This window comes from Canis lupus, chromosome 3 (genome assembly GCF_003254725.2).
Source record: "Canis lupus dingo isolate Sandy chromosome 3, ASM325472v2, whole genome shotgun sequence".
Taxonomy (NCBI): Eukaryota; Metazoa; Chordata; class Mammalia; order Carnivora; family Canidae; genus Canis; species Canis lupus.
Genome location: NC_064245.1, coordinates 75275902 through 75420080, shown reverse-complemented (window position 1 = coordinate 75420080; position 144179 = coordinate 75275902). Strand labels below are relative to the sequence as shown.

The 144179-nt window shown below is 35.4% G+C and overlaps 2 long non-coding RNA genes across 10 annotated transcripts; one reads left to right on the top strand and one right to left on the bottom strand.

Annotated features, from left to right (window-relative positions):
* Positions 1 to 28276: 28276 nt before the first annotated feature.
* On the top strand, positions 28277 to 77363 carry LOC112653727 (uncharacterized). 4 transcript variants are annotated; one of them, XR_003132447.3, is made up of 6 exons: positions 28277 to 28510; positions 29747 to 29814; positions 56817 to 56871; positions 68835 to 68993; positions 73072 to 73211; positions 76980 to 77363. It is a non-coding gene; the product is annotated as an uncharacterized LOC112653727 (long non-coding RNA). The 4 variants fall into 4 exon arrangements; XR_003132446.3 differs by having other exon boundaries at positions 29747 to 29873; XR_003132448.3 differs by lacking the exon at positions 68835 to 68993.
* Positions 46900 to 119854, bottom strand: LOC112653728 (uncharacterized). Of its 6 annotated transcripts, none has more exons than XR_007409966.1 (5): positions 119745 to 119854; positions 96928 to 97111; positions 93063 to 93162; positions 47760 to 47956; positions 46900 to 47025 (listed from the first exon to the last, which is right to left on the bottom strand). It is a non-coding gene; the product is annotated as an uncharacterized LOC112653728 (long non-coding RNA). The 6 variants fall into 6 exon arrangements; XR_003132453.3 differs by lacking the exons at positions 46900 to 47025; positions 47760 to 47956 and adding exons at positions 87306 to 88940; positions 94669 to 94754; XR_003132451.3 differs by lacking the exons at positions 46900 to 47025; positions 47760 to 47956 and adding an exon at positions 65295 to 65481.
* Between the last annotated feature and the right edge of the window lie 24325 nt (positions 119855 to 144179).

Genomic DNA, 144179 nt, shown 5'->3' with positions numbered 1-144179 from the left:
AAAGAATTAACCATACACATGGTCTTATACCATACACAAAAATTAGCTCAAAATGGATTAAAGACTTAAATATAAGACCTAAAACCATAAAAGTCCTGGAAGACAAAGGCGATAAGCTCCTTGACATAGGTCTTAGCAATGATTTTTTGGATTTGACACCAAAAGCAAAAGCAACAAAAGCAAAAATAATCAAGTGGGACTACATCAAACTAAAAAGCTTCTAAACAAAAAAGGAAACCATCAACAAAATGAAAAAAAAACAACCTACTGTATGAATGAAAATATTTGCAAGTCATATATTAAAAAAGGGGCCAATACCCAAAATATATAAAGAACTCATACAACTTGATAACAACAACAAAAAATCCAATTTAAAAATGGGCAGAAGATCTCAAAAGAAATTTTTCCAAAGAAGACATACAGAAGGCTACAATGTATGTGAAAAGATATTCTACATAATTAATCATTGGAAAAATACAAATCAAAATCAGAATGAGATATCACCTCACACCTGTCAGAATGGCTGTTAACAAAAAGACCAGAATGCAGAGAAAAGGCAATTGTTGGTGTACTGTTTGGATAAATATAAATAGTTTCAACCAGTATGGAAAAGATTATGAAGGTTCCTCAAAAAATTAAAAATAGAATTACCATATAATTCACATTTCCATTTCTAGGTATTTATCCAAAGAAAACACTAACTTGAAAAGATGTATGCACCGTCATGTTCATTGAAGCATTATTTTGAATAGCAAAGATATGGAAATAATCTAATTATCCAGCAGTGGATGGATGGTTAAAAAAGATGTGATATATATATTATATTTGTGAATATATATTAATATATATCATATATTTAATATGTTAATATATATGAATAATTTCCTATATATATGCAAAATTATTCACTTTTTAGACATTTCACTTTCCAAAGGTTCACACACACACACACACACACACATGCACATGAAATTATTCAGTCATTGGAAAGATTAAATTTTGCTATCTGTGACAACATGGATGGACCTCAGGGCATTATGCTAAGTGAAATAAGTCAAACAGAGGAAGAAAAATACCATATGCTCTCTCTGATATGTGGAATCTAAAATAAATAAATAGATAAAAAAAATTTAAAAATAAACAGATTTGTAGTTGCCAGAAGCAATAACAGGGGGAGGGGTAGAGAAATGAGCGAGCTGGTCTTGTCTTGATTTGTTTTGTTTTAGTTTGAATAAATTGAATTCAAAAATAAGCAAGCAAAATACAAAAATAAGCCACCAAGGTGGGGGAGAAGATGAAGAGACACATTTCTTTCAAAGGAGAAATGATAGCACTGATAACCCATCAATAGAAATAAAAATGAGAAGATAATGAATACTATTTTTATTTTTTAAATTTTTTTTAAAGATGTACTTATTTATTTGAGAGCTCTAGCACACGTAGGGGAAGGAGAGACAGAGAGAGAGAGAGAGAGAGAGAATCTCAGGCAGACTCCCTACTGAGCACATAATCCGAAACAGAGCTTGATCTCATGACCCTGAGATCATGACTGAGCCAAAATCAAGAATAGAACACTCAACCAACTCAACCCCCTAGGTGCCCTGATGAATATTATTTTTAAACTGCTAAAAGAAAAGAAATGTCAACCCAGAATATTCTATTTTCACAAAAATGTCTTTTGAAATAAATTTGAAAGGGACATTCCTATTCAAAAACTGAGAAAATTTGTTGCCAGCAGATCTGCAGTAGAAAAAATACTACAAAGAGTTCTTCAGGTAAAATAAAAGTGATCTCAGGTAGAATCATAGACATGTAGGAAAGAATAGAAGGCAAAGCTAAGATTATATGTGTGAGTGAATAATAAATGAGTATTGACTGAACATAGTGATAATAGCAATGTTTTGTTAGTTGTAAAATACATGTGGAATTAAAATGACTAACATCAATAGCACAAATAATTAAAATGGTAGTAAGCAGAGATGGAGTCTTCTGAGATCAGAGCATTGTCTAAGAAGTAATAAAAAGTAAAATTTGTGTGAGACTATAAGATATGTAAGTTGTAATGTCTAGGAGAATCACTAAAGGAATAATAACAGACTGTGTGAGGAACAACAAATGGTTATAAAAAGACAGAATAGGGATCCCTGGGTGGCGCAGCGGTTTGGCGCCTGCCTTTGGCCCAGGGCGCGATCCTGGAGACCCGGGATCGAATCCCACATCGGGCTCCCGGTGCATGGAGCCTGCTTCTCCCTCTGCCTATGTCTCTGCCTCTCTCTCTCTCTCTGTGACTATCATAAATAAATAAAAGTTAAAAAAAAAAAAAAGACAGAATAAAGAGAAAATGAAGGCTAGAGGCTGCAAAGGAGAAAAACAAAGACGGCTACAAAGGAGAAAAACAAAATAAAGTGCAGTAGGATAATTAAGAAACAAAATCAATGAGTAAATTACATGATATGTAAAGTGATAGATATTATAGAGAAAAATAAAGCAGCACATAGGAAGGGGACATTCTAAAGGGGCATAATTTTAAGTAGAGGAAGCCCTCACTAAAATGTTGTTATTTCCTGAAAAAATTAAGGGAGCAGAACATAAGGAGATCTGAGAAGAAAGCATGCCAGGTGGGAGAACAGCAAGTGTGAAGAGAAGTGGGATCATAGTCAATAGTTCAAGAAACAGTCATGACACCAGCATGACTAGTGTAACACAAGGGAGAAATTAGACATTGTGTCAGAGTGAACAGGAGCTAGATTGCATGGGGACTGGGTAGACTTGGATCTTTACTCTGAGTTAGAAGAAGAACCATTGGAGGGTTCTAGGAACGGGGCGGGGGTGTTGTGATCTAACTTACATTCTAAAGGCTCTATATTGATAACAGACTATAGAAGTGCAAGCACAGTTTAGAGGCTATAATTCAAGAGATGAATGAGAGTGGCTTGAACCAAGGTAGTAGCAATAAAGGAGATGAAAAGTGGTCGGTGTTGAGTGTATTCTGAGAGTAGAGACAACAGGATTTGATCAATAATTGAATGTTACATATGAGAAAGTAAGAGTTAAGAATTAGTTTAATGTGTCTGGCCATAGTGGCTGGAAATATAAAGTCGCCTGTTGATCTAGAGAAGACTGTGGGATGAACTGCTTTCCTGCAGAGTAGCAGGAATTTAATTTTAGACATATTATGTTTAAGATACTTATCTCTGAGTGGGGATGTATTCAGTCAAATTTATTAGTCTAGAATTCAGAGAAGAGATCTGTGCTACAGACATAAATTTGGAAGTTGTTGGCATGTTAGCAGAATTTAGGACATGAGACTGGATGAGATCACCAGATATATAATTGAAGTAGAAAAAAGAAAATGTCTTAAGACAAAGCCCTGGGAAGCCCACATTTCAGAAGTCAGGGAGATTAGAAATAACCAATAAGGAAGACTAAGAAGGAGATGTCTGTGAAGTAAGAGAAAAAACTGGTAGGATGTGGTATTCTAAAGCCGAGAATCAGGCAATGATCAACTGGGTCAAATACTGCTGACAGACCAAAGTGAAAAGGGACAGTGGCCGTGAGATGAAAGGTGTTTTAGAGAAAAATAATGCCGAGCACATAGGTACATAGTCACATAGGCACATAGGAAGAGGACATTCTAGGGCATCTGGGTGACTCAGTCAGTTAAGTGTCTGCCTTAGGCTCAGGTCATGATCTCTGGGTCCTGGGATCATGTCCCACATCAGCTCCCTGCTCAGAGGGGAGCCTCCTTCTTTCTCTCCTCCCTGTTGGTGCTCTCTCTCATTAACTCTGTCTCTCTCGGGATCCCTGGGTGGCGCAGCGGTTTGGCGCCTGCCTTTGGCCCAGGGCGCGATCCTGGAGACCCGGGATCGAATCCCATGTCGGGCTCCCGGTGCATGGAGCCTGCTTCTCCCTCTGCCTGTGTCTCTGCCTCTCTCTCTCTCTGTGACTATCATAAATAAATAAAAATTTAAAAAAAATTTAAAAAAAAAAAAAAACTCTGTCTCTCTCAAATAAATAAATGGAATCTTTTTTAAAAAATAGGACATTCTGAAATGGTTTAATACTTGTACAATAAGAGAAAATTTGTAAACTGATGAAAAATATTTAGTAAAAAGAACAAATGGGATACAGAGGCAAAGGATAACTGCTAGGGCTATGTCCTTGATAAGAAGGGATGGAGCCTTGAGAGCTACTGCCGGTTGCCTGCATTCCATGGCCTAGAACAAGGCTAATTGGAGTTCAAAATCAGGTTGACAATCAATTTCTCCCATGCATTCAAAAAATCAGGAAGATGATTGTTCTGGAAAGTCACTGAGAAGACCTGAATGCCAGTTGACCCATAGGCTGAACCTGGATGATCAAAGGCTTCACTCCACACCAAGGACTTAGTGTTGAGATAGTGATGTGGTGTTGCGAACTCCTGCACAGTAAACTTGACTAAATCCAGTTAAGGCCTCTCTCTCTATTTTTAAGACTCAGCAAGTGGGTACGGGCATTCCCTCATCTTGCTGCCACTCAAACAAGCCTCATATGTACATTCCCTTTGCTTATTAAAACTGCCACCTACCCATCTGGAGTAGCCTGCCTCTTTCCTCGATCTCTCCCTGCCCTGCCCTCCATATACAGGGGCTAGTTTCAGATTTCACTCAGGAAGCTCCCAAGAGGGTCATGAACCAACAATTGGTGAATCAGCCAGCAGACTTAAGAAGTGGGCCTTGGGGAAAAGGTATCTGTGGGGGAAATTCCATGTTGGCCATCTACCTATACATGAAGAAAGGTGACATGTATGTCAGATGCTTGTGGACCACCACATGAGTATGGGGGCACCTGGAAATGCAGGCTGCTGTAAGTTTTTCTAAGCAGAAAACCTACATGGCACACTGCAACAAGAAAGAAAAATGGATGAGCTGCTGTAGTGGACCGGCCTCCCTTGTGGGCAGTTCTGTTAGCCACCAATGACCAACTAGAGACTAAAGATCAAATTACGAAGTCAGAAGAAGAGCTACTATTAGAGAAGGATATTGGAATGTCCACTAATCTGCTAGCTGCAGGGCTGACAGACACAGGAGAGCAGAATAAAAAGTTAGAAATTTTTGTGTGTAGCTCTGCAAAGCTAGAAGGATGCAAGCTGCCACAGGTTTAGATCTGAGTGTTCATGACAAAGATTGATTAAGACACTAAGAGAAGGAATCTCTGCAAAGGTTTCTAATACAAAGAAAAATTCTAAATAGCAAGTAACCCAAGACTTTCAGGAAAAACCTTACATTCTTTTTAAGTCCCATGAAGCTATAAATCTTATCATGTATTTCAAATATAAAAACACCCAGAAGTTAACCAAAACAATGCCCACAAAGATTGAATTTTTAAAAAGGGAATTGAGGAGGCTGACAAATAGAGAATGTGTGGCGGTTTCCTTGCCTCAAAATCCAGTCCATAGTCTCCATAAGATCACAGTTATCACCGAAAAACTTTAACTATATGAATGGATACCTGATCCATGGCTAAGTTTTGAAATAAAACCTAAATAGATTTAGGGAGATGTAGAAAGTTTATAAAGAAAAGAATATTGAGAGAAAAATTTATATAGCCAAGCTAAGATTAAAATGGTTTTAGAATTTTAATTAAAAAAAAAAAACTATATTGGTGCAAAATTAGAATTTGGTTTTCTCTCTGTTAAAAAGACAAAATTTTCTTAGATAATTCGTTTGCTCTTAATAGAAGGAATATATATATATATAATATATATATAAAGGAATATATATTATATATATAAAGGATTATATATATATATATATATATATATATATATATACAAAGCTTTGCCTTTACCTTTAATATAATTTACCTAGAAAACAAAAGATTGTGTGTTTTGTATTTACTTGGTCTTTGGTCAGTTAAAAGCTGAGCCTTCTTTGTGGAAAGAACTAAGTTTTTTATAACTGTGTAACTTTTTATATATGCTAAATTTCATAGAAAGCATTGTCAAATAAGAAATAATGCTAAACTTTCTTTAGGGTAAATTTACATAAAATTGCTAAAAATCTAATATGTCCTTATATAATGCTACCAGTCATAGTTTTAAAATGTATGTCACGAAATAACCAAATTCCCCTGTCAATTGTATTGTAATGAACTTTCATCAGATCTTTGACCATGGCCATCTTTTAGTTTGTTGTCATTTGCAGACAGTTTTTGTTTTCTGCGGATGCTTTGAGAGACAAAAAAAAAAAAAAAAAAGTATTCCTACAAATGTGCTTTGTCTTCAAGGAGATTTGTGAAAAAGACTTGACAAATACAGGTTTCTGATAACTAAGATCAATGTGCCTTTATGTGGGAGAGATAATAGTAGTCCCAGTTCTGGAAGGGGGCAGAAATCCAATATACCCCCATATAGCAATAGTTTCTCACAGTGTATATAGTACTCCTCTAGGTAGAGCCTCTCACTAAGGAGTAGCTCATTGTAGTAAGAACTTCCTTTTCTATCAATGAGTGCGTAAAAAATATGTTCCATTGACTCACCTTTGTCTTGGTTCAAACTCCCACTTTGACTGAATGGCATGCCTATTTGCAGAAGAGGAGCATCCTGTCCACCAGCCCACCATCTCTAAAAATTGAATGGAGGTTCCATCTTCCCTCTAACTCACAAACAGAAGGGTTTATAGAAAATATATACATATATTAAAATATATATTAATATATATATTAAAACAGCCAATTAAATTATCCTCAGCCAGATAGACTAAAATACTGTTCCAGGCTTTAATACATTTAAATAACCAACCAGTAGGGTGTATTACCCTATATGCCAGACTGGAGATCCCTGCTGAGGCACCCCAAACTGTAAAGGTATGGGAATTATGGGAGACAGCAGCCATTGCCTTAAATCTCACCTGGATCAATGTACTATGCTGCTGAGAACACCAGACCCCAACACACCTGGGAAAGGAATTATCTGCTAGAATTTATAATGGGACATCTGACCAGAATAAGTGAGTTACTTCACACCCCTGGGTGAGGGGAAACTATTCATTCTCCATTGCTACAAGCTGGCCTTGTTAAATCACATTATACCAGAAATAGAACATGCCCCATTGAAAGAGGGGGGGAAAAAAGGGATCCTGGTCTAGCATATCCCATCTCCAGTCCATCTCCCTATGCCTGTTAATGCTGCCTCCCCTGGCCAACTATATGGTAGGTCAAATTCCAAAAGCTATTAACTTCCCTCTCCTCAAAACCAAATAGGCACTGTTTTCCACTGCTATGATTATTTGACTACCATCTTTGTTTCCTCCATTGGTCTAGAGGACATTATAGAAGGACACATAGAAGGCCTTACTAAAATTCACCCAGCAAACCTTATATGGTAGCCAACAAACCTTGTCCATACTGAACACTGAAATGATTCTAATGAGAAAAGCTGTCCTCCAAAATAAAATGGCCTAGAGGACAGACATTATAGTACACATAGAAGCCCTTACTAAATTTGCTCATAGACCTTAAATGATAATCAACAAAGCTTATCCTTACTGAACACTGAAATGACTCTGAGAAAAACTGTCCTCCAAAATAAAATGACCTTAGATCTTAGGTATTATTACTGCCTTGCAAGGAGCCACCTATGCTTATCCAAAGAGAATGTTATATGTTCATTCCTGGTAAGTCTGCTCATGTATCATTTTTACTGAATCACATAAGAACACAAGTAAATGCCCTGAGTGAGGCAACTCTCAGCTTAGGAGACTTAATAAATCAATGGTTCAGATCACAGGCTCTCAAAAAAAAAAAAAAAAAAAAAAAAAAAAAGGTGTCACTAATTTTGGAAACTATTGTCACAATCTTTATTTTCTCTTACATGTGTCTGTATTGTTGTGGCATTTGCCTCCAATGCAGCCAGAAAGCCTCCAAAGGAGTTCACCTCAGTGCTAATGAATCCTCTTGCTGATTGCTCAAGTCAGCATATATGAGGGAGGGGAGGCATATGAAACTGCAAAACTGGTCACAAGAAAGGAAATGTTGGGGAAGGTCATCAAGATGTGACTGCCAGATGACCCAGAGCTGGACCTGGGAGACCATCCCCACCCCTGTCCTTAAAATACGGGTTCTGATTGCCTTTCCTCCTCCCAGGTGCTGGCTACTCCAAAGACATAGCCTTGAGATGATGAGATGAGAACACCTGCAGTATATGTGACTGACCCTAGTTAAAAGCTCTGTGTAAACTTAAGATTTGGTGGCAGATGTGGGAATCTACTCATCTAGCTGCCATCGAAGACAAGTCTCATATGTAAGTTCCCTTTGATTATTAAAACTGCCACCTACCAACTTGGAGTGGTGGCCTATTTTTTTGGTCTCTCCCTGCCTTTCACATATGGGGGCCAGTTTCAGATCTTACTTCAGAAGCTCCTGAGAGTGTTGCAAACCAAAAATGAAACCAGAAAAAGAACTATCTGGAAAATAATTCTTTATCCATTCATTTTTTTTTTCTTTAATTGAGATTTACTATGTGCCCTGCAAGGAAGGTACTGTTATTTTATCTATTTTACAGAGAGGAAACAGACATAGTGAAATCATATAATTTATCCCAGTCATATAGCTAGGAAAGGGTGGGGCTTTGCTTCAAAGAGAAAGATTATTTTTATTATGATAATGATGATAACAGTCATCATTAAAACAAAGTACAAGGTTATCGGAGTCCCTTCCAGAAATTCCATAAAAACATCCATTCAATTTTACTGAAGTGACTACTTACCAAGTATATGAACAAATATGTTCAGTGACCTTGAAATATAGAGTCTTAAAACATCATTGCACTTTCCCAGTATCAAGACACAAATTCTCCTATGGAACATAATGTAATTCTAATGAAAATGATGTAATTCTCTAACTAGTTAATCATGATACTATAAATATCTAAAGCTAATCACCATTATGTTGAGGACTGTTATACAAGTTGATGAATATTAATTACTAATTAGTATGCATCTGGATTTCAGTGTTCACATGGAACATGCATATAAAAGGATAAAATGAAAATGCATGGTAGAAATGAAATTAATGTTTTATTACCTAACTTCATCAAGCTCTGGCCCCACTATGAGCCCTGTCTCAAATGCATAACTTTTTCTTCATTTTATTCTTATCTGAATGATCATATTGAAATAAAAAAGAATGTTATTGCTCTTTAAATAGCAATATTTCCCAAGATAATTTTCATCCCTAAATATATTCTTCTATATCTCTTTGGGATTTGGAAAAATGAGGTTTTCCTTTTAGTATCTTGCCATCACTTTAATGAGGACCCATTCTAATGGAATCTACAAAAACCTTTCAAGAGAAAAAAAAAATTACTAAGAATCTCTTACAGGTCTAGAGCACTTTATACTTTTTAAAGTGTTTTTAAATAATGTCCTTTCAGTTGATCAGATCCTTATAACTCTCCTGGATCTGAAGAGCCAACCAGAGAGGGTCTGAGAGCAGATGTCAGAATTGGAGCCAAAGATTTATTAACAGTACCTCCTGGAGAATTGTGCCCTGGGAAGTGCATTGCAGTCATAGGTTGTGGGATAGTTGTGCTAAAGCAACAACTATACCAAAAGAAGTTAGTGTAGGCTTTTGATATGAGCTGTCATACACAGAGGGTTTCTGGAAAGGGAGAACGAGTGATGGACCCAGGGAGGTGTTGATGATGAAGAAACAAGCTCAGATTCAGATTCCCCACCTAGATTTTTTTTTAAGATTTTTGTTTATTTGTTCATGAGACACACACACACACACACAACAGAGGCAGAGACCCAGGCAGAGGGAGAAGCAGGCTCCCTGCAGGGAATATGACGTGGGACTCCATCCTGGGTCTCCAGGATCACACCCTGGGCTGAAGGCAGCACTAAACCACTGAGCCACCCAGGTTGCCCCCCACCTAAATTTTTATAAGTCCTAAAGCTAGCTTTAGAAGTTGCTTCTAATAGATGTAATAGGAGGTGATTGCTTTATCTTGAAAGGAGACTCAGAGATGCTAACCAAGAGTTTATCATGTTACCAGTGAGCTGTAATTAACATCAAACACTATTTGGTCTCCTTCTACAATGTCCCTCCCTGACATTTAGAGATAATTCTATGGTATGTTTTATCAATTTGATTTAGAAATTTTAAGCAAAAATATTTTTTAATATTGATTAAAAGCATTCAAAAGATTTCATTTCTATTAAATTCAATTTTATTTCCTAAAAAAAGAAATAAAAAAATTAATTAATTAATTAAAGTCAGAAATAAAAGGGGTTAAATGATACCTGTGAAACTAGTCTATAATTTTAAAATGTCAGGCTTTTTTCAAGTTGTAAAGGAAGAACACTAGTATTTTGATTGCCCATCATTAACTCAAATGGAATACTATATTTTTTTAGGTATTATTTAATGTGCTTGCAGATTTAGTTTCCCCCTACCCCCTTCTCAATGTGATATTAAGAATGATCTTGGATCCAAACTACCCTGGATACACAGTTCAAAAATGTGGTTATATTGTAATATTACAGTAATAGGAAATGAAATGAATTTGGCTTAGAGCTGGATTGGCTTTGCAGCTCTACCACTTTCTTGCACTATGATTTGATCACACCCGAGTCTTCATTTATTCATCTATTAAGGAGTGTAATACTACTTTCCTGGCAGTGTGCCTGTGAGTTTAATTTATAATGGTTATAAAATCCTTAGCCTGGAAACAGATACATAGATAATAATATGGTAGTTTTCTTCAAGCATAATTGGGACACAAATCTGCCTTCTTCTACAAAGAATCCAAGTGTTATCGTAATAGCTCAAATCAAGTTTTCAGAGGCCCTCTCCCAACTGCATCTTTCCTAAATGATGTCATAACATTCATGTTCTCAGTCCACTTCAAATACACCCATGTAATGCCTTGAACTCTACCATTTCTCAAATTTAACAAAACATACTATCACAATGCTTTTCCATCTCTTCCCTGAAAAAGAAAAGAAAACAAAAATGCTCAAGTTACTAAAAGTATTGCTCAGTATCAGGCAATTTTCTGTGAACATCTATCCCAAGAAAGCCTACCAGATTGCAATCACTTAACTCATTTAATGACTCCAAGACCTTGTTTGTAACTAAAATGTGTTCAGTTTTGTCATCCTAGTTATTTTCACTCAGGAAATGTTTTAGAAACTAATTTTGGGTCAGGTCCTACTAATACGTAATTTTGTATTCCTCGTAGCAGTTAGGAAATGCATTCTCCAAGAGAAGTATTTAATAAATTGTCTTACTCTTAAATGATGCTACTCAGTGCTTTTTAAAACTTATCTGAGGATAAGAATCATCTGCTGTCTGGCTAAAATGAAAATTCCTAGGTCCCAACCCAATTCAATGAATCCAAATGTCCAGGGAGGAGAGAGCACCGTAAATGGTTCATCTCTTTAGGGAGGCTTGGGGAACTCTAATTCATTACGGAAAACAGCTAAGCTGCTTCCATCAACCCCCAAAAGACTTGTTAAAGTTACAGGAAGAGAAATAATCTCCCTTTGAAATGCAAAGAGAAAGAAGTAAGAAAGAATACATGTTCATATCAATCTGTGTGTTGGGGTATGGTAGAAAGTGGAGAATATTAATGATTAAATGTCTGATGAACTTTATTTTCTCTGAGAAATAGGACTAGCCCTCTAGAGAGACCACAGGAGTGAGATAGGCAGTGGATCTTCTGAGGCCTGCCAGAAGCCACAAAAGTCAGTTTAGTGGATTTTTGGCTTCCACCAACAATGTCTTCATAGTCATGGAAATGAAGTTTGAGATGACTGAAGCTCTGATCAACAGCTTGATTGCAACCCTGTGGGAGATCCTGAGCCAGAGTCACCCAGCTAAGCTACATCTGGATTTCATATCCACAGAATCTGGGACATAACACACATTTGTTGTTCTAAGTCATTAAATTTTGAAGTAATTTGTTACACCAGAGTGGATAACTAATACAACAGGCATATAAAGACAGAAAGACAAAACAGACATTGGCTAGAAATTAAAACTTGATATTGAATAATTTTTGTAATCATAATTCTATTTCTTTAATCTTAAAAACATTTATATGATTAATACTATTTTCTATTTCTCACCAAGTACGTAATTCAGTTTCTTATTTATAAAGCATGTAGCATATCATTCTCTTGATTTTTTTTCTTTGGGTGAAAAAATTCTGGTCTGATGTGCTTGCTGCATGCTCATGCTCAGGTACCAGTGAAAATAAACTCCCAGAAATAAAAGCAGAGGATAAAAGAAATAATATATTTTTGATATGCTCTAGGTCTTAAGTCCCTTATCCCTAATAGCATACTAAAGACAATGTAGCACTTGGTGATGACTGCAGTATTATAAATAACATATTTATAATATACAGATTTATAAATTCTTAATATTCAGATTATATCTCACACTCCGAAACAGAAATATTTCCCACTTTGTATTCTAGTAAATCAGTTAATTAATTTATCTCAAAACTTGTTTTGTATGTGTAGTGATGTTTATTAACAATAACATCTATATAAGTAGAATGTACTGTATTTTATATATGTCATGGACAATGAAATTAATAATTATCCTGGGAATTTAAAATTAATAACAAAGAAAATCAGGAATGGTATGATAGATTTACAGACAGAGCTCTTCAATCTATCGTGTACCTGATTTAGATAATGTGATTAAAATACTGATTAGATTGGCTTAAGGAAAAAGCAGTCTTTATGGAATTATAAATATTTATCCACTAGCCTTTTGTATTACCATAATGAACTTACTTATGCATGCCATGTGCTCATAGATCTTTGGAAATTATCCTTGACACTTGATTTATTAAATAATGAACACAGACTTCATAGGATATATTGTAATGGCACACACACACAGCCACACTCTCACACATTGTTTTGTATTCAAGAACATCATTTCTCTCTTGCTACAAAGGAATACAGGGAAATATTTGTGTATAATGGAGAACATGAAAAATGTACTTTTAAAAATTTAAGTATTAATTGTGTAAGCTACTAGAACTGAACAGCAGCCTTTTATTTACCATATAGTAATGATCAAAAAGAAAGCAGCAATTTCTGAAAATTAGAACCTCAACATTTTGAGCAACCAGCTAGAACAAGAAGATATAAACTTGTATTTAGAGAATAGCTTGATTAATCATTAAAAGTGGTAAAAATTAAATAAGACCCTTAAAAAATTTCAGTGATAATTATTAGTAAGTGGGAAAAATATCTGTTCTAATTATATGAGCCTTTTCAAGGGTACTGAAGCTAATATATTTGGCTTGTTAAATATCTACTTGAAACATATCATAATTTTACTTTGTTAGGCACTCACTACTCAGTTACATTATAAAACAGCTACTGAGTCTTCAACATAGTTTCAAAAAATATCTCATATTGGAATCACATCTTTATGATTACCTTGCAATTTAAGAATTTTAGATCTTAGCCAAGTTAATTCATCTAATAACTTGAACTAGATTAACTGATTTTTGCATTTCATTTCGGGAAACTTTAGTTTGGAAGAAACAGATCACACACGTACATGTGTACACATATGCATACATATATTGTGAACACACAAACCACACATGCCTATACACATAAGCACACTTATGCAAACCACACATGCCCACACAAGAAGCAGGAGCAGACAACTGAAATGCCCAGCTCAGGGCATCATACAGCTGCATGTGACTATACAAGTTGGAGAAATTCAGATCATGCTGGGACCAACTCTGTGTTTCTCATGCTTACACCACCTTAACAGAAGAACTTAGATTACCCATCTATTCATTGCCACATAAAGAAATGTTAATACCTGCATGGCTCTCTTTGAAATGAATTTAAGTCCACACTATGGGTGGGGAGGAAAGAAAAATAGTCAGGTTATGGTCTATCCTTGTAGGATCCTGTAAAATCTCCTCTCAATACCTCTTTTTATAGCACTCATATCACCTAGGTAATTTTAAAGAATTGATTACAATATTTTTTTACTTCTTCCCTTTCTACTCAATAATCTGTTTCAAAATTTGTATCTCAAAAAAAAAAAAAAAAGAAATTTGTATCTCATAGAGACAACTAAATTTTTTTTGGCTAATATTTCTCTTATGTGTAACCTCTACCCTAAATATAAGGTCTACATTCCCTCCCACTTTTTAGAACTATCCATCTGGAATTTACCATAAGAACAAGTGGTACAAAAAGACTAAAACCAAATGTATTACCTTGTTTCCCTACTCCCACTTGTTTCCAAATAACCCTCTATTCCCATCTTTCCTATGTATGACCATTTTCTCAATCAGTGGCAGAATCTTTGAGTATTCATAGTTCCTTGAGTCTGTATTTTCTTCTCCAGCTTCACTGACAATCTTTGTACATGCTTGTACTATTATTGTATTATTTATTACCTCAGCTATTTTAATCACTCCTAAGTGGCTTCCATCCCTTCACATCAGCCTCTTCTGCTTATCCTCCATGTTATAAGATGGGATCATTTATTCATTTATCTCAAATGTGGATCAAAACATGACCCTCTTCCATTTGGAAGTCTCCAGTGGTGCATCATTATTTTCAGAATAAGGTAAGTGCAACAAATTATTTATTTTATGATCTTCTCCCTCTATGCAACCCCTCCACCATCTTGCCACAAAAACGAGTTGCTATTTTTTGTATATGCAGTATGTGCCCTTGCAGGGCCCTGAATTCATACAGAGTGCTTCATTATCTACATAACTACTCCCTTCCCTTCCCTTTTGGAAAATTTATATTTTGAGGACTCAGGAATCATTTCAACACTCCTCATTCCTGTTGGGCAAATATTTGAGGTCTTGAAAAGAATTATAAGATCTTGAGGCTGTACTGCTTTTAATTTAGCCCTTTCTATATAATGTTGTTAAAAACAAATAAATAATGACAGAAACTTATTACTGTACAAAACTGAACCATGTAAATAAAGGGCAGAAATTTAGACACCATTAAGCCTCATGTTTGCATGCATCTGCTCTCACTCTCATCTTTCTCTCTCCTGCTTCACCTCAGAATATTCTCTTTATTCTCTACTGCACAGTAACTTTTGCCCATGGTGAGGAGAATAGGAACAAGGTCTCATTGTGTTAGACTGATATACTATTGACACACAAGATCTAAAATAAAATGCAAGAGATTGTTTTTCTCTAGGTCCAGTTATAAAAACTCTTAGAAAAGATTCATGGTGCTTTTCTTGTGCCATGTGTTCAATCTATCAGTGTGACCCAGAAGATCGGGTACCAGAATTGATAGTTTCTGATGTACATCCTTCTGGTGAGGTATTCAAGATTTAGGATGCTTTCTGTGCCAGTTCCAGGTAGAAAAAATGCTTGGCCTTCCTGGGTTACATACCTACCATGTGACTAGAGTAAGGGCAAAGACATCGGGTTCTGTCAGTAGAATGTAGGTTGTGTTAGAAGAGTCCCAGGTCAACAAAAATAAGAGTAACAATTGCTTCTAAACTCTTTACTTTTGAAATCAGTCTAATTTAGAGTAATGGAGTCAGAGTAATCATCTTAAAGCACAATTTCATTCATGCTAAACACCCACCCACACTTTTTGATTCTTCCAGAGCAGCTCCTAAATAAGAGTCACATCGCCGGGAAGTCATTCAAACTACCCCTGCAACGGGTGAGGTTGAAGTGGATTATGATTATCAGAAACATTTTTTTTCTTCTGAAGACTTCATCTGATTTATCTAAACAAAGCAGGAAAAGTTTTTGTTACTGAAGAAAGGAATTCTTGATCTTCAAAGATAATACAACTCCTAATAGGTATCTTCTTACATCCTGAATTCAGTGAAATGTTATAAACCCACATTCTATCCTGTGAAATTTTGAATATTTTCCTTCTGGAGGGACAAAGGAGTCTGTCACACATTAGCAATGTTTCTGTCTTGACAAATTGCTGTTTATGTTTCCTTTGTTTTATAAAGGTGATGTTTGTTTTTGGAATTTAAAGTGAGAACTATTGCTTTTAATACAAAATATGATCTCAAAGCCAACAAATGTGCTGTTGTATGTGTATACAAGTGTCAAGAAAACAGTAAGTTATTTCCAACAGTGAAAGATAATCTTTCTCTGGTAATACCACTTATAAATAGAACAATTGTATGAAGACTCAATTAGAACTACACAAAGGAAGATTTATAAAAAAGGGGTAGCATGTAAAGGCTTTATCGAAAGATCTGAAACATTTATACCAAATGTATAATTATTCACTGTCCAGTGCTTTTAAAAAAGACTTAAGCTGCCTAAAGAAAGGGAATATTAAAATAGGGGTGAGTTCTCAATTTTAGGTAATAGATTTGTAGTTTTCCTATTTCAAAGCTTTAGGATATCTTTAAATTAGTGGACAGACTCTGAAAGGCAGCAATGATCTCAAGTTACGAGTTCAGTCCTCAGAGTATGAGCTATCTGGCTTCAGCTCTAAGTTCAACATAAAACCCTGGTTTGTCAATCATAGTCAAAGAATGTGTTGCCAGTGATAATTCCCGCTAGTTACAAAAGGATGCTTAGTACACTTTATCTTTCTAGGGTCAGTTGCTCTTTAGGGCTTGGCTTCCCCAGTAAACTATAGCAGATTAATCTCACAATTTTCATCTCAGATGAGAACGTTTCCCACATCAATCCCCTAATGTTTGTCTCCACTCTATGATCTAGTCAATAAGCAATATTTTTACTTCAACCTAGACAGTACTATCAGAATAGATGCATCAGGTATCTAAGACCTTTTATTTTAGAGCCACAGTATGACTCTCTGTTCCCATCATAAGAAGGGAACATCATTTTCCCATCCTACATGTTGTTACATGGAACATTACTTGTACTTTGATCCATGTTTTATTCATTGCTCCTTAGAGGAGGAGGAGCAATTTTCTAATTGGAAAAATATTTTACTTGTATGGTTCCACTCTCCTTCCTGCTTGTGTGCGTGCGTGCGTGTGTGTGTTTGTGTGTGTGTGAGTGTGAGAGAGAGAGAGAGAGAGAGAATGAGAGAGCGAAAAAACACAGTTGCCTGTGTCAAGGTACAGTCTAGTCAGCTCTCTCCAAACTAGGTTAACTTTATTGGAACGGGCTCTGCCTGTGTGAGAAAGTCTTGGATCTCTTTTCTCTTGGGGTGTGGGCAGGGGGAGAGGAGTGGAATATGTAAATATTCCTCAATATGGCTAATATCAGCAACAATTTCACATTTTTATCTTTATCTGCTAAACTCTTATGCCTCAATTCAGACACAGAACAAATTTTATTTAGTAGACCTTCTAAGATATAAACATTAGAATACTGGCTGGCAGCTTTTGGGAAAGAAAGGAGTAGAACTTGAGAATCAAATAACTGGTACAACCTGGGACAGCGTCTTTAGGCATTACCTCAAATGAGATCAGTATTGAGTGATTTTAACCTTAGTAATTTGCAGTGGCTCTGTTGTCTGAGGTGGCTGAATTTTACAGTTGTGGAGATGATTTCCTGCTTGTACAAACTGGACAGAAATGTAGGAATTTGACTCTGGTAAATATAATTTGTGTGCAATTTTGAAGTTGGCAAAGTCCTACAGCTTTGACAGTGTGGATCACAGACTACTGGTTTATATCTGGAACGGGCCCCAACAAGTTCAGGCCATGGCATAGAACTCCTCAGGCCTGAGATGCAGGGGTGTTGATACGCAGTCCCCACAGTTTGACCGTGGCTTCTTCAGGCACCTATGCCATCCACAGAGTGGCTACAAGGGTTATTAACAAAGAGACTCTTTTAGTCCCAAGTAAAGCTCACTTTGCAAAAAGTAAATTCTCAATTACTATTTTATTGGAGGTTTTGGTCAGATATGCATTAGGAGACTAGGACTTTAAATTGAGAAGATGTCTAAAATCTACATGTGTCATAGAACGTTAGAAGTTGAGACTTAAATTATTATTCTCTGATAGAGATAAGTAATGTTAGATGTCCTACTTTGAATTCTGTTCCTCTTTAATGTTGTTTTTAATTACCTTCAAGGCCAAAAGAATGAATTGCTGTTTCTCCAGGTTCTTTTTTTTTTTTTCTCCAGGTTCTTAAGGGTAATGTTGAACCAGACAGCCTCAAATGTGTTAATTAAACTCAGAACTTGCCATGCTTTTATATTTAAGGGAATAGAAATTAAAGCTTTTACCAACAGAAGATTGGCAGAGAAATAATTCAATAAAAATGTTTCAGGTGAGTGATATCACCAATATGGTTAATAGGAAGTCCTACTCTCCTTCTCCCCAGAGGCACACCAATTTGATAGCAACAAATGGAACATTCCTTTTTGTGAAAAATCCAGAAACTAGCTAAAAGGCTCCTGCTCCCCAGACAAGTGTTAAATTGGTAATATAGAAACAAGTACTAAAAGCAGACACCCTCTTAACAAAATCCCCACATCTATCACAGTGCCCCATGACTGGGGAGGAAGCTCCCAGTTCCTAACTTCTCCCTCAAGAGTGAATGAGTTAGACTGCATATCTAGCATCCCAACTTTGGGTGCTACCTACAGGACTGACTTCTATCTTGCCTCTTGGAGAGCTGATGGAGCCTGGTTTATACTAGTTCCCTGGGGGACTACAAAGAACAAAGTGTCAGTTAAAACTAGCATGTTAGCACTCACTACAGCTCTTCTTTCTGGGTCAGGATAGAGTGAGTGGTAATATACTCCAGTTCCCAGATTCTCCATGAGAAGCAAAGGAGTTGAACTATGCTTATAATGCCCCAACTTTTTCAGGTAGAACCTGAGGACTATCTTCTATCTTGCTTGTCTCAGAGAGTTATGCTTATGCTAGTTCCCTGGGAGCTACAGAGAAATGAATTTGAACTAGTGTGATTTGAATTAGTAGGCAGGCATTTGCCTCAGTTCTTCTCATCTTCAGTGTGGCACAATAGTAGATAGGCAAAAAGTCCATCACCTGGCTTCTCTTTGAGGAGAGAAAGAGTTGGACTACACACCCAGATTCCAATTTCTCTGAGAGCTAATTAAAATATGGGCTTTTGTCTTGCTCCTCTCAGAGCAATGGTAAGATGCCTGAGGGCAGCAAAGAACAAAGATGGCAATTTGAACTAGCACAAAGGCTTGAGAGGCTTACAAAAGCTCAGGCCACATTAATTAATGACCTTTTCCTATATAAGGCCAATTTGGGAAGACTGAGAGAAGTGGCAGTTTCTTGAATGTATAGATAGCAACAAAGAGTCAAGAAAAATGAAGATACGTTTTCCCCCAAAAATGAACAAGGTAAAACAAAGAAACAAATGCTAATGACTTTTGAATATATTTTACTGGGTAGAGCATTCAAATTAGATCAAAATGATTAATGACTTCAAGAGAGCTATACACGAGCAAAGGGAGATTTTGATGGAGAGGAATTTTTGAAAAGAACCAAAGAGAAATTTTAGAACTAAAGAACACAAATTAACTAGAAAAATTAATAGAGGAGTTTAATAGACTAGAGAAACAGAAGAAAGAACCAGTGGACTAACAAATAGGTCATTTGAAAAAATCCAGTCAGAGAAACAAAAAGAAAAACAAAATAAAAAAGATTTAAGATAGTTTTAAGGGATTTTTCAGACTCCATGAAGTAGATCATTAACACACTATGGGAGTCTCAGAAAAAAAGAGAGAGAAAGGACTATAAAGTGTGTTCAAGGAATTGATGGCTGAAAAATTCCAAAATCTGGAAGAGAAAATATACATGTAAATTCAGAAAACTCCAAAGATTACAAATAAGATAAAGCAAAGAAAACCACATTGAGGACCATTATATTAAAATTGTGAAAAGTCAAAGACTGATCACTTTAAAGCAGCAAAAAGTGATTTGTCACATATAAGAAAACCCTACACAACCACCAGTGGATTTTCTGACATTTTCCAGGATAGAAGGAAATGTGATATATTCAATGTGCTGGGGTTGGGGGCAGGGGGACTCTCAACCAAGAATACTCTACCTGGCAAAATTGCTCTTCAAAAATGAAGGAAAGATAAAGACTTCCCCAAACAAAAGCTAAAAGAGTTCATCATCACCAAAACTGTCTTATAAAAAACACTAAAAGGAGTTCTTCAATTTGAAATGGAAAGATGATAGCATTAAAAATATAAAACTCGGGATCCCTGGGTGGCTCAGCAGTTTAGCACCTGCCTCTGGCCCACGGTGTGATCTTGGAGTCCCGGGATCAAGTCTCACATCAGGCTCCCTGCATGAAGCCTGCTTCTCCCTCTGCCTGTGTTTCTGCCCCCCTCTCTCTCGTCTCTCATAAATAAATAAAATTTCTTTAAAAAATATATATATATGTATATAAAACTCATTGGTAAAGGTAAATATATTGACAAATACAAAATATGACTGTAATAGTAGTGGGTAAATTACTTTTACTTCTGGCATAAAAATTAAAAGAAAAGTATTAAAAATATAAACAAAATATATGTTAAGAGATATACAATATAAATATATGTAAATTATGAAATCAATAACAAGGTTATTGATGGGAGTAAGGATATAGAGATTTTGTATGCAATAGAAGTTGTTATCCGTTTAAAATAGACTGCTAAAATTATAAGATATTTCATATAAGCATCATAGATATTGGCTTTAAGTCATAGGAGATGAAGAAGAATATTAAATAATTATAAAAGAGTCAATCTGCCAGGAAAATATATTAATTATAAATATAGATGCACCCACCATCACAGCTCCTAAATATATAAAGCAAACATTAACAGAACCAAAAGAAGAAACAAGCAGCAATATGATAATGTTAGGAGACTTGAATACTCCAATATCAATAATGGATAAGACAACCAGACAGAAAATAAACAATGGGTTTTAATAGTGTAGATAAAATGGACCTAACAAACATACAGAACATTCTACCCAAAAGCAGTAGAAGTTACATTCTTCACAAGCACACAAACAATGTTTTGCAGGATAAATCACATTAATTCACAAAACAAATCTTAGCAAAATTTAAAGGACTGAAATTACACCAGTATCTTCTCTAGCCAGAAGGAAATGAAACTAGAAATCAAGACCAGAAGGAAAAGAAGAAAATTCACTAGTATATGGAAATTAAAAAATGCAATTTTGAATAAAAAGTGGATCACAAAAGATATAAAAAAAAGAAATTGGAGAAGATCTTCATATAAATGAAAATACAACATACTGAAACTTAGATTTTGGCAAAAGCAGTCCTAAAACGGAAGTTTATAGCACTAAATGTCTACATTAAAAAATAAGATCGATCTCAAGTAAATAACCTAATTTTACAAGCCAAAGAACTAAAAAAAAAAAAAAAGCAAGAATAAATACATGTAAAATCTGCAGAAGAAAAATCTAGAATTTTACTAGATCTGTAAAATCTAGTCTTTCTGCATAAAGACTAGAGCAGAAAAAAATTAGGGAACACAAAAACAATTTTTTAAAGATACAACTAAGAGTTCTTTTTTGAAAAGATAAATTGACAAAACTTTAGTAAGAAAAAAAAAGGAATACTCAAATAAAATGAGAAATAAATCGGAGACATCACAACAAATGCCGCACAAAAATGAAAAAGATAAGAGTCTACTATGAACAATTACATGCCAGAAAATAACCTAGAAGAAATGGATGCATTCCTAGAAGCCTACAACCTACAAAGATTGAATCATGAAGAAATAGAAACTCTGAACAGTTCTATGACTAGAATGGAGATTATATGAGCAATGAAAAAAAATCTCCTGACAAAGAAAAACCCAGAATCAGATGGTTTCACTGGTAAATTCAATCAAACATTTAAAGAAGAATTAAGGCTGATGCTTCTCAAACTCTTTCAAAAAAATTGAGGAGGAAAGAACACTTTCAAATACTTCCATTTTATGAGGCCAACATTACCTTGATGCCAAAGCCAGACAAAGACACTACAAGAAAAGAAAACTATCGGCCAATATCCCTGATAAATACAAATGCAAAAATCCTCAACAAAATACTAGTAAATTAAATTCAATGACACATTTAAAAGATCATTCAGCATGATCAAGTGGGACTTATCCTTTGGATGCAAGGATGGTTAAACATATGCAAATTAATGTAATATGCCATATTAACAGACTGTAGAATAAAAATCACATTGGATGCAAAAAAAAAAAAAAAAAAAAAGCACCTGATAAAATATTGTTTTGTGATAAAAATTCCCAACATTTTAGTAGAGGAGAAATTAAGTCAACATAATAAAGGCATATATGAAAGCCTATTGATAACATACTCAACAATAAAGGCTGAAATCTTTTCCACTAACATCTAGAACAAGACAAGGAAGGATATCTACTCTCACCACTTCTATTCAACATAATACTGGAAGTTCTAGCCAGAGGAATTAAGCAAGAAAAAGAAATAAAAGCTTACTCAACAAAAAGGAAGACATAAAATTGTTTGCTTCCAGATGACATGATCTTATAGGCAGTAAACCCTAAGGATGCCACAAAAAACTATTAGAACTGATATAAGAATTCAGTAACATTCAGTATAGAAAAAACAACATACAAAAACTTAGGGTTTTTTTTTAATTTGAGTATAGTTGACACACAAGGTTACATTAGTTTCAGGTATACAAATTAGTGATTTGACAAGTTTATACATTATGCTATATTTATCACAAGTGTAGCTACCATCTGTCTCATTATGTCTCTAGTACAATATTACTGATGGCATTCTTTATGCTGTACCTTTTATTCTGGTGACCTATTAATTCTATAACTGGAAACCTATATTTCCCACTCCGCTTTATCCATTTTTTTCCAACCTTCCACCCAAACTCCTCTCTGGAAACCACAGGTTGTTCTCTGTACTTATAGATCTGATTCTGGTTTTGGTTTGTTTATTCATCTGGGGTTTTTTGCTATGTTTTTAGATTCCACTTATGAGTATAATAATAATATATTTGTCTTTCTCAGTCCAACTTATCTCACTTAACATAGTACCCTTTAGGTCCATGCATGTTGTCCCACATGGCACAATATCATCTTTTTTTGTGGCTGCGTAATATTCCTGTGTGTGTGTGTGTGTGTGTGTGTGTGTGTGTGCACAGACTACATTTCCATTATCATTTGTCTATTGCTGGACACTTAGGTTATTTTCATATCTTAGCTATTTTATATAATGCTGTAATAAACATAGGGATACATATAAATTAGTTATGTTTCTAAACACTAACAATGAACCATCTGAAAAAGGAAAGTAATCCTATTCATAATGGTATCGAAAAGAATAAATTTAAGTAACCTTATACATGTAAAATCCTTAAACATTGATGAAAGAAATTAAAGAAGATATAACTAAATAGATATCCCATATCCATGTATAGGAACTTAATATTGTTAAAATGTCTATACTGCTCAGAGATCTGCTGATTTCCATGCAATCTCTACAAAAGTTCAATTGGCATTTTTAGACACCAAAAAAACAACCTTTGAATTCATTTAGAACCACAAAAAAACTCTGAATAGCCAAAACAATCTTAAAAAGGAAGAGCAAAACTAATGGCATCACTGTTCCTGATGTCAATATATATCACAAAGCTACCATAATTAAAACACTATTTTACTTGCATAAACTCAGATATATAGACTATTGGAACAGAATCGAGAGCTCAGAAATAAATCTATAATCAACTGATCTTTGACAAACATGTCAAGAATACACAGTGGGGAAAGGATCAACAATGGTGTTGGAAAAATTGAATTATCACATTCAGAAGTATAAAATTGGACCTTTATCTTACATCATACAGAAGAATCACATCAAAATAGATTAAAGATATAAATGTAAGACTAAGAATTATAAAATTCCTAGTAGAAAACAAAGGGGAAAATCTTCATGATATTGGCCTTGACAATGATTTTATGATTGTGACATCAAAAGTATAGGCAACAAAATCAAAAATAGATATGCCTACATCAAATTAAAAAGCTTTTTGCACCATAAGGGAAACCAATCAATAGAGTAAAAGGACAACTTACAGGATACGAGGAAATATTTGCAAACATATATCTGAAAAGAGGCTAATTTTCAAAATATATAAATAACAACTATAAATCAATAGCAAAATACAAATAATACAATTACAAAGTGTACTAAGGACTTGAATAGACATTTCTTCAAAGAAGACACACAAATAGCCAGCAGGTAGATGAAAAGATGTTCAAAGTCATTAGTCATTAGAGAAATGCAAATCAAAATCACAACAAGATAGCACCTCACATCTATTAGCAAGGCTATTATCAATTAAAGAAGAACAACATATGTTGGTGAAGATGTAGAGAAAATTGAACTCTGTTGGTAACAATGCAAAATAATTCTGCTGCTATTGAAAATAGTATGAAAGTCCCTCAAAAAATTAAAAACAGAATTACATATGATTCAGCAGTCCCCCTCCTGGCTATTTATGCAGAAGAACTGAAATCAGCATCTCAAAGAGAGATTAACACTCTCATGTTCGCTGAAGCACTATTCACAAAAGCCAACATCTGGAAATAACCTAAATGTTCACTGAAACATAAATGGGTTTAAAAAATGTGACATATACATATGATTAAATATTATTCAGTCTTAAAAAGAAGGAATTCCTGCAATATCAGTCTTAAAAAGAAGGAATTCCTGCAATATCAAAAAAAAAAAAAAAAAAAGGATAAACCCGGAGGACATTATTCTAAGGGAAATATGCCAGTCAGAGAGGAACAAATACCATAAGATTCTACTTTCAAGGTATCTAAATAGTCAAACTCATAGAAGTGAACCATAGAATTGTATTTGCCAGGGGTTGCAAATAGGAGTAATAGGGAGCTGCTAATCAACAGGTATAAAATTTCAGTTAAGCAAGATGTATAAGTTCTAGAGATCTAGTGTACAACATTGCACATAGATGTTAATATTGTGTTGTTATATTTAATCTGTTAAGTGGGTAGATCTCATGGTAAGTGATTTTTCACAATAATTTCTTTCGAAAAATGCCAAATAAAAATTTAAAAGTTGCAAATAAAAAAGTTAAGAAAGATAATTTAAAAGGCTAGTGTCTTTAGGCATCAGATACCTGTCCAGAGAAACAAGTAGGCGCTGGAGTTTGGGGAAAATATACTTCCTTGTTATGGTTAGAATAGGATCAATAGGGCAGCCCCGGTGGCGCAGAGTGTGATCCGGGAGACCCTGGATCAAGTTCTACATCGGGCTGCCTGCATGGATCCTGCTTCTCCTTCTGCCTGTGTCTCTGCCTCTCTCCCTCTCTGTGTATCTCTATGAATAAATGAATAAATAAAATCTGAAAAAAAAAAAAAGAATAGGAGCAATAGAAGAATGTAAGTACAATAAAAGAAGATAGGCTGATGGAGCTGGAAAAAGAGAGATTTCCATAAGAAAAAGTGTTGACATAGAGAACAGACCAGAGATGATGTGGAAAACAGGAACTTAAATATCTATACAAAGAGAAAACACAAAAGAATTTGTGCCAAATTTCTGTATCTATCTTGAAATGATTTAGGATTCATCCCTGGATGAAAAGGGAGTTATAATTTATCAAATAGCCCTACCCTTTCACATCCAAACATTAGTTTCAGCCTACTTGATATTATTAGAAATGCAAATATCCTCTTATTTACTACACAAAATCCTTAGCAGCAAATTTAAGGCCCTTCTCAATCAGGATCTAGCCTGTCCTCCTAATCGCATCTCCTCGTTTGTTTATAATTCATTTATTTAATAACATTTATTTGACACTTAACAGTTGCCAGGCACTATGGTACTACACGGAATACAATTTTAACAAGACATATGCAGTTCTCCTGCAACATAGATTCACCATCTTGATGGTAAGTTAAATATTGCAGACAATTTTCAAAGTTTGTTTTTAGTTGAAATTTTAATGAGTAAAGGAGACACACAACTGCCTCAAAGTCATATTAACCAAAGGACTTAATCAAGTCTTCAGTGTCAAAGAAGTGCCCTGAGGAAATGAGGGTTAGGCTCCGGCTATAAAGATGAGGAGGCAAAAGGGGGAGTGAGATCATTCTAATTAGAAGGGAAACACAAGTGAGTCCTCAGGTAGTAAGGAGTAGGCATGGCCCCTTGAAAATATAAAATGTTAGAATATAAAAACTGCAAGGCAGCTAGAGCTCTAAAGAATCCTCCATTGCCAAGTCAGGACTAACGACAACTATAGAAAGCCAAGTCTTCATACCTGTGTAGAAGTAGGTGAAAAATTGAGATTAGTGGTGAGACTACATGAGTTCTGTACCAATGAAAGTCAATATATGCAGTGGTTTAAAGCATGTTACTAGGGCTCCTAATGTAAGTGGAAGTAAGAAATGAGGCTGGAAGTTTTGATAGGGGCCAGGTTATGTAGTGTGAGGGAAGTTTAAGGCTTTATTGAATCAAAGATTTATTCATGAGAGACACAGAGGGAGAGAGAGGTAGAGACATAGGCAGAGGGAGAAGCAGGCTCCATGCAGGGAGCCTGATGTGGGACTCGATCCCGAGACTCCAGGATCACGCTCTGGGCTGAAGGCAGCCACTTAACCGCTTAGCCAGCCAGCCATCCCAAGGCTTTATTGAATCTTTATCAAACTTTATTGAGAGCAATTAGAAACCACTGAAGTTTTCTAAGATAGGGAGGACAGGATCATATTTGCATTTTTTGAAAGATCGTCATGGCTACAGTGTGAAGTATGGTATCCAGAGACATGTGTGGATAAAGAAAGAACAGATGGAGACTGTTGCTCCCATTTACCATTTCCTGAATATACCTTGAGACTTCTCAACCCTGCATTCCTGCTCTTGCTTTCTTCTTTTTGAAATATGTTGCCTCTGCCAACCTCTGTTCCTATCTCAATGTATCAAAATTCCACATGTCCTTTATTGTCCAGCCACAATGCTACTCCTTCATAAATTTAACCATCAATTTTTTTCACAGATTTATTTATTTATTCATGAGAGACACAGACTGAGAGAGAGAGGCAGAGACCTAGCCAAAGGGAGAAGCAGGCTCCTCGCAGGGAGCCCAATGTGGGACTCAATCCCAGATCCCAGGATCACGACCTGAGCCGAAGGCAGACACCCAACCACTGAGCCACCAGGGTGTCCCAAACTTAACCATCAATTAAACTCAAGAAGATTCTGAGAGATCATATTAGCCTCCAGGAATTAATCCCCCTTACTTTCAATTGATCCATTCATACCTAGAACATTTTTGTACCACTCTGTCATCTTTCAGACAGTTTACTTTCATTTTGTTTTAGGGGCAAGGATTTTTCTCATCCTCAATATTTTTGAGGACATTTAGTATTTCTTATCCATCTACACGTATCCTTCTAACATCTAGGATACTGACTTATAAATAGCAGATGGTAATTTTTTTTTTTTTTAATTGCAGCCATCCATCACACAGATCCTTAATGCATGCTTTTGAAGGAGGTTGGGGCACTTAACAGAGAGATCCAGATGGGAAGTTCAGCAGAGAACCAGAACTGATTTCTGCAGAGCTTGTTTCATTACTCCCTTTCTGGGCTGCCAATATCACCTAATCCACACAGAAAGACTTAGTTTCCAGAGATTTCTTCAATTAGCATTTGCCTCTCTGATAAGAAATAAATGCAACCTTTTGAATGTTTTACTGCTGGAGTTAATAAATGCTGTTTGTATGGTTGATGGATGTGATTAATAAAACCCATCAGGACAAAAAATATAAATAATTGCTTTGTGAAATGGAAAATGCTAATTGTGAGAGACAATCAACAAGAATCGTTGTGCTTGGATAGGCAGCACCAAACTATGTAATTGCTTAGTGCTCTCCCTTTGTTTTTACAGAAGTGACAACCAGTGATTTCTTGTTAGTCCACAGTTTTATTTGTACCATGCACCTGCTGCTTTTGAATATAATAATTAAATAGTTCAATTTACAATTCTATACCTTCTTTAAAGCCATCATAACTTTACTTCATTAAAAAGAATAAAGATGACAGCTTACAAAGTACCTGTTTTCGGTCGTACTACTCAATCACAAAGATAAATCTTTTAACTACCACATGTAAAAAACATCTCACTTCCCTTAACTACTTCTCGGAAGGGCAGCCGCTTTACATACTTGTAGCTTTTTCTCCAAACTATGTACCTGACACCAAACATAGGTTTCACATTTCCAAGTAAAGTCCAACATCTCTTCAGGTTTGTTGACATGTTTCCAATCCTGTAAGTGTCTCCCAGGCAACAGAATTCTAGGAGGACTAAACACAGTATATGAAAAACAGATGGAAATTGAGATGTTGATCAAGTGAATACCAAAAACAGTGAAAACTAGAAAAGTGACAGGCCTGACATCGATGTTTGTATCCTAACTGATACTGCAAGAAGCAAGTAATGAAAATTGACAGCAGATTTACCTGCCTGTAATAGGCAGGACTGGAGACAAGCTGTGGGGGTGACTGGCTTGATTGATGTGGTATGCAGAATCATGCCCACCCCACCCCCAAGATGGCTAATTCTTAGAACCTGTGAATATGTTAGGTAACATGAAAAAGGGGAATTAAGGTTTCTGACCAGCTGATTTTAAAATAAAATGATCCTGAATTATCTGGGTGTGCCCAGATAATCTCAAGGATCCCTACAGTGTCAGATGGAGGTAGAGGAGTCAGAGAGAACTAGGACTACAAATGGACAGCCAAAGAGACATGCAACATTGCTGGCTTTGAAGATGGGGGAAGTGGTCTAAGGGCTTAGGAAGGTTAGTGACCTCTAAGAAGCTTGAAGAGGTAAGAAAACAAATTCTACTCTAGACTCTCCAGAAAGAAATGCAGACTTCCCAGCACCTTACTTTTAGCCCAGTGAGAGCCAATATGGGCTTCTGATCTCCAGCAGTTTAAGATAACAAATTTGTATTGTTTTAAGCCATGAAGTTTGTGGTAATTAGACAGCAGTAATAGGGAACTAATACGACCAACATTATTTGTCTTTTCTTCACTGGTATGGGACCTGGAAGCCAAGGGAATCCTAAAAATAAGCAGTTAGAAGATGGGTCACTATATTTTTGCAAAACCATAATGGAAATGGAAATATACTGAGGTCCAAATAGTTTCTAGAGCAAGGGAGAACCAAAACATATAGTGGTCTGGGCTATCACAAAAATATGGGACACACAGATCTTTACAGAGTCAATACTACCCCCTCTTCTTAATCCTCTCCTCAAATAGGGTGAGGTCAGTATTTCCCTGAAGTATCTGAGTGGAAGCCTCTAACACATGCAAGTAAGAACTGAGGCCAAAAAACATTCCCCTTGACTCCTCCTCTCAGCTATCCTCTTTCTGTAAACCAGACACTACCTACTGGCTGGGAAACTATTGAAATGTCAGTGCTTCCTCTGTGTCATACATAAGTTCTTGTCCTGAGGACCGAGACAGGTTGCTCTGGCACAAGGTAGGACATGGGGATCTCGATGAGTGACACATAGCCTGAAGTTGTGAACCATGAAATGGATGCCAGAGTCGGCAGCCCCCAGTGCTAAAAACTCCACAACTCAGATGTCCTCACATAGGATTCTCTGTCTTCCAGCTTAGACATATTGTCTCTATATCCTAAGGCAAATCCAAACTTCATATCCCACTCAGAATTTCTCCCTTAAGTTTCATTGTTTCTGGAAGCTCTTTCATGTGTTCTATGTTTTGTTTTTTTTTTTTTTCAGATACTGGCCCATTAGGTATAAAACAGATGGAAGCTGATGTTGAAGAACATATTTCACTTGGAAGAGCAGTACGTATTGTTATAGGCAAGTTCCGCTATGAAGAGAAAAGTGGGCCAGTTATGCTGTGGTAAGAAGTACAGTAAAAGTACTCTTCTGTCATGCAAATAATGCAATTTCATTAGACTACAGTCAGGGAGACATGTAGACATGGTCCCAAAGAAATGTAGGAAAGAATATAAAAGGTATAGATTATAACCATCTAAAATTATGATATAAACAAGTGTCTGAAAGTGAATACCCAGGTGCTTAGAAGTCCAAGGAAAAGCAGATCTTGTTCACACTCAAACACATAAACACACACAAAGAGGTGTCTGGAAAAAGGAATATAGTATGACATTACATGTAACATTGTTAAAACTGGGTCTACAACAACGATGGGGATAACTGTGGAATATGGTAAAATTGGGATTTGCGCTCTAACAGATCTTTGTGTCACTCAGGTTTGTGTACCCCATCCAGGTGTGTACACTAGACTACTAAAATTGTATGTATAGAAGATTCAATGATTTGAATAGAGAAAAATGGGCAGGCAAGACACAGTGCATTAGAGCTTAAAATGAGTTGTTGCTATGCAGATAGTTGTTGCTGTTGCTTTTAATATATGCCACTCATATCCAGAGACCAAGGAAGAGTTGAATTGGATCTTGTGTTGCCTCTCTTCTCTCCAAATCATGAAGTGCCCAGTGGAACTATACACCACAGATATATAAAGAATGAGAAGTAAATCTACCCCTTATTATATTGGAGTTTCCTGTATAATTTCTCATAGTAGAACTCTGATAAGGCTTGATTTGAAATTTTAACTAATTTTGAGGCCTAAGCTTTTCCTTCATGATTATTGTTTCCATGAAAACTTTATGTGGAGATGACCAGTAGGTAGAGGCAATGTGATTTGACCCTAGACCCCAGAATTTCCAGGGAAGGTAACTATTTGCCTAGTTACATATTTTCTCTGTATGTTTCTGCCTTTCTGTCTCAGGTCTCTCTCTCTCTCTCTCTCTCTCTGTCTCTCGTCTATCTTCCCCACTTTTTCGGCTTCCTCTCCTTTCCTTCACTCCCCTCCTGTCCTCTCTGAAAACCGCTAGATGCCCCTTTACAGAGAGAATACTGTTACTTAACTCTTGCATGCTTTTGTTTCCCCATCCATAAAATGGTCCCAAGGATAAGCTCTTGGTTATTGTGAGGATTAAATAAGACACCCTATAGCGATGCATTTAACAAAGTATTTAGCACATGGTAATGCATCCAAAAATGATAGCAATAACAATGGTGGAGCTTGTCAAAGAAAAAAATGCACCAGAGACAGTTAAGGAAGAAAGACTTTATTCAGCACTACTGCAATGATAGAGGAAGATTGAACTCAGCTCCACTGAATCAAAAAGCAGGAGTGGTTTTTCAGCCCTGGAGTGAGCTAGTGGTGAAGTACTAAAGAATGTTGGAGGAATAGCTGGTCAATGTGATTGAACCAGGGATGTTTGTTAATTGGCAGAAGCTAAGGTCCTACCCTCCCACAGAGGCTGGGAGATAGGAGTGATATCTCCTTTGATGATTGCATTTGAAAGGCATGGCTCTCAGGGCCTTGAGAAAGACAATCTTGGCTAAAGACTGCCAGAGGCTAAGAGAAGATTTATATCTCAAAGGAGCAGAAAAAGAATTTACAACTAAAAGTGCCCTAGAGTAAATGTTCTAAGAAAAGAGAGGTCAACAGCCTAGAGTGAGGAAGAAGCCTATGGGAAGTTGAGTCATGCTGAGGGGAACAGGAAGGCCTCTTGTTCATGATATTCCAGAGAAAGGTAAAAGTAACTGCAAATGTACATGGACCGTAGAGACAATGAATTAAAGTAAAATTATGTGCATTTCACATTTATTTTCTTTCAGATAGAGATTAGTGGAATTTAAGCACAAAACATGCAGAATAAAGGTCTTGTGAGCACTTGTGGAGTGTTAATTATATAGGTGGAAAGCTTCTTCAATAAATCATATTTCTATTCTTTTTAATTTCTAGATTTAGAGATTTAATTCTAAATTTAGATATTAAATTTAGAGATTTAATATCAAAGTGAGCTAAAGGGGATATATATTATGAGAAATGAGAGAGGATATATAACCCATTAGTGCCACATACCTGGGTTAAAATATTAGTATATTCAAAAATAAATCTTATTATTCACCTCTAAGTTTTTGTATGAATGTGTTATTAAAATACCTTTAATATTAAAAAAAAAAATAAATAAAATAAAATAAAATACCTTTAATATTAACCCTCCTTCATATAGCCTCAGGCATGCTGAGAAGAATATCACAATAACTACTCATTGTTTAAAAGCATTGACTAAATTTGATCCTGAAAGTATTTCTTCTTTATGCTCTGTAAAATTCCCTTCCTTGAAGTGTGCTGAAGCTGAAGTTAATTCTAATTATGGGTAGGAAAGGCCACCCATTTTCAGCAACTAAACTAAGAGGAATATGTAGATGAATTGGGTATGCTGGCAAAATCAGATAGAAAAATGCAAATACCCTGGCAATTAGGTATGTAAGTCAAAGAAAAATATGCAAATGACCTAGTTTTCACACTAGAAACTTTTATTAAAATTCTACTTTTGAATTTAGGAATCTGTTAATTATTTCTTTCATAGTTAAGATGTAAATTAGTTTCTTTCCCCTGTAATTATAGTCATGATAATTGTTATTAAAATTTACCCAATAGACAACAATAGACAACATTTAGTATTGAGACCCAGTGAGTCTGGGTTCATAAACAACTCCATTCTCTAGGCATGTGGCCTTTGCCAAATCTCTTAATCTTTCTAGACCTCCATTTCTCACCTGTAAAATTAGGATAAATGTTACCTGTTTTACTATTATTACATGTCCTTCTCAGGAGAATTAGCGCAGGTGGCATTACATTTGCAAATGGGTTTTAAATTTCAAAGTAGTGAAAATATTTTGCTCTGGTCATTGATTATTGGGTGTCACACGAAACACCCTTGAACTACAAGTATATCTCATCTTGATTTTGCTGTGAAACTCTTGTAGGTGAAATCTAGGGTCTATCCTCAAGAGATTGACTTCAACTCTAATTCATGCCTGGAGGGAACTGAAAGTCCTTTAAAGACTTTTGCAGATGGGTGGTAAACTTACATTCTCCTGGTTATCTCTTCTTATGCCTCCTTCTCCCTGTGCTTTCCCTATTTCTCACTGAGTACTTTTTTTCTAATTTAAGATTTTATTTATTTATTAAAGAGAGAAGCATGAGAAAGAGAGCACACAAGCAAGGGGGGGGGGGTCAGATGGAAAAGCAGACTCTCTGCAGAACAGGGAGCCTGATGAGGAACTCAATCCTAGAACCCTAGGATCATGACCTGAGCTGCAGGCAGATGCTTAACTAACTGAGCTACCCAGATGCCCCTTACTGAGTACTTCGGATGTGAAATGGCTCCTTCTTCATGGTTTTTCCACAAACAAATAGACAAAAACAAAAACCTCACACACAGAAAGACATTTAATCAATTTTTACAGGAGATTTTGAGTCCCACAGCTTAAATCATATATAAGATATGTCAGTTCACTGTCACATTAGCCCCATCACCACTAGAGGTTTCTTACTGACTTTTGTTTCCTCTACTCAAGCATCCAATCATCTTGCTGCTGTTCCTTCTCCTCTATTTGTTCTTTTCCTTCAGGAGCTCAAGAAACAAATACAAAATTTCTATCTTTTTATTATAAAGAGAAGCTTAATTTTCTTTTTATTGCTTTGACTCTAATTGAAACACAAGCCTTTAGGGTTTCATGTTGTATCCTGATGTTCATCAAATAGCACCTGGCTTAAAAAAAAAAAGCCCCCAAATAACAACAACAACAACAAAAAGACAAAAAATAACAACCATAATAAAAATGCCCTAGTGCCAGGTCCTAAATTAAAGGGCTATTTCACCTTGGTACCCAAGAAAGAGTTGTAATAGTTAAAACAATTATGGAGAGATTTAATAAACTTCTTGTCTTTTTCTAATGAGAGTAATGGACTAACGTGTCATTTTAAGGCAACCCGGGTGGCTCAGTGGTTTAGTGCTGCCTTCAGCCCAGGGCATGATCCTGGGGTCCCAGGATCGAGTCCCGCATCGGGCTCCCTGCATGGAGCCTGCTTCTCCCTCTGCCTGTGTCTCTGCCTCTCTCTCTCTGTGTCTCTCATGAGTAAATAAATAAAATTTTTAGGAAAAAAAAAAAGTGTCATTTTAGATATTTGTAGATTGATCAGGTGTCCAGAGCTTAGTGTCCAATGTGAGATGATTTTCTTGGGGCCAATTCTGAGTATGTATAGGTTGTTCATTTCCATAAGAAATCTATATAATCTTCAGCTTTGTAGAAGCGTTTGTTAGTGTTGCTAGAGCTCTATTTGAGATAGTAATTTTCTTGAAGATGCAATTACAGAATCATCTATTAAATTATATATAATACCATAAGGGCAAGAACCTTCTCTTGTCTTATTTTCTCCTTTATTCTCAGAGCCAAGTTCAGTGCCCAGGACCTGGTAAGAATTCAATAACAATATGTCATATGATGATAGTATAAACAAAGAAGTGAAATGTAGAAACAGAAACATAGAGTTTTATTAGGACCCCTAATGTCAATATTCCCTTTGGGGACTTTTGACCTCTGTCCCTCTAGTAATATTGCTTGACATTCTTTTTGTGAGTTCCCCTTACTGTAATTTTGTATCCTCCTAATGGCCCCATCCAGTTAATCCCTTTCTGCCATGCTCTTTTCTTTTTCTTGCTCCCTGTTTTTCACCCTTTTGCTTGTGAGGCAAATACTAGAAATGCTGATCCAGTCTCCTGGAGGAATATAGGACCTCCTTGAACCCAAATGAATCATCTGAGGGCTAATATTAAACATGTGCCTCACTGTTCAGTCCCAATAACCATAGACATTAATGAAGGCATTTGCTGGGATGAAAATGTGCAAAGGGAAATGAGAAGCACTGCTGTGTTAAAGGGTACATCCACCTCACTCTGCTTGTCTCTGAAAGAGCTCTTTCCTGCAGATTCAGCATGAAATTATGCCAAGTCTAATAGGCTTTCATTAAAATTTTCAGCTAACATAGTCAGAACATTTGTTTTTGATAGATTTGTAATGAAAACAACACAGGCAGGATAACTAAGAATCAATGTTTTCAGATGAAAGGGAAAAGGGTCCATGAAACAAGAACATCTAATAGCTCATCATTCTGATTTTTGACAGCATAAACACATGTACAATGTAATTACCAAGAAATGAAATGGATTGCTTTGCAAAGAAACCATATATTTGGAGGAGAGATTATGCATGTTGTTTTTTTATGGTAATGATCTTCACACATTGTTTTTGGTGATGGCTTTCTCTGGTCCAACGATTCTGTGGATGATCAAGGATCATTTTCCTCTTCAGAAGGAGATTGTCAAGGTGATCAAGACTGTATCAGGATCATTTCTGCAATTATTGATTTGGATTAAAGACGTCTATATGGAATTTGTGTTTGCTACTACAAAAAGGAAAAAAATATCTCTCGGTACTGGTGGGCAATTGGTAGTAAAAGGGAGATGGAGAAGTGGTTGCTACATTCAACAACTGGGAAGTCAGTTGCAAAAGAGTATAGCAGAAACATCCTCTGGCTATTTATAGACTAGACAATACCTGTTTATCTGGCTTGTCCCTCAGCAGAAACTCATTCTCTGGTGTTCAGGGCCACAAAAGAAATTGGGCCAGAAGGACAAAGTACTTGAGAACATTAGAGTCCTAATGTAAATACATTTCTATCACAGTCACTTACACAAATATAAATCAGAACTCAAAATAGCAAATTGAAGAAGAGTGAAAAATGCATCCCAGGGAGTGAAAAATTGTGTGTAGGCAATTAAGCTTTTGGCAGCTGCTATTTGAATTGGTAGCTAATAACATCTCCTGACATGTCAATTCCCTGCGGGTAAGACTGAATCTGTACAAATATGTGTTATTTTTCTAATTTTTTTCCTAAATAAAGTTAATAAGACTGATGTTATAAATTTCATTTGATTTTTGTTAGGAGTAACTACCTAGAGTTTCATTTAACAGAGACTCTCATGTGTCAAGATGAAGATTTATAGAACCATGTAGTAAAGATCCAAGTAGTAATAATTCATATCTCTAGCTAATTGCTTTGTAAAATGGAATTAAATAGATCATCATATGGATAACTATTAAGCTCTTTGATAATAATTGAAAGGTAGCATCTTGTAATTGAAAGGTAGCATCTTGCCCTGGTTAAGAACATGAAAGACAAAATCAATTTGAACCCAGATTAATGTGGACAAATCTGGACATATTCCATAGTCTTTTTCTGCTCGGTTCTCTCAACTATAAAATTGAGATTAATAATAATACCTACTTTTAGCATCTTTGAGAAGGAAAAATCTAACAAGTAGCATCTCCCTTCCCCACCTAAGTTCTGAACCGACTGAGAAATAAGTGGAAGAATCAGCAGAGAACCTAAATATCATAAAGCCTCAGTAGGAAAAATCAGTTAAAGGTGAGAGATGACATTAAATTGTTCCTGCCTGTCCACTCCAGCTAGATCTTTGAATAGGGCATTGGAGAGGAAATTAAGTCTCAAGAACAGTCTCACTTAAAAATAATTGCTTCATCCTACTGACTCATAAAGAGACAAAACATCAGAAATCAAATCTCCTGTTTAGGAATTTTGAAAGACAAGCTATATATTTTTGAGTACATGGACCAGTGGCTATAGCCTAATGACCAGATAAGTCATCCCACTTTCATGGAAAGACTAGGGAGTCAAGAGGTAAAAATATTTAGTAAAAGTCACTTCTCATGGAAATCCACCACTAATATTCCCTACCTTTTTATTTCTATAGACCATTGGGATTAACCTTTCATATTATGTTCATGTAGGAATATATCTAGTCCCTTGGAGAGACTCCTATCTTCTTGAGGTCACTCCATCAACCCCCACCATTCTCCAATGGGTATTTTCCCATGACTGCTGGTGGGCAGTGCAGATTTTGTCTCCAGATGCCCAGGAAGGGATCAGAATAGAGCATTACTCAAAACTACTTCCCATCCCAGATCATATCAAAACTGCATTTTCCATATGCAAAAAAGATTAAATTAAAATATTAATGAATAATAAATTAGATGAAGAATTGCATTAATGAATAATAAATTGCATGAAGATTCTCCAACTACAAAATTCTAGCAACACAAAGAAACCTTAAATTTATATAAATCTCACCCTATAGTCAAATACTCAAGTCCAAAAATTAAATGCCTGAATTTGGACCAAATTTCCTAGATTCTCCAAAAAAGTACAGATTTCAAGTCTCTCATGTCATGGATAAAACATGTGTTGTAGCTTTGTTTGGAGAATATGATCAGTATGCATAGAAATCTAGTAGGTGTTTACAGCTCCATGTTCCCAGCTAGACTCATTCTTTGGGAGCAATCTGGGGCCTGAGACAGGCAGGGTCTCTTAGTCTTTGAATAATTTAAGTAAAAGCAATTTGGGAATGTTCTTCACACTTTTCCTTCCCCAGTTAGTTAAACTAACTAAGGACAGACACAGAGACCAAAAAAGAATCAGAAATGCAGTTTCAATAGTAGTCCTAGTAAAATAGGACTTCAGGTGATGGTAGGACCACCTCTTTCCTTCCTCATGCTATGCTCCTGCATGTCCCTGTCCTACCCAGGAAGCTGCTCCTTGGTATTGAAATTAATTGTGTTAAGAATCACATACTGGTTAAAAACTAAATGTGTAAGTCTATGAAAAGTCTATGAATCTGTTTTTTTTTTTTCTTCCTAACGTTGAGAGTGATATACCATAGGCATTTTGGAAACCATTTTTTTAAACCATGTCTACTTGTTTTTTAGAATATGGGCTTCAGGGACTTCTATCTTTAAATTTCTAATTTATTTTCAACAAATTTTGTCTGTTCCATGAATTATTTAAAAACATTGGAAATATTAAATATTAAAATAGCAAAAGATTAGTTATATAAATGCTAAATATTTCATACAATCTTATACAACCATTAAAAATGTTGTAAAGACAATTCTTATAAAATATTTGTAAATGCCTAAAACTAAATAGCATATTTTTGACTTTTAATGATGTCCATAATATATGGACATTATGACTACTGCATTAGTTTTTGCAATCATTTCAGAAGTGTTAACCCATATTTTATAATTATTTAGTACTGTAGAAAAGACATGATAAAAGTTTATTTACATTTTTTTAATTGTGAGAGGAACTGTATATATACATACATATATAAAATATAGATACAGATATAACAAATATATGTGTACATATATATTTTTAAAGGAAATCAATTATAAATTTTACAACGCAAAAATTCACGCGGGGAGGGGGAAGCTTCCTTAAAAATCCCTTGCTAAAGGCAATGTGAAGTTTGCTATAGTATATCTCAATTTCCATGATATCCCAATATCATTAATATGCAAGTGATCATTGTCTAAGGATAATCATGACCATTTGATTATTTCAAGGAATTTTTACACAGTCATCTGCATATCCTATACCTTTTAGAGTGGGAAGGATAAAGTAGAGTTCAAGACTGTATGAAATCCTTAAGCCTTATGGATCATTCTGGATCATGTTTATACCAAACTCCTCTTGTCTAACTGGTGCAATGTGCTATTGCTGTATGAACTGACTCCTGCACCTTGTGTGTGTGTGTATGTGTGTGTGTGTGTGCATGCAGTCACCTTTCTTCACCTCATTCTGCCTGGTGCCCGTCACGTGTTTGTGAGAAGACCAGCTACGTATGGATAAATCCAGAAACTAAAGCCATTAGGGGTTAGTTAGCAAAGGACAGAACAGGCAACGGTTGAGGCAGGAGAAGGTTGAAATGCATGGCCAACCATGGCCTTTTACCTACAGTACCCACAAGGACTGGTACACCACCTGGTTTTTCTGATCAGACCACTCAGATTTTACTTCCTTAGTTGTGTCTTTTTTCCCTTTTTTTAGAATTAGCCTGTATAATCTGGAGTGGACTTTTTTATGTTAAGTATTTCCATTCTATGTAATTCTCTCACTGCATTTTAGATGTCTAACCCAGAGTATGTTTTTCTGGATGAAAAGCATTTACCATCCTGGGAGGCCCAAGATACAATATACTGACGTCTTCAAATCTTGCAAAAAAAGGGTAAAATCAATCAAAATGCAATCTCATTCATTCTTTATTTATATTCATTCATTCCTTCATTTATTCATTTAGTAACAATTTAATGCATACTCTACCATGGTTTTTCTAGGTGCTATGGATAAAATAGGAAACAACACAGACAAGTTCTCTACCTTCATGAAAGTTACAACTGAGCAGGATACACTGAATATTGGTAAACAAGTTATTGTATAATAAGAGTTTCATGTGATGGTAAATGCCATCAAGAAAAATAATGCAGGAAAAGTAGATAGAGATTGATAGATGCTTAGGGAAGGCCTCCCTAGGGAGGAGACATGACTAAAAGAGAGCACCAAGCAAAGGATTGAAAGAAGAGATTTCCTAATGGAGGGAAATAACGAGTCCAAAGGCTCTGAGGCAGGAAGGACCTCAGTGTGCCTAGGCATCTGAAAATCAAGAAGATGGTGAATGTGGCTGGAGAGGAATAAGCACTGGCTGAACAATAGGAAAGAGATATCCTCAGAAAACAATTCCATGGGGTCTGGTAGGCCATGGGAAGGATTTTGGGTCTTAAACTGTGATATGAAGATATCAAGGAAAGAGTTGGGAGCCATGACATCTGATATATATACCAGATGTTGCTGAGTAGAGACTATTCTGGGCAGGCAGGCATGTAGGCAGGTCTGTAAGGAGATGACCACAGCTGGCCAGACACAAGACGATAGTGGCTTGGATCAGAGAGGTCAGTAGCATGAAGGGGCTGAGATGTGGCTGTATGGATTTGATTTGAGAGGGAAAAAGTCAAATTAATTTTGACTCAGGGGCTTGGGGCCTGAGGAAAATGGTATACGGTTATACCATTTGCTGAAATGGTAGAGACGGAGTAACTGACTTACATGACTGTTAATGAAGTGACAAATATAAAAGCTATTCAGATTCTATGTGGAACTATTTAGTCATAATAAGATTGGTATATATTTAGGATAAGATAACTGAAATTCAACATTGATCTATTTTTTAATCCTCCATAAACCCATTATCCTCACTACTGACAAGTGAAAAGTTCTGGCATATGACTCACTTATTTGTGAAATCACTTCCTCAGTACATACAGATGGTGTTTGTGGAGACGGTGATAGGGGACGGCCTGTTGGAGGAGCAGGGATCCTCCGAGTCATATGGGACTATCTCACCTATGGGGGAGAATGTGAGCTTGCTTGTGTTTACACCCCTGCAAGTCAAAGCCAAATTGCAAGCCTTTTACTGTCCTTTTCGCTAGTCTAACATTTAATATGTTTTTGCTGCCTTTTTTTTTCTTCTCTATATAGCTTTCTGTAACTGTTGTCATAGCAACAAGATAGTCTTTGCTTAGGAGAAATGGTTTGGACAAAACCGAATTATAAATCAACATCATCAGTAATATGACTCTTTTTACACTATTTTTATGAACTCAGCTAATACTGAAGAGTCATACTTTATTGAGATGTAGGGACATAGGACCCACTTTGTCTAATGCAGAAGTCAGCAAACTTTTATATAAAAGGGCCAGATGATAAATATTTTAGGCTTTGAGGTCCATACAGTCTCTATCAAAACTACACCACTGCCCTTGTTGCATGATACAGTTCTAAACAATATGTGAATGAATTGGATGTGGCTGTATCCCTGTAAATCTTTATTTATTTTTTATATATTTTATATATTTTACTTATATAAAAACAGGCTGCAGACTGGATTTAGCCCATAGACAATAGATTGCCAATCCCTGATCTAATGGATTCCATCCTCTCACTTTCTAAGATAAAATGCTCAAAGTATATTTACTGTGTCATCCACAGCAGAGTTCCTGGGCCTTACCTCCGACCTACCAATTGGAATTTCTTTGGTTATGCATTTGTAACAGGCTCTACTCCCTAAGTGATGCCCAGTCAAGTGTATTTAAATACTGAGGTTTATCAAACCTCTATAAAAGCTTCCCTAAATAGAGTAGGGTGCAAATTACCACAAAGCTTCCTACATTCTAAAATCAATATCCATCCATTATAAGTGAAGTAACATATGAGCAGCGTGAATAGTATTTTCTTTAAAGGAGAAAGAAATTTGACAACATTTTAAAGTCTGAAGATTTAACTTGAAAATATGGATTTCCGGTTCCTCTTATAAATCATAAAATCTGGCAACACAGAGCCCACATTCTTGCAAGCAAAATCCTGCTAGAATCAAGTCATGAACACCTGATTTCAGAGAAAGTACATATGCTGACTTAGACCACACTCCCCACCACTCTCGACCATCATTTATGGTGTCGCAATTTACCTATTTCAGTTACACATCTGCCTTCTGTTGTTGTTTCATTTTACAATTAATGATTTAATAAATGCACTCTGAATTCTTATCAATCATGGTTTATCCCTGGCTGATATAGCCATCTTTCTGATATCAGAACATGAGGGCATGTGTCATAGCTATATATATATATATATGCAAATTTTTAGGCTGCCATTTAAATAGAATGCCTCTAGAATGGAAAAGATAAACTCCTCTTATATTTCCTGCTGTAGTACCTATGTTTGTTGTTTCTATTAGGCATTGACAGAAGGGACCCTGAATGATAAGTGACAAATCAAATGCATGTATTTTTATCATTGTCAAAATATTTCACAGAGACAGAAAGGATCGAGCTGCAATTTTGGTTTAATAAATTAACATCTGTTCCAGCACCCCATATTTAAAGGGAGAATGTGTTCTTTGGCTCCCTTGTGCTTCTAATGGGGACACTTTCAGACGAAGACTGGAAAAGGGGATAAAGATAGAGTGTGACTAGAAACATAAGCATTTCTGGCTTGCCAAAGCAAATGTCACTTTTCACCTTTTGTACTTGCTGACAGGAAGTGAAGTCTAACTCTTACTGGTTGACATTTCCTTTTATTCTGTGTCCTCTCACTTTCTGCACTCTACTCTGAGCCCCTGGGGGGGGGGGGTAGGAAGTAGGAGAGTATGGGGGAAAGGGGAGAAATCACACAAAGATAGAACTCCTTTCTAAGGAAGATGTTTCTATCTCTATGAAGAGATTTAATATGAAAAAGAAAAATATCACTTGGAGAGCATTTACTACTAGCTTTTTGTAAGAGGAAAGGCATTTATATCCACTCATAATTGTCTTAATTTTTTAGCCCACCACTAATACCAGGAAAGGATAACAAATGTTTATGATGTTAGACACTAGATTTGGTGTCACACAAAGATAGGTTTGCATGCCAACTATGTAACTTCAAAATTTTGAATAGTTACTTCTTTTTTCTAAGGGTTAGTTTGCTCATCTGAAAAATGAAAAGGAAAATCCTTTCTGCCTCATAAAAGTGTTATGAAAACTAAATGCATATAAAGGATTTAACGAAGGGCTAGGCATTTAGGAAATATTTCCTTTATCTAGTAAATATTTCATTTAGGAAATATTTCTGCCTAATTATAATTTTTATCTGTAAAATGTGGATAATAGAATCTAGCTCATCAGTCTATTATGAAGATTTACTCAAATCATACCCATGAAATATTTGTCAGAGAGCCTTACACATGGTAAGTCCTTGACATATGGCACTTATTGCTATTAAAATTGTATTATTGTAACAATTGTTAATAATAATCACAATCATTTGGGAAAAAAAAGAAATTCATTGTTAAAGAGATGGCTAATTGTGATCTAATTTTTCAAACTACAATCCAAATCATACTACATAAAAAACATTTTTGGTTTTCTTGGCAGAACATAGCATAATGTACTTAAAAAATATAGGTTTTGGAGTCAGGCAGATCTGAGTCTGGTTTCCACCCCTCTAGTTACTAGTTGAGTGAAGACATCAGATTTGTCATCTCCCTGCTTGAGTTATCTTTGAACCATAGGAATCACTTAAATTAGGGTAAAAAAATAGTTCAAACAGATTTTGTCAAGATTCAACGAGATGGGTGTGACCTTGATGTGAAGGCTTGGCAATCTGCCTTGGGTTCCCAGCAGTGCTTTAGTTTCAGAGGCTTTCCAGTACAGGTTTGCTTTCCACATGCTGTTGGTCATGTTCATATATATTTTTAAGTTGTTTGCAAAGACTCCGTACAGACTGCTCCTATCATCTAACACAGTGGTTCTCTCAGGGGCAACTTTCCTTCCTGGGGATTGTGGAGGCCGAGAAAAATTAAGGCCATCCCACCTAAAGTTTAGCATTAGCACAAGTACAGCCATCTTTCCCCTTAGTTTAAAGGGAAAAACTGCAGAATATCCTCAATATCCTCGGCAGGTAATCCCATATCAGAAAGACAACAGAGCCCACGCCCATGGTAGAAAATCCCCTAGACCAGCCTAATTCTTCCATCCCTTCTGGAAATCCCCTAGACCAGCCTATAAAAAACCCAGCTGTAACCCACTTCAGGGTCCAAGTCCCTGCTCCGCTGTGCCGGGTACACTTGGACCCAAGCTCGAGCTTGTAAATAAACCCTCGTGTGTTTGCATCGGTGTTGGCTCCTCGGTGGTTTCTCGGATTCGCAATTTTGGGCACAACAGGGATATTTAGCAATGCTGACAGACATTTTCTATTGTCTTGACTGGGCTGTGGCAGGGGAGCGAGGTCGCAAGGAGAAAGAATTCTACTGGCATTTAATAAGTAGGGGCCAGATATGCTCCTAAAACATCCAACAAATACACAGGGCAGTTCCCCACAGCAAAAGATGTCAAATAGTTTAGCCAAAATGTCAGTGGTACCCTAGTTGAAAAACTCTGATCTAATACATTGATCTTTGCACTTCCTTCAACTTCATGGAGTTGAAAAGCTTAAAATAGACACTAGCAATGCCAAAACAGGTCTTAGAAACTGTCAATGTGCATAATAGGATTCTCTGAAATACTGAAGAGATTTTCCTATACTAAAATTCTTCCTTTACTCATCTCCACAATTGCAGATTCATTCCTTTGATTATATTTAATGCTTTTCTTAATAAGAAATGTATAGCAGCTCATCCATCATTAATCACCTATGTGTTTATTGCATATGTTGTAAAAACATCTAATATTTGCCTAGATAAGGCTGAAGAAGCATGGGTACAATAGGCTCTGAGACTGGAGGGTTCAAATACCAGTCATCCACAGTGACTGGTTTCAGTGCTCCAATATTTGACTGTTTTGAGTCTCAAATACACAAAGCAGTTACATGATGTGTTTTTGTTGTTGTTGTTGTTGTTGTTGTTGTTTAACCCAAGTAAGTAAAGAACCATCTCTAGACCAAAATAGCTTCATAGAGTCCTACAGCTTAACATCATTACCCTGGCCTACAAGGCCCTCTGGAATGTAGCCCGCCCATGCTCTGATGTTGCCTCTGCTCACTCAGCTGTTGTTATGTTAGCCTTCTTGTTATCCTGCCAATAAACCAAGCTTGCTCCGGCCTCAGGCACATTCTTCTAAGTTTTTGCTCGGCTTCCAAGCTCACCTCATGAGAGCCTTGAACATCCTATCAAAAATATTACCTTAGCACCACCCTTTACATACAATATTCCCTTTCCATGCTTCATTCTTCTTCACAGCGCTTTTCACCATCTCACATTGATTGTATTGTGTATCTGTTTGTAGAGGTGTATTGCATGTCTCCACCATTCTAGAAACTCAGCTCTCATTGACTTGTAGTCTCTATAATCATCCTGCTAATCAGAATTCCATGGAATACAATTGGGCAAATTCTTTGCTAATCTGTATCTTTATACTTTATTTCCTCCTGACTTTTCCATTAAAAAATGAAACATGCTACATCGGTGTGTCACTAAAATATGCTAGAAATTCCAGTACCTATCAGAATTTTGGTTTGTCAAACTAGAAGCCCATGGATCAAATTTGACCAACAGAGAGTTTTAACAAAATTATATCTGAGTGGCTTTCAGAGGAACTTTATTCTCCAGTTCACTCCTGTACCTACTGAACTATTATCTTTATCTACATTAGGTGATTACATATAATACATATTATATATATGGTCATACCCACATGTATTTATGTGTGTCATATAGATATTAATATCTATCTAAAATATCTATCCTAAGCCCACCTATCTATAAGAAGTGAAGGTATTATCATACCTGGTGACCTCACACATTTGTTTTTTTGCCTGGCTACCAAAGGCATTTGAGTTTATTTATAAACCCTGATCTATATGATAAACACACACACACACACACACACACACACACACAATTTGCCTGACTCGACTGAATTGCATTTGTTGAATTCAATTGAACATTATGCATAAGTGGAGTAGGTGGCTGGCTGTGCAGTGCCTTGTGAAGACCTCATGTACCTCTCTTGCACCCGAGACTTGTTTTCCCTTTTGATTCAGTGATGATGAAATGTCAACGTGAAAAAGCTAGAACAAGCCACAGAGGTTTTAAACAGTCAGTGCAGCAGCCTATGATGCTACACTGGTACCAAGTACATGTTTCCCTGCAGGATTGCTCCCTTCTATCTCTAGCAACTTCTGATGGCTCTGAGGGTATAGGAAGAGTAGAAAGCCCATTATTAAACTAGGCACACCCATCGAGGAAAAACTGAAAGATACCACTGCTTAGGGAGGTTCAAAAAAATGAAGAGAAAATGGGAGAGAAGCTGAAAGAAACATAGCCTTTGATTTCTCCTAAACCGGAAACTGCCTATTCTTTACTTATTCAGTGCCCTGTTTGTCTACATCCTGATTTACTATTACCTAGTGGTAGCCCACTCACCTTGTTTGGTGTTGAATCTTATCTTCACAGAAAGAATATGAGCCTCTCTAAGATGAAGCAAGGAAGTTTGTTATTAAAATCATTTTTGCTGTTGATGCCCTGTGTTTCTTCTCAGTTGACCAGCAGCCATGCCAATTTCTAATGACCAAGTAATTCCTGTTTGTTTGAATTTCTGTTCTCCCTGCCCCCCAACACTCCCCACGCCCCAAGACAGAGTCTTCCCAAGACACAGCAAACAACAAATACAGTTTGTTCCCAGGGAATTTGTAACATCCTGGCTCTTAGTTTTGTGCCGGGAATTAACCCCACATCACACCCTGCTCCTCTTCACTGGTACAAGCTCCTTGTGGTTTGTCTCGCCTGTTTCTTTATTATATCTCTCACTTGGCTTCTGGTAAAGGGGCCCCAGCTCCTTACTTGACCTTCTTCCATCACAAATGTCTGCATCCTGATGATCCCATGGTTTTCTGTCCCAGACATTGGACAGACACAGATTCACCCTTATCCTGTATTTTATTTAAGTTTATTGTAACCCCTGGATGGTTTATTTTTTTTTATTTTTTATTTTTTTAATTTTTTTTTTAATTTTTATTTATTTATGATAGTCACAGAGAGAGAGAGAGGCGCAGAGACACAGGCAGAGGGAGAAGCAGGCTCCATGCACCGGGAGCCCGATGTGGGATTCGATCCTGGGTCTCCAGGATCGCGCCCTGGGCCAAAGGCAGGCGCCAAACCGCTGCGCCACCCAGGGATCCCTGGATGGTTTAAAGTGATAAATGCTATGTGTGATTTTCAAGGAACGTAGATGATTATCAGTGGAAAACCGTACCTAAACTATTTGTTGATATATCTTTTTGTTTGTGAGAATTTAAAGGAAAACACTTTTCTGATGTATTTTTTTCCCTATCTGAAAAGAAAACCCTCAAGGGAAAAAACAGACACAGAAAATATCTAATCCTCACTCAAGGCTTGAATTTATATAATAACAAAGTGTAGAGCCCTGTGACTTTCTATTGTTCTGTGCTATGAAGAGGCATCAATCTTGCTTTAGACACTATTGTCCAGCTGAAACATCCTAACAGACCTAGGCTGAAAATAGGAGCCTCTTTACTACATAATCATGCCCTTAAAAAAAAAAATGTTCTGTATATGAATACTCACCAGATTTTTTCCAGCTACAATGTAGCAGGCCAGAAGGTTGACAAGATTCATATAATAAGCCATGTAAATGCAGCTGATGGAAGCTTTATGATTGCTTTAAAGCACAATCCATCATAATCACATCTTCTGAAAGCAAATGAATGACATGATACCTTAAATTATAGGTTTCCTATGGAATGAAGAGTAATCTTTTATTTCCTTTTATTCTTTATGTCTCCCCACACTCTATTGATAATTCTGGCAGGAGGAATATGCATACAAGTTTTGTTCCTCTTTTAAATGACTTTAATTTAAAATCAATTTGAAAAGTGCCTTATATTAGGAAGCCCTATGGAATGCTGTTGAAAACACACATCTGCTGGGTAATTTTTTCATGTAATTATGTAAGTTAAATCTTCATAAACAAAGTAAAGGAAATTATAATCCCCAGTTCTAGGTTTTGCAAAATAGCCCAAAGCACATTTTTTCCCTAATGAGTGAGTCAGAATTAAATTGAACAAATACCACCAACCAAAATTCAATTATTTCCTCCTTGTTCATAAAGAGCTGTAAGCAATGGCTCTTTAGTTAAAACGCATCACTGCGTGCAATGCTCCTCTGACCTAGAAGTACTATTTTAATTTTCAAGGCATGAGTTACTAAAAAGGACACAATTGTTTCCCTACCAATATCCTTCCTCTTTTTCTCCTAACAAGCCATTCTCTTTCTAACCCTGTCCCTCTTCATCACTTACGCCCATCTGTTCTCAAAGCTACTGCCTCTCAGGCCAATGGAATGAGAAAGGATGTGGACTGGTTAGCTTCTGTTGTGTAATAAACCACCGTAAGCTTGGTAGCTTTAAACAGTTACCATTTGCTTACTTCATAATTCAGCGAGTTGGCAATTTGTGTTGGTCTTAGCTGGTGATTCTTCTGGTTCAGCTAGGTTCAATTATGTGGTCGTGGAGAACTGCCTCATTGCTGGGCATCATTGGTCTAGAACGGTCTCAGCTGTGAAGATTCATGTCTGCTCCATGTGTCTCAACCAGCAGATAAGCCCAAGTTGTTCACATTGAATGCTGGACAGTTTTGCAAGAGAGAAAGCAATGGCATAAAAAAGCCCTTTGTAGTCTAAGCTCAGGAAGGTAGGGTCTTGAAAAGATATTTATACACCTATGTTTACAGCAGCATTATTCACAATAGCCAAAAAGTGGAAGCAACTAGAATCCATCAATGGATGATGAATAGATAAACAAAATGTTGTACATACAAACAATGGAATATTATTTAGCCTTAAAAAGGAAAGATTACCTGTAGCTTTGTAGTAATTTTTGAAATCAGAGTTTTAGACCTCTATCTCTGTTCCTCTTTTTCTTTTTCCTTTTTAAAAGATATTTATTAATTCATTTGAGAAAGAGAGTAGGGGGGAGGGACCTGGGGAGAGGGAGAGAGAGAAACTCAAGCAGATTCCCTGCTAAGTGCAGAGCCTGACTCAGGACTTGGTCACACGACCGTAAGATCATGACCTGAGATGAAACCAAAAGTCAGATGCTTCACCAGCTGAGCCACTCAGACATCCCTCTTTTCAATCTTTTTCAAGATTGGGATGATTTTGCTATTTGGAATCCTTTGAGATTCTATATGAATTTTAGGATACATTTTACTATTTCCATACAACAACAAAAAAATGTTACTGGAATTTTGATAGGGACTGCATTAAACCTATAAAAAACACATGCATTTTTTAAGGCCAAACAATCTTGATTCTAAAACTTGATAAGTTATTGCAAGACAGGAAAATTATAATTTTATTTTGTTTGTGAGCATAGATGTAAATATTAAAATTTATAAAATTAAAATATTAAATAATAAAAGAATATTAACTATTAAAATTCAATGATATAAAAAAATCAAGATTAGTAGAATTTATGTCTAAATATAAGGAAATAATATTAGAATATAAAAAAATTTCTTCACATTAATAAGCAATAAGACAGGAAACCAATAGAAAATTAAGCAAAGGCTATAAACAGGCAGTTTCAAAAAAGGGAATTTCCAGAAAGGTAGGAAGCATACAAAGAGACGCTCATACATAAATAATGAAATAAATAATAAACAAAAATGATATATCCACCAATATGACAGAAAACTAGATAAAGTTGGATAATGACAAAGTTAGTAGAGATATGGCTGCATAGGAACCCCTGCACGGCTTACAGATGTGTGGACTGGAGGCCATTCTGTCAAAGAAACTGGTGGAATTCATTCAAATTAAGTATACCTATATATGGTGACCCAGCATATCCCCTCCTGGGTATATAGCTCAAAGAAATTCTCATATGGGCTTATATGAGGCCACATGTGAAAATGTATACACATGTATACATGGTAGCATTGTTTGCTGCAATGTGAAGTAGAAACCAATCTATCTGTGTCCACCTAATGTGGTATAATTAGAAAAACTTGATGATATGCTCATGTAGCAACATGAATACATTAAAACATAGTGCATTTTAGAAAAAAAATGAAATTTAAGGCATAATACAACTGCATGAATTATACTTTCAATATACACAAAGCATCATTACATATTTTGTAAAAACACTAAAATCCTTAAAAAATGCAGTGGTCAAACACATTAGAATATCCATGAGAAGGAGGAATGGGAGTAGGGAATGGGGAAAACAGGAATCCAGAACAAACAAACCAATAAATCAGACCATTGATAATTGTGTACTGAGAACTGTGCCTTATATTTAACACAACTTCTTGCAACTACGAATAAGAGCAACAGCAAAGTCACAAATGGAAGCAAGATAGAGGACCTTACACCCATGTTTTAAATATTAGTAAAGAGAATAATAACCAAAGAGGAGAATCCAGAGATTTTTTTCACATTAACACAGACTTATAAACTCTTGAATGTAAAAGGGAACAATTCACTAAAAAAGCAAAATGAAAAATATTAGACAAGGAAAAGATATAATTGGTGGAAAAAAATATTCCATGAAGTTTGGTAATGCTGAGATCTATTTTAAAGATGAACAATTAGCTTTAGGAGATTTATCATGAGACTTCATGGAAGCAAATGGACATGAGGGAGCCTATGCCAGTTGGTCTTGTTCTGAGTGGTGGAGGAAGTGTGTCAGCATTGACTAACGAGTTGGCACTGAAGGATGAGTGGTTGAGGGAGAGGAAGTAGAATAGCAGGAGGTTGTTTTTCTCAGGCCTTGATTTGCTATCTCTCTTTAATTCTCACAGTTTCCCCCATCCCCATAAATATTTTCTTTCTACCCTGATGCTCAAGACAAAAACACCTGAGGATCAACTTCCATTTCTCTCTTCCCTTCATTCCCATATTCAACGTCTTAATGAGTCCTATTAGATTGCCTCCAAAATATACCCCAAGTCCATGCATGTTTTTCCATCTCTACTAAAATTTTTACCAAACTGTGTCATCCCTTGGATTGGTCATCTCAATAGTCCCTTGTTTTCCCTGCTTACCCTCTGATCCTCTAATCTATTCCTAATCCTTAGACAAAGCAATCTTTTGAAATGAAAATAAAATTACACCATTCCTCTATTATGATCCTCTAAAAAATTTCCATTATTCTTACAATACAATAAATTTCTAATATGGTCTCAAGGCCCTTGCCTAGTATTTCAACTAAATATTTTACTATTCCCACTACCATTTCCCATCTTCCAGCCACACTGGCTTTCTGTCTGTTTTCAGACACTCTAGCCTCATTTATACTACAACATTTTTGCACATCTTGTCCTTCTGATTGGAGTACCCTTCTTGTGATCTTTGTTTTACTTATTCCTTCCTATCTTCAGTTGCCAATTTCAACTTCAAAGAGGTCTTCTATGCACACACTTTCTAAAGGCACTCCTCCCAAAAAATTTGTTTCATATCACCTTATTTCATCTTACAAATGTGCTTGTTTGTTTTATGTTCCCCACACTAAACTGTAAGCCCTGCAATAGTTGGGTTCTTTTCTTCTCTCACTACTCTATCCCTGGGGCCTAGAAGAGGGCTTTGCACAGAGTAGACACCTAGAAACATTTATTGTTGCTGAATGAACAATGTAAGGATTACAAACTTTGCCAATTTTCAAGGGCCTAGTTGAATTTGAATACATTTAGCAAAAAGAAACAAGCTGGATGCTGGGAAAAGACTACGGTGGGCCTATTTTTTGGGAGATACATGTGAGAAGCCTTTACAGTGATAAAGACAATACAAAAGTTTTGGTTTTCTATTGATGTAAGAGAGATGGTGTCAGAAATAAAAGAGAATAAGTCAATAAAAAAACAAACTCTGATACTGGTAAAAATTATCATCATCATCATCATCATCGTATCTAAGCTTTACTTAATAGGCTATATACAGTTGGATATACATAGTCTATTGAATTTCCTTTCATCTATAGTATTTTGTAGTTCTTTGCTTATGTTCTTAAGGGATCATCTTTATGTCTATAACACTAAGGATCAGTCAAATCTTGCCCAAAATCTTATTTCTAGAGCCTCAAAAGATTTATATTTAACATTGTATTGAGTGAAGTGCACCAGTAATTCCCATTGAAAATAAAAGCTCACCTTTGTAACATTTCCCTCTCTTCTTCACTCTTACAACTTCAACTAACCATATTTTTGCTTCACATTCTTTTACCCTTAATCTCCTGGCAGCAGATACGGTTTGTTCATGCTTGTTCATTTCATATAGTTTTTTTTTTTTTCCTTTAGAATTTTCTTCTTCTCTGGTTTCTATTCTTACATTTTTCTTAGTTTCTTGTCTTGTGAAATTGCAACAAACATAATCACTGCCTTCATGATGAGAACATTATTTGTTAACAGATGGCAGGTTTTCAAAATCTGAATCATTTAAACTTGGAGACGCTGAAAAAGGTAGTCAAATTGGGCTCTGCCTAAGACTGAAAAAGAAAGGTCATTTTTTTTTTTTCAAGATAAATTAAACTCTTATAAACAAAGTTACTGACTGCTAGGAGCGTTAAGGAGAGCATGTAGAAAGGCATGGGAATTCATTTGTCTCTCCCAATTAGTTAATGGATTTTGAACATTAGTCATTAGGTTTCTCTATTTTAATTAATTTAAGTAATTTGTATAATGAAATTTCTGTACATAAAATATTCCTAATAAGCATTTTATCATCTATCCCAGAAGGATTTCACGTAAATTAGTTCACGTAATTCAGCTCTGCTTCAGGAAGAAGGTCGTGGGAGTTGGAAGCCATGAAGCACTGAACTGAGAGGGCAAAGTAAAGAAGCACCACAAGGGGGATCTAGCAGAAGTCTCTCCCATGGTTGCAATTCACCAGGCAAAGGACTGGACACTGAAGAAGGAGGTTTATGAAACACTTAGTTTATAATAAATCTATTTTTGTCACTGTAGGAGTTTTGAAACTTTATCTAGTAATTATCCTCTAGTAACTTCTAAATATCTTCTAGTAACTTCTAGAGGATATGTAGGTATGTTTTTTAAACTAACTAAGATGCTTGATATCAGACACCATTTTTTCACTATCTCCTTAATCTTTATTATTAGAGGAGTTATCACACTGCCTATAAAGACATGCCCTGAATGAAAGTTGTGGGAACCTCTAGCAATGGAACTAGAATGGAGATTGTCTTCACTTTTTCTGTATTTTTTTGTGTTTAATTTTTAATTTTGAGTTAATTTAGACTTACAGTAGGGTATGGAGAGTTCCTGAATGTTCGTCATTCAGCTTCCTGTAATGTTAATATCTCATGTGACTATATCACAATTATCAAAACTAAGATAACATTACTATAATACTAGCAATTAGATGAACTGCAGACTTTATTTAGATTTCACTTTTTTTTTTTTTTTTTGGCTAGTTCTGTTCCAGGATCTTTTTTTTTTTTTTTAAGATTTTATTTATTTATTCATGAGAGACACAGAGAGAGAGAGGCAGAGACATAGGCAGAGAGAGAAGCAGGCTCCTCACAGGGAGCCTGATGCGGGACGCAAACCCCGGATCGGGATCATGCCCTGAGCCAAAGGCAGATGCTCAACCGCTAAGCCACCCAGGCATCCCCTGTTCCAGGATCTAATCCAGGATCCCAGATTGTATTTAGTTGTCACGTCACCATAATCACCCCCAAACTGGATGGTTTTTCAGTTTGTCTTCAGTGACCTTGACCTTGAGAAGTATAGGTCACTTATTTTATAGACTGTCCTTCAATTTAAATTCGTCTAATGTTTCTCATGATTAGACACAAGTTATGTATAATTGGGAAGAATGTCACAGATATGATGTTTCCTTCTCAGTACATCTTATCAAAGAGCACTGATATTAATATCTCTTATTATTGGAAATTTTAACCTTGATCCCTTTGTCAAGTGCAGTTTGCCAAGTTTCTCAACTACTAAGTTACCATATTGTCCTTTGAAATTAATAAATATTTTTTCTTGACAATTTCTTTGAGATTATGCAACTCAACTACCCACTAATCTTAGCTTTCATTGGTGGATCTTGCTTGCAAAAGTTATTACTGTGATGTTCTAATGATGATTTTCTATTTCCTTCAGTCTTTCTATACTTATTAACTGGAATTATTTCTCTATAAGGAAGAGTTATCCTTTTTCCCTCATGTATGAATGTATGTATGTATGCTTTTATTTAGAATGAGATGTATGCATTTATATCATATAAACTCAAAGACTTATTATTTGCGTTCATATCTATTATTATTATCATTATTATTATCTGCTCAAACTATGCCAGTCTGGCTGCTGTACCCTTTGATATGTTTTCTTTCTTTCTTTTTTTTTTCTTTCTTCATTAGTGCAACTACAACAATATGTTGTAGGTTCATCTTGTATTTTTTATGCCCTGGCCCTGGAATCCACCTCTCCTCCAAGGAGCCCTGATTCCTTTTATTAGATAATGGTATATAGCAACCAATATTTGACCAGTAGGGGTGCTTATTGCTAAGTAGAGGTATCACTACTTCTAGCCTCTCTTAGTAAACAGAACTATATATATATATATATATCCATGCACATAGATTCATCTATGTTTATAATTATAAGTAGTTCATACTGGCATCTCCTACTGTAATTCAACATCATTCTAGTCTTCCTTCTTTCATTATTTGTAGCTTCTTTCTCTAATGAATATATTATTCTTATTTTCTAAAATATATTTATTTATTTTATCAACCCTAGTAAACATATAAAGTAATTTCAAAAAAAATTCTTTTATTTATTTGAGAGAGAGAGGGCACATAGGGAGGAGGGGCAAAGGGAAAGGAGGGAGAGAGTCTTGAGCAGATTCCCCAAGCGGCTCCATTTCACTCCTGAGATAATGACCCGAGCCAGAATTAAGAGTCAGACTTAACTGACTGAGCCACTCATGCACGCTAGTAGTTTCAAATTAGTTAGAAATGCAAATTCTCAGGCACTACAGTAGACCTACATCAGAGACTCTGGAGGTAGATCTTACATTCTGCATTTTTAACAAATCCTCCAAAATATTCTGATGTATGCTGAAGTCTAAGAAACTTTGGTCTACTCACTAATTCAATCTTTTTAGATTACTTTGGGCTAGTGAGGATTTGGGGCCAGTTTAGAATTACAGTCAATTTCTGGTGACTATGGTTCATTACCATCTAGACAAGTATTGCTATAAACTTGCACATCTTTTTGAAAAACAGCAATTCAAGGTCTTTGAAACTGGAAGCAGTATCACAGAATCTCTCAATGGTAGCTGTTAGTATAGATCTGTACTTCTTAGTTTCTAGAAGGTATTCCCTGATATAGGAATTTTTTATTGAAAGACGGCAAACACAAGTAGGCAGGCCAGGAACACCTATAAGGACAAAGATTTATAGTGTTAACTCATCCAAAACTAAGCATTCTTCAGGAGTAATGGAGATACTGTTACAAATGGATCAAAAAATAAATTGGACATTGTTACTTGGCAGTTACATGGTTACATTGGTAAAAGATGACTTGATATTCAAGGCCAAATTCAACTTAAACTTTTTAAACGATGTATTCCTAATTATCTCCATTCCATCCAGTACTGATCATGCATTCCTTTATGTAACATTGTGCATCAGAATTCACCTCTGATTATAAACACAACTGTAAGCTCCTTAATATCTGACAACTCCAAGTATGGTCCACAGAGCAGTAGCAGCAGCTGCAAACTTGTCAGAAATGCAGAATCTCACACTCTAGCCTATAACTGAGTTAAAATTTGAATTTTAATCAGATTCCTTAGATAATTAAAATGCCATTAGAATATGAAAAGCACTGCTTAAAGAAAAAAAGGAAAGTGACTTACTTTAATATCCTCACTTTAGAGTTTGGCAAAGAGTAGGCCCCTTCAGAGCAATTTTTGAATGATGTGGAATGAATTGACCAATATCATTTAAATTTCTATAAGTGATTGAATCTATTTAAAATGAATGGCAAGTTCTAAGATAGGGACCAGGCAGTCAAACTAAGAGTATTAATGGGGCAACACAAACATCTTCAAATGCCATTTTATTAAAACTCTGTGAAGGACACTGGGTGTTACACTATATGCTGGCAAATTGAATTTAAACAAAAAATTAAAAAAAACAAAAACAATAACAACTGTGAAGGGCAAATAACACAACCACAACATATGGATCATGAACTTTCAAACTCTGCTTTACAATTGGCCCTATCATAGTGGGTAGGTTATTGATAACATTTTATGATTGATCTATGTACTACAGAATAGTTATCAGCCCGAAGAGATCTGCAAACATCCAACGTGTTCTTTTAATTGAATAACATGAGATCATAATAATTTTTTAAATAATAATTATAGGGACACCTGGGTGGCTCAGGGGTTGAGTGGCTGTCTTTGACTCAGGGCATGATCCTGGGATCCAGGATCGAGTCCCATATCTGGCTCCTTACATGGAGCCTGCTTTTCCCTCTGTCTAGGTCTGACTCTCTCTCTCTCTCACTCTCTTTATGTGTCTCTCATGGATAAATAAATAAAATCTTTAAAAATAAATAAAAATAAAACAAAATTAATTATAATCATAATGTTTACAGAAATGTATTGGATACTCACTATGACAGGCATTATTGCATTAATTTTTACAGTCATATTATGAAGTCATACTACTGTCCTTATTTTACAGGTAGAAAAAAGATTTATAGAAGTTCACTTAAGGAAGAGCCACTAGCTAGACTCAACTTTGATTTCACAGACTCAGTTCTTAACTACTCCAACATGTAAATGTTGGCTGAGAAAACATGACGTCTTTGTAACCATACCTGAGTTCAGTTGAAGGAGCACGAACTCTGACACACAACAAGCCTCCTTCCCAGTCCTAACTTAGGCACCAGCAGTGTGGGTGTGGACAAATTATTTAACCTGTCTTAAATTTTTCAACAAGGGCTAATAACACATACCTGCTTGGGAGTTTTTGTAGAGATTAATCACTTGTAATAGAGGCTGAATTGGGAAAAACTATTTTTGTTATTTCTTATTATTAATATCATAGTAAACAGCTGTACCTTCAAGTCAAAGTTAAAGGCCATGGAGTGAAAAGATATGATATGAGAGTACTAATGTGATGAGAAATCCAGCCAAATGAGAGAACTTTCAGGGGGAGCTCTTGATAATTGCTCATTTTTATCTGCAGTAACATAAGAAAGCAAAAGCAATGCAATAAGCAGACTCAGCTGCTTTTTATAACCCGAAAACATTCCAGCAAGCAACATGCTCCTTCAGCTCAATCCCTTCTCACCTTAACCCTCAATCATAATGATCCACAGTGCCATTTTACAGAAGGATGTAGTTCATAAAAAGTAATATAAGCCATATTTACAGTGAATTGGTACTTACCAAAAATAAACAACTGTTTGATGAATTAACATATTTCTCTTTTTGTTCTGTAGCATACATTTGGAAATGCCAGGACTATTCCCATTGAGTTAGATAAAGGACTATAAGGTGGGTGACTTTTTTGAGTTTTGACTTATTTAATGTATTATACATTAAAAACTTCTGAAGTCAAAGGATGCAATATATAGGACTCAGCAAGTGTCCAAAATTGTTTGTCAGTTTGTTTAGCTGCCCTTTAGACATGCTGTTCACATTTATAATGCATTAAAAGGACAAAAAATAGAAAGTAGACTACATGGTAAAATTAATTGCCAGCCGAGCTAGCAAGCTCAGTTGAATACTGGTATTTTGTTCTAGGATATGTAAGCATATAAAAAGCAGAATGGGAAATGGAGGCAGAAAAATAGGAAAAGTCAGTGGTGCCAAAAAACTATACTGCAAAGGAAAACAAAACAAATTTACTGTGATCTTTTTCTTTTGTCACTGGAAAATATAGGGTCATTTTTTTTTTTTCTTTTTTTATAGGGTCATTTTTAATGGGGTTGTGTGAACCAGACTAATACCATCTTGATCAAATCCTCCCTGATGACTACCTTGTGACTTGAAACCTTCCCCTGTCCCCATGTTTCTTTGTTTGACCACACCCTTAAGTATCCCCTTGGGGCATAGTAGCATCCTTGATCTGCCCTCAGGCTATCATTGATTCCCCCTGGTGGTACCAGTACCTCCGCTCTAGGACTATAAAGACAGGTATTAGGGAAGTAGGGTTGTGGACATTTACTCCTCTGGAAGCTGCCCAAGACACCCTTCTGTCCATAAGTCCTCTTAAACTATTTCTTGTCAAGCTGGACTTGCCAGCCTTTTTCTTCTGTCTCCTACGATTCCATGGCCTTAGGAGATCCTTTGCCTAGACCCTTCCTTCATGAACAATGGTCAACTAGAGCCAGACTGGCTGAGTTCAGTGCCTGATCCCTTCACTTTCTAGCTGTGTGACCTGTGGGGTCTGGGGGAGACTGTCCTTTCCTATAAAATAAGGTTTCATGATATCTACTGCAATAGGACTTAGCTGTTTAAATGACATTTCTTCAAAAAGCCTTTCTGATTCCCTTGATGAATATAGCCCTTGAGCTTTACTCTACCCTGCTTTAGCTTTTCCTTCATTACCTGACCCTTAGCTAATACCTGATACTACATTAAATAAGCAATATTCGTTTCATTATTCTCTGTCTCAAATGCAAGCCAAATGTGGGGAGAGATATTTTTCCTCCCTATTATATGCTTAGTACCTAACAAATGACCTGGTACATAATAACCACGCAATAAATGTTCATAATTAATTGATATTAAAGTCAAATTTGTAAAAATGTTGGCTTATATTTTACAATCACAAAATGTTTGTTCATTCATTTAAAACTTTCACCTTAAACATTTCATTATTTTGAATTGATGAAGAATAAAAAAATAAATAAAAGCTATCAACTTTTAGATAATTGAATTTTTTCCAGACTGATTTTCCTTTTTTTACCTGTATGGTATTTTCATTTTAGCAGTAAACATATCTAAGGGGCATAAATGGAACTGGGTCAAACAAAATACCAAAGACAGCCGTCCCCAAGTGTTAGTTGAGGTTCATTTGGTTATAAGCAATAACAAAAAACCTATGATGGTTTATCTAAGAATAAAGATAAAAGAGTGTAGGCTGTTCATTGGAGGAGACTGGAATATCTCCCAGAATCCTAATAATAGCTACCACTTGTAGGTGTCCATTATGTTCCAGACACCATTCTAAGTTCTTTATGTAATTACCTTATTGCATTCTTCCATAGTCTGTGTAAGGTATTTACAGCTATAACATGCCTTTTATAGATCAATAAACTGTTATATAAGCCTCCCAAGGTCACACATCAGTAAGTGACAGATCTGGGATTCAAACCTAGACAGCCTGACTCTTGGCCCTGTGCTCTTATCCACTCTGCCATGCTGCATCCCAGATGCTCATAAATAGTGCATGTCCAGGCTTCAGGAAGGTCATGTACTTAAGTAGCTCCAGGGATCTCATGTTATTTCTAGGGCCCTGACATGGAGATGACTCATTGTAGTGACTGTCAGTTTCAAATTCTTAGGAAAAAGAAATAATTGGCTTAGATATCTGCCCTGCATTAATAAACAGAGGCCATTGGCTTAGGGACATGAAATATAGACATGGCGCTTCAGGGTTAATTCTTGTGGTATGAAGCCTTTCTGAGATAAAAGATAATTATTGTAAGCTCCAAGAATTATTTAATATATAATGTTTGAAATAGGGATGTAGTTATGGATTTAGACAAATAGGAACATTAATAAGCACAGGAGAAAAATAAATTCTGGTTAATATGTGTGACAACCTTAACTGCTACATATTACAACATCCATTTTGTAGGTGAGAAAACTGAGAGCAAGTAGGTTAATTCATACCCATAGCTAAAGAGCTAATAAATAACAAAGCCAGGCTTTTATACACATTTATTTTTTGTAGGCTTGCAGGGTTCTTGTCTCATGGAGTCGAAGAATGGATCTCAGAGACACAAAAGGGTGAAGTGAAAGTTTATTAAGTGAAAGTGAGAACAGAAAGGAAAGGAAAAAGCTCTCTAGAGTGGGAAGGATCCCGAACGGGTTGCCACTGTGGCTTGCCACTGGTAGTCTGTTATTGTAAATTGACTAGGGAACTTAAATTTTCTTGACATCTCTCCCACTGATAGCATTATGTTTACTTTTTCTTTGATTTTCTGTGGTCCAGCCATAGCTGTTATAGAGATATCTGGCCTCTGGCATTTAACACAAATGAGGTAGTCTCATTAGTCACATTTTATTCCCTTATCTCTGGTTTTGTATACTTCATCATTTTTCCACATCTGGGATTTCTATGAGCCTGAACACACAGCCCCCTGCATGAGCCTAGTCAAGTAGCCCCCTACATATCTCTCCCTACCTAGCCCCACCTATCCCTTATTCATATTGATTCCAAAGTCCATGCTTTCTCTACTACACTATAATCCATCCTTTTTGGATGGCTAAAAATTGACTTGCGAGACATGGAAAAGGGGCATTAAATATGGAGCATTTATAAGAAAATTTTAATAATCTTCCTTTGTGGCCCAGAATGACAATACACAATTTTAAGAGCTGTGACAATTTTAAGAGCTTTCCTTTCATTTGCCTAAAAATTCAAAATGCTCTTCAAATAAAAAATTAAATAATTTTCAAGCTCTACATTAATTTAAGTCCATTTAATAACTCTATAACCAGTTAATAAAGAAGTAAGAACTGACTCAAGATAGTATGAAAGAAGGAAGATACTATAAAAAAAAAGTATTGAAACAAATGACTAGTAGGAAAAGCTCAAGAAACCATATAACACTATAACACATACTATTCATAAATTGTATTTCAATTTGAGATATTGGAATGATAAGCCATCACTGCTGACCTTGGCTGTATCAAAATCTTGTTGATTCCTAATTTGAAATAGGAGCATAATCTGTTAAGAGATTTGTTCTAATGAGAGATGGGGGGAGGGGAGTAATTCTCTACCTTCCACTCCCTCCAAGTATTAAAACAATTAGTTAAAGACAGACATTAGAAAAAGATAAGGATCAAACTCCCAGCTGTATTGCCAGTGAAACTGAGTTACACATAATAAATTCAACCTGGGGTGGAAAATGGCCTCTCTACTCCTATTATTTTACTTGAAATTATTCATCCAGTCCTGGGAAGTTGCTGGACATGAACACCCTCAACCTTCCTCCAAAAAGCCTGCAAAGAAAGTTTATACATGGGGTTTACAAGAAAAAAAAAAAAAAAAAAACAGAAGATCCCTGCACCACCTGCTGACAATGACATTTCCCATTACCCACTGATAAAATTATCAAGAGCTCCTTCCATCAGGAGACAACTCATCAAAGAGGAGCCCAATTGGTTGGAATATTTATCATCACTGATTCTAGATGAAGAGAAGTTACTAACTTATGTCCCATTGAGATAATTCAGTAATATTTTTAGCCAGTCATCTATCCATCTATCCATGTACATATCTATGTAGCTACAGATACATCTCTATATCTAGAAATCCAAGTATCTAGAAATCTCTATCTATCATCTCTTTGTCATAAGAAACTCTCTAGTCCTAAAAATAGTGCATGGATGATTTTGTGTACCACACTCATTTTTCAGATGTACAGCCATTATGTCCAAATATTAAACATACTAACTAGAAAGATGTGTGTGGAGGGAAATAAGTAAAGATTTTGTGCCTTGATTTCATGGACTTCAAGCCCCCATTTGCTGAATATAAAATCTAGCTGTAGTCATTCAGAGCAAGTATAAATTATTCCAGGTACTATGCCTTTCAAATGTTTAGTAATTTATAAATTCCATTTAGAACTGAAAATCATCCACCCTGGGAAGAAGGAAGTGCAAGACAAAGTAATTAGTATGAAATTGACCTCCTAGGGCCCCCAACTCATTTCAAATGGATATTTTAAAAATCACACTAAATAATAAGCACAATGCTTTACAAATTTAAAAATACATGAAGCCCTAATAAGATGGGAAAGATGCTCTCTACTCTGAGTTACTGAACATCTATATGCTGAACAGACAAGATGCTGTAAGCATTTGCAGCTCCATTTCAAAGACCAAAACTTAGAGTTTCCTAAACTCATAAGCAACGCATCATAATCTTCCTTAAGCTGGGCATCAAAGTATAGATGAAGGGCAAAAGGTGCTTAAAGAGAACTGATTAGACTTTCTATTACTGTTATTGTTGCTTAAGATACACTAAATTCTCTCTCTGGCAATTCTTTCTCTCTTTCTGTCTCCCTCCCAGTCAGAAAATTGCTTTGTTGAATCTTTAACATTCAAGACTTTTTCTGGATGCCCAAAATTTTTCATAATATTGAAGGGGAAATTTCTTGTTTTTCTTGCTCCTCAGCAAACAAAATAGCCGAAAAATTATACTCATTTACTATTTCATTCTAAATTTCTATAAACCACCCCTCTATGTAACTATATTCCAAGCTCTTTCTGAGTGTGTAGCCAGGAATTTACCACCCCATGGCACCACAATATGGCAGAGAAAACTAGTGTTTTTTTGCAGACCTGGGTAAGTTCTGGAGATCTGCTATGCAACATTATGCCATAAGTTAACAATACTGCATTATACACTTAAAAATACGTGGAGGATAGATCTCATGTTAAATGTTCTTACTAAGTAAAATAGAAGAAGGAGGAGGAGGAAAAGGAGGGGAGGATGAAAAGAAGGGGGAGGAGGCGAGGGAAAGGAGAAGGAGAAGAAATGCTATTTATAAATTCTTTAAGAATGGTGCTTCTTAGCTGAGGATGGTATCAGATTTCTCTGAGAAATTGTTTAAAGTACACATGATATATGCCCAAGCATAATACCTGGACTTTTGTTTATAAACTGAGGTCTGAGGTCAAGGAAAAGCTATGCTTAATTTGGAAAAATCTACCCACTGAGATCACCATGTTTATCTCTGGCTGGAAACCACTCTTCTTCAAAGCATGAAATTCACCCGTGAAATAAAACCAGACCATTAGTCAGAAGCGTATAGAACTATATTCTTTGTAGCTGTCTTTCCTCCCCATATTACCTAACCACAAATTATGCCATTGGCTTTGTCTGGGTCAACTCTTTCCTGTCCCTTCCTTATGTGCTTAATTTCCAGTCTGCTTTCCTCTGTTCTTCAGTTAGAGATACTTTCAGCATCATTACCAAAATGCATGTTGATCTTTCCTGCTGAGCATTCTAAGAAGGATGCATTTTTTGAAACAGAACTTTCATTGAGTATTTTCAAAGCCTGGGATTGGCTTGCTTCTAACTGCCTCCATCTGCTGCTGTTCCCTAGATAGAACGACCTGTGTCACTTCATAGTGAGATCCATATGTCCACAGGGCATTTTCTTCTTCCACCCCATTCCTTGAGATTGTAGAGTGGAATCCATGATTCCTTCCTTAAATGTTTGCTAAAGTAGTGCCATTTGATGTGGAACCCTTCTTCATTATGCTAGACTCTCTCAGTGTAACATGGGTTACAAAGTCTCAGAACAAGTGTGGTCTCAGGACTAGCAGTATCAATATTACCTGGGAACTTATTAGGAATGGGAAGTTCTTGGACCCTAGTCCAGACCACAGAACCAAAAACTTGAGATATCCAGCAATTTTCAACTTATCAAAGCCTGATTCTGAGACATGTGAAGTTGGAGTACCACTGTCTTAGAATGTAGTCATTCTTAACCAGGAGTACAAATCAGAAATTTGCCTTTCCTGTCTTCATCCATTAAGTGTCATTTGCCAATGTAAAAATAAAAACATTTCCAACTATTTTTTTTTAAGATTTTATTTATTTATTCATGAGAGACATAGAGGCAGAGACACAGGCAGAGGGAGAAGCAGGCTCTATGCAGGGCTCTATGAACCCGACGTGGGACTCAATCCCAGGTCTCCAGGATCAGGGCCGAAGGCAGAGCTAAACTGCTGAGCCACCCGGGCTGCCTGATTTCCAACTATTTTTAAAGTTATTTAGTGGAGCAGCATCACTCAAATTCAGAACCATTTTCCATGAATCTAAGGGACTCAGACAGTCCCTAAAATCCCCTTCCTATTATCCTAAAGGGCACAAGACAACCTATTGGAACTGCTATTTAAATACTCTAATAGCACATGAATAAGATATAGGCAAGTGATAAACACTTGCCAACATGCTTTCTGTTCTAACAATAAGAGCTTCCTCAAAGGAATTCACTTTATGTATAAATCTTTATTACATAGTAATAAAAATATGTAGGCCAAACAAGAATGTTATAAACTGAAAAAGTTATTAAACATAGAAATTAGAAGGAAATAAACCACATATTCTAAAAATAACCTATTTGGGGGGGGCACATTTGGGGGGCTCAGTTGGTTAAGTGTCTGCCTTTGCCTAAGGTCATGATCTCAGGGTCTGGGGATTAAGTCCCATGTTGGGCTCTTTGCTCAGCCAGGAGTCTGTTTCTCCCTCTCCCTCTCCCTCTCCCTCTGTGTGCTCTCTCTCTCTCTCTCTCTCTCTCAAATAAATACAATTTAAAAAATAAAATAAATAAAAAATAAAAATGACCTATATTTAAAACACCTTTTAGAAAGTAATGAAAAATTTAAGTATTACTTGTAATAGCATATGTATTATATAGATCATGCTTTCAAAGTTTTGCCTGAGTGGCTATCACAGCTCTGCCTCAAGCAATTCTTCAATTTCTATGTTGTAATTTCAATGTGAAACTCCTGGAAGAAAATATAATTAAGTGACTGATGCAGGCTTCTGAGTTGGCTATGTCACAGACAGCAAGTCAAAATGAGTGATTGTTTCTTTACCCCAAAGGGAAAGACAACAGCACGCTGGGATCATTTTCATTCCATGAGAGACAGACCATGTCCATCCTCCTGGTATCATCTTGAAATGCCAGGAAAAGAACTGATATGAGAATAACAGTAGTCTTACTTCTGCTTCTCAAACTTTGGGCAAGTCATTGAACATCAAGCAGTTGCTATGAAACTGTTTCTCAGTTTTAAATTATCACCCCCTACCCACCCACAAGAGATTTTTCAAAAAAACTTTCCAGTCTCCACCTCCCACCACCTTAATCAGACTCTTTAGAGCTAATGTCTGGGCAAGTACATTTCCCTAAAAATTCTGAGGGGTTTCTGATTTGTACAACTGGTTCATAATGACTATATTCTAAGACAATGATACTCAAACTTCACGTTTTAATCACCTGGAGGTTTTGATAGGTTGAAAACTGCTGGACATCTCAAGTTTCTGATTCTGTGGTCTGGACTACGGTCCAAGAATTTTCATTCCCAATAAGTTCCCAGGTAATAGTGATACTGCTTTTCCTGGAACCACACTTCCAAAGCATTGTTCTGAGATCTTGTAACTCAAAGTGTGGTAACCTGGCAACTTGTTAGAAAATCTTATCTAGGAGATTGTTAAAATGCAGAATCAGGGGATCCCTGGGTGGCTCAGCAGTTTAGCGCCTGCCTTTGGCCCAGGTTGTGATCCTGGAGTCCCTGGATCGAGTCCCATGTCGGGCTCCCTGCCTGGAGCCTGCTTCTCCCTCTGCCTGTGTCTCTGCCTCTCTGTCTCTCATGAATAAATAAAATCTTTTAAAAAAATGCAGAATCATAGGCTGTACTCCAGAACAACTAAATTGTAACCTACTTTTCTTTTTAACAAAATCCCCAAGTGATTCATATGCATAATAAAATTTGAGAAGAACTTGTCTAAGTTTTCTTGAAATTTCTATGATTTGAATTTTCATAATGAGCTGTTGGCCTGCTCATATCAATGACATATATTTTATCAATATACTACAAAAGCAATAATTAGCTTTATTTTTTAAAGCACTTAAAATCAAAATTAACTTCTATTAAAATATTAGTAAATATTTCCTTTTTTTTTTTTTAACTTTTATTTAACCACCACCATTTCCTGATCTGATATTTGAACATAATTTAGTTTTATCTTGAGGTTCTTAGAAGTGGTTTCTTTCACAACTTGGCTCTTGGCACACTCAAGGTTCTGCTTAAATGACTCATTCATTCACGTAGTTCCCGCTGTGTCTTACAGTGCATTCGTGCATTCATATTTTATGTTGGCTCTTTTATCCTTTCTCCGTCTACTTCCTGCTGGGGTGTTTAGGGAGATTAGTTCATAAAATTAGTATATATAAGATATTACCAAGAAGTCCTCCTACAGCAAATATTTTACAACATTGAGTCAACAAAGAATTATCTCTCATCTGCCTTCCACCGCCTACCTTAAGAACTTAATTTTTTTTTAATTTCCCTAAAAACAGGTGTGTATAGTGCTATGTAAAACTTCATATTTCCTGTTTTATTTAACTAGCTATCATTTTCAGTGAAGCTCCTAGAATACTTGTAATTTTGGCATTGGGTATCAGTGGAATTAGACTATCACAAATATATATGTATAATAGTTTAGTAAATTTATAACCAAAGTTCCTGTTCTTTCTGCAGTATTACTTTTATGCCTCATTTTCAAGCATTGTATCTCCTGTAAAGCTGGACCAGGATAAGTGAGGAATTTGCATAGCCTGGAGCACAAGTGCCTCCTTAGAAGCTATGTCCTGGATTCCTCAGTTACCTCACCTCTTATCCTGCCCCAATCTTCTGTAATAGTTATCTGTCACTGTGTAACAAATTATCCCAAATCTTAATGGTTTAAAACAACCGATATTTCTTATTACACAGTTGTGGGGGCCAGCACTCACTCGAGGAAAGGGGATTGCAGAAGAATGTGACTATCAGGCATCAGGGATCATTAGGGTCATCTCAGAAGTCTTCTCACCAACTCCCTCTTACACTCTTTAGAAAGCTATCCCTAGTTCTTTTCTGTCTACTTCACTTCCTCCTTCTCCCCCTCTGCCCCCTTTCTCTTCTTTTTCTAATCCAACATATATCATCATGCCTGGCAAAAAGGAACATTGTACCTATTGGTAAATGGATGGACTTGGAGTTTCATTATTTTACTATTTATTTGAAAGCTTTTTTTTCTTTTTTTGTCTTTTTTTTTTCATCATCATAAGTGTACTCTTTAATCCCCATCCCTTATTTTCCCCATTCCCCTACCCATCTCTCCTCTGGTAACCATCAGTTTATTCTCTGTAGTTAAGGGTCTGTTTCTTGTTTTTTTTTCTCTCTCTCTTTTTCTTTTGCTCATTTGTTTTGTTTCTTAAATTCTACATTTGATTGAAATTGTATGGTATTTTCCTTTCTCTGACTTATTTCATTTAGCATAGTATTCTCTAGCTCCATCAACATTATTACAAATGGCAATATATCATTCTTTTTTATGGCTGAATAGTATTCCATTATATAAATAATATTCATATATATATATACATTACTTCTTCTTTATTCATTCATCTATCAATAGACACTTGGGCTGCTTCCATAGTTTGGCCATTATAATAATGCTTCTATGAACATAGAGGTGCATGTATCCCTTTGAATTAGTGTCTTTGTTTGGATTATTGTATTTACTTTAAAAGATTTTTAAGTTATTTCATATATTCTAAAAAGCAGGAAATCTGCTCCTGCAATCTGGGAGCTAATCTGGTATTACCAAATAGGCCTTGGTGTCATCATGACATCACCTGGGACTCAGAGCTAGCCCGCAGTGTTCTTTCATTAAATGTAAACATTTCACAGGACATCATCATTTAAGACCATTCAGTGACTAATGAAGTCAAACAAAAAAAGACCACTGTCCAAATGACAAAAATGACCACTCATATCCTTATTCTGACTGATTATGAGTAGACTGTGACTTCATTACCAGCTATAGCATTACTCTTTCTTTGTCTTCTCATTTTCTAAATGAGAGTTATTAAGATACCCAATGATAGAACTATCCTAAGTCCCTAAGAGCATCCAACCCACAGCAAAGCCTTACTACCTCAAAACCTCCTCAAAATCACTTAACCCAAGCCCAACTCTTGCAATAAGCCCTTTCTAACATACTCTAATGGAGACACTGTCCATGTGTCCCTTTCACTCTCATGATGACAATTCATAAAATTAACTTTCTTTAACTACAGCTGCCCTATAGCCAAAGACAGCTGGTCTTTGGCTATAGGGCATTGGTCTTTTCAGTCACTCATCTTAAAAGTGATATAAATTAACCATTATGTACTATTTAGGAAGTATTTGTTTGCGATTATATAATGGTCTTTGTTTCTTTTATTATTTTTTTCAAAACTTGATTTATGAAAATAAAATAAAGATAGTAGTGTTCTATTTCACTTGCTGTAGGCACATGAGATTTCTGATGACGGGTCATCTGGTTCTGAACAGCCATTAAGCCAATACTATAACCAGAGTGAAAAACACTAGCCTCATTCTCTTTTGATTCTTACCTGTTCAATTACTCCTATTTCCAAGTGCACATGGGTAACACTGAACACAGTACTGATTGCCAACAAGAATTGAAATATATTTCCCTAGGAAATCACCACAGTATTGTTCTACCACTGTAATTTTGGCCTATTTTCTCCAAAAGCACTCTACCTATGTGATAGCCCCTGACTAAGCAGGAAATAGTTACATTGGAGTCTAATATTCCCAATCTTTAAGTCAATCCATGATAGAAAGTTTAGCATTTATAGAGGTATGTTACCTCCTTTGTAGTTCCGGGATATTTTTAAATGTAAAACTTGCATAAAAAAACTAAATGCTATTAAACTGAATTCCATACCTATAATTAAATTTTTCTGAGCTTTAGATTAGTCATATGTAAAGAAATAAAAGTTGGCATAACAAAGTACTTACATTGCTGCAAGGCAGCCAGCTTTTATTAATGGTGGGTTGAATATAAATTGAGCTCACTATCTTTAGGCGTATAGATAATTAAAGAAAGTATAACAGTGCCATTGTTTGATGACACCTCTGATTTAGTCATTTTAATTTCATTAAATTGTGTTCGACATTTTTTAAAAGATATTGTCGAGCAATCAATCAGAAAATCATACATGATTCTTGCTACTTGTCTTGGTAATAAAAGTGAATTGGATCTATGACTCAATCATTTTATAGGTGGTCAGTCATTATAAATGTATTTTTTATTAAATTTATTATAAATGTTAAATTTCTTAGATTGTAATGGGAATGAACCTACACTTTGTAACTATTGGATTTTCTTTTTCTTTTTGTATGAGAAGTAAATAGTTAAGAAGTAATAGAAATTCTACAAAACCAAGTAAAGCAGAAGAAAAAAAATATGCCTTAGGTATACAACAACAAACACTATTTTTGTACCAAAACAATAGTGATGTTCTGTAAAGAAGTCTAATTTTTTTTAGATAGGGGAGTGGGAGTTGCTTGCTTTTTGTTTTGTTTTCTGTTTCTGCTTTTTAAAATCCAGACATAACCTTCCTTAGGTCATAGTATTAAAAGATTAAATCACCATGTAAAATATCAACCAAAAAAGAGTGATCAAAAGTGTTGGCCATATGTTTCAGGGTACATGATAGCTGGCAGAGGAAAAGGGACATTAAATTTGTCACTAAATTTTGAGAAGAATGTTTTCTAAGTGTTCCAATCAAAAGTAAACGTGTTTCCAGGATTTGAAAATAGAAGAGGATGAAAAGATCTCTAAAGCATAAATCTAATAAATGTTGGTAAGTGATGCCAATGAAGAAAAAAGAGTGAATATGATATCTTAAAAATCATCAGTAGGGTGGCTCTAGCAGGACAAAATTTAATAAAAGTTAAAAAAAAGTAAATGGAGAAAAAGGCACATAATTTAGGATGAATATAAGAAAGGCACAGATGTCTCAGAATAGTTTCTAGAAATAGAAATCCTAGAATAACCTGAGGCTTGTGAAAAAAGGTAAAGGCAAGAAAATGGTATTTTTCCCTTATGTTTGGAGATGTAAGAAAAGGAAGAGTTACAGCCATTGCTTAGCACAGATGATGTAACATGATGGATGACAAAATGAGAAGCTTCTCAAATTTTGTTTTTATCATCTTCTCTATTCATGCTTAAATCGATGATCTTCAGACAAAAAAGTTTAGAATGAACTTTGGAACAAGAAAAAGGGTGCTGAACATTAGTAGCAGGAGCTCTTAGTATTTCTATAGCTGGAGGTAAATCCTAAATAGTCTTTGGAAATGTATTTTATCACTTCATGTGGTGCCTTATATTTAAAATATTTTCCCCAATAATTTAATGCTGGTAGTTTTATTACCAAAAATCTCTCTGTTTTACAGCCACATTCCAGTGCTAGTTACACATATTTTTTGTCTCTATTGTAATTAGGTAATTTATCAATTTAAGGATATTGCCTGTCTATGACATTAGTTGTTTTGGGTTTTTTTCACACCTGAGAAACCATTTGCTATTCAACCTTTTATTATAACTGGTAATTACCTACTCAATCCACTTTAGGCTTCATATAGATCAGTTTTATGAGACAGTATAATCTACCCATACCTTCTCTTAAATAAATACAGTCTAAGTAGAACATCATATTTGGGTTTTAATATATAAAGATACTTTAGTAGACTGAATCAAATTTACTTTTGTTATAGTTTTGGTTCCTGCATATAAACTGAAAATGGGATATATGCATCAAAATATGTTTCATCCTTTGCATTCCATGCAACAGAGATAAATGGTGATCCAAAGGCTCTGACACAGTATCTTGTTTGAAAAAGTCTTCATTAGCAGTGAAGAGAGCAAGGGAATGAAAATAGGGATTCAAGAAGCAGAGAATGCTTGATTATCTACAGTGATGAGAAAATGGGTGAAAAAGATGGGTAGCTTGAAATGAGGGATGGGGAACGATCATAACTAGGGTCTTGAGACAAATGAGGAATGTTTGCAGTCTGCTGTTGAGCAAGAGTAAGGCAGATGCCTGCTACCAGGAGATAATGCCAGAAAAGGGAGGAAAAGTCAACTAAGGATGTGAGGAAGGAGCCCAGAAAAAGAGCCTCGTGTAGTGGCTCAACTAAGGAGAACTTATGATAGAACCACAGGCAAAGAATACATGGCTTCAAATCCAGCTCAGACTATTTTCTAAAAGAAGGAAAAATATGATCTTTGCTGACACAAACATGAAATGTGGGTGTATAATTTTCTGTATATGAGGGTGAGGGAATTCCAGGATGGTCATTATTAAAGCCACTTTGTGTTACTAGACATTGTCCTCCTCACTGTGGCCTTCTTGAGGTGAGGGGATGTCAGTCTTCATCACTGCATAACAAAGTGTCCCTCATAGAATGAGTATTGAATATGTATGGGATTGAATCTTAAGTCTAGTTTAGCAAGAATAGAAAATTTTGGAAATACAAAAATGCCTAAAGAAGAAAAAGAAACTCACACTTTAACATTTCTATGTAGTAGGTAAGTTTAATTTTCAGTGCAATTCTTCTTTTTTTAGCTTTTTTTTTTTCTATGCACTTGTATAATTTTACGTTTTTTGATAGCTCGGGGAATTGCAAAAAACAGTAAATACATTCATTTTCACTAAATATATTGTGACCATTTATTAGCCATTTAGTCTTTCTCTAAACCATGAATTTAACATCATGGCTGCATATTAGTTCATAAATTCATAATAATAATAATTATTATTATAATTATAATAATGTTATAAGTGGCAGTTGTGGTCATAGAAGGAACAATAGTAGCAATAAAAGCAGTAGTTGTCAACAAATCCAAATATATTACATACTTATTGTATGCAGAGCAAATCCCAAAAGTACTCTATATGTATCATTTTAATGTTCTAAAGGCACTATAGTATGGATATTATATGTCATCCACTTTATAAATGGAGGGAACAGACTTTTAGAGGCCAACTAATTTGTACGCTTAGGTGTGTTAAATATACCAATGTTCAACCCTAGCCGAGACCGATTGAATTAGAATGTGTGGAGTCATTTCCAGGATCTATATATTTAAGAAGCAACATGGATGACTCCCAAACTGCCCATTTTGGAAAACACTTTGGCAATGTTTTCACCAGATTTATCTAAGATTTAAACCTGGTCTGATGCCAAAGGCCTTAGCACTATACTCTACTGCATCTCAAAGTGTAGCTCACCATGATTTAAGCAGTCTCATTTTGGTGTATTTAGATTATTTATATCTTTATATAACTAGTGCTGAGATGAGAACCTCATACAGTAGAATTTTTTTCAGATTATTGTTTAGTATCAAATTCTATAACTAAAAAAAAAGTAATAAACATTACAATTTAGCTATTTCCCTATCAGAAAGGGAGACAGAACGTAAAGACTGCTAACTCTGGGAAACGAACTAGGGGTGGTAGAAGGGGAGGAGGGCGGGGGGTGGGAGTGAATGGGTGACGGGCACTGGGGGTTATTCTGTATGTTAGTAAATTGAACACCAATAAAAAATAAATTTAAAAAAAAATTTAGCTATTTCCCATAGTAATCAGATGAGATAGCAGGAGGTCACCATAGATTCTACTGATAGTAGCAAACTTGAAAATTACAGTGATGACAAGAGAGAAGGAGAGAGAAAGAGATTTAGTTCATATTTGAATTTAATCTCCCAAAACACTATTAGGTCAGTTATGTACATTTCATCATACTCTGAGTCCTCATTCTTTTTTTTTTTTTTTAAGGTTTTATTTATTTATTCATGAGAGACAGAGAGAGAGAGAGAGGCAGAGACACAGGCAGATGGAGAAGAAGGCTACATGCAGGTAGCCTGATGTGGGACTCAATCCCAGGACTCCAGGATGAGGCCCTGGGCTAAAGGCAGTGCTAAACCGCTGAGCCACCCGGGCTGCCCTGAGTCCTCATTCTTAAAGTAACTTTTTTACCCCATTTTTATGAATGAAACTCCCTCAGAACTTTTTAAGCTTTACATTTTTCTATAATATCATTTAAAGTTGGTGATAATTTTAACATTAAAGATAAGATGCATGAGAAAACTAAAAGAATACCTACAAATAAAGTAGGTAGCTTATTCTTTGTCCTTCTGAAAATATAAATGGCAAAGGACAAAAATCATGTGACATATTAAGTCCTATTGGGGCATTTTTTAATAACTAAAATAGAGTCATCCTATAAAAGAGAGTAGAAACAGAAAATTATTTGTAAGGTATTTATGATATAAAGTTTATAGTAAAACCTATTTTATAAAAAAATGTATAAAAATAAAATCGGAAAGAGATAGTAATGGCATTCCTGTCTACATTTATTTTTGTCTCTCTTTTTAAAACAAGTTATAAATTATTTGGATACTTTTTTTTAGCTCTTATTATTTACTATCTATACTATAAAAGTTGGATAAAACAGATCTTAAATTTATCCACTTTCAATCTGGAGAGCAGTTCTGTTACTCTGTAGAATATATTGTTTGTGTCTGTCCAGAACACTTCCAAGGAAATCTCAACATAACAGTTTTGTCATATATTTTGTTTTAAACAATGACATGAATTTGCCTGACTTCTTACAATGCTGTCACAATTTTAGACTGATGATATAGCTACACTATATATTGATCTTCAGTTAAAAAAGAATGTAGGCCCAACTAGACATCAATCTCTTCCTTTATTTCCTCTTATATAAATTTTAAGGAAATAAAATTCTGTAATTTAGAAATTGTTTCCCAGGGACATAGTTGACTTTCTTTCATAAAACTTAAGTTTTCAAATCTCATGATGTAAATGTAAAACAAAAAAAATTCACATTTGACAAATTTAATAAATATTTATTTAGCACCTACTGTGGGCCAGAAAATCTACTCTAGAGCTACTTCAGTAAGTTTTAGAAGAAGGATCTAGGAATTACTGCTGGATTACATGTGGTGGAAGAAAGCAAGAGGAATCAAGGATAGATCCTAAATTTCACTTAAGTAGGTAGGTAAATATCCATGTTCATTTATAAGATGGGGAAATCTCAGAGAACAGATTTGTGGAAAAAATCAATTGTTCTAATTTAGACACATTATTTCTGAATGTCTGTTACATCCAAATAGACATATCTAGCACATGATTGTCTTCTAGTCATAAATTTAGATGAAAATTCAAGGCTGGAGAAATTGAGAGTTTTTAGTATTAGGACTCTTATTCTCATTATACTTTTACTCTCTGAAGTCACTAGGAAGATGGCACAGAGAACAAAGAGAAGAAAACAAAGTAGTTAACCCTAGAGGTCAAACAAAGGATGGGAACCTCAACAAGTGAACCTGAAATGGAGTGACCAAGGAGATAGAGGGATATCAGTAGAATGTTATCTCATAGGAACAAAGATAAGAAATCTTATAAGACAGAGTAGTTCTTTTTTTTTTTTTAATTTTTATTTATTTATGATAGGCACACAGTGAGAGAGAGAGGCAGAGACACAGGCAGAGGGAGAAGCAGGCTCCATGCACCGGGAGCCCGACGTGGGATTCGATCCCGGATCTCCAGGATCGCGCCCTGGGCCAAAGGCAGGCGCTAAACCGCTGCGCCACCCAGGGATCCCAAGACAGAGTAGTTCTGTTGAATACTATTGAGTTTAAGAAAAATTCAGACCCAATAGAACAATGAATTAAGCAACATGGAGGTCATTAGTGACTCTTACAAGAGTAGTTATAAGTTTGGAAATAATAGTTTGAAAAAAGTAGGGGAGATCAGGAAGTGGTGAAAAAAACATAGGAAACCCTAAAACTAATGTTTCAGGAAGAGGGAAATAATTAAATTCATATGGACACTTACTTTGTCTTTAACATTTATTTGCTGTTATACTTTACAGATATTATATTTTCTCTCAAAAGTAAAATATTTCCCTTTGAGAAGGGATTCTTAGGAAACCTTCATCACCTTAGGTCTGAAATATTTGAAAAATAGCCAAAAAAGCCAAGATTGAAGGAGACCAAGAAAAAGGAGAATAGTAAGCAATTAAGTCAGAAAGGTAGCATATATCTGAGCATGTAGGATCTTTGGACCAGGGTAATGATCTTAGGTTGAATCCTATGTAAAAATGAGTAACCATTGGTAAGTGTTGAGCACAAAAGTAACATGATTCAAAGTATACTTTTAAAGGATTGATTTGGTCCTCTATTGAGTGTATATATACTATAGCAAAAAAGACAGGACAAAGACTCAGTAAACATGAGATATTATTATTCATTTTATTATTTCATAGTGTCTTTTGTAGAACTACCATGGAACATACCATGAACTTTTAGAGTCACTTGATAGAGGAGGAGGGAAATTTCAAGGTGTCCACTCCAATGACCTAATCACGTCTGAAAGACCCCCGTCTCCTAATACCATCACATTGGGGGTTAGGATTTAATATATGAATTGAAGAAAGACATAAATTTTCTCTTTCTATAGCAAATTTTCTCTTGTTTGTATAGCAAATACAAACACAATATAAATTAAACACACATACATATATACGTGTTCTAGAGAATAGTCCTTTGTCAGCTATATATGTAGCAAAGATCTTCTCATACTTCATAAAATTATCTTTTTACTATCTTTAAAATAACTCTTAAGTAAACAGGGTTTGTAATTTTAAATAGTCAAGTTTACCAACTTTATGTTCTGTCTTTTTTAAAGATTTTATTGATTTGAGAGAGTGAGAGAGTAGAAGTGGAAGGGGTGGGGAGGAGCAGAGAGAGACGGAAAGGGACAAGCAGACTCCCCATTGAGCAGGGAGCCCAGATGCAAAGCTTGATCCCAAAACCCTGAGATCATGACCTGAACCAAAAGCAGATACTTAACTGACTGAGCCACCTCGGCATCTCTGTTATGTCTTGTTTAAGACTTCCTTCCTTTTCCAAAGTGATGAAAGATAATACTTTTCTGTATTATATTTTTTAAGCTTTAGAGTTGGACTTTAATTTTTTTAGATCATCTGTGACTGATTTTATAGTATGAGCTGATATAGGGGTCCAATTTTATTCTATCCTTATAGACAACTAATTATCCTAACACTATTTACTGATTAAGTTATTATTCTCTATCTTTACCACCAAATCTCCTTAAAAAATTAATTCTTGACATTAATATAACTACTTAATTTATTCTTTCTCAAGAGTACATTAGCTATTAATGACATAATTCTTCAGTAAACATTTTACAATCATATTTTTAAGTCTATCAAAAATGTAGAGACATGTTTGGCATTACATCAAATCCATAAATGAATTCAGGGAATATTGATATCCTAATGTTGAGTATTCAAAACTATAAACATGTTTTTTTTTCAAGATACTTTGAAGATTTTATTGTCTAACTTTTTATTGCTATACAGGAAACAATATATCTTGTACTTTTTATCTAGTTACCTTGCTGAACTCTCTTACGAATTCTAATATTGTAGTGGATTCCCTTTGGCATTCTCTATGTACAAAATCTATAAATAATAGCTTTTTTTCATTTTCAATCTTCATATCTTCAGTTTCTTTTCTTTCTCTCTTAGAGCAGTAGCTATAAACGCCAGTACGATACCGGGAAGAATTTATATTATCAGGCTCCCTTGTTTCAGATCTCAAATACAATGTTCTAACATTTCACTGTGAGTGGGATGTTTGCTGTATGTTTTTGTAGACTCTATCTGGTTAAAAGAATTCCTTTCTCCACTCATACTTCTATATGCGAGAATTAGAATTCATTCAATCATAAATGAATTGTGACTTATATCAAACTTTTTCTGCATCTATCCTGATGAACATACTTCATTTACTTGTGTAAAGACAACCTTTGTAAAATGACTGGAAGTGAGAGTGGAGAGTTAAAGATTTCCATGAGAGACATTTCATCTTCCCACCCTTCTGCATTCTTACCCTTTATATATAATCCCTTCGTAATTTAACCTGGATGCTTTCCTCACCCTGCCTCACTAGAATCTCCCTCCTATATCCCATATAGACATCGAATCTTTGTAGTTCTTCTCAGGAGCTCAGTAAAGTTTTTCCTACCCAACTTGTAACCAAAACACATTTTAAACTATTTTAAACCTTTCAGGGACACCCAGGTGGCTCAATCAGTTAAATGTCTGATTCCCTTGATTTCAGCTCAGGTCATGATCTCAGGGATATAAGAACAAGCCCTGCATGGGGCTTCATACTGAGCATGGAGCCTGTTCAAGATTCTCTGTCTGTCTCTCTCCCTTTTCTCTCTCTCTCAAAATAAATAAGTGAATTACTTGAAACCTTTCATAATAGCTTTTCTAAAAACAAACAAAACATAAACATGAGTTTCTTCTTCAGTTCAAATAAGATTCCACATAAGATAAAATGAAACACACTATGGTTATTATCAGCTATAGATTTTGATGTATTATTCTTATGGTCTTAAAGAAGGATATAAAATATATTCCATTTTCTCTGGAGTCAGCCTTAATGAAGCATTGACATTTAATTATTGTTCCAAATAGTCTAAGTCAGACATTAGGATGATCTGGGGCCCACTCAGCCATTTATGTGTTATTAGGTACTCAGAATATGTCTCTGGGCATAAAATTGGCCTGAATACTTAAAATTCTATTACTTCAAAATTATTTACCATGACTTTTTGGATGTTGAGGGCAGAGGGGAAAAATCATAAGGAATGCATAATATATGTTTACTTTAAGATGTTAAAAATAAATGTTTTAAATTTGTTCTCTTATGAGATTTTTTTTTTTCTCAGTTTCAGGCTAGATGGCCAAGCACATTTGCCATTTCCTATTTTAATCCTGAGAAAGAAATGTTCATCTAAGTGTGTTTCTCCTATGATGAACTTTTAGGACATCTGTCTGGGATCAGAGGTTTACTAACACATTACAAAACTGCCTGCTGAACTGTGTTGGGGAAATTTTTTCTTCACTTAAATATGTTTGAAACGGGATCTTGAGTGGAAAATCCCTGTACATGTAAAAGCATTTATTAAAATTAATAAGATCTATTTACAACATTTGTAATAGTGTCAGAGGAAAGGCAAATAATAAAACAGAATTTTTTTCTTGCCACAATAATTCTCTTGTTTGGAAAGCCTAGCTCTAAGGCTCTCATTTTATAATATGGTTAATGAGAATAAATGGGATTTAGAAAAAAAAAAATGAAGCTTATATCCTTCCTCTCCTCATTATTACCTCTGTGACCTTGAGCAAGTTGCATGTACCTCTTTGAATTTTGATTTTCTTCTTCTATAAATAGGTTTAATAACATTTACCTTTAATAATACTGCAATACTGCAGTGAGGACCAGAATTAAGGCATATATTTGACACATGTAAGTAATCAACAACTGGTAACAAGTATATTTGACAAAGAAGAAAGAAATGAACCTTTTGGAAAATAGATATTATAAAATAATTACTTTGCCTTACAAAAGAAGATTTCACTTTGGTAAAAATTTTATTTTTCAATAGTAAATTTGGCATAATAATTTCATGATTCCAGGATTTTAAAAAAATATTTTATTTATTTATTCATGAGAGACACACAGAGAGAAGCAGAGACATAGGCAGAGGGAGAAGCAAGCTCCCCATGGGGAGCCCAATGAAGGACTCAATCCCAGGACCCCGGTATCACCACCTGAGCCAAAGGCAGATGCTCAACCACTGAACCACTTAGGTGCCCCTGATTACAGGATTTTGTAAGAATTTAGTGGGATAATGGATATAAAGTGTTTATAACAGTGTCTGGTAAAGAGCAGATACTCAATAAATGGTTGCTGCTATTAATGTTATTATTAGTAATATTATTATTACAAACAGACTTCTTTTTTCAACAAGAAATTCATTCCTAAAGAGCAGATAAGTTTTGTTTAAAAATCATTGCACAGAGAGGTTGCTTAAAGTTCTGGGGCAATGTTCAGCCATTGCCAGGTGGTAACCATAGGTAATATGAAATGAACAATACAACCTAAGGCAGATCAATGCATGAAATTTTGAGTGATTTATATACAACCTAACTCAAATTTCCAGAGATAACACATTTATGGAAACAAAGTATAAATTAGTGATTGGAAGATACTGCTCAATGTTGAGAAGAGACCAATGAGATGAGAGGTAGAAGTCAAAAAGGACTTTTTTTTCATTTTTAATAATAGATGCTTTAGACAAACAACAACTAAAAGAATGTCAACTGTTGCTAATGTCAACAGTTATTCAACAATTATGTTAACAAAATGTTAACACTTCCTAATTTAGAATACAGGTGAATAATAAAATTATTTGTATTTTATTTTATTTATGCTCTTTGTATTTTAAATTTCTCAAGATCAATTTGTAAAGGTGTTAAAAATTTCAAAGAAGAGAAGCCAGGTGTATGTATGACTATCTCCAAGACTGATATAAATATAGGAGAATGCTCTTGAGATGAAGGATACTATTGAATGTTGGAAAGATAGCATTCAGAGAGAGTAGCAGGCTGGCTCAGCAATGAAAAGGAAGATTATGTGTTCTCAAAATTTGCCTGTTCCTAGCAGATGACAAAATCTGCTCAGAAGCCATGCCCTTGGGTATCATTTGCAGAATTGTTTTAAATACACCCATCATTAGGGAACCAGTTCACAGAGGTGACAGCATAAGGGAAATCATCTTTCTTTGCGATCATGTCCTGGATCTTTCCAAATAGAAGAGGTCAGCTTCAGGTCCCTTTGATGACAGCCTCACTGTTTCATCAGATATAAGCTGCATTCTTAAATGCTGAGGGGAAAATAAAGCATCCATCTGCCAAGTGTGATGCTGACCTTTCCTCTGAGAAGATTTCTTTGGACAGTAAGTACCCAGCTCTGCAGTTTGCCTTGAATTTGACATAAACAAGGTGCTGAATGGTTGTCTAAAAAAAATAATAATAAATAATAATAATAATAAAAAATAATAAGTGGCAGGCCAAGCACATTCTATGTTTCTCTCTGGGAATTCTAGTATTTTTCTTAAATGCTATATTGATTTCCCTTCATTTTAGCAAATGAAATTCATATAGTCACACTGTTTCATTTTCTAGTAACTAATACAGATTTCGTACTATAACAAAATCCAACCTTATCCCATTTATTTTTCATTTTGTAGTTGAATTAGTTGATTTCTAGTAATTGCTTCAATTAAATGGCTCCAGGCCATCTGTCAATTCTTTCTGTTGCCTTTCTAGGTGTCTAGAGAGGACATTTGTCTGTAGGTTAGGCATTCATAGTTTTATCAGCAGCTTGCTGAGATTTATTGCCAAAGGCCTTTACCTTCCAGTCTTATAGGTGAGGGAGGGCTGATAGGTAATTTCTTTTAGCATATGAGATAGATAGATAGGTAAATAGATGGTAGATAGATAAGTAAAAATCTTTATCACTTAAAAATATTGGTTTATAAACTTTGATTAGATTCTTTCTATGAAAACATCTACTTCATATAGCAAGGAAGACATGTGTACCAAACACATTTTCTGCTGTAGCCTCCCTTACATCTTCAGCAGGAAGCATTTCTACAGAGAAGCAATACTTCATTTCAAGGACAGCCTTTTAGGAATATTAACAAGTTAGGACATGATGCTCCAACAAAAATAATTAACACCTCCATTCAACTCTGAAATTGTTCTGTAGAAGTTGAAAAATAACATGATATTGTGTGAGTTGATAGAATTTAATTCCAAAATGATGTGAGTTTGTTCACAAAGATTCGAAGTTATTAAAAACTCCTTTTCATTGGTTTTTGTCACGCTCATATAGTATTCTAAATGGATTGATTTATTGTAACACTCAGACATATCTAATCACTCCATAAAGTCCCCTCTTTCCCAGTGTTAAATATAATAGATTTTAAAATTCTTACCTCTTATATGCTGATTTTTGCAATTCTCTCTTCTACACATTGTTTAATAAGATCGCTGATCATATTCACTTCTAACTCACTAATTCTTTAGCTTGTATTTTTGCTGATTGCTTTTCAATAACAAGAAAAGTGCTAAATTACCTCTAAATAAATTTATTTGAGACTATGTTAAACATTCCCCATCAATTCATCAAATTCATCCTCGGTTTTACAATGAAAGGACTGATGCTGAAAGAAATGTCCTCATTAATATTTCCCACATTACAATCTCATGAAGAGATTATACTGACATTCGTGTAAATGGAAGAACAGAGATTGAGTAAGCAAGGCAGGGAGGTCAGAGGCAGGGAGGTCAGAAAGGAGGCTCACTTTGCCTTATGTTTTTGCATTGTGCAGGCATAAGATTAGCAAAATGATATATGAGATACCATTAGAGAAATTCAGAAGATAAAATGGCAAATTACAATTGTAGTATTAAAAAATCAGGTAGAAGATAAAGAAGCAACAGAATGGAAAAATACACATCATCAAGCAAAGTCAATTCAGTTCCTAAACTTGCAGGTTATTCAAGATTGATTCGCCAATCTTTTGTACATTCATTTCTTCCTTCATCATTTGTTCATCTGAACATTAGCTGAGAGTATACTATATACAAACACATGACTGAAGATATTTCTTTCCGTATCAACCTCTTCATTGTAAAATTGACAATGAATTTAGTGAACTGATGGGGAATACTACCCTTAGCTACTCCAAGCTTTCATGGAGGCAAAATAGATTTGAATCAAGTAAACTGACTTTTGTTAATATCATAGATAGTTAATTACCTATACTCTCTGGTGAGATTCCATATAATATGAAAGGGCCTTAAGAAAAAACATTTCAAGGATATGTTGCCTATAAAATCGTGCTACCTGGCAATACTCTACACTGTTTATGAATAGAGCATGTGTTGTGTTTGGCTAAACTTTCATTTTGAAGTTTATTCCTTCCCAGCGCACATAACAGGTAATCTTAGGGAAGTAGTACTGGTATGCCATGGAGTGGAGAAGAAACAAAGACTTTCTCTGAGACTTGAAGTCAATTGTGAATAAGTGAGACTACTGGATGCTGTTGTATCCTGAGTCTTTTGAACATTGCTAAAGAATGGGATGCCTGTTTCTTCCTATTGATTTTGGGGAAATGAGATCCAGCTATTTGCCAGCGTGTCCTGGACACAGTCCTTCCCAGAGGCAGAGGTCTGGTCTGCATGACCTTTCAAGGTCCCTCCCAAATCTGTAACCTGATGCCATGAACTAAAACTTGGTGTTCTATTCCAAGACAAGGAATTAAATATTTATAGATAAGTTTTTCATCTAATGATCTTGTTTCTTTTTATATTTAATTCTAGCAGTTGGTTTGAGAAAGCCTAAAGGTTCTATTCAAAATTTTATGAATCCCTAGGCCCACCAGGTTGTTAATTGGACGGTGTATTACTATAAAGGAAGTGAGAAATGCTTGGCATAATTGTATAACGTTTGTTTTCTCTGCTCTGTGGGAATTCTCAGGGGTTTCATTAGCAGATGGTTAGTGAAAGCCAGCATCCTGGAGTCTGGACTGGTGAATATCATTCTTCTTAATTATTCAACAACTAGCCTGCACAGGTCAGGTCTAAAACACAGATATTAAATTCAGAGTATCCTTAATAATAAATTGCCTTATCTAGATTTAGATTTTTATTCTCTTCAATTAAGTAATGCTAGGGGTGTGAAACACTAATTTATCAGAGACGTTGAATGTTATTTACTTGTGAGTCACCATTAGCTTAGATTTATAAACTGGATTTTATTCAAAGCCATTTAGTCACCATTTATATACTTAGCAAATATACTGAAAAGCTAAACTAAGGCATTTCTCCAAAAAACAACTTATAGAGGCAGATTCTTCCCTTAGGATTGATGCAGTGATTGATTGAATAAGTAAGATAAGACACCAAGTAAATAGTTAACTATCATAGTTAACTATCATGATAAGCTTGTTGAATTGATGGCCTTGATTTGAATGTCAACCTGATCAAAACCATTATGCCTCTGGCTACATTTTGGCTCTGGCTCTTTATTCCTTAGAAAGGGATACAATAATTTTGTAAACAATTGGCCATGTGTCAATGTTGAAACTTGGTGATAGTTATGTAAGAATTCATTATTCTGTTGATTTTTTTTTTGCATTTTTTAAAGTTTCCTATATTAAGAAAAAAAATTAAATTTATAAAGAGCTGTGCTTTAAGGATATAAAATGGAAAATAACAAATGTGGTAAAAAGTAGTAAATATTTGTTGTAAATGTCAAATATCTAATCCAAGCCTTAGCTGTCATGCTAGATAATGTTACTTAATAATGATCTGCCCTGAAGCTTTATCACATTCATGCTGAAACTAATGTGGATTTCCCACTGGCATAAGCATACTCCAATCTCAAACTCCTGAAGTCAAGGGATCCAGCTCTCTGAGGCTCCACTATGGCAAGCAAATACTCTATAATCAGTTTTATCCAGGTTAATCTGATTGTACCAACTCTCCTGCTTAATACAAAGAAGGAGCCTGATGACGCATCTTTACATTGACTCTTCCTTCTCCCTTCCCTCATTCCACTCCTCTCTACTCATGGTCTTTGGTATTGATTTTCTAATAAAGACTAGGATACAGGCTTTGCCTTAGGCACTTCATACTGCAGTTACAGCTCTGTTGGAAACTTAAACAGAGGGGGGTACCGAAGAAAACTTAACATTAAAATATGTTTTATTGGTGTTTGGGGGGAATACCTTGGCAGTATGTGTCCTTATCACATATCTGTGGAAAGAGAAATCATATATGTGGAAAAAAAGATTACATCTCCTTGAAAAACAAAGATGCTGTTTCAGAGTAGTCATCTTGGTATAGGACATAAATTGTTATGATGAGAACAATCTAGCAGTATTTTCCAAAATACAATTCTGGACATGCACCAACACAGACCATATTCCGGGCCATGAAAACACCTTAACAAATTTAAAAGAATAGGAAACATATGCTTTCAGACTATAAGACAATTACACTAATGTATGCTTTTAGACAATATTAGACTTAAACTAGAAATAAATAACAGAAATATAGCTGGAAAATCCCCCCAAATAGTTGGACATTAAAGAGCACACTTCCAAATAACACATGCAGCAAATAAGAAACCTCAAGAGGAATGAAAAAATATTTGAACGAAATGAAAATGAAAATATAACATCAAAATTGTGGTATGCAGTGAAAGTAGTATAATTCACAAGTCCATAGGCCATTGCCAATTTTTTTTTTTGCTCTACCCCTAAAAGATAAGCTAATGATCTAAACCTCTAACCCAGCTTGGCTATGATATGATTGGAAGCATATTTGGATGAATTAATTAATTAATAGACACTTCCTCTCACCTAGAGACCATTTCTAAAATTTCAGCTGTGCTACTTAGGAAAAAATAATCCACACAGCTGTGGGAGCTAGATTTCTAATTCTATATCTGTTAAAATTCTTAATAGGACTGCTTTATTCTATTTATGTCCACTGCATTAGTCACCTCTTGGAAGAGTATTTCAAAAGCTTCTAACAAGCCTTTTACAATCCACCATAAATTTAAATTATTTTAGTTTCTGGGATTTCTTGTTTGTGTTAGAATTAAATTTGCTATAAGGATATTCTTATTTTATTGGAAGATGATACTCTGGATACCGGAATTTTCTTTGAAATTATGCAAAGAAAAATGTGATTTTTTAAGAAAAAATACAGTTAATTTTGGAGAATGAATTTTTTCTACAAGACTTGAATGGAATTGCAATTTTCTGATTTGAATTAGTTGTTCTTTTTCCTTTTCCAAGAGCCAACACATATCACTGAAAGAGGTCCTTTAAGGGGTCCATTGTGAAGTTTCATGTATCATGGCATGACCTACGATGTAAAAGGGGTCCATTTTGAAGTTTCATGTATCATGGCAAATAGTAAACTTGCACATTTAGACCTAATTTTAGATTAACAAGTTCTGCCTTGGTCAAGGAAACTTAGCTAGGGTGTGCTTCTGATACATACAGGAACAAAGAGGGTTTATGATAAAAGAATATGACATTAACCCAAACTGTCTTTGGAAGGCTCCTGCACTTATCTGTCATGCCTGATGGAATGTTCACATAAAAGAGATGTGGTCTCAAGGTAAGAATGTAATAAAAAAAGGCTCAAGACACTTGTTCTAATATAAAATCAGCCATGGGAAGTGTTCATATGACAGCTTACCCCAAGAGAGCAATTCACAAGATGCAGAGTGCATGATACATGAAAGCTAACTCTATGATATAACTAAGCCTTATGAAAGAACAAAGAGAGAACAGTACATGGATATATTAAGTTAAGCCACAAACAAAATTAAGAGTGATCCTGAGAGTTTGTGTATTTATATGCATGTATATCCACATGTGTATATACACTTTTGTTTTGTGTATACATATGCAGGTATTATTTGCTGTGCATACATATTTATATATAATACATCATATGTTAGTAAGTATATGTAACATATAATGTTATACTGTATATATTAAATAACTTTACTAAAATATATAAGACTGAAAGGTCTAAATCCAATAAAACAATATTTCAATAAAGGAAGGCTAAAGGAACAGATAATTCACGAAAAAGAAAAAAAATACAACCAAAAAACTGAATAGAGAAGATGGTGAACACTATTAATAATCAAAAATAGGAGTTTCAATTTCATCAAAAATTCAATTAAATTTGGAATCACGGCAGCCCTGGTGGCGCAGCAGTTTAGTGCCGCCTGCAGCCAAGGGCATGATCCTGGAGACCCGGGATCGAGTCCCGCATCTGGCTCTCTGCGTGGAGCCTGCTTCTCCCTCTGCCTGTGTCTCTGCACCCCTCTCTCTCTCTCTCTGCATCTCTATGAATAAATAAATAAAATCTTTGAGAAAAAATAAAATTGGAATCATTTAACTGATAATATTGGTAAAAAAAAAAAAAAAAAAAAGTTTAATAGCAAGTCCTGGTAAAACTGCAGACAAACTGGATTTCCCAAAACTGCTACTGGGAATAGCAATGGACTCAAACACAATGGAAAGTTTGGAAGAACTGGTATCTATACCCTCATCCTAGAAATTGTATTTATAAACTCTCTGGAGAAAACTTGGAGTTATAAAGAAGGCTTATAACTTTATAACCCAGAGTTGTAAAGAAGCTTATTTACTGTGGAACTATGTTTAATGGTTAAAGTAAATAATCTAAGTTCTGTCAACAGAGAAACAAAATACATATAAATATTTTTTATGCTAGACTTCTGACACAGGTCTATTTAAGTGTCCATATTAGTAGATGTCAAAAATATAATGTTAAATGAACAAAGCGAGTTGCAGGATATGTATGCTATATAAAATTACATGCAGGTTTTAAAAAACTTTACAAAGCAATACTTCCTCTGTATGTGTGTGCATAGATGATGAACAGATATATATAATATATATTTATGATGAAGAGATACATTTAATATGTATCTAAACAAATATTAAATTCATGGTAGAAGAGGACACTCTGGATTGATAGAGAAAGGGAATAGGAATGTTACTGAGATGAGAAACACCGTCTTTATTTGTAATGTTTTGATTCTTTTATTTTAAGGAAGACAAATCAAATAAAACATAATATTAGCAAGAACTAATTCTGGAGAGTAGTTACATGGGCTTTAATTACTTTATATATTATGCTCTGTCTTTTAAATGTCTTTCAGAAGTAAGATACATTGGGAAAATATAAGCACCAATGATAGTACATGAATGAAGTCATGGGCTCATCTAGGGATCTCTTTATCTCATAATTATTTTTATTCTTAGAATAGTATCTCAAAATTGAATTTTTGACCAAAACTATAAATACAAAGAACAAACTGATGGTTGCCAGAGGGCAAGAGAGTGGAGAGTTGACAAAATAGGAGAAAGGGAATGGAAGATACCGGCCTCCAGTTATGGAATGAGTAGGTCACAAGAATAAAAAGCAGAGCATAGGGAATACACCCAATGAAATTGTAATAGTGATGTAATGGGACAGATAGTAACTGTGAACATAGTATAATATATAAATTTTTCAAATCAGTAAGTTGTACATCTGAAACTAATATAATATTGTGTGTCAGTTATACTCAAATTTTTAAAAATGACTTTTTGTCTCAAAATATGAATTGCTATATCAGTGCTATGGATAATTCTCATTAATTTCCTTGGAAGAAGGCATCTTGTATGTTAGTAAATTTATGTTACTGAGACAATGCTAATATTAGACTATAGGTGCAATTAATCTTTGTATTAATTGGGAAAAATTGTGTCCAGCCCTGCCCAGCCCTGCCTGTCCACCATATAATTACACACAGACACACAGACATACAGACACACAAACACACACACACAAGAAGGCTAATGTAATAGTGTATATAACCAAATAACTACTACCTAGGTTCAACTTAGGGAATTATCAAATAAGATTTTAATTCTATCCCCACTCTTCTATGCTATTCATTATGCTATTAATTAAGGTAATCATTTTCATTTTTTTAAACTTTGTGCACTTCATCATTTAAACAGTAAACTAAATATCAATACTTCCTGAGACTTTATACCTGGGACTTCTACAAAATACCATAGTTTAAGAGAAGTTTATAAAGAACAGAAATTTATTTCTCACAGTTCTGTAGCCTAGGAAGTCTGAGACCAAGGGGGTAGCAGACCAAGCAGTCTCTGGCAAAACCTGCTTCCTGGTTCATAGATGACATCTTATTACTGAGTCTTCACATGTCCAAAAGGATTTGGGATCTCTTTAGGGTCTTTTTTATAAGGGCACTAATCCCATTCATGAGGGGTCCACCATCATGACCTTATCACTTCCCAAAGGTCCCACCTTCAAATACTGTCATCTTGGGGATTAAAATTTCAACATATGAATTTGGGGGTGAAGGAGACATAAACACCCACTCCATTATACCCATTTATGAATTTGCTTAATTATTTGCTTATTATATATTTATTCATTTATTTATAATCTATATACAGATACTATTGTATTAATTTCTGCTAATACAATTTGTATTAAATGTCAGAAAAATATTAATTTCTTTCTCTTCTTTAAAGATTTTATTTCTTTGAAAGAGAGAATATGAGTGATGAGAGGGGCTAACGGACAAGCAGACTCCCTGCTGAGTGAAAGGCTGATGTGGGGCTTGATCCCAGGACCCTGAGGTCATGACTTAGCTAAAGTCAGATGCTTAACCAATTGAGACATCCAAGTACTCTAAGATTAATTTCTTTCTATCTTTGTGTAAGGAAGTTCAAGTAATCTTATCCTGAACATGCCGAGGAGAAACATCTCCCATTCTATTTTGGAGACAACAGGACTATAGAACTATGGGATGAAATATAAATCCACTTTGATCTGTTTTGCTCTCCAATGTATGTCTATGAAAATTGTTAAACTGTGTTTCTTTTCTCCTCCTATTTCTATTGCTACTAATAGCTGGCACTTACTGACCTACATCAACAATGGTGCTTTTAGCCACTAGTCTACCCAGGCTCATGCTAATGCCCAACACATCCTATGTCTTAATTAAACATTCTCTGGTGCCAAACAGTTCATCCCACCTAACATATTTAAATCCTGCTAAACCTTCTTCATCCACCTGTGGGCTGACCTCTGTGATCCCCCTTTTTATAATAATTCCAGTCATGTGTTAAATTATGAATCTAATCCATATTACTTTGTGTTTATTTCCACTTTTCTGTGGTATTTCGAAGTTGTGGTTTGTACATTCTTGGAAAGCTGCTTCCAGTAGTCCTATTTCAGTATAATCCCCCAGCATGTGGGCATGTCAATTCTATGTAATATTGAACCCATGGCACAAAATACAGGGGTTAGGTGCTCCTTGAAATTTTCTTGGAAGAATGAATGAACCAAAAATTATATATTTATAGGGAGCATTTTAAAAATATGGAAGGATGAGTTTTAAAAATGGACATTCAGATTTACCATAATATGAGTTTTATCCTTTGAATATTTCATGTCCTTCTAGGTTGTCTTTAGATTCATTTAAGCTGAAGATAGAAATAATAGGAAAAGTAGTAGGATATTTAGTCTAGTGAAAAGCATCTGCCCCACCTCGCACCAGGCAAATACATTCACAAGGATCAAAATCCTAGAGTTCAAGTGATATAAGCTGATTCTTCCCAAACCCTGAATTCCTAAATCTAGCAGGAACTTCTCAGACCACAGATAGCTATTCTCAGACCACAGGTAGCTATTCTAGGACCCTTCAGAACCTGTTTGGTGACATTTATATGCCTGTGACTGTTCCAAGGTCAAAGTTAGATGAACAGAAGCACATCCTCTGATGTAGTATTTCAGGATATTCACTCCCACAAGAACTATGGCAGAAAAAAAAAAAAAAAGAAAAAAAAAAGAACTATGGCAGGAAAAGTACATTCATTTTTCTCAATGCTTGGTGTGGAGACTGATGTTTTGATTTTTTTTTCAGTGTGGATGGAGTAAATAAATAGTTGTGAACTCAATTGCACCTGATAAAAGAATGAAAGTAAAAGTTTCTACGTCCAAATCTTTAACTAAATTTCAGAGGAAGAACCTAGGGATGAGTTTATATGCTTTTAAATGGATTATAGTATAGATTTTTGGAAATTTTGTGTGCTTTTTATATGTTTCCTTGGTTTTAGTCAATAATTACTTTCTTCAAGACATCGCAAATGCATTTGATGAAGCTTTTCTACATGTGATCTTTTGTCCATAAGTACCTGTAAGAAGAAAGTATACTTCTCAATAAACTGATTTTAATTATACATAATCTGTTGAACAAGAAGAAAAGTGTACTATCCTGACAATGCAATATATTGAAAACTAAATTGGTTTTTCAATTATGATTAACACAATTTTATTCTTCTTTTTATGACTACTGCATATAATGAAGAAAACCATGGGTTTTTATTTCCACCATTTATTTACATTTTTGCCACCACATAGTATTTTAATATAGATGATCTAATTCCTGTTTATCCTTCAGGTAACTAAAGAATGAAATATTCAGGGAGGGTGGGATGGTGGTTGGGTGGAAAGACATATGATATGGGTGTACAGTCCAATGAGACATTGCTTGACTCTAATGTAGAGATTGTATAGTGGAAAACAGGAGCCAAACAATGTACAGATAAAGTTAAGAACTTGTCACATAGTATCAACTTTTTATATTTCATCCTATTTATTCATGTATTTATTTTACACAAAAAAATCATTGGGAAATCAAACCCAAAATGTTAGCTATCACAGGTCTGTGTTTACTGCCTAAGAAAATACTCCCCCTCTTCAGGCAGGATTAATGTATTCAATAGAGTATTTATACTGGAATCTATCTCACCTCTTTCTGTCTCAAGATAGTCAATGGTAACACATAAGAATAGGCAAGTGAGTAAACATGTCATTTTTTCAAACTTCTTCCCCTAAGGGGGTTCTGAGCTTGGCAATACATGGGAAATGTACTAGATTTAAAATTTTTGCCTATGTGTCTCAAGGTAAGATGTACTTTTCTTTTTTGCCCTTTGTACTTTGTCCAATAGAACTGAAGTATGAATGCATATGTGCAGGAAATCCTGAAAATTCTTGTGTCAAAAATATAATTTTATATATTCAGAATGTCCTTATATTTTTATGACAATTCAACACTTTAGTTAGAACCCTCAATCCTACTGTTTATGCTTTTATGTCTCTAGCCTCAAATTCTTCTGTGAATATCAAAAAGATTTGGGGGGGGGGCGGGTAGAGTGAATAGAACAACCAGCACCTAATTGTTGGCTACTCATTCTTTCCAAGTTATTTATTGACCCATAAGAATAGGCTCTACTATACCAAATTTGGCTTATCAGTTATCAGCTGACTAGTGATGATTTGAAGTTCTTACATGGTAAGGCTTTCTGCAAGACCTTGTCCCTCCTAAGGCTTCTCTAAGGAGAGAGTATTTATGAATATATATTTTCTTAGATGATAGGGGTCTTGTAGAAGAGAAGCAGGGCATTATTGGCATTCTCCACAGCTGTTGCGTTTGCCTGCTCCCAACCCAAACTAATCAATTAGAATATTTTCTTGCTTGCCACAGTATGTGGTTCAAGGATAGACAAATGATTTAAGCCAGAAAAGGATGATGCAATCACAGACTGGCAGTTTTGCCAAATCTTCTGGGAAATAGACCCTGCCCACCAAGATATAGACCTAGAGTTCCTGGTGGCCCTCTTACCACCATCTGAGGAAAAATGTAACTTACTTAGAGCAAAGGGCACAGGAAGGAAAATCAGAGCCAAAAATTAAAAAAGGTCAAGTGTCTGACATCACTTAAGCATCTGATCAACCATGTCAGAAGTGAAATAGGCCACTGGAGTTTTCAGTTACATTATCCAAAATATTTTTTTTTTCCTTAGGTTATTTTGAGTTGGGCTTCTGTCGCTTGTAACCAAAATCTGAAATGTATACCACCTATTCTGTCTAGAAATTAGAGGGGGCCACTTAAAGATTCCTGACTGCCAGGAAGCCTAGAGTTTGGCCATTAACTGAAGACCATCTTGCTTAAGTTTCCCTAGGAATAGCCTCCTCCTATTGCACTCTATCAAAGTTCCTCCCATTCAGGTGGGGAGAGGCAGAGGGGAGTATCCAGAAATGATTACGTATGAGGAGTTAGTGAAATATTTGAGACTGTCCTGAATCATCATGGGTATAAAAGATAGAATAATAGAGTATATGTATTAATAGTGACAAAAGTGTTTTGAGGATATTCAACTCCAAATGAATCTTGTCTTCCTGTCAGATAACTAACATTTATGGTGAGTTTATCATTTGTCAAACATTATTTGAATTCAGTTAATCCTGTCAAATTAATCAAACAGGGAGACAATTAGGTTGATATAGCTCTAATGTTTTGGCAACGTATGTAAACAAATTGAAATCCAAGCCTGTAAATGCCTCAAAATTATGAAGTCGAAACACTGAAGACAACCAATCAAAAACAGCCAATCATAATCATAAGCTGTAAGCTATGGCCAATCAAATAATTTCCTTTCTTTGCTTCCAAACTTTCTGTATTGCAGTCTATCCTCTGGTTCCTGTGTGCTGCCTGATTCAAATTGATTTTTGCTCAAATAAACTCTTGAAAATTTAATATGGCTCATTTTATCTTTTAACAATCCTCATACAAATCCTTTGAGGTAGGTACTATTATTATCCTCAATTGGCTGATGAACAAATTAAGGGCTTAAGTAACTTGCTTAACATCAGGCAGCCAGTAAATTGGCAGAGCCGTGAGTTGAATCTAGTATTGCTCCTGAGTATGAATGTGCTCATGCCCTGTCTACCAGAATTAATTGTTAAAAACGTAGGAGACGTCCAAACCTTATTATCACTGAAGGGAAGGAATGGATCTGAGTATGTGCACACACACAAAAGAAATTCTAAAATAATTATAATAAACCCATGTCATTGAACTGATATATGCAGACAAAGGACCTATTGAATGAACTTATTTTGCATTATAATGGAAAGATTCACCTCTTCCAAAGGCTCCTGTGAAAAGATATTTGCAAATTCACTAACTTTTACAAGTTTAAATTGGATATACTTATTGGCCTTACCTCACCTCTCTTTTTCTCCTCCTGCCAGCTAGGACTTGGAAACTATGGGTAAGCCCACTCTGATCACATGCATGGTGAAAATGAAACAGTTGAGAGGAATCTGGTTCTTGAATGATATCAGGAAGCAAAGTAACTTGTCTTCCCTGGACCACCAGCCCTCCTTGCATTTATTTGGAGGTCCCTTTTTACCAAATCTTATCTAGTATCCTAATACAGATCCTAATCTAAGACAGCTTCATTTGGTGTGGAGAAGAGAAGAATGATTTTAGGGTTTTTGAGGAAATCGAAATAACAAGACTAGGTGACTGATGGATTCTGTCAGTAAAGGGAGATGAGGGAATGGAAAATGAGCCTGAGGATTTTCGCTTAGAGGACAGGGATGAAGATAATGCCATTCATCAAGTGAGAGATGTTTATGTCTGGAAGGAAGGGTGGAATAATGAATCATGTTATGAATATGTTAAGATGGACCTGCCTCTGTGGCATCGGGGTGAAGATTTCCAATAAATGTTCCATTCCCTGCTTCAACTAGAACAGATACAAGTGGATCTGTGATTTATATTTTGGCTTTCAGTGTAAGATTTCATGGTTCTGTGCCTAAATATACATGTTTGGTTCTCAGGAAAAGGTGGAGAATTTTCTCATGCAATTAGAAATATAAGATCATAGATAGAGATAAACAGACATGTCTATCTTATATTTATACACAAATAAACAATATAGCTACACTATTTGCAAAATATGTATCATGCCTTTTTCTTAGAGTAGGTATTCATATTAATTTACCATATAATTTGAATAAAGAATGCACATTTTGGGAGCTGCCACCATTTTGAAATGTTACTTGATATCCTCTTTCTAATTACAGGGAATGCATATGTTTCCAAAGGAGTTTCTAAAGATCAGTATCTCTCTTCTTTAAACTTTGCTAGAGAAATCTCTTAACACATATTTAAATGTTAGACTATGCCTAAATAAATTTTTAAAAAGTAGAAAATTTTTTCCTTAAGACAGCCTTTTATAATACAAAACTTGTGAAATATTTCTTGCTCTACAAATTTCACCTCTAAATATAAGCACTTCCATACATTTGTACACGCCTACACACATAAAAGCACACACCATATCCCCTGAATTAAGATCAGTAGTATCAGAAACTTCAGCCTGAAAGTGTCATTAACAAGAGAATGAAGATCTCTGGGGGAAAAGAGCTTTTCATAGTTCTGAAAGCATTATAATTCAACATACCTTAGCTGAGTTGATTGTGGCCTGTCCCACCAGGCCAGGAACTTAATGAGTCAACTTTGTGGATTAATGGTCAGGTCTTTTGTCTGCTACTAGTCTCCTGCTAAAGACAAGAGGAATGAAACAGTGAGAGAAGAGAAGCAAGCAACATGGAGAAAGGAAAATCAAAGCAGAGTAGATTTCTCCAGACTACCAAATAATCACAGCTGGAAAATAGAATCTCCATTTCACATATGGGAAATAGGTTGTCAATAACTAAATCACATGGTATTCTCTGTGAAGAGGGGGTTACTTTTCACCCTTAAAATGGAGCACAGGAATGCTAATAAAGCCTTTAGGATTCCTTGAACGAACGGGAATTTGCTTTCCGTGTTGCAAAGGGTGGAGAGAGTATAAAAGAAATTGTAGCATTCTTTTTATTGCTCTTGTTATGTTTTCCAATAAAAACGAAATTGGAATAAGGGTGAAGAAGCTTCACTGTTTTAAGGTGATTTCCAAAAAAAACTCAAGAGTGACATTCAAACATGGGTCATTATTCTCAAGACCTTGAGCCTACTTTTGGAAATTGTTTTGATAAAGCACAAATGAATTTTTGATGCCTGACCTATCACAAGCAATGCTCACAAGAGAAATTTTCTTCCCTATCATTTTATTGCATCAGTAAGGTGCTTCATTCGCTCTTTCAACTGTAGAAATCTTTTTATTGACCACTTCTATATCATATACTACTTGACTGCCTCTCCTCTATCACATCCTCCTGGAAAATTAGCTGACCGAGGTATGCTGAGTTTGAGATTTCAAATGTAAAAATGACCAATTTTAAATACAAGTATTTTCCCCTTTAAAGTATACTTATATGAAGTATTTAAATGTACTCAAAATTAAGAATATACAAGAGGTACCCCTAAGATGATCTCCTTAGTTGTATAAAAAACCAGATATGTATACATATGCACATTCTTTATATTGCAGGAAATCGAATGGTTAAAGGTGTAAATGGATCTTCATTTTAAAACAAAATATACAGGAAATAATGATGAATAAAAAGATCTTTTATTCCTTTTCAGGCCTATTTCAAAATTTAAGCATTAATCAGTATTCACTTATTGAGAATTTCACAACCACAATGTCGACAATTGTCAATAGTATATTGAGGCTGACATTGAAACCAGACATAGATTCCAGCCCAGTGAATGTATTAAATGTTAGTTACTTAATAGTTATGTAGGGAAGTCAGTGCAATTAGTGTACACAGTAGATACTTTCCATCCTCAAGTGGAATATAAGCATTCAGGTCTCTCCCGAAAGAGAGACACATTATTGTGTCCAATAATGGACACATATATTTGTGAGTTAAGAGTGATCTCAGAACCACTGGTTGCTCAGTGGCCCTTCTGAGTCCATATCTACATATATAAGGTGGGAGCATTTCTGAACACAGGTTAGTCTAAATATGTTGGGGACCAGCTCACCTGGGCCAGGCCTTCTCATCTATTTTAGAGATATGCAATATATAATACGAATTCAAAGTAAGGTACATTCTGATGTGTCAGCTCTTTTTTATCATCTTAAGTCTTCTCAGGCTAACAAATTTCCTACAAGGATTTACCTGATCTAAAAGCTGCAGCATTATAGCAAGGTCAGTTATGAGATTCTGTGGAAGCTGTGAAGTCTTTCAATCAGCTCCGCACAATCCTATAAGAATACACATAAGATACTGCATGGATAGTTTTATACAATGAGAAAAGCATGTATTTAGGGGCCATATCCAAATCTTAGGCTCAGTACTTATTTACATATGTGACTTAAGGAAATTTTCTTAAGTTTATGTAGCTTAATTTTATTATTTGCTAAGGGTTATAATAGCATTTACTATTCAGTGTTGTGGGAATGAAATCATTTAATCTATGTAGAAAGCCTGGCCAGGAATAAAGTAAGTCTGCCAAAAATATTTGTTCCTTTCTTCCTCTATGTACTCACATAAATTAAGGTGCACTTACCACTTTTGTACTCAAAATACTTAGTGTCTGATTGTAGGAAAAAGAGCTTTATTCTAATAATGTTAACTTTAGTTGATTTCATATGTAGGAGGTTGTATATGCCAAGCCCTGACCTGAATGTGACATTTGGAGTCTCTCATTTAATCTTTACAAAATGTAAGAGGGAGGTACTTTTGCTGTCTCAATGTTTATTTAAAAGCATTACAGTGACAACACCTGAATTTTGATGTTTTTCAATAATAAACAACAAAGCATTTTTCTGTTTACAATGGCTGCTAAAATTCTACACTATGTATTTTCTCCTAACAAAAATGTTGAAGCTCAGAATCCATTTGGAACATGTCATTCTTATGGTAATTGGAAAGTGAGAGAGAGAGAATGGGAGGGAGAGAGTGAGAGAGAGGGAGGGAGGGAGAGAAGATGGGAGGGAAAGGGAGACTGAGAAAGAGAGAGAGACATGAACCACTGTTTTTCTTAAACTTCTATTGAACTCTCATGCTATTAGCAAAACAAATCTTATGGTCAATCTTGACAATAAGAGAAATATACTCCACATACAGGGAAAACATGGCAAAGTCACATTGTTGCAGGCAGAAAGATTTATAGTCTACCACAAGGTTAAATTTAACATAAGCCCAAAGCTACACCCCAATAAATGGGAAAATCGATGTAGAGTCTTAACTAATAATTCTAAGCATCACATGCCTGGTGATGTTACTCCTGGAGACAAGAATTGATAAAGAGACAAAAAAGCAGTTGGACAAGAACTTTGCCAGTTACTTGACTTTCTTCTTAAAAGTAGAGGGATAGAAATAGATAATTTTATCTTGACTAGAACATCATGAGAGGGAGTGATGGTACATATATACAGAAAGAAAGGCTGTAGCCCGATTTGCAAAGGTGAGAAATCTAACCTGAGTGATTGATTATTCTCTGTCCTGTAGTCTCTGAATAGTGTTTGAGGAGAGGGGTTCATATGAGAGGGGTTTTATTAGCATCATTCTGTGTCTGTCAGTCAATAGATATGCTTAAATGACAGTAGCTGGAGGGAAGGCATTGTGGTAATCCTAAGTGACATGTGGAAGAAAGAAAATCTTTGTGGCAGAGAAATGCCTTAATTAGAGTTATTAAGAGATGCTGCATTTCAGCCATTCACCTGACTTTACAAGAGTTACCTCTTTTAATGTTCCTTGATTGATTTTATGTGTGTGTGTGTGTGTGTATTACAGTGTAGCTACAAAAATTATTGTAAATAAATAGTCATTACCTTTTTTGAGAGAAATATCAGTTATATTAATTGTTAAAGTTTGTTTTCCATATAATTTCAAAAGCCTTAGGAGAAATTCCAATTCTTTAACTCTGGTATGCAGCTGTAAAATTTATGTGTTCTATTTTATTTAAATAAATAAGATAAGCCCCATTTTAATTAATTGGGGCTGATGAGAAAGGTCAACATTGATTATTTTTAGCTAAAAGAGAAACTTAACATTTAAGAGACAATTGGAGTGAGAACACCTGAGGTTTTACACATAGACACAGAGAAACATCCCTTCAACCTTAACACAGTTAAGGTGTAGTTATGACTCCAGTCCCTCTCAGGAAAGAATTTGCAATTACAGTAATCCCCACCTGTCCATGAGGGAAAAGGCCCCCAGTGGATGCCAGAAACTACAGATAGTACCAAACCCTATAGGTACTTGGTCTTTACCTATGCATACATACCTGTGATAGAGTTTAATTTATAAATTAGGCACAGTAAGAGTTTAACAACAATAACATAAAATAGAACAATTATAACAAAATGCTGTAATGAAAGTTAGGTGAATGTGGTTTCTCTTTCTCAAAATGTCTTACTGTACTTTACTCACCCTTCTTCTTGTGATGATATGAGGTGATAAAATGCCTATGTGATGAGATGAAGGGCGGTGGGTGATGATGTAGGCGCTGTGATGCACAGTTAGGCTACTATTGACCTGTGGATTCATCAGAAGGGAAATCATATGTTTCCAGACCACAGTTGACCACAAGTAACTGAAACCATGGAAAGTGAAACTGCAAATAAGGTGGGGAGGGGGGTCTACTGTAAATATTTGTTCATATTGATTAAAGAAACAATTGGTATGTAAAGGGCTAAAACTCAAAATCTCTGATGCCCGTGCCATAGCCCTAATAAATATGACAATTCCCACCTACGGTTAGTAGTCAATCACCCTTATTTAGATAAAGTTTGCATTATTGCTCTGTGCTCCACACAAAAATCTGTATCCTGAATATTTTGGATCCTTAAAACAAACAGGAAATAGGTTATTATAGTGAGGGCTTGAGACTTTTGGTTCTAGAATCAGTCCAATTTGGGTTTCAACCATAGCTCCTTAATTTTGTAGCTCAGTGAGTATCTAAACCCATCTCATTTGTAACATGGAATATTAAGAGTATCTGTTTCATAGAATTTTGCAGCTTTAAATAAAGTAATGCATTTTTCCATGGCAACGATTTCTAATAAAAGCCTCTCTAACCACATATTTTTAAATAACCATATATTTTATTCCTGCTGAGTAAATTTATAATTTGGATTCTTTTCCCAAAGATAAGGACAATAGATAGGAATTCTTTTCCCGCTTCATTTAAAAACTATGGACTGAGCCCAAATGTGCTTGATACATGGGACTGAAGCACATTTGATCCCAGCCCTCATGGATTTTCAATGATGTGGAAATTACAGACAGAACTCAGTCCTAGTATATTGGGAAGTGCATTCATGAGCCATAACCAAGTCTCTTTAGTTAGCTTCTTAACTTGGGAAACTTCCTTTTCCTTAGAAAGTCTTTTTTTGATAGCTCAGCTCTTGATTATACACTAAGTCCTAAAGTTTTCATAGACTCTTTTTTTTTTTTTTTCAAGTTTTCACATGACTCAAATAGTGCCAAAGTAATTAGTGGATCCTCAGAAACCTTCTCTATTTATCTACACATGTAAGACTAGTCTGGAGAATCTAGCCCAATTGCTCTTGCTATATAATTATTTATCAATATTTCCAAGGTTTTATCTCTTCTAAGCTTGAAACACACAACATTCAGTCCATTATATTCATTCTTTAATATTCTCTCGTATGTATTGAACAAATAGTTATCGAATGTCTCTTTTATGCTAGGCCCTATTCCAGACACCGGAAATAAAATAGTGTGCAATACACTGAAGTTTCCTGACCATGAGGAATTTATATTCTACTGAGGAAGATACAATAAAAAATAAAGCAAAATGAAAAGATTACCATAAGGACATGGAAGAAAATAAAGAATTCTATGATAGAAAATAGAACAGTGCAGGGTGATAAAATAATTACATAGGATGAGAGCAAGAGAAGCCTTTCTGAGGAGAAAGCATTTTTCAGTTGATACCCAGAAATGAGAATGTGTCATTCATGTGAAGAACCTTCCAGGGGGGCAGGTTGACAGATATAGGACTTGGAGATGGGAGATAAGTTAGCATGTCTGGGAACATGAAGACGACTGGAGTTACTGATTAGAATAAACTAAGAAAGAATAGCATGAGGTGAGTTGAGGGTAGGCAGGGGCTAGGTGATATAGGGTTATGACCTATAAGGAATTGGGATGGTATATTCTAAGGGTATTAGGATACTCCTGAGAGGTCCAAAGCAGTGAAGTCACATGATTACTTTTACAACTGGATAATAGCCTACATGTATATGGCACTTACCAAGAATTATTCCAAATGCCTTTACATCTGTTATTAACTCATTTAATCCTCATGGCAACTCTTGAAGTAGGTATTATTATCATTCAATTTTATAGAATGGAATATTTACTGTGAGATTAAATATCTTGCCCAAGATTGCAAAACTAGTAAGTAGCAGAACTGAGATTCAAACCTAGGCGATTTAGTTCAGAATCTTTGTTCTGTATTTTACTATGTTGCATTAGTTTGTAGGTTTTGTCCAAACCCCTAAGCAGGGATGTTCAGCAAATATCTTGTGTGCTAGAATCAGTGGAAATAGCATACTTATTTGTAGTTATGGCAACATATTATACGTAGCTACTAAAATCATAGAATTGTACAATTTAAGGAGACATGAAAGATTGTTATATGATATTTATAATGACACTGTAAGAAGATAAGCAACTCATCTCAGATTGCACATAGCTAGTTACATAGGCATCATAAAAACTACCGGGAGTTTTGTTAGGGCAGACATAAATAATTTAAGCAATGAATATATGACTATATTTCAACATTCTTATGAAAATCAATATTGGGCTATGTAAATTAATCAGATTCACATGAGATCCTTTTAATAAAAGAAGGTTTAAATTATTTCATGATAAAGTATTGTTTCAAACTGGGGAAAACAGAATTCTCTTCAATACTGTATTACATAAACTTGCAAACATGAAATATCTGATATTGATTAAATAGATTAAATCAATGTTAGAGAAAATGCAAAGATAAATTTTACCTCATTTCTTCTTAAAAGCTACACATTCATAATAGGGTTGCTATAGTAGCAAAGATACTAATACATCTAAGAAGACAACAAGTTCTAATAAAGTTAACTGTCAAGATTCATTTAATGCATAATAGAAGACAATTTATAATCACAAAAATACAATAATAGATGAAGCATTGGTTAGACACAGTAGGCATTTACTGAATCCCAAACATTGAGTATTCACTCTGAGTCATGTAGCCTTGCAAAATGTATGCTAAGTTTCTATCCTTATGGAACCTATGTCTTAGGCAGGGGAATCAGTCAAAAAAATTAAACAGCAAAGCATCAAAAACTACTAAGACGAATAAGAGTTGTGAATTCGTAAGTACAAAAACCAACACAAACTTTGCTAGTAAACAAAGTACGGTAGTCCTACTTAGGCATTTTGAGAATAAATAACATCATAGTTATCAGGAGCAGCTAAACATGGAGTCAATGTAAACAATTGGTCTGCAACTCACTTCAGGAAGTATATGGCACACCAAAGATGTGTTCATCTGTCACATTTCAAAACCCATCTTCATTATCATTCAGTATCTAGTAAACACCTCTCTCAATATGAGGACAGGCTGTGTTTCCATTAGATTGGAGTGATAGGATCCCAGTCCCAAGAGATTTACACAAATGACATGAAAAACAAAGAAAATTAACAGCTATGTCAAATACGTAACAGAAAATTGACCAAGTGGAAAAAGAAAGAATGTGTTTGACAAAGGCATTCACAAAATAGGCTATAGAAAGCAGGGTCACTTTGGAAGGGAGTAGTGGGGTGGGCGGGGGGGGGGAATGATGCTTGTCTTTGGCAGTTTGTTCTCAGGTCCATTTTTCATGCTTTTGCTTCTTTTTTTGTATCACAGCACCACGGAATCCTCTAAGTTGTGTTTTCCTTGTTTTTTGTTGGTTGGTTGGTTTGTTTTTGTTTTTGTTTTTGTTTTTAATTAGGCAGCTTATACTAGTTTAGCCAATGGGAGGAAACAGTAGATGATCAGAAAACCAGAGGGAGGAAAGGGAAAACAAATACCTTTCTTGCTTTCCCTTTGCTTACAGTAGTGTCTTTCATTTGCTGGGATGTCTTCCTTGTTCCAGATCCTTCTAGATGGTTCTATTGTAATTCCAGCTCTTACCAGGTGACTCCAAGTGCCTGGGTGCCACAACACTATCCCTTCACCTAGATCTTCTAGTCTAAAAACAGTGGCTCCTTCCTGATGTGTCTCTGCTGCTTCAGTATCTCTAATTAGCATTTCAGTTTTTACAAGACTATACTCAATGCCCTGTAATAAATCCATCTGTTTTAAAGAAGTAGGTTTCCTTTTTTTACTGGCTGGATACTGATACAGAAAAGACACAGAGTAATGTAGAAGAATCTATACATATTTTAAGTTCTTAGAATATTGGTCTGTCCTTTGGGCTATCTGAGATTGGGAGAAAGATGTAAGCATTATATGCCTCCAGTTCCCATTAATTCCTCCTTCTATTCATTTGCCAATATATAAAATGAAAATTCTAACATCTACATTCTAGGATTATTTTTTTAAAAGATTTTATTTATTTATTCATGAGAAACACAGAGAGAGAGGCAGAGACATAAGCAAAGGGAATAGCAGGCTCCCTGCGGGGAGCCCCATGTGAGACTTGATCTCAAGACCAGGGTAATGACCTGAGCCAAAGGCAGATGCTCAACCACTGAGCCACCCAAGTGCCCTACACTCTAGGATTATTGTGAGGATAAGATAAAGTTATGCAAAAGAAGTTCTTAGCATTGTACCTGTCTCATAGTAGGCCTTCTAAGTAATACTTTACTTCTTTCCATGATTTCTTTTTGCCTCCAGTCATTAATATCACACTTATACCCTCCATGAAGTGGCTCCTACTATACAGGGTCTTGGCTAAGACCTTTGTGTGTATGTATATGTATATGTATACATATATCTATGCATGTCTGTATGTGTGTGTATATATACATATGGATTTTTAAAATTTAATCATTACAGTAGTCCTAAGAGTTAGTTGCCGTTATTATATCCTTTTTCAGGTAAGGAAACAGGCTCAAAATGCTAATTGACATGTCTGAAGTCATATAGTTACCAAAGGTAGAGCCAGTATTCAAATTTATGTCTGCCTAATTCTAAAGTCTGTGGTCTTTACTCTTCTAAATGACCTTCTATCACTATAAAGATGGATCATATCTGGCTCTCAGATACTCTGAAACCAGGAAAAACACATAATTCCAATATTCCCAACTATTCCTCAACTTTTTACCTAAGCTGTTTTTTAGGGTCACCTATGGCTTTGGAAACAAGGCTTTTACCACAATGTTAGTGATGGATAACATAGCATATGAGATTGAAGTGTAATTTTAAGATCAATCAGAATGTCATAAAATATCTGTATAGTATATAGTATTTAAGAAAAATAAAACACTAAATATGGAAGGGTATTAAGTATATTGTAAGAGTATATGAAGGTTTGGCACAAAAGTATTTATAGTTTTTTTAAAGGGAGGCAAAGAAAGACATTTGTTTTTGAAATTATAAGATTATAGACATTTTTTAGTAGCCATCACACAAATAATAATGTCTGAATTATATATTTGTGAAAAAAATATAATTAAAACCATGAGAGGAATATTCTTTCTTTTTTTTAAGACTCTGCTTCAGCAAGATGTGAAAAAGAGAAGAGGCTATGGAAACTCCTCTGATTCCAGATATGATGATAGAAGAGGGCCACCAGGAAACCCTCCCAGAAGAATGGGTCGAATTAATCATCTATGTGGCCCTAGTCCTCCTCCAATGGCTGGTGGATGAGGAAGGTAAATGTCTGCTCTAAGAAGCAGACAACTGGACATGCGCATTAATAACAGAAGGAAACCATCAAGAAGTAGAGTGCTGACCATACTGGACAAGTAATTGAATGTGTATGCCCAAATAAGGATTGCTCTGTGCCTTCACAGATGAAAGAGGTCGTGCTGGGAATTCCCTCCCCAGGGATCTGGCATGACTGACATGCAGTTGTATAAATGCACATGTTTGTCTCATAGTTTTATGAAAGTATTAATATAGTTTTTTTAACACTGAAAGCAGATTTATTGAAACAAATAATCCAAAAATGTGAAATAACCATGCCAAAGACCCTCCAGGAGACATGGGATGACATAGTAGGAATATGAAGCAAGAACAAGAGATACCAAGTGGAAATGTAACTATAAAAAATATAACTGAAGTAAATAATGAGATAAATGGCAAGATAAATTTGAAGAAAAATGAAATGGTAAATTAGAAAATCAGACGGAGGAAACCATAGAAAATATAAAAGGAAAGCATAAAGATATTAAAAATAGAATAGACTATAGTAGGACAGTATCGTGAGACAGTAAAGAAGATAATCCCTAACTTTGCCTGGGAAACCCAAGAAAAGCCTAAGGAACAGAACTCTTGAACCGAGACGTAAAGAATGGTAGGAGCTCGCCAGGTGGGCATTGAAAGCAAAACCATTTCAGGCAGAAAACACCAGTACGCACAGATGCATGGAGGCATGAACGAACATAATTGCTGTGATTTGGGAAGGGCAGGGAGGCTGGCATGTCTGGAGCAAAGGCCACTCAAAGGAAAGTGATGATGGCTGATGTGGAAAGGCAAGCAAGAGTCGTGTTGGAAGGATTCTGGGGAGGTACATAGTATAATTGTCCCCCATTTTAAATCTGAGGAAGCTAAGTGAAGCTCAGACAGCTTGAGTGAGTTACCCCAGGTCAGGCCTCCAACTTGGGGGCTCAGGTTTTTTAAGACTCTGTGTATATAAGTATATGTTTATATGTTTATTTATGTGTATACATATATATACACAAATATATATATATATATACATATATATATTTGATAATTAAAGAAAAGATCACCAGAATAGGTTCCTAAGCACAATTATGTATTTAATTGAAGAAGATACCACAACACATTCAAAATTGTTCTATGAAGAATAGTAGTGCTTTATTAAAATAAAAAAAAATTACTACCAAAAAAAAACCCAACAACAAACTTAGGAAGTTGTTCATGAATCATGAAAGACTTTAAGAAAGTTTAATCAGCAGTATTGGCGAGAGGGAGAATTGATTGCATTGCAGGAGGGGGAAACACCAGAAAAGTAAATTGAAATAAGATGTGTGGATCACTGAACTAGGAAGACTATCCATGAAGAAACAGTTTTTTTTTATAATAAATTTATTTTTAATTGGAGTTCAATTTGCCAACATACAGAATAACACCCAGTGCTCATCCCGTCAAGTGCCCGTCACCCATTCACCCCCACCCCCTTCCCTCCTCCCCTTCCACCACCCCTAGTTCGTTTCCCAGAGTTAGGAGTCTTTATGTTCTGTCTCCCTTTCTGATATTTCCCACACAGATTAAAAAAAAAAAAAAGGAGGAGAAACGTGCAGAATATCTTCAATCACAGAAATGAAGTGTGAATCAAGAATATAGTGGGTAAAAAAAAAAAAAGAATATAGTGGGTTTCTCGCCTCTGCTTAGATGTAGAGTGTGAAAGAGCATCACTACAAATTTACAAGAAAAAAATTGGATAACCTAAAAATTCACAACTTTTCTTGAACCCCTACAAGGGTGAAAGTTGCAGAGCAACCAACTAACCTAAAATCTAAGTAAAGACAGATACTTCCAAGGAGAGAAGGATATGAGTACTTGCTTCCCTGGGACAGACACTGAGTGACATACAAGCAAGTAAGAAAAATTCACTAAAATTTCTTTTTTAATGAATTGCCACAGGCCAAGCATTGGTTAGCATGATAGTATAGAAGACTAGAAACCACAGATACAGGGAAATTAGCAATTTACAGAAACTTCTTCAGTGGACTTCATTGAGTGTTTACAAAGAAAGATTTGGGCTGGTACAAGACAGGAGAAAGCTTCTACCCTGGAGCATGCAGGGGAGGGGATAGCAGTGGATATGAACAAGTCATTAAGTGCCACCCAGGATCCTTTTTCCTGCTCCCTCCTATAGAACAAAAGCTTTAAACCTCTGTGGCTAGAGCAGCAAACTCTACTGCCTTCAGGGCACCAGTAAAGAGCCAGTATAGCTGGGGGAAGGTAGGCGATAATACCCTCTACCCCTGGGACAGAGGCAGGAAAATGTACTGGGTCTAGACCTTCCCTACCACTGAGGAGGGAAGAATCATTAAAAAGATCCCAACCCCAGTACATACCAAGATTGAGGATCCAGGAAAACAAACCTCTTCACTTTCCTCCTCCCACCCCTCACCAGGTGTCTATTGTTGGGTGGAAAAAGAGAAGGTGGTAAGAGAATTTTGAAGCACAGGCTCAGTGTGGTTTTGTTAGAGTATCTCCCTCTCAGCTTTGAATATCATTCAGAGATACACCTGAATAATGCCTTATGGTATTTTGCTACCCTTAATTTGGTTGAAAGTCATATTTATTAATTGTATAATTGAACTAAAACCTCAGTGTGATTCTAGTATAACTTTTACTCAGCTAAATCTTATTTTTAAAACAGGGCAAAAATTCCATCTTGGCTCTTAGTTGATTTCATGTTGAATCTCACTCCAGTCTTGAACATAGGTTGAGGAGGTGATTTAGCTGAGTTTTAGGCCCCATGCCCACTCTTCTGTACTCAGCACTGATGGGGTGGGCATCTGCCAACTATGTTTCCTATGATCTGTTGCTAGCTGGATTTCTATTAAGTCTATGTTCTGCCAATAGGAAGACTTGTGAAAGGTCAAAAGATTGAGAGAAAGCTTTTTGTTTTGAATCCAATAGTATGGCACTTGGTGGTGGTTGTTGGAAATTGCAGTGTCTACAGCACAGGTAGGATGATTTTTGGTTCAGCAGCGTGGATGGAGGTAGTACCTATTGAGAAGTTCCAGCCATGGTCAAAGTAATTCCCATTTAGCAGATCCAGAACTGGTCATGATGGTGTATCTGGCAACTTGGCTGCAGGTGCTTAGACTCTAGTCCATAGTTATAATCAACTTTGGAATTTACATTATCCATTTAAAAAAAAAATTATTTATTTACTCATGAGACACAGAGAGAGGCAGAGACATAGGCAGAGGGAGAAGCAGGCTCTCTGCGGGGAGCCTAATGTGGGACTTGATTCTGGGACCCCAGAAGGGGGTCTGGGCTGAAGGCAGAGACTCAACCACTGAGCCACCCAGGTGCCCCTCAAGTTTTTTCTTCTGCAGTCACCTTTCCTTTCTCTTTTACAATTTCACTCCTTTAAATACCTTTATAGACAACTCCTTGCTTTTAATTCCCTCTGATTGATATTCCTACAGTGATTTCTTTATTCCTAATATATTTGGTCTTAATTCATAGACATTTAAGACTAGGAGTAGTGGAGTAGTTGGAACACAGTACTGGGACTGACTTGCCAATGAAGGCAAAGAGTTTTGTGTCTAATATATATTATCTGACAAAGAGAAGTCCTAATCACACTTATGCAAAGTTAAATTTGAAGTGAAAAGGTGAGTATTGATTTAATGGTGCCATTTTTTAGACTGTTGACCTTCCCTTATTGATCTGTCATCAGTAAAGTGGAATTAATATGGCTATTTCTTAACAAAATGAACATTTCCCCACATATTTGTGGGAATATCTGTTCACACTTGTATCTAGGCCTTTGGACATGGGAATTTAATCTCTTCCTTCTTCCTCTGTGCCTCAAAGATTAATAGATACTTCATCTGTGAAGCCTTCTTTGACATATTTCCTCAATGCTTCAAAGATTAATAGGTACTTTGTCTGCCAAACCTTCTTTGACATAGCTCTTCCTCCCTGTTGTGTGCCTATGCCATGAGCTTTCCTAGTACATGTACTTTACTGTCAGAACATTTAACTGGCTTTATGATATTTGCTTAATTGTTTTTACAAGTGAGTTCCATGAGGGCAAAAAAACCTTTTTCAACTTCCAACCATACTGCAGTGATAATTCCAATTGCTTCTTTGGATCATGGCCCATCTACCTGTTGCCAGAATAATTGTTGAGTTCTGGGATGACTCCAAATATCCATTAAGTTACACTGCCTCCTATCTCCAACAGTACAGGAAACACAAAAAGCATAAAATATGTTTCTAAACCCTAAAGAACAGACAACTGCTTGTGAAATTGAGGCATGTGGAAACTGAGAAACAGCTGTTGTGTGAGCTGTAGGAGGACTTGTGCCACAAATCATAGTCCTTCACTGACCCCAGACACTTCTGTCATGAGTAATCTTCCTGGACTTTTCCTTTTCATAGAGAGAGATGTGAATGTAGGATGCCAGGTCCCATATGGACAAACTTACCTGCAGCTTTTTCTTTATTACTTTAAATTCATAAGGTCCCCAAGAGAAGTTTATGCAAATATGCCAGAGGTATTTTGTCACAAGTGACATTTGCATGACAATCTTTCAAGTGGTAAATTTCTACTTTCACGTACAGAAGAATTACCACTAATTTGTCTTTTCCCAACTTAATACATGCTGTCACAACAGCACTTTGGTCTGGCTATGACTTACGGAAGCTTGTAACATTTGACTTTCTTTTTTTAAAATGTGGAACAATGGTTGGGAAGCTTTCTAACCATAAGGCGAGAGTGCAGAATGTCTTTCTCTTACAATCTTTATGTCTAGTGACAAGAACATTTGCCAGAAGCTGTTCCAAAAAAGCCAACTCCCACTAGATGTAGTAAAAGTATAAATATAGACTGATTTTATTTGGAAATTGACTCATGCTTTTTACATAATTGCAACTAGATGAAATTAAAGCTTTAGAGATTTGAAATTCCAATCAATCTGATCTGAAATAAATGTAAATCCTGCAATAAGTGAATAAATTGCACATTTGCAAAATGATAAATGGCAGTTATCGAATTCGACTAAGCAATATTAACCAATAAACTTGAAACATTGAGAAGGGGAAAAATTACATTTGATTGCATATCAGTAAATCCTGCGGGGGGCGGGGGGAGACGTTTTGTTAAAGGTTATGGAAATTGTACAGCAGGCATGTTAAATTATCATGGATGGGAACGTGTTCCTTACTTGGGTACTTACTCTGACTTCTTGTTCATGTCAAACTAAATTCCAGCTTAAAGTTGTAATGTACTAAATTCCATCTCCACTAAATTTATATGACAGGCTTGTCACTTCTGATGACAGTTGTCTTCAGAAATGAGCCTTTCTACCAGCTTTTGACATGTGACTGTAAAAATTTACGTGAAATTTAGATCTTAGTGCTGTGGATTTTTTTTAAACAAGCTTTTATTCACTGGATAAGTTTACTTTGACAAAAAAAAATGAACACTGAGAAATTCTTTAAATTAGAATGTTCTTCCTTGATACAAATTCTACTTGGTTCCAAATATTGCTCAATAACACAGTAGATTCATCTACAATAGTTTTACTATGCATTATCCTGGCCAAGGTTATGCTTTTGGATTGTATATTTTATGAACAAAAAGATTTGGAATTATAGCTCCCTTAGGACTAAAGGAATACATGCAAATGATAGTTCAATGTGTTTGGTTATAAGCATCCAAACAATGAGTCAGATACTCCTTCATGTAAGTCTGTTTCAGACTTTGATTGGATAAAAATGAATGAAACCCAATCCTTAAAGAATTTATAGTTTATTAGGAAAATCAGATAGGTTTGCAAATAATTTCAACTCAGGACAGAACTTTACAATCACTTAGGTGAAATACAGATGAGGCCATAGGGGAATTCAGGTGATAAAAATAAAACTTTTGGCTGAAGAATGAAGGAACTCAATTTTACAGCAGGTTGAATTCTGTGTTGGAAAGAATATGTCCAAGTCCTAACTCTCAGTACCTGTGAATGTGGCTTAATTTGGGAATTTATAGCCTTTACAGATGTAATTAAGCAAAAAAAAGAAAAAAAAATCTCTAGATTAGATAATTTTAAAGTTAACTTGGGCCCTAATCCAATGACTGGTGTCCTTATAAGAAAAAAGAAAGATTTGAGACCCAGAGACACAAGGGAGAAAACAAAGATTAAATTACGCTGCCATAAACCAAGAAAGACTGGAGTCCCAGAAACTAGAAGGGATAAATGAGAATTCTCCCTTAGAGCCTTCAGAGAGAGAGTGGCGCCCTGACAACATTTTAATTTTGTATTCTGGCCTCCAAAATTGTTAGAGACAATTTCTGTTATTTTAAGCTCTGAAGCTTAGAGTAATTTGTTATAATAGCCCTAGAAAATGAATATAATACCATCACAGAGATGACATATGAGTTGGATCATGAAGGATGGATTGTGTCTGGACATTCAGAGCCTATTACAGACCAAGATGTATGGCATCCCTTGCAGAGGGAATACTTGAGTAAAGACTTGGAATTGGGAATGTCTGAAAGAAAGAGGAAGTGAGTTTTTTTTTAACATCCTAGAATAATAAATGAATGATGTGGGGAAGTAGAAGAGAGCAAAAGAAAATGGAGATGGAAGTATGGGAAGAAAAAGAAAAAGAATTGTGAAAGGAACAGAAAGGTTGAAACTCAGGATAGGGACACCTGGGTTGCTCAGTGGTTGAGTGTCTGCCTTTGGCTTAGGTCATGATGCCGGGGTCCTGGGATTGAGTCCTATATGGGGCTCCCTGCTCCACGGGGAGCCTGCTTCTTCCTCTGCCTATGTCTCTGACCTTCTCTCTCTGTGTCATAAATAAATAAATAAATAAATAAATAAATAAATAAATAAATAAATTTATATCTTAAATAAAAGAAAGGAAAAGAAAAGAAACAAAACCCAGCATGGAAGCCATTGGAGAAGAAATGCACCAGAATAATGAAAAATACTCTATTGGCTGAGGAGCATGAGACCTAGAGAATGCGATTCCTCATCACTCGTGTCCCTCTGAAGCACAGACATGAGAGGGAGAATATTTTTGATAGGGAACAGCCAACCACTCCATTTGCATGCAAGCGTACTCTAATAACATAAGAAATAGATTAATCTTGTTTTAAGTTTTTATGCAATTTTAAAATCAGAAAGTGTGATGCCTCCAGTTTTATTCTTCTTGCTCAAGATTGCTTTCATTATTTGAGGTTTTGTGGTACAATATGAATTTCAGGATTGTTTATTCCATTTCTTAAAAGAATGCCATTGAGATTTTGATAGAGATTGCATTTACTCCTTAGATCGTTTTAAGTAATATGGAGATTGTATAATATTAATTCTTCTAATTCATGAACACAAAATGTCTTTCCTTTTATCTGTATCTTCTTTAATTTCTTCTATCAATGTTTTATCATTTTCAGTGTACAGTCTTCTACCTATTTGGTTACATTTACTCCTAAGTATTTTATTATTTTCGTTGTTATTGTAAATGTGATTCTTAATTTCCTTTTATTTATTTTTTTAAGATTTTATTTATTTATTCATGAGACACAGAGAGAGAGAATGAGGCAAAGATACAGGCAGAGGGAGAAGCAGGCTCCATGCAGGGAGCCTGAGGTGGGATTAGGGGCGCTAAACCGCTGAGCCACCCGGGTTGCCCTTAACTTCCTTTTCAAGTAGTTTGTTGTTTATGTACAGAAATGTTTGTCAACAGATAATTCAATCTTAAAAAATAAGAAAATTGTACCTTTTCAACAACATGAATGAACCTGGAAGTCCTTATGCTAAGTGAAATAAGCCAGACAAAGAAAGACAAACTGCATGATCTCATTTATATATGAAATCTAAAATAGTCCAAATGATAGAGGCAGAGAGTAGAATGGTGGTTGCCAGGTGCTGGGGGAAGGGGATCTGGAAAGCTATTGATTAGAAAGTACAAAGTTTTGGGATGCCTGGGTGGCTCAGGGGTTAAGTGTCTGCCTTTAGCTCAGGGCGTGATCCTGGAGTCCCTGGATTGAGTCCCTGGATCGAGTCTCATATTGGGCTCTCTGCATGTAGCCTGCTTCTCCCTCTGCCTGTGTCTCTGCCTCTCTCTCTCTCTCTCTCTCTCTCTCTCTCTGTGTGTGTCTCTCATGAATAAATAAATAAAATCTTAAAAAAATTAATTAATAAAAAGTACAAAGTTTCAACTACTCAAGATCAATAAGTTTTGGCGATCTAAGGTACAGTAATATGACCATAATTAAGAATATCATATTGTATATTTGAAATTTGCTAAAAGGATAGATCTTTAGTGTTCTCACCATACACACACACAGACACACAAGGAGATGATAACTATGTGTGGTGATGGATATGTTAATTTGCTTGATTATGGTGGTATTTTACAACGTATAAGAAAACATCAAATTGTATGCCTTAAACATATACAATTTTTTATTTGTCAATTATACCTCAATAAAAGCTGAAAAATATGTCTTTACATAATTTAAAAGGTTTTGTACATAAACTGTTTTTCCAATAATTAGTTTCCTGATCAATTTCCTTTCTGTTTAGGATTTACTACTCTATGCTTTCTTCTGTGCTAACCTCAATCCACTTACCTTTCTTATCTTATGTGGGTTTGTTTGAATTGTTTCATATCTTCCAAGAGAGAAAAATGTATTACTTTACTTTCTTATCTTTCCACTGATATTCCTTCAGAGATAAACATTTTTTTTATTTCAAACAGTTTTTTATAAGACTTTTTAAAAGTAAAATCAGACATTTTGAATTATGGATTAAGCAATAATTGAGAAACATGTGACACTATTCAATGATAAGTCTCTTTGCCTCACTACTTTGATTTTTAAGCATAGAATATTGAAGATTGGAAAACACTTTTATATACATTATCTTATTTGCTCATTTGCTCTTTATAATAGTGAGCAATGGTATGTATACTAATAAGCTGCTTTATTTTTTGTTAAAGTCCTGATTTATAGTACATGACAATTTCTGTGGCATAGACATTCCAACCATGGCCAATTTCAACCTACCAATGATTTAGAAGTGGGCTTGTAAAATTCATGAATATTTACCGGTCAGCTCTTGCAGTCAATCAGCTTCAGCACATTACTGAATATTGGGATTTATATGCCCATTTTATCAAAGAAAAACAGGAGCCAAGACAGACTGAGGAACTTTCTCAAAATCACACAGCTAGCATGGAGCTCAAGCTGTCCCATTCTGTGCAATAAATTTTTTATACCATGACTCCCTTTATTCCAAACAATAGCAAGTTTTCATCAAAATTGCCTTATTGTAGATCTCTTGCCTATTCATAAAATAATTTGAAGTATATACAGATTAAAATATATCTTTAAAAAAATAGGGATCCCTGGGTGGCGCAGCGGTTTGGCGCCTGCCTTTGGCCCAGGGCGTGATCCTGGAGACCTGGGATTGAATCCCACATCGGGCTCCCAGTGCGTGGAGCCTGCTTCTCCCTCTGCCTATGTCTCTGCCTCTCTCTCTCTCTCTCTCTCTCTGTGACTATCATAAATAAATAAAAATTAAAAAAAAAATAAAATAAAAAAAATAAAAGGCATCTATAGACAAAACTAAATGATTATATTAAAATGAAGCAAGGCAGTCAACAGCAAAAAGTATGGATATTTATTTACACCAACATTTTTTTTCTTGCAGAAATTTGTCATGAGGTCTATTGTTTGGAGAACATTTAATGAGAGCAAAGTGTAGCCCTCTAGTTATGATTTTATAAAATATGCAAACTAAATGTTTTCTCATAGGTGTTCAAAGGCAAAACATCTAATATTTACACAAAACTTATGGAGGCAGTTGTGTAAAGATTGAGATATAGGAGATTAATAGAAAAAAAAAAAACAACTGCGAGAAGTAAGCCTTCTCTTAGACTGACCTCAAATAAGACATTTTTAAAGGCAACTTTTATTCAAAACAAATTGATAATCTACTTTTTTATAGGTCTATGAGGCCACTAATCTATATTTCTCAATAAAATGATAGGGAAAAGCTTCAGCATAAGACATAAAAGGCAGAGGCTGTTTCATATTTGGAAAGTTGAACAGCAGGAATATATGTTCAGAAGATGATCAGAGTACTTTAGCTGAGAAATAAGTTACAGATTTTGTCATAAGGAAAGACTATTATTTTCCAAAATAAGCCTGAAATTTTCTCCTTCCTACCCACCTCCCCAAACAAATCATCGTTCGATTTGTCATTCATTTATTTATGCGTTCATTCAACAAATAACAACATGACCACTATAGTATGAGGTATCCTGTTGGCAACTGATGATAAAGTTTGCTGTCTAATCACAACATCCTTGTAAGAAAGAAATATTTTCTACTCGAAAGAGCAATACATCATTTTAAAAATTGTGGGCATTACTTATCTGATTGGATTACAATTTAAATAAATATTTCAAATCAATGTTTACCAAATAAATTTAGAACAGAATTTAAAACTAGGGCTGCTTCTTCTGCTGCTCTCCTTCTCATTTGGTCATTCCCATCACCCCAGCTCTCCAAGAGGAGAACAATGTTCTACACCATCTACCAGACACCAGGTACTGCGAGTCTGTCAGGTTAGATATTTTGGCCCCTACCACTCTCAGAAATCAAAACAGAAATGAGAAAACCTCTTTGGCCATGTGGTTAGTCTGTCTGGCTTTTCTCTCTGGAGCCACACTAACAAGGTCAGTTTCCTCCATCAGTCACCTCATCTTAAGAATGTCAAACTTAATACTTGTTGCCTAGGAGCTGGAATGCTTTGCACTCAAGCCTGCCTGAACTGTGACTGCCTCTACTTGAGGTGCTCATTCTCTTTTGTAATTAAAATTGGTCTTTGGGTGTGCTATTGAGTCCCTTGTTGCTTCGGGTTCCAGCTGTGCTACTTTTGATTAATAACACGTCCAGATTGTATGATGATAACCTGCTGTGATCAGGATTACTGTGTAAGTGCACAGAAACTGATAGAAAATTAATCAACTAATTGCATAACACCTAAAAAAATTAATTGCGGCTTTGCTTTTAAAAAAATAGAAAGATCAAATGTGTACAGAATCATTATAAGTAATATCAAAGAAAACCAAATTAACTCAGTTCATTTAAACAATCATAATAGGATCCAGTGCTTTATAAAATCAGTGGTACACATAAAACACTTTTTAAATGGCGGTTCTAATGACCTACAACCAATTAGGAGAAGGCAATATGCCTACTCTAAGCACAAACTGCCATTATGTAGAGTTATCAGTACAAGGATAGAGACTAGGGAATATTTTTATGTGCTGAATCTTCAGCGTGAAATAATATATTTATTTGACACTGTTTTTTTTAGAAAGGTTTTTATCTAGAAGGACACAATAGCTAGTTGTTAAAAATATGACTCTGAAAATAAAATGCCAGGATTTTACTGCTGTGGCACAAAGTTGTGTAACTTTGGGCAAGTTATTGTAATGTTTCTATGCCTCAGGGTTTTTTTTTTTTTTTTAATCTTAAAATGTGGATATGTAAAGACCACGCTTCATGGATTATGTGAGGACTAAATGAGTTGATTCTTATAAATTACTTAGAGCACTATTCATCATGTTCTAGGGAAAAACTAAGTGTTAGCTCTTATCTGAGGGCTGTTCTCAGGGCCAGTTTCACAGGTGTGTGAACTGTACCCATGCTCTGAAGGACCATGCTTAGTTTAATGCTCCACTATTGCTGCCTTAAAATTCTTAATACTATTTAAACAAAGAGCCCCACATTTTCATTTTGCCTCACTGCCCAAATCCTAGTTCCTACCTTAGGATCTGGATAATTATCAAAGTGAGCTTACTCCCTGACACCAATTTTTTTATTCTTTCCTATCACTAACTTCTCACTTCTAGAATCCAAGGAAGAAGGACTATTAAATGAACTTTTGCATATTATAGAATGATACATACATAAGGCCAATTTCATTGTGCCCCCTCCATCATATTTTCTTTTCCTACAGTTAGGCATAACACAAGCTATTCTGGTAGACACATATGATTGCACAACTTTGCTTTATCTCACCTAAAAGAAAAGAACATTCACGGCAAAAGAGCATTTTTAACATAAGTTGTATGAGAAGCAGATGTATTTTTCACATTTTACTTAAACTAAGAAATAGGTTTCAATGTTAACCAATCTTTATGTCTGGAAGATCTAAATATGGTTCCAATATTGTTCTAGTTTTGTGGTATTATTATAATGCATTGGTGAATACTGAGTCATGATGGCAATAGATGACCAATGTTCTTCCCATGCCATTCATATTATTTGTGTATGTGTGGTGTATGTGTAAGAGGTGTTGAAGTATATGTATATGAGAGGGAGTATGGGAGAAAGGCACAACTGAATTACCAAAAAAAAAGAAAAGGAGAAGGAAGAAGAAGAAGAAGAAGAAGAAGAAGAAGAAGAAGAAGAAGAAGGAGAAGAAGAAAGACCATTAGCTGATCATCCTCTAAATTTGGAATGTTCATTTTAAGGCACAAGCATTCAATATGAGATGTTTGTTGTCAAGCCATCTGGAGTGATATTGTCATTATACATGGCTAATTGTTAAACCTTTCTGTCCATATATATGCATCAGGGATATAAAATATCATGAATCAATTTTCATCAAAATAAACTCATGTAAAATACTGACAAATTTTAATCAATTATCTATAAGAAAACAGTAAGAAATTAAATTATAAAATACAAATAAGAGGAAAAGAGGAAAAACTCTCCATCACAATATAATTGAATAAAAGTCTTGGCTTAAGAGTGACTATAACTTATCAACCACTGTATTCTGTGCAGAGACCCTCTTATTATGTTCCTGTGTTGTTGGCATTATTGTAGCTCTCAAACATTAACGACATTCCAGGCACTGTGCTATAAATAGATAAATGATTGATAGATTAGATAGATAGATAGATAGATAGATAGATAGATAGATAGATAGAATTCATTTGCCTTAACAGAATACTACAAACTGGGTGGCTTTAAGAACAAAACTTTATTGCCTCACAGTTCTGGAAGCTACAAGTCTATAATCAAGGTTTAACAGGATTGGTTCCTTCTGAGGGCTATGACAAGAGAATCTATTCCAGGCCTCTCTCTTTGGCTTATAGATGGCAGTCTTCTTGTGCCTTTTCTCACTGTCTTTTCTCTATGCAGGTCTAAGTTGGTTTTTCTGTTTGTAATGCAAGTTCCTGACTTAAGCTTTGATTTTTGAGACATCCACTGCAAAGATGGCTATCTCCAATAAACATACTGCCAGACATACATTAGAGAAAGAACCAGGCTGCCCCTGCTCCCAGACTCCTTTATCTTAGAGATCTTGGTTGATTTTGAGAACTGTCCATGCACTTTAAATTCCTGCTTTTAGTATTAGATTCACCAATAAAGAGTGAGCTCACTTCTAAGTGTCCTCCCTTGACCATAATAAAAGCAGAACCCCAGGCTTGTGCTCTCTCTCTCTCTCTCTCTCTCTTTTCCTACCCCAGACCTCATTGTATAACCCCAGGTGAGTCATGTAATTTCCAGGAATTATAAATAATAAACTTTTCTTTTTTAAAAGTGTTCTGATGGTTATTGCTGAGGATGTCTTATAGTCATAATAAGAACCACAAAGGCCAATCCAGCCATAACATTGGTAAAAAATAGGCTGAGACTGGCACAAAACAATGCCTGTGTCCAAATTTCCCCATTTTATGAGGATATTAGTCATATCGGTTGAGGGCCCCACAATACTCCATCAGGACCTCTTCTTAACTAATTACATCTGCAAACATATTTCCAAACAGGGTTGCATTCTGAGGTCCCAGGGGTTAGGATTTCAAAGTATTAATTGTGGGGACACAATTAAACTGAAAGGAAAAAGGAAGGAAGGAAGGAAGGAAGGAAGGAAGGAAGGAAGGAAGGAAGGAAGGAAGGAAGGAAGGGGCAGTCAGGGAAAGGTTAATACCATATGATTTCACTTATATGTGGAATTTAAGAAACAAAAGAACAAACAAATAAACAAAAACCCAGAATCTCAAATATAGAAAACAAGCTTGTGGTTGCCAGAGAGGAGGTGGGTAGGAGATGGGTAAAATAAAGGGGATTAATAGAACACTTATTTTGATGAGCACTGAGAAATGTATAGAATTGTTGAATCATTATCTTGTACACCTGAAACTAATATAACACTATGTTAATTATACTTCAATTAAAAATAAATAAATAAAAAGAAAAAAGATACAATTTTTGCTTAGAAAGACTTTATCTGATAAGCAAAACTCAAACCTGAACTTTGTGTAATGACAAAGATGTGATCAAAGTAGTGCAGGGGTATGAAAGACTGAGCAATAGATTGTTCTTTCCGGAAGATGTAGAAAAGCATTGTTCACTGGAAAAGTGACATGTGAGGTGGGTCTTAGAGAATGAGTAGGAGTTTGTCCACAGGAGAATGCAGGGAAGAACGTTCTAGGCAAGCCTGGAGCATGAGCATACCCATCAAACCATGAGGGTATATCCCATGGATAAGGCTTAATTACGATGGCTTTTGTTGATTAAGTGGTTAATATGAAAGAACTGTGATGGAATGTCACTCTCTCTTCTGAGGCCACCTCCCCAGACTCCAAAGCACAAAGCCACGATGAAACAAGTCCCCTTTGGAAAATATGCTCTCTAACCCCAAATAAGAAACGGTGATCATTCTATAAATCAGATTATCAATTATTAGTTTTGAATTAGTTTTCTCTGCTTTCTATGTGATGTTTTCACCTCAGAGAAGTCTAACCATGATCTCTGTTAAGTCTACAATTCTGTGAAGATTTTCTTGAATTTATTGTCAGATAATCTTGGTGTGAAATCTTCAGCATATAAACATGTGGCAATCTTTTTAAGATTGTAAATATCAAGAGGGCACTATCTCATATTACATAGTGGATGTTGTTGGTGTCACACTAAAATACCTTTCATAAAACCCAGGGCCAAGTAAATGATGGCTCATAGCTGCCCCAAGTCCCCTTCCAGTAAATCATGCAAAAGGAACCTTCTACACCCACATAAAGCTGACCTCAGTCTGACTGACTGGCACGGAGGTTCAAACAGCATCCTCCTTGCTTCAAGGTGGGGCAAAGTCTATGCTACAAGTGGTGCTCTAGGGCTTCCCTATGATCAGAACAAAACTAAACTCTTTCAAAACTACTTCCTGTCTTAATTTTCTTTCTCTGTTCTATCCTCATACCTCATTTCTTTCCCCTAAGAACAATTGAACAAGAATCCCTGTCTCAGCTTCTGTTCCTAGACAATAACTGGGCATATGTATGTTTTGGGGGGAAATTTTTTTTCAAGATTTTATTTATTTATTCATGAGAGACACAGAGAGAGAGAGAGAGAGAGAGAGAGGCAGAGACACAGACAGAGGGAGAAGCAGGCTCCATGCAGGGAGCCCAACGTGGCACTTGATCCCAGGACTCCAGGATCGTGCCCTGGGCTGGAGGCAGGCACTAAACTGCTGAGCCACCCAGGCATCCCCTTTGGGAAATATTTATTGAACTGAAATTCAAAGCATAGCAATTATCAAAGTTACTAGTCTTAACAAAAATCCATCTATACAAATAAGCATATATACTTTTTTATGGTTCTATGATTATTTTATAAATAATCAGTTTGCATTAAAATTAACTGTGGTTAATGATCTTCCCACCCTTAATTGAAATAATTTGTCTAAACACAATGAGTAAAGTAATTCCTCTTTTTTTTCCCCAACAAAATAGTGTACTATACATTGCCAGGAAGCAGAAAGTTTGATGCATGCTTAAGCATTCTCTTTCTATCTCCTAGAACATTTACTTTGTACTGATGGTTTAGTACCTTAATTTATAATAAAATGAATTAAATTCATTTTTTTATATAAAAAATAATCACTATAATCAATTGAAACAACAAAAAGAGATATAAAACACAATTGGATTCTGTGCAAATCTTATTAATTTTCAGCAAATGAAATAGAGCTCAATTTTATTATTAGACTTTATTATGGAAAAGATATCAAAAGAATAACACATTCTAAAATTTAATCATACCAAATCCTCAGCAATTTTTGAAAAAGAAAATAATAAAAACAGCCTTGAAAAGTCAAGATTGATTTCTTTAATATGACTACCCATTGTTTAATTACATTCCTGGATGAAAGTTATTAGTACAATATCAGTATCATGTTGAGCAATTTTTATTGTACAGAACTATGTCAAGGACAAAAGTAGGGAAGGTGATGAAGAACTGTTCTTTTTTCTCTCTGAACATTCTCTCAGTACTTAATCTGAATATGATATTTAGCACTTATATGTATATGGATTATGAATATCAATCTTTGTGTAAGTGAATAAGATAAAAAGTTCTTCACACACACTTCAAGTTCCCTCACACCAGAGACTTTTCATATGCCTCTTGGTCCTTCATTCTTGATTTTGTGTACAAACAGGGTAAGTAATTGAGCAATCTTGTTTTAAATGCTTACACTCCATGAACTTCCACATTCTCATCTGTAAAATGGACATGATATAAGCCATGTGTCTATCCAGAGTTATTGTGTGGGTGGTATACATAAAAACTCATTTTGAATTCTAAAATAAAAGACAAATGAGTTACTACTCCCATTATTTGCTCTTCTCCATTAACATTGTCAGATAGCCTCTCTTTTTAATCTGGAAAAATATTTATATTTTATTGGATTCTCCCTTTTTTTGTTGCTTACAGAATCCAGGCCAGAGTCTTTTCATTGAGCTTCCTAAAGAAGCATGTGGTTTTTGGAGCCAGTACATAATTTATATTATGGTGTCCAAATCACTATGACTTTTTCATTTTAACTCCAAGAAAAAAAAAATGGAGGTATTCAACCTCAAAACTTCAATAATCTCTGAAGATTTTACTCAAATGCTAACATCATCAGAACACACGTGTGTGGGTGACTTTACAAGTTGATTTACCAAAAGACCAGATTTATTATATACTCTCTAACACATTAGTTAATACCATGAAAGTGACCTATGTTTGGATAATTTCAATCTTGATCACGTTGTATAGAAGCACAATAGAAACATTAGAGTGAATATCACGACTGATTTCTCATATCCTAGAAAATCCTTTTAAATCAAGTCAACATGAATAAGGTATGACTGTAAAATGAAGCTTCATTTTTTTCCTGAACCTAACAGAATTTATACCACTAAATGAGTATCATTCTACTTATTAAAGTTTGTGATCATATTTTCTTAATTATATAAGACAACAGCTTTAACATTATTATTAATATTTTACCTTTTGTTCTAGATATAACTTCAATGATGGTGAGATTTGCTCAAATCATTTTAAAAATTCACCTGCTAGAACTGCCTTTTTTTTTTTAAGTGCTGCTCCATTATTACATCAGACATTTTCGCATTCTTAAAAACACAAAAAAAATGCATGTGTTTGCCTTAACATAAAGCTAATACCCATATAACACAATTTCATGAACTCACAGATTTTCACCAGCAAAATGATAATATAATATAAATTAAGAAGTAAGATGTTACCAACCCTTCCCAAGATCCTGCATGTGCTTGTTCAAGATCTGAAGATCCTGCAATCCCCTTAAAGGCAACTACTCTCTAGAATGTTGTGATAATTGATTCCTTGCCTTTAAATAGTTGCTAGGTGGAAGCTAGATATGACAGTGGCCTGAAGCAGAGTCCAAAATTCTTTAGGGAGGAATGAAAAACTAGGCAGTTAGACAAGAACGGGAGGCAATGACAGTGATAAATATGTTACATATTAGAAGCCTGGGGGTGAGGGGTATGCAGGGCTCAACCTCCTGACCTTGTGGCTTCCAAAATCCTGGAAGAGCCACAAGTGCAGAGGATGCACTCTGCTCTTCCACCTCTGCCGCAGGGTAGCCCCTAGAGTCATTATAATGCATTTCCATTAGGATTATAGCCGGCAACCCATGGAAAAAGGCTGCCATGATGGTTCTGATATAGGTCTTATAGGGTCAACAAGTCCCCCTCCCAATCTGTGGGAGGAGTCCCCCAAAGGATTCAAAGGATTCACCATTAGAGACCACCCAATGGACCCCCAGTCCATAAAGACCCAACAAATATCCAATCCCAAAACAACCTCAGGTCAGTTCCACCTCACAGAACTTTCCCACTGTCCCACCTTAAGTGTTTACACTGCTTTGTGCTTGCTACTTCCCTCCTGGCTGTCTTTATTTGAGCTCAGATCCTCACTGTACATCTTTTCATGGGAAATTCAAGAACCGACACTTGGATTCACACACGCAGACTCTCCCACTGGTAACAGTTTCACCATCCATGTATTCATCTCAAAGCAAGATGATTTATTTTAAAACCTGTAAATTGAACATGTATCATGTATACTCTTGAGTTTTGATTCCTTGTCTCATCTTAATATTTGTGAGATTTATCTTTGTGTTACAGTTTTGTTTTGGTTTTCTCATTTTCATTGAAGTGTAACCGCACCACAATTTGTTTATTCATTTTAGTGTTAATGGACATTTGGATTATTCCCAGTATTTAGCCTGCAATGCTTCTATAAACATTATGTTTATAGCTTGGTACACATATGCAAGAGTTTCTTCAGGGTATATATGTAGGAGTTGTAATTGCTGGTATCATAGAAAATGTATTTCTTTAATTTTACTAGAGAAGGACAAACTGGTTTCTAAATTGGTTGTTCCAATATATAAAACCATTAGCACATTGCTTCCCACCAGAATTCAAAATAGTCATTGCAATTAACACTTGCAATTGTCATTGCAACTTTTTCATTGTTGTCAATCTGTTGTATGTGGAATATCATCTCATTGTATTCTTAATTTATACAAACCCAAGGCATTCATAAGATATGAAATCAAATAGGGGATACCTCCCCTCAGTGTAAAATCCACACCTAGATACATCTTTTGTACCTATTGCTTTGTGCCATAGAAGTAGCTAGAGCAGACACCCTTGCCTTGTTCCCCATCTTAAAGGGAAGGAACTTATTTTTTCACCATTAAGTATAATGCTAACTGTGTTTTTTTGTTTGCTTGTTATGATTTGGTTTTGGTTTAATTTCTGACATATAACCTTTATCAGGTTGTAGAAGTTCCCTACTATTCCTAGTTTGGTCAGAGTTTTTATTGGAAAAGGGTGGTGAGGTTTGTCAAATACTTGTGTTGTATCTAATGACTGAATCATGTGGTTTTTGTTCTTTAATCTATTAAAGTAGTCATTTCATTAATTGATTTTTATATACTAAAGCAATCTTGCATTTCTGGGATAAATCCCAGTGTTTAATTCTTTTCTGGATTTGATTTGCTAGCATTTTGTTAAGGATATTTGCACCTATGATCATGAGAGATATAAGTATTGCTTTATAGTTTTATTTTCTTATATTGTCTTTGGCTTTGTTACTGGCATTATAAATGGAGGTGAAAAATCACTCCCCCCCCCCCCACATAACATTCTTTTCTGAAAGAGTTTCATAAAGGAATGAATGGTGTTGGTTCTTCAAATGTTTTCTAGAATTTACCATAAATGTCAACTGGTCTGGGCTTTCTTTAGGGGAAGAATTTAAATTTTAATTCCTTTACTCATTTTATATCTATTCAGATTCTCTATTTTTTTCTTTAGTCAATTTTGACAATTTGCTTCTTTCTAGAATTTTTCCATTTTACTTGAACTGTTTATTTTGTTGATTTTAAATTGTTTATAATACATCCTTATAATCCTTTTCATTTCAATAGAGTCTAGTACTGTTTCCTCTTTCACTTTAATTTGGTATTTTGTGACTGCTTTCTTTTTTATTTGTCAGTATGATTAAAGGTTTATCATTTTTGTTGATCTTTCCGAGAAATTAACTCTAAATTTTATTGATTTTCTATAGTTTTCTATTTTCTCTTTCATCAATTTCTTCTGTAATCATTACTATTTCATTCTTCCTTCTTACTTTGGATTTTTTTTTCTCCTTTTTTCTGGTTTCTTAATATGGAAGTTTAGGTTATTGATTGGAGACTACTTATTTTCTGATATTGGTGTTGAAATCTATAAATTTCCCTCTAATTAATATTCTAGTCACATCCCATAAATTTTTATATGTTGTGTTTTCACCTTCATTGAGTTCAAATTATTTTCCAATTTCCCATCTCTTTTCTTCTTTAACTCATCTAGTGGTATTTCTTGTCTGAAAGTCTATTTTGTCAGGTATTAAAATAGCCACTCCAGCTCTTTCAGTTACTGTTTACAGGATATATATTTTTTTGCATTCTTTTACTTTCAATCTATTTAAGTCTTTGCATTTAGGGTGTGTGTCTTATGGGCTTCGTAGAGTTGGATGTTGCTTTTTATATCCATTTTGACAATCTCTGTTGGGTTATTGAAAAAATTTATATTTAATATAATTATTAATATAGTCAGCTTCATATTTGCCACTTTATTATATATTTTCTATATGAATTCAGTCTTTCCTCATCCTCTTTCTTTCCTCCATTCTTTGGTGTTAAATATTCTTTAGTGTACCATTTAAATTCACTTTTTTAAAACTATATTTTATGAGTTATCTTCTAAGTGTTTGTTAATTCCAGGGATTACCCTATGAATCTTAACTGTCACAATCTACTTCAAATTAATTCTAGTTAGTTTCAGCAAAATTTAGGACTTTGCTTCAATATAGCTTTCTCTTCCATTCTTGAGCTATTACTATTGTAGATGTTACATTTATATGTATATTATAAACCTAAGAATACAATTTTATAATTATGGCTTTAAACAATCTTCTGTCTTTTAAGGAGCTTAAGAGATAATGCAAAATATCTTATAGAGTCTTTTATGTTAGCATACATAGTTACCATGCCTGGTGTTCTTCATTTCTTCCTCTGGAATTCAGTTACCATCTGGAATTGTTTCTTATCAGCCTGAAGGATTTCCTTTAGTATTTCCTATAAGGCAAGTCTACTGGCCATACATTTTTTCAGATTTGTTTTGTTTTGTTTTGTTTTGTTTCAAATAGGCTCCACACTGGAATGTGAAGGGTTTGAATTCATGATCCTGAGATCAAGATCTGAGCTGAGATTGAGTCAGACACTTAACCGAGCTATGCAACTCCCCCAGATTTTTCAATCTTTATTTGAGGTTCTAAGTATTTTTTAAAATCTGTAGCTTAGTGTCCTTCATCTATATTGAGAAAATTTTCAATCACTGCAATTGTATGTTTATGCCTTTTGTACTTACTCACTAAAACAGCATTTTAAAAACATGCAATGTAATATATATGGCTGGTCAACGTATTCTTCTCCAGGTTTTGGCAACATAGTTTTAGGTACTATGTTGGAAATTTCTGGCCCAATTAAGGAAAAATATATGGTGTATAATATAGTTCTTTATCCCATGTGGTAAACTGAGCTACTACACACAGATTTTAAAAAATATAGCACACTAAAAATCTCAAACTAGAGAAGAGCATATATCCTTGGAGAGCTGAAAAAACCCTCTAATCTGAAAATTTTATGTAAAGAGAGAAATATTAAATAAAGATATAATATAATAAGGATGGGATATGATATATGACATGATAAACACAAACTCTTTAAATATTTTTAAACAGGGGCAGCGGGGCTTTATTTTTGACATTGTTTACATAACTTCAAAATGCAAATCTATCATTTTATGTTTCATAAAATCCATCATCAAACAGCTTTTTTCTATCCTTTCCTTGGTCTCACTAATAAAAAATGCTTTGTTAAAGGCCTGGTTCCACAGCTTTTTAGTAAGCAGAATTCCCAATGACCTTTACTGTTGGCTGCATAGACATTCATCTCTATAAAGCTCACAGGGCCAAGTGCACCAATATTCATTAGGGAAATTACTTCCAGTGCAGAGAGGTCAGCAAAATTTTAATGAACATTTAGATGCATCATGATTCTAAGTCACAAAGGAAGATAATCAAAAGTCTGGTTTTAAAGAACAGTCCAGCAAATTATTTTATGCTTTCTTGAACCTGGCCTAATTGACCTATTCATTTGTATTTTTTGCAAATACCTTATACACTCCAGCACATGCACCTTCCAGTGCACCTTTAATCATGCCATTCTGCCTACGTAGAATGCCCTCTCTACTTATTACCATTTGTCAAAATGCTTTCTGTTCTTCAAGTCCTACTCAAGTCTCATCCCTTTCATGAGCCTCCTACAATCCATTTCACACAGATCAATAGGATTCCTCCCTAACTCCCAACTCCAACTGCACTTGCTATCATATCAGTATCATTTGGTTATCATTGTCTTATGTATTTGTTTTATCTCCTTTTATTACAATAATCTATTCTGTTTACATAAGTATCTTACAGATTATAAAGTGTTTTATAGCCCTTTCATCATTTAATTTTCAGAATGGAGTCGTGGACAACAGAAGGCTTTGATTTAATATTTTGATTCTTAAAATAAAAGCTTTGGAACTTTAGGAAATCCATTTCATTTCTTAGGCTCAGTTTTCTTCTTTGTAAAGTGGGTACATATAAGGATTAAATGTGAATGTATAGCTAGATAACCTACGAAGTACCTGGCTCCCAGTAAGCACTCAATATACATCAGTTTCTATGCTCTCAACAACTGTATGGCAATGTTATTATCAAAATGTATTATCATCTGCTCTGTCTATAGACTTTTTAGAATTTTTTTTTCATGCAAAAGTTCTTTGTAAGTTATATGGTCAAGTTTCTATACCTTTTTTAATGGCCTCTGGATTTTGAATCACAGAAAGCCATTCCCTATCCCCGTATTTTCTATTTTCTTTTTTTAAAAAGATTTTATTTATTTATTCCTGAGAGACACACACACACACAGAGGGAGAGACACAGGCAGAGGGAGAAGCAGGCTCCATGCAGGGAGCCTGACGTGGGACTTGATCCCGGGTCTCCAGGATCATGCCCTGGGCTGAAGTCAGTGCTAAACCACTGAGCCACCGGGGCTGCCCTCCCTGTGTTTTCTTATAGCATTTGTATAGTTTCTTTCTTTTTCCTTTTTTTTTTTTTTTTTAACTTTTAGCTCCCTTGTCTACAGCTTTAATATTCACATTTACATTTTTTACATTTAGTTCTCTTTGGACTTTATTATTTTTAATGGTGTAGGAAATGGATTTAATTTTATCTTTTTCATAACAAGACTACAGTTTTCCCAACATCATTTATTAAAGAGCCCATTTTCCCCCCAGTGATTTGATACTCTGCCTTTCTGATATTCTAGTTTTCCAAATGTGGTTGGATTAATTTGTATTCTTTCCGTTCCATTTTATTGGTCAGTCTGTCTATTCCTATACAAGTTCATATTGCTTCAATTATAGAGGCTTTTCAGTTTGTTTTCCTACCTGCAGAGTTCATTTCTAACCAATACAGTTCTCTGTAAGATGATATTTACAGGTTAAAAAACTCAATTCTTAGGTAGGAAGAAAATTATAATTTGTCATCTTTTATCAATAAAGCATTCTGCTAATTTGTACTCATCAAACTTTATCATTTTATCTTTATTATTATCAACATTCTAAAATAGAATTTAAAAGAGTGACACTTGCCACTTACAATTATAGCTTAAAAAGGCATTTTTTGAAAGAAGGAAGCTAAATATTGTAGAAATAAAAAGTAGCCTTTCCACAATTTGCTATCATCTATTCATATTACAAATAAGAGTCCAAAGGTAGGTATGAGGATCTTAGTATAAAACTGGTTCTAGTTAATGCAGCAAGTGTAGCTCCAGAAATAAATAGAGCTTTAGGGTGGCAATTCAGTTGGAAAGAACAGTTAGGGGGTTGGCATTCTGTGTATATAGTTATCATACTGTTTTAGTTAACTTTATGAATTTTCACATAGGCCATATGCTAATGTGCAGTGTAGGAAGCCTAACAGAGATCATGGTGTAGTTGAGGTTCCTGGGAAAAGGGGCTTCAACTTTATTCTCCTCAGCCCACACATATAACCTGAGCACCACCACGAAAACGAGGGGATACCCTTGAAACTTTGGACCCTACAAATCTAGGTGAAACAAGGCTAGTGCAATAGGTAATAACTCATTGCAATACTGCTATTATTTTCAGTCACAAGAGAAAATACTTGTACTGTTCAACTTGGTCACCTCAGGACAATTTTGTCACTCCAGCTGTATTTTTTTATTAGACCATAAACTCTTGGAAGGCTATGTTCATTAGGACACTTTGGATTGCTAGTGATAGAAAACCAATTCTAAGTAGCTTAAGCTAAAAGAAAATTTATTGCCAAATATTACTGTGAATTCTAGAAGTGGACACTTTAACAATGAAATTCTTGACTTGAATTCATTTTGTATGAAGTCGAGTTGGCAGGCAGGATGGCTGTCAGCAGCTGTAGGCTCACATAATCTTAGTTTAACAGACACAGCAGAAAATGCTTGCTTTTTTTCCCATGTGAATCACAAGGCTCTGACCTTGCTTGGCTTCAGTATCCATCCTTGGCCCTAGCTATGGTCATATGTTCACTCTGTATCCTGAAAGGGGAGTTCCCCAAGGAGAAGAGCCTGCCAGACACAAACAACAGGTCTACTTCAAAAACGGAATCAAAATCTAAGTCATCTTTGTATCTTCTACAGGCCTTTGACCTACCAGATTTTCAATCACTGGATCTAGAAGAGCAAGGTACTTTGTTGCTAGGAAGAAACAGGCAAAGTGGAGGCAGAACAGATTGATAGGTAAGAAAGTGGGTGTAAACAGATTAGAAAAATATACAAAAAGTAGAAAATAATGTGAAATTTGTCTTTGCTTTGTTTTATATATTTATATAGAGATAAGAAAAGCTTTCTTAGCTTTCTTTATGAGAGAAAGATTTTTTTAAACATGAATAATCATTGGGATCATTTTTAGAGAGCCTTTATAAGATGCCAGGGAGTTAAAAAAAAAAAAAAAAAAGATGCCAGGGAGTTTATCCAATTCCTCTCTTGATTTGGTTGTTGTTAGCTGTGGCATCTCTGTTACACTGTTATAAAACCATAGATACCTTGATGGGTAATCCCAGTGGGTTTTGTGAGCATCTGTTAACTATAATTACATGTTATACATAGAAGATCCTGAATATAATTAAATTGGAATGCCAAGGTTATTTAACAATTATGGACTCAAATTGGTAGCCTAGCCTTTCATCACCAATTTTATCACCCCGATGCCAAAATTCTATCATTCTTATCAAAGAACACATGAATCAACACTGAGAATGTAACATACAGATGACATCCAGATACTTCTCTACCTAAATCAACCATTTTTAGTCTCATATCTTTTCAATGATGGAATACAGGGATATGCAAAGACATATACATTCACACATATACATTCTCTGAAACAAAGAATCACTAAACAATAGAGAGTTTACTGCTGATTTAGAATTAAATTTAGAAATCAAAAGGGATGTCACATTGCATTCATATATATACTTATTCTCTCAAAATGTTTGGCCCTCCTCCATCTCTTTTTTTCTCCCTTTTCCTTTTCTCACCTCACAAACTGCTGTATCCATGTGGCTAAAGAGCTCTCCTTCCCTAAAGTCTGGGCACCATCCCTTACATGCCTGTGGCTCGAGTCTACCACCCAAGAGGCTTATCAAAAATATTCCAGCAAAAGTGAAACTTTTGCTACAAAAGACTCCAGTATTCAAGACAATGGAATACAACTTTTACAGATAATATAATAAACAATAATAATCTCCTATAGTTACTGAATCAACTACATTTATGGCCAACCACTTTGCTAAGTACTTTATAGGCTTATTACACTTGATTCTTAGACTACTCTTTTTTTTTTTAAGATTTTTTTTTTTAATTTATTTATGATAGTCACAGAGAGAGAGAGAGAGAGGCAGAGACACAGGCAGAGGGAGAAGCAGGCTCCATGCACCGGGAGCCCGATGTGGGATTCGATCCCGGGTCTCCAGGATCGTGCCCTGGGCCAAAGGCAGGCGCCAAACCGCTGTGCCACCCAGGGATCCCTAGACTACTCTTTTGATGCTGGCATTATTGTTATCTTTGTTTCTCAGTTGCCTAAGGTCACACATTAAATGACAGAACTGCAATTTCAACTACAGTGTGCTACGAATCCAGTGCCCTGTTTTATTTGTGTTGTTTTTTGTTTTTGTTTTTCCAAAGCAGAGTACTTTTTGGTATATTAACATTTAGTAATTGTCATTTAGAAATCTTCATTTTATATAAAAAAATTAATTTCCCTATGCAGCCATTTGGGTCCCTAGAATATTTTGGTTAAAGTGAATAAATGGTAAAAGACCTAATCTCTTAATGTCTTAATGACAAAGGTAATATGGTCATAATACTTTTTACATATATTGGTTCATTTAGTTATCAGCATAGACTGGTAAAGAAGGCACTTTTGTAGAGCATTTTACTGGCCAACAAATGGGAGAGCCAGATCCTCTGACTTCCAAACCCCGCTCATCTCCTTCTGCCAAAGGGACTAAACTACCTGAAGTTCCCATCACAATTGAGACATATGTATAAAAATTCACCTGAGAAAAAAAAAAAAAAAAAAAAAAAAAAAAAAAAAAAAAAAAAATTCACCTGAAGGTGGCACTCATAGGTACCTGTTAAGTGATCTTAGGATTTCTACATCTGCCTCAATTGGATCAAAAGAACTTAGGAGAGAAAGGACTAGAGGATGAGTCAATATAAGGAAGTACTTCTCAAGAGCCGGGAGGCATGGGAAAAAACAATCTCTATTTTTTTTAGCATGTTTACACCTCCCATTTCAAATCCCTGTCTCTCCTGTATAATTTATGTGGGTGAGCAGACATAAATTTACTCAACCAACCAACTACTTTTCAAATCTCTTTTCTTACCTTGGGTTACTTTTCCAAGAGTCAGAAATTCATTCTTCCTGACTAAAGAAACAAAAGCATAAAAGACTCTGATACTGTTATTACAGTTCTGGGCGACTTTATTTATTCTAGGTAAGAGCTCCCTATGCAACACTAATTGTTTAATGTAACTCAAATTCTTCTTTGCCTAGATCATTATCAAATAGAAATTAAAAGTCTCAGAGGACTAAAAATATTTGGGGAAGCATTAGCCAGTTATTTGTAGTACTATAGATTGTAGAGAATGGGATCAAATATAGGTAGGAATCAAACTTAATTTAAGGAAAAACACTGAAAGGGTAAGACAAGTAATATTGAGCAGTAAAGTGAGTATTATTGCTGTCAATTGAAAGTCAAAAGCCTGAATTCAATTTCAGGTTTAGAACGTAGTATCTACCTGATTTTGCTAAGGGGCTAAATTTCTCTCCTCAGTTTTTCAGTCTGTGCAATGGAATTAACTGTAGCACCTATCTTCAGAAGTCTTATGACATAAACTAATGTATATGAGACATTTAGAACAATATCTGACACATAGTAACAGGACAATAAAGAAAATCAGGTATATGAATGCAACTATTTGTAGTTGATTGGATCAGAATAATAGATGATAATCAAGGAAAGTACCTGCATGTCACTCAACCCAAGGAGATAGTCCTAGGGAGGTTCTCCTGACAACTAGGTTAGACATGTAGTGCTAAAGTCTAGATCCTGTATGTATTTTGTTTGCTCTCATGGCTTCTGCATGCATTATAAAGTTTTCTTTTTTCTCTCAAGGAAGACGGAGAGAAGTCTTATATAGAACTGGAGCATAAGAGAGGTAGAGAATAAATTCCTACTCCATCCCACCCCTCCTCCAGCAAATAGAAGATGTTAAGGGACCTGTTATGAAGAAGCAGAGATAAGAACAGGACTGGCTATTTGAAAAGCTTCCTCAAGATAACCCAAATTCAACCTACAGCCCACTGCTCCCCAGGATCCTAGGAGGGAGTTGCATAAAACTCCATATAAAGAGAATGCTGTTTTAAAACCTCTCTAGAAGGGAGGCAAATTATGAATTCTAACTTTTCGTTAAAGCTGGCGAGCATGAAAGATGTGTTTATAGCATTTCTTCTCTAGAACAAGGACGGAGGAATTAGTTGAAGCTCCTCCCTGGCTTTCATGCCCTGACACAGCACTTCTCATACTGGTAATTTTATGCTTTGTACATGATTATTTCACTACTGCTTATATCCCCCACTCAACCAAAAGTACCATGAGTGCAGAGACCCCTGTCTGGTTTTGTTTACCATTTTATCTCCAGTATTTGTCATGCTGCCTGATACTTACTAGATGTTCAGTAAATATTTGCTGAATGAATTAATGAACTAATAAAAGAAAAGATTATCTCATTCCTTTTCATCTGTGATCCCGAGAAGAAATTAATCTGACAATTGCACATATCAACAAATGTGAATTTTAACTGATAGTTATTGAAATGTGCAAGAAATAAAATAATCTGATAATATCCTATCAAAATCTTAACTTCTTTAGAAATTGGAATATCGTGTTGCCATAAGTCCATCTTCCTGCATGGCAGCCATCTATTTACTCAAGCAGAGTAGCTTCCATCCTTTTTCAACAGAGGGTTAGATGTTCTCTAGTGTCTCTGAAGTCCCTTCCACTTCTCATTGTCTCATCTACACCAAGGCTAAGTTTCAGTTGCAATATGAAAAACTAAACAAATAATGCTATTGAAATATCACAACCATTATACTCAATGAAGTCAGTCATTTATCCCCATATTCCCTATAGGCATTTGAACTTATGACCTTGAATTTATGCCAGAAGAAAATATATATTATTGAGTCAGAAAGGTTCTGATCAAAGTACATGAGATTCAACATAGAAAATGTGAAGCAAAGTTTCAGGTTAAGACTTTAGGCATATAGCTCCTTCAAGGAGCTGAATATACGTAAATTTTACCACCTATAGAACAATACCCATCCAAAGAGACAGGTGATTGATTTCACCTCTAAAATAAACACCTAGCCTCCTGGCTGTCCTCTGCCAGGCTTTGAGCAGTTCACCTGTCATTTCCAGATGTAAAAGCCATTTGCACACTGAGTTCATAGTGGCTGTATATTTTTTGTAGGAAGAGGATTGGAAAGAATGGAGTAAAGTTATTCTGGCTATCTGGAGTCATAATTTTAGCATCAGAAGAAATTTTAGGAAGGTTTTAGTAAAACTGTCTTTCCTATATTTTTCATTCTTTGTCTTCCTTTTTACTCTTCACTTCTTTCTTTATCATTCCAAAGAAAGTGAAATATCTTATTCAATATTATTCAAAACTGTGATTAAAAGAATGGATTTAAGATATCCCAAGAAAGAGTAATAAAGCTCTGTCAGTGGCCATAGAATGTTCAGTCAAGAGAGAATAAGCATGTATTTCATTATATATTAGGAAATACAAATGTTTTAAAACCAGTGATCAAAGTTTCCATCTAGAAAGCCAAGAAAATAAAAGTAATTTAAAGTCAATGAAAGCAGAATGTAAGAAATAATAAATATTTAGCCAAAAGGAGGAAAAAATATGATTTTCTCAATAGATACAGAACAAGTATTTGGTAAAAGTAAATGTTCATGAAGAACTAGGCATTAGAAAAAATTAAAAACCTACACTAACACCATACTTAGTGATAAAATTCTGAACACTCTTTTTTGAGATCAGGCATAGAATAGGATGTCACTGTTGTGACTTCTCTCAACATTGTACTATAAGTCCTGGTCAGTGCAATAATTCAAGAAACAGAAATAAAAGGCACAATTAGAAAGGGAAAAATAAAGTCCTTATTCTCAGAGTATGTGATTGCATACAAAGAGAATTCAAAATTCTATAAAATATTTGATTTAGTAATATGGTATGATGGTCAACAGATAGATGCATAATTCAGTGTCATTTCTGTATTTCAGGAAGAATCAGAAAATAAAATAAACAACTGCTATATATAAGCACATCCCCCAAAATCAAGTCACAAATCTCTAAAAAATATGTGAAATATTTTGAGACAGAAAACTGTAAGACATTGCTGAGTGAAATAAAAAGGAAACATAATTAAAGGGTGAGTTGTCCCATATTTATGGATTGAAAAAATTGATATTAAGATGCCTACCATTCCGACAGTAATTGCAAAATTCTCCACGTCAAGATGCAAAGCAATCAAAACAAAATCACAGCAAGCCATTTTGTCAAAATTCATACCCTGACTCCAAAATGCATACAAAAAGTACAGAGAACCTAGAGTAGTCAACATGATCATGAAGAACAATTGGAGGACATTTATTATTTCAAGACTTCAAGACATACTCTAAAATGCCAGTAATTAAGATAGGATAATCTTGGTGTAAAAATTAACAGAGAGCACAGACTAGAACACAGGAAAGTCTGCAGGTTTTTCTGTACAGTTAAGATTATAGGTATTATATACTGTGTGGGAGGCCACTGATTTGCCACAAATTCAATGACGAAACAAGTCAGTTATACATTTGTTGAATGCCTGCTATGTATAATGTGGAGTAAATGTATAAAGAAGTTGAATAAGTCACAGTCCCTGATCTCAAGGAATTTATATTTTAGATATATTTGAAATTATCTAGGACATGATAGAGTAATATAACATGACATGTAGTAGATATACTAGTTTTATCTAACAGGCACCCTTAAAGACATGAGAGAGAATTTTGAAATGATGAATAATATTTTATCAACAGAGAAGCTTATCTCTTATATGAGTACAAGCAAATAGAAATCAAGTCTGCTATTACCTGGTGTTGTTCCTGAATAATATTCATTTTAGGAATATGTGTTTTAGAAAATGTGATTTAGAAACCAAACACTAGAATATGCAAACAACAAAAATACATACTGTCAAGGCTAGGAAACTTAATTTGTTAAAATTAAAATATGAAGTTTACTGTAATATTCATTATAGTAAGTAATTTTAATTTAGTATACCTCTTGCCCTTTTCATTCAGGCCTGAGCCTGAAATGTCCTGATTGGGTTCATATTACCTTTTGGAGAAGTACAACGTTGGATGACTCAACCAGAAAGAGTAACAGATGGTATCAGTGGTATTGAAAGCTATTTGCCAAAGTCATAAACTGTATACTAGCAAAATGTGGAAGGTAGAGTAATGAGTCATTACTCTGCTGTTTTAAAGTTCCCAGAGGCTGGTTTGAAATGAGTTTGCCTAAGTAGTCCCAGTGAAAATTAAATTTCCCAGTGAAATTTTACCAAGACATTCTTCCTATTTCTAAGTAAAAATAAACCCAACACATTTTATTCAGCATATCCTGAGATCAAGTTTTCTTTGATGAATACCAAGAAAGAGCATTATGTTCCCTTAAGGATTCAAGATTCAAAAGAACCTATATTAACCATGTTTCCTTATCCATAAAATAGAGCAACCTAACTCTGTGTCCTCTAAGGTCATATAGTTCCTAAGTTTCTTCCAACTGTAGTCTCACATCCAATCTTTTTATATTTTTGTTGAAGAAAAAAGAGAATAGCACAAATCAATTTTTCATCAAATATATAGTATAATGTAAGGTATCAGAAAAGAAGAAGATCATTTTATTTAAGATAGACATGAACTGAAGTGTAGACTGCAAGAAAGTCAAAGAAACAGAAATGAGCCTGGAAATGAAAGGAAGGGAAAAAAAAAAAAAAAACTATCTCCATTCTGTGGAGGATCCATGTTAAAAATATTCTGAAAATTTCGGTTAAATAAAATAGAGTCATTAAGAAAAGATTGTTAGATACACTACTGTGAAAATTAGGCATACAAGTAATAGATAATGAATTCTTAAGAAAGGGTGTGACATCAAGAAAGTTGCGTTTGAGGAACCAAGCCCTCCAGAACTTATCTACTAGTTGCAGGTCTATTCCCTTAAAGATTCATTGATTTACTTTTAGGGGGTATGGAGAGCAGAGAGAGAGAATCCCAAGCAGTCTCCACACAGAGCCTGAAGCCTGATGCGGGGTTCAATCTCATGACCTATGAGATCATGACCTGAGCCAAAACCAAGAGTCAGACAACTGAACCAAGGTGCTCTAGTTTGTGCCTTTAAACAATATCTCCCCAATTCCCCAGCAACTAGTAACTATAATTCTGCTCTCTTGTTATTATGAGTTCAGCTTTTTAGAATTCTGCATATAAATACAAATATCATACAGTATTTGTCTTTTTTCTGTCTGACTTATCTCACATAACATAATTCCTTCAAGGGCCATGCATGTTGTCACAAATGGAAGGATTTCCTTCTTTCTCATTGCTGAGTAATATTCAACTGTCTACACATACCACAGTATAGTGGTTATAGTCAACAATACTGTATTATAAACTCTAAAGTTGCTAAGAGACTAGCTTTTAATTATTTTTACCACAAAGAAGAAATTATAGCTATGTGACATGATAGAGGTGCTAGCTAACTCTACAGTGATAATTATATTGCAATATATAAATGTACCAAATCAATACATTGTACATTTAAGACTTACACAGTATTATATGTCAAATATATTTTAATAAAAAATAACAAAGATGTAAATCAAATTTAAAAAAAAAAAACAGTTCTGGGGCCCCTGGGTGGCACAATCAGTTAAGTGTTGGGCTCTTCATTTCAGCCCAGGTCATGATCTCAGGGTGCTGGAATCTGCACATTCAGCATGGGGTCTACTTGAGATTCTCTCTCTCTCTCCATCTGCCTCTCCCACTTGTGCTCTCTCTCTCTCTCTCCCTTTATAAGATAAATAGATAAACCTTATTTTATTTTTTTTTAAAGCACAGCTCTTTACTATTGTGGGTTGCAAGACTGAGTAAGTAAACTGAGCTCTTTGCTTTGGGTTTGGGATAGCAAGTTCTTAGATCACGTGGGGGACAGTGAAAAATTAAGAGAATTCACAGGAAAAAATGTGGAGTATAATATTTTACATACTGAGGGAAAATGCAGAAAAGTGAAGTGCATTTTATAAAGGGAGATAAAAATCAAGCAAGGACAAATTTGTTACATTTAAAGTGACTGCAGATTATCCCAGTGGAGGAGGCTTGTAAATCAGACTGGAAACTAATGAAATAAAGTTTAAGACTGTAGACTGAGAAGGCAGACAGGAAGGGGTTCAGCTCTCACCTGGGCCATTCCAGCTGTGTATCCTTGGGCAACTTTTATTGTAAACATAACTGAGTTAAAATGAGGGCTGAAGATACTTACTGGAAATAGTGTGAGAACAACAGAGGAGACCAGGAAAGGAAGCTGGTAGGAGAGGCAGGGGTATGGGTTCAATGACCAAATTTTTAAGGATGTTCAGGAAATGAAAGCACAAGAAGCAAATACGTAAGATAGATGAGAGGAGTACTGAATGAGTTGAATTATTTGGGAGTATATAGACTTAGGGAAGAAAAGAATCTAGAAGGAAGAGTGAAAATAATTCTGCAAGACTGAGGATGATAAGAAAGCCACTCAAAAGGGCTAAAATATTATCATGAGCATTTCACTGTATTCGGGGGGAGAAGGGACTCTGTAATTCTTGGTTAGAATGTAGTGAATGATAGAGAAATGGAAACTAAGTCAATAGTGTTGCTATAAGGAGACCAGGTAATAGTGTAGCTTAAAATCTTGGAAATTGCAAGTATTTGAAAGCCATCTAACATTTGCATTGTGGTCACATTGCTTGTATCATTATATTCTGGGTTGAAGAAAGCTGATGTTAGTGGTGCCTGGGTGGCTCAGTCAGTTAAGTGTCTGCCTCTGGGGCAGGTCATGATCTCAGGGTCCTGGGATTGAGCCCTACATCAGGCTCCCTGCTCAGGCGGGAGTCTGCTTCTCCCTCTATCCCTCCCCCCACTTGAGCTCTCTCTCTCTCTCTCTCTCAAATAAATAAATCTTTTTTTAAAAAAAGAAAGTTGATGTTACTTCAAGCTTACATAATTTATAACACATGATATATGTGGTAATTATAAAACTTTGTCCAAGGAGACAAAAGAATAAGGAAAACACAGGTTCCACATACTTACTCTATGTCTTGTATGGTACTGATGCCACTTTGCTTCATGAAGCACCACTGCTCATGGCTGATAAGCATGCACTCCTGAGTCAGACAGCCTAGATGTGAAAACTGGCTCTGCAACCTTCCAGATGTATGAGCCTGAAAATATCAATGCAGTGCCTCAGTCTTCTTATCTTTAGAATGGGAGTGATAACACTGCTTACTTTATAGGATGTCCTGGACATCCCATAAGCAAGCTAATACATGTTGAACACTTAGAAGTGTATGTTGTACATAGTAAGCTCTCAATCGATTTTAGCTATTACTACCAGATAGTTAATTTACTTCTTGTAGTAATCTCTAGGCTCTAAATGTCTTCTGGCTTTTTTTGATATAACTTGTTTAAGTTTTGAATCTATGTATAATGTAAAAAAAAAAAAAAAAAAAAAACCACTTGTTTGTAGATACGCAAATCACTCTCTGAAATTTAAATCACTGAATTGGTTTCTCTGAATTTTGGCTAACATACACCTAAAGATACCAAAATAACCATTATATGTATTATAATTTTGAATCACATCAGTCATAATGATAATATAATAGCCATAATAACCATTATATATACATAATAACCACATCAATCATAATGATAACGTTAGGCCTGTGGCTAGGTGTTTCTACCATCACTCACAAGATAAAGGATTTCTCCACTGACTCCACTTCTTTATGCCACTAGCTCCAGTGTTAGCTACAACTGATAGGGCAAACCTATCCTTTATACTGCCCATAGTATAAAGCTAAAGTAAGCTCCCCAAAATGCTGGAAAAACGGAAAGAGGAGAATCGAACTTTTCATCAATGAAGGAAAGAAATCATATCCTGGACAATGTATAGAAATGTCCATTAGACCTTTCTGACGTGGAGTTAATTTTGTTGAAGACACATATGAAAGGAATGTTGACCTGAATGAAATGGAGTTTGCCAGAGACAAATGTGACCATGAGAATGTACATCCTTTTGGGAATCTATGGAAATCTTGGACAGGACTTTGTAGACACTCAGGTAACAGAATTGAGGCCGCAAGGTAATTCCCTCATTAGCAAGTTGCAAAGAGGGCCTCATTTGTATCTAGTGTGCATATAAAGGTAAGCCACAGGTTTCAGGAACAAGCCAGAATCTGTAAGGTGCAAACAAAGGGTAACTTTATTTATTACATATCTTCCTATGGGAATCTGTCCTCCTCTGTCTTTTGTAAGAATTTCAAAGTTTCCAACTAACTGTCAAATGATAAAGCATTTACATTGATACCAATTCTGTTCTTGCTCCACAGGCCCTCATGGGATCAGTTGAAATGAAACTTCAGTTATGATTATGTCCTTTCTTACACTATCTCTGCATGAAATGTCTTTAGTTACTCAGTTTAGACTTGCCTTGAAGGAAAAGTGAAGGAAACCTGCCATGAGGAGAAAGGATTGGGGAAGTTTTCTTTCCTACTTCTTTACTTCCTTCTCCTCAGTAGCTACTGACAGGTCCATCTAGCATAGGAGCAGACAGAGGATGGGAAAGAATAATCATAAACTAAACCTTACCTTTGGAATTATGATCTCAGAGTAGTACCATCTGGGTGTAACATATTTTCAATCTTGGTTCTTTCACACAAGGAATATCATTATGAGTCCCTTAGGGATATTTATCCCCAAGGACAATGTGACCCTGTGTATCTGATCCCTTTGATGCTTTCTCTTCTTGGACACCTGAGCATCCCAATAGAGGTTGTTTCACTTCTTAAAAAATGCCTGGTCAGGAAAGGTCTTTTCCAAGACAACCTGTAACTGGTTCACTTGTGTGGGGTCTGTGTATGACTCCCTGCTGTCCAAATGACAGCCTCGCCACTGAGACTTTTCTAAGTATAAATCAGGTACCAGACCCTATGTCTCATAGGTTACAGACACCTATTTCTTAGGCTGGGTTCCCTAAACCAAAGCTTGAAGTGGAGTTGAGAACACTTAATTTATGCAGGGAGACTCTCAGAAGAAAGGGAGTAAAAGTGAAGCAGGATAGTATAAGAAAGGTCATAATCATAACTGAGGTTTCATTTCAGCTGATCCCGTGAGGCCCTCTGGAGCAAGAACAGAATTGGTATCAATGTAAAGCAAAGGAGACACACCTTTTGTACCAGTTGTTGTCATCTGCAGGCAGTCTCAGCTAAGGACCGAGTCTTCCACAGCTGGTTACAGGGGCCTGAGCAGGATTCTAGCAGCACCTATTACCCTTGTCAAGCTTTTGCTAAGTTTCTGTCACTAGAGTCAAAGTGGTGGGGAAGCACTCTCATCCTCTCTCCCCAGGTAGAAATGAACAGCACACTACTCCAAAGAAATTCATATTCTTGCCCTCCTGAATGTCCTAATATATCTATAATCTTCTCTTGGAGTAGCCTTGATGTGGCTGACAAGTCAATACTGGTACAACTCATTTCACATATGCTAGCATGGTCCACTTTGATATTTCAAGCACCTTTGCCATGAGATCTAGAATACTTGAAACCTGCTGTATTGTTCTTGGCTTTCACAGAAACTGAAATGTAGGTAAACATACCTTTATCTTCCTTTTAACACCAACTTCTCAGAAATAAGGAATGGTAAAACTTGCTGCTCTTGGCAATAGGGTGGCAAAAGAAAGCATAGGTAACGGTCTATGATCCAAGAAATCCTTGATGTTTCCAGTAGACCTCCTCTGTTACATAAAGCAGAGAGCCTTGTGTTCCAATATTGATATCTACATCCTTTGGATATTTCTAGAGCTATAGAGCAGGGACATTTGGTTAGAATTAACTCATTAATTGTTAGAGACAATTATTGTCTGAAAGGCATTATTCCTTCATGCTTTCTGTAGCAACTGAGCTGAACTCCCGTCTCTTCTCAGGAGCAGGTGACCACAGCATTATGATCTTAGCACTGGTACAGGCATAATCAGCACTTGAAAATCCACATTTGGCACCAAAGAATTTCTCCTCGTCCCATCCCTGTCTTCTCTGAACAACCTCCTTGACCAGAATAGTATAAGATATCTAGCTTTAAATTTTCTTACAATTGTTGATTTGGAATGAGAAAAAATGTGTTTGCACATGCAGCTCAGTAACCCTCGGGGATCTTTGTGCCAGGGTTAGAACTAGAACTGGCCACAGCTTGCTACAGAAGAGACAGTGGCCTTTTTGTAAGAGAGAAAGCCATTTGAGGCCATTTCTACTTTAAAGGCAGCTATTGAAAAATAATTTGCTGATGCATTTTTAATAGCATTAATCTATTTTCACTTTTTTAGTCTTTTTGCTACTAATGGCCAATAGCTAATGCATTTCAGAACAGTCCCAGTTTGTGAAACACGTATATCGGTTTTCAATGAAAATATGACAGGTAGAAAGATTGCTTGAACACTGAAATCATTCATAACTGAGTAGCTAGAGGTCTCTGGAAAGTGGAGCATAATTTGTTGAACATGTGGATAGTAAAATCAAATTTGCAACTAGAAGATGGATAAGTTCTGAAGATCTAACACATAGCATTGTAATTAGAGTCACCAATACTGTGATATGTACTTCAAAGTTGCTAAGAGACCAGACCTTAAATGTTGTCACCACAAAAAAAGAAATAATAATTATAAGACATGTCAGAGGTGTTAGCTAATGCTATGGCAGTAATCATATTGTAATATATAAATTTATTAAATCAACACTTTGTATACCTTAAGCTTACATAATTATAGATCAATTAAATCCAAATTATATATAATATTTATACATAATATAGTGTAATATATATTTGAAGAATCATTGCCAAACTCTGAGATTTTCAAACCTGTATATGTTATAGCACTCACCAATAAAAAGATCTGCTTAAAAATTATTAACTTTTATGTTTTCATTTAGTTTTTTTATCAATTCTCAAATGAGTGAATGGTATAGGCAATCTGGAATTGAAATCTCCATGTAATTGCACAAATATAAATTCTAGTTTGGAGAAAAAATAATATCTTAAAAGGATTTCTAATTAAAAACCAGCTGAAAGGAAAATGTTGTCTTCAAGTTTTCTTTCTGTTCTATAAGGCAAGCGAAGAGGTATTTAGACAACCATTCCTTCCTTTCAGAACATACAGGAAACTTATAGAAATGGGATATTAGCAATGAATATTGTATAATAAAAGGGAATGGGGGAAAAGAGCATAGACAGCAACAGTAATCTTTTTGTGAAAGAATTTAACTAAGGCTATATATTGTCTTTTAGTTAATACTAATAAACATATCATTTCTTTTTTTTTTAAGATTTTATTTATTCATGAGGCACACACACACAGAGAGAGAGAGAGAGAGAGAGAGAGAGGGAGAGACACAGCAGAGGGAGAAACAGGCTTTACACAGGGAACCCGACATGGGACTCGATCCCAGATCTCCAGGATCACACCCCAGGCTGAAGGTGGTGCTAAACCGCTAAGCCAGCCGGATTGCCCAACATATCATTTCTTATGGCTAAGAATATTGTTGAGGGGAGAACTGAAAATTTGGAACTAAAGAGAGTTTCTAATTAAAGTTTCATTGTAATAAATGAATTGTATCACACAAGATAAAAACTACCTTCACTAAAACTTAGACCTAGTTTTTAGACTCCACACAGAGCCTCAGAAGGACCTTGAGTTTACATTTAAAATCTTTGGATTAGCACCGAGATTGAACACCAAGACTGATACCATAGCAGATTATGGTGACTGAAGTTAAACTATAGATATTCATAGATATTCATGTAATCTTCTTACCTTTCATTGGCTCTTCAGTAGACAAGATAAAATAGAGTATTTTTTAACATCAAATCTCAGTTAACAGGCCCAGGAGGGACAAGGAATGATAAGCAAGAAATTTAGAATTTTGTCCATGGTTTGTGTTTTGTTTTCTGGACAAGGATGACCCCTAGCTGGTAGGAATGATTGATAAATCCTAACACACAGCAGGTATGCAAGGGGCTATGAGGCCTATGAGTGGGGGCAGCATGGTGGAAGAGAACAGTGTGCCAACAGTCTGCAAATAAGAATTGCTAAGAGTTTTTTCTTGGCCAAGGATTAACAGGTACAGCAAAAAGGCCAGCAGTTTACAGGAAACATGTTCATAGTGAGAGGCAAAGGAAAGTGGACCAATCGGTCTTCATCCCCAGAGAATGCCATAGAAGAGGTTCTCCTGGTGGTTGTTACACCATTGAAATTTCTCTTCTTGAACCACAGTAACTTGCCTTTATTACACAAGGCAGTGACACATGTAGTCTTCCTTTGCCCTTTGAAGATACTAATCTAATCATTTGTAGAATCGGCTGCATTTGTCTTCCTACTTGAGCCTGGGATGAATTGTTTTTGCTCTAAAAATGATCAATCTCTTTGCTTGAGAGGAAGAGAAAGAGCTTGAGCAAATTATTAGACAAGAAAAGACCTCAAGAAAGGATAAAAATAAAAGACATCACACCACCAACAACTAAAATAATTGCTTAGGAGCAAAATAAAATTAGAACCAGGAAAAGAATATGACACGTGACAAAGAAAAGGAAACACATGTCCCTGGATATTTAAATAACAGAAGAGACCTCTATCCTGACCTTACTATGTCAGACTTGATCTCCTAAAGAGGCACCCACAAAATTAAAAGAAGGATTCACAGGAGAAATCTGGACCCAGACTTTGGAGTAATGTAGGTGTGGTGATGGTTACTGATAGCTTGCTGAGCACATGCTTTGCAGCCAAGGAAGGTCATAGGTTCTAACTGGAGGTACAGGGTCTTGCTACAGCAATACTGCTCAAAATAAATTTATCATGAGATATATAGTCAATTTAAAAATTTTAACAGCCACACCAGAAAGAAATAGGCAAAACTAATTTTCATAAAACTATTTGACCCAAACTATCTAAAATGATTCCATTTCCATATGTATTCAATAGAAAATTATCAGAGATATTTTTAAAAACTGTGTGTTTTATAATTTCAGTACATTTCAATTGGTACCAGCCACTTAAGTGCTCGAGAGCCACATGTGGCCAATAGCTACCATATGGGCAGTTCATTCTTAGAGTATGAATTTAAAATATGGCAGTAAGCCAAACAAAACTTGTCAGGCTGGATAATGATTTTTCTAAGTCTTACTCTCTCATTCCTAACTCATTCTTCCTCCTCATCCACCTCACTCAATCAAATATTTCCTCTCTCACATTTCTGTACAACCATCTCTTCTGTGCTAGCACTCCTTTCTTGGGCTAGAAAAGCACGCAGTCTTCCTCATGCTTAGGTGCAAAGAAAACATTTAAATTCCTAATTCCCCTCTCTTTGGTGTCCTCCAAGTAATAATGTTCATCCTTTCCATTTCCTCAAACCTCACTCATGTCTCAACTGTGAACTGGGGCATTGTCCTCGGTACGGTTTTCATCCCCAGAGAATGCCATAGAAGAGGTTCTTCTAGAGATTGTTACTCACACCACTGAAATTTCTCATCTTGCACCACAGTAACAACTTTCCTTTATTACACAAGGCAGAGACACATGTAGTCTTCCTTTGCCCAGATCAGTAGCAGTATCTTCCCTCCTTTCTGAGTTTCCCTAATATCAACATGACTTGGTCTAAGTTCTGCCTTTCTTGCTACTTCTTCATGATCTTTTTTCAGGCTTAGTTTTGGACACATCCTTTACATTCTAGTGTTCCTTGGGGCCTATATTTATCCCTCTCTTGTTCTTACATTGAAAACTTGTATGAGTGCTTTCATTCATTCTCATGTCATCAGCCAGGACCTATTCTTCCAAATCTATATCTTTAACCCAGATTTCAATTCCTGGACAACAAATCATATAGCCAACTTCTTAATTTATGTCTCTGTGTAGATATCCCTCAGGGATTTCAAATTCGAGATGTCTAAAACATAGTCTATCTTCTCCATCCATAATTCTTGAATTCTCTGTCTATCCTGTTATGTTACTTACTTTGTATTTCCATTCCTCTTATTGCTACTTTATTTTGACCAGTGTCAAAGAGACACAATGGAAGAAATATCTGGCTTTGAAACAAGTTTCCCAGCCTTGCTGATTATCAGTTTCTTTGTATCATGCATGTGAAAAATACATAAAATAACATATAATGGGTATTCAATATTCCACTACTAAAAATCGCTCAAAGGACTCTCTAGTCTTCACAATAAATACAAATCCCACACCATGGCCCACAAAGCACTTATAATCTGGTTCCCAGTTTCATAGCTTTCACTTTAAAATCATTTATTTGTTAATACAAGGCTAACATTTTTTTTTTTTTTCTAGAAGTACCTATGTGTCTCTTTCATCTTGACCAATCTACGTTGGACATATTTAATTGCAGTAATTCCTACCTGAGCAGAATCTTGGCAAGAACCTAAGAGGTCCTCTGGAGAATTTGAAGTACATATTTGACATGTACTTATAAAGAGAAGTTCAAACCAAAATTTAAGGGAAAGACTGACTTAGGGAAAATTGAGAAAACATTAAAAACCAACAGACTAATTGCTATCCTTGGCTAACCTATATAACAATTATCTGGAGAAAATAATAGGCATAATGTTACTTATACATAGTTATGGGCTCAAAAAATCGATGTAATAAATTGATTAAGTTTGAAATTAATTCTTAGTATTTCATCTGGAAGTTCTAGTCATTCATCAAATTAGACTAGACTTAGAATTTTCTATTAAAGCAAGAGAGGATTAGAATCACAAATAATCTGAAAATGCAATTCTCTTAGTATAAAAGAATATAGATTTATAAGCATC